The 144179-nt window shown below is 43.9% G+C and overlaps 2 protein-coding genes, 1 non-coding gene and 1 pseudogene across 3 annotated transcripts in view; 3 read left to right on the top strand and 1 right to left on the bottom strand.

Annotated features, from left to right (window-relative positions):
- SERINC5 (serine incorporator 5) overlaps positions 1-12150 on the top strand; it is a 105534-nt gene extending 93384 nt beyond the window's left edge. The window contains 4 exon segments of the mRNA XM_055126568.1: positions 1655-1721; positions 4989-5028; positions 6015-6159; positions 7544-12150. Of these exon segments, the coding sequence (XP_054982543.1) occupies positions 1655-1721; positions 4989-5028; positions 6015-6159; positions 7544-7691 (400 nt within the window). The 3' untranslated portion in view covers positions 7692-12150.
- Positions 12151-12689: 539 nt separating this feature from the next.
- LOC129401062 (small nucleolar RNA ACA64) lies at positions 12690-12810 on the top strand. Its single transcript, XR_008628081.1, has one exon. It is a non-coding gene; the product is annotated as a small nucleolar RNA ACA64 (small nucleolar RNA).
- A 35954-nt stretch (positions 12811-48764) lies between these two features.
- Positions 48765-101317, bottom strand: THBS4 (thrombospondin 4). The gene is made up of 22 exons (XM_004613153.2): positions 101230-101317; positions 94945-95148; positions 78288-78535; positions 75078-75186; positions 74473-74555; positions 74134-74185; positions 73726-73928; positions 71413-71550; positions 68361-68429; positions 66171-66323; positions 61669-61773; positions 61012-61119; positions 60589-60748; positions 59059-59177; positions 58140-58192; positions 55310-55503; positions 53794-53972; positions 52746-52794; positions 52454-52650; positions 51476-51648; positions 49798-49937; positions 48765-48901 (listed from the first exon to the last, which is right to left on the bottom strand). The coding sequence occupies exons 1-22, from the start codon at positions 101315-101317 to the stop codon at positions 48837-48839; spliced, it is 2889 nt and encodes a 962-aa protein (XP_004613210.2). The 3' UTR covers positions 48765-48836.
- Positions 76288-76426, top strand: LOC129401130 (U2 spliceosomal RNA; annotated as a pseudogene).
- Positions 101318-144179: the final 42862 nt, after the last annotated feature.

The following is a 144179-nucleotide window of genomic DNA, read 5'->3' as shown; positions in this document are numbered from 1 at the left end:
CTCTCTGGCCCTGGATGATAATTTAAATTAACTCCCATTTCTTTCCATGGGAAACATATACTCTACTCAATTAAATCATAATTGATAGGCAGCACAGACTATGACAAACTTTTTTTTTTTTTTTTTTTTTTTTTTTTTGCTATTTGGGACATACCCGATAATGCACAGGGGTTACTCCTGGCTCTACACTCAGGAATTACACCTGGTGGTGCTTGGGGGACCATATGGGATGCTGGGAATCGAACCCAGGTTGGCCTCATGCAAGGCAAACACCCTACCCGCTGTGCTATCGCTCCAGTCCCAGATGGCAAACTCTTTTGTGCGGGAGTAAAGTAGATATTTAGCTCAGGTCCACAGATATTGGGAGATTTTTCTCTTGCTTCAGGGCAGGCTCCAAGCCAGCAACTTGGAACAGAGTGGTCCTTTGTAGTGTCCAGAGGTTTAAAGCACAAACACACATATACCTGTTGAACTTGAATAAATGGCGGAAGGAGCAATGTGCTTCTCTCCCTGGGAAGTTGAATTGCTGATGACTTGGTTGAAATGAGTCTCATTTCCTTCCCCTGCATTAACCAGCTTGCCCCGCTTCCCCTGTCCCACACCTACCTCTCAGCCAGCTTAGAGGATGTTTGCATGTAGGTACGTGTATTTGTCATGAGTCTCTAGCCATTGTAGCAGGAACTGTTGCGCTGGCCTTCTGCTGTTATTTGCCAAATGAGTTGACATCTGGGACCTTAAAAGTGTTGTGTCTAGGGCCAGGGCGATAGCACAGGGGGTAGGGCATTTACATGCAGCTGTCCTGGGTTCAATCCCTGGCATCCCATATGGTCCCCAGAGCACCATCAAAAGTAATTCCTGAGAGCAGAGCCTCTGAGCATCATTGGGTGTGACCCACCCCAACTACCTAAAAGTATTATGTCTATTTCTGCTTACTTAAAAAGGTTTCCTACCCTTACCCCTATTGTTGGCCATGGAAAATTGCCCCCTTCCCTTATAAATCAAATTTTATGATATTAACATCTCTAGGATTTAATTTTACCACACTGGCACTTTTCTATGTTGAATTTTCCAAATAGAAAGCCTTGTTCAGCCATTGGCTGATGATCTCAGTAAATAGGTGGTCCCTCTGGTCTTTTTCCCTCGCTTATTGTTGTCGTTCCTGGGTTTTGGTTTCCAAGACAAAACATTATTTTTTGGCATGTGAGGGCTGAGAGGCAAAAAATATGACTAATATGGTCCCCATATTTCTTGACCTATGAAGTTCTCTGAGACCTCTCCACAAGACATTTGCTCTTGAATGGACAGCTCAGTGGGTGTGGGAAGATACTGGGGAGTCAAACTAGCCTGCTTTCAGTTGTGGTGGTCAGGGAGCGTTCACTTCTCTGGGATGCGGTGGATTTTCCCCTCCTTTTTTTTTTTTTCTTTTTGAGTCATACCCAGCGATGCTCAGGGGTTACTCCTGGCTCTGCACTCAGGAATTACTCCCGGCGGTGCTCAGGGGACCATATGGGATGCTGGGACTTGAACCTGGGTTGGCCGCATGCAAGGCAAACCCCCTACCCACTGTACTATAGCTCCAGCCCCTGGGCTCTCCCCTCCTTGGACTGACCACGTGTGTGCCTCTGGCGGGCTGACCTGTTCTTTTGCCTCTTAGTCTGACATCCACGACAAGATCGAGTTCAGATGCTCTGCAAGGACGCTATGGGGCTCCGGAGCTGGAAGTAAGTGCCCCCCTCCCCCGGCCCCCACCCCCACTACCCTTCTTAGCAGTTCCGTCTGCCACCACCCATGTTTCTGGATTTGGCCTTCCATGATTCCCCTCCTTTTTCTGTCTGGAAAGATGTGTCAGGTTTTTGTACAGGGAAAAAAAAACATCCTGTGTGTGATCCTTCACTTCTTGATTTTCCTGGAGCAAAGTAAGTCTCTGGTGTGGCATCCCTCTGCCAGCGGCCAGGGTGGAAAGTCAGGTCGGGCAGTCAGTGGCCCTGTTCTTATCCTCTGTCATCACGGAGGGCATTTGGGAGGCAGGGGGCGGGAGCTCCCTGAAGTTCCACGCCTGTCACACTGCTCCATCTCTGCCTGTGCCCTCGGTTCAGAGCGAGTCTCTGAAAGCTGTGTGAGTGGGGACAGACGGGCTGGAGCCCGGGCCCTGCACTGACCTTTGGCGCACTTGGCATTTCATTTCACTGGGGTAGGGGCTGCGGACAGCATCCCAGCGGGGGCTCAGAGCTGTCTCCCCGGCCCTCAGCAGCTGTCTGTGGGTCTGCAGGACATTTTGTTCCTGTCTTTACGGGGCCAAGGGCTTTTCCAGGGGCTCCCAGTAAGCTGCGGGATGGAGGCAGCCGGGGAAGACTCGTCCCCGTGTCTTTCCCCAAAGTGGCGAAAACGAATGGGAGGTGCTGGCGGTGGCTCAGAGCTGACAGCCCTGCCGTGCGCCTGCCCCTGTGGTAGCTACACCTCTGTGATGCTGTGCGGTGTGCGGTCCTCACAGAGCCCCAGTCCTGGTTTGTCTCCGTGACACTGGGGCGGGGAGAAGCTAAGTCGCCCGAGCCCTTGAAGGTTTCAGTTTGCTAGCACGTCAGCCTTAGTCTCTCCTGCCTGAGTCTAGCCTGCTGCTGACCTGCCTGGCAGGGGACCCACAAGCCAGCACAGCCACTTTCCCTGGTGGCAGCCAAAGGCCCAGGGGCTGAACAGGCAGGGCGGGGCCTCTGGGGCACCTGGCCTGGAGCTAGGGTGTTGGGAGACCTTGTCAGCCCACCTCCTTGGAGGAGGCAGTAAGGGGCCTAAGTGGGCTGGAGGCTGTTGGGAGGCCAGCCTTTGTTCTCTCCCTGAGGACCACCTGCTGTGTGCTGCAGGCTTTCAGCATCCCCATTGTTTGGAGGAAGCTCACAGAGGGCCTGTCTCAGGAGCACACTCCCCTCCCCTCTTCTCTCCATGGAAGGAACAACAGCCCCGTGTTTCCTTCCGAGCCCAAGAGCCCGAGGGAATGTGGTTTCCCTTCTGGCTTCACATTTCACAGGATGCACCTTTGAAGGAGCGAGTCAGTCGCTGCTTGTGGTAACTTAAGCTTTGAGGGACCAGGACCCTGGCCCACCAAGGCCAGCCACCAGCTCAGTTAGTAAGTGTAGACTGACTCATTCAGGCCAGGATTCTGTCGGGGCTGGTGGCTCTGTCTCTCTCTGAGGCTGCAGGGCAGCAAGGCCTGGCCTGAGGCGGGTGAATGGGGCAGAGTCCCGGGGATGCAGTACTGGGCTGACGCTTCCCAGGCTGGAGTTCTCCCTCTGCTCACCAGAGTCCTCCTGCAATTCCAGAACTTTCCATAGCCTGTTTTTTGTTTGTTTGTTTGTTTGTTTGTTTTAAATTCAGCTCCCTGTTTTGCTTAGGTGAGAAACTTGGTAGCATGCTTGAGAGGAAGCAGCCCGTCTGCCCCACCCGCAGTGGCCTCCTCTCTCTTGCCTGCTGGGCCCCCTTTTTGTTGTTGTTGTTGTTTCTTGTGTGGGGGTCATACCTGGTGAGACTCAGGAGTTACTCCTGGCTCTGTACCCAGGAATGAGCCCGGGGAGTGCTTGGTTGACCACCTGGATGCCAGGGATCGAATGTGGGTTGGCAAGGGCCAGGCAAAGGCCCTTCTGCTGTCCTGCTGTCGCTCTGGCCCTGGGAGCTGAGACTTTGCTGCTCCCTTGGCCCCCTGTGACGCACTAGCCTCACTCTTCCGCCCTGCCTTGGGTCCTGCTTTGTCACTAGGCCTGTGCTGGGGCTTAGGTCCCCGGATGTCCCCCGCCTCCCCTCAGCTCTGCACCAGTAGACAGGGACAGGTCATTTGGCCTCCGAGGGCAAAGAGCATTTTGTGAAGTGGCGTTGATGTCGGTGGGCCCCACGGGTGACTTTCGTGAAGCGGGGAGGAGAAAGACGGTCACTTTCTCTCCAACCGCCTCAAACACCCGGGACCCAGGGTTACTGGGTTCTTGTCTCGCTCGCGGAAAAGAATTTCAGGAGTAGACAAGCAGTGAAGTAAATAGATTTTATTTAGAAGGTCTTAGGGAAGGGGGAAAGGATAAGTGGAAAAGAAAAACCAGTAGGAGTAACGCGCTCAAGGGAGAACGCGGGCTTCTCCAAGGGTGGAGGAAGCTCTACACACATCCTAGCACTGGACACGAAAGCATGAAAGTACACATCTCAAGGGGGGAGATGCGGGCGACACATGTGCTCGGCCACATGGCACAAGCAGCACATGGGCTCAGGCAGCATATGCGCACCCTTCCTTTGTTCAAGGTGGCCTTTATAGGGTTTCTCCAACCTGCCCCCACGTGGGGGCTTCTTCCCAGGTAAAAGTCCGTTGCTAAGGAGGTTACCAGGGAGGTTGGGAGTGGTGATGGCCTTCTTTGGGGAACCCCCTGGGGAGGGGTCTATTGTCCTCAGGGTCTGCTGATGGTTTCTTCCGGGTCTTTTGTTTTCTTGAATCTGCACATCTTCAAGAGTCCCCTTCCCAGAGACTCTGTTAAATCTCAATTTTCATTGCCAAGGGCCTTTCCCTATCTACCTGCCTACATCAGCGTGAGGAGTGTTTGGTTCGCCCGGTGGCCAGGTCCAGTTCTCCAGAAGCAACCTACACAGGCGGTCTGAGATGTGGGGCAGTTCCTAAGGGTCGGCATGTGGATGTCTGGGTGGGGGTGTGGTGAGCGGCACAGAGCCACTGCAGCCCCACCCACAGAGGCCATCAGAGCTGACCCTGGGAACGCCTCTGCCTGGGGGCCGGGAGGCTGAGTAGGTGCACACCTTCACCCTCACCCATTGTCTCTCCTGTCCTGATACTTAGGGCCTCCTTCTGAATGGCCCAAGTGGGCAGTCCAGGGCCTGGGGTGTGATTCAGAAGAGCCGAGTGCAGGGCCGGGGATGGGTAGGGGGTGGGTGCGGGCACCTGTTGTGGGTTGTTGCTGTTTAGAGGGAAAAGCAGCAGACCCCTGACGTGGCTGGTTTTGCTTCCATAGGTCGCTCGCTGCTGCTTCTGCTGCGGCCCGGATGGAGAGGGTGAGTGACAGCTTGTCTCCTGTGGCCTCTGGGACTCGCTGCTACGTGGAGAGCAGTTGGGAGTTGGGCAGAGACCACCTGATGCCAAGGCGGGATGATCCCCCGACTAGTTTACTGTTAGTGGGTCCTTCACATCCTTCCTGAAAGGTTGCTGTGCTGTGAGGTGGGGGGTGGGGGTGGGTTGTTCTGGCAGGTGAGACTCGTCTTGTGTTTGGGCTCAGATTCAAGTAAAGTTGCAGTACATTCAGATTTAGGGGAACAGAAAGGTAGGTTTTGTTGTTTGTTTAATGGAACAATATCTGGAGATCCTGACACCTTGTTTCTTGTTGATTTTTGTTGGTTTTTGTTTTGGGGCCATACAGTCCTGGCTATGCACTCAGGAATCACTTCTGGGAATGCTTGGGGCACCATATGGGGTGCCAGGGATCGAACCAGGATCAGCCTCATGCAAGGCAAGCGGCTTACCCGCTTACCGCTCCAGCCCCATGACACCTTGTTTCTTGGAATTTTTGTCTCCAATTTGGCTTTCTGTGTTGGAGGAACCCAGTGGTGGAAGAACTCGTGGTCCATCTGCTGTCATGGCAGAGTTGATTTTTAAGTTTTGTGCTTTTTTTGGTTTGCTTTTGTTTTGAGGCCACACCTGGCTGACCAAAGCTGACTCCTAGCTCTGTGCTCAGGGATCACCCTTGGAGGAGCTTGTGGGACCATATGGGTTGCCAGAGATTGAGCCCCGATCAGCCTTACTCTGCACTTCTGCTCCCACCCAGTTTTTGTGCTTTTAGTTTAAATTCTCTTTGCTGCTTAAAAAAAACCAAAACGTTCAGTAACTTATCCTGTAAAGAAAGCCCTGGTAAGTGGGTTGTGTGCTTATGGTACTGCACAGTACCCCCTCCCCGAGGTGGGAAAGTGCTGGATTAAAGTAAGTGAATATAGTTCCATCAGTGTGTGATTACTCATTAATACTGTGCTGGTTTTGTGGTTTGTAGACACGGAGGAGCAGGAGAATGTGAAGGAGGGACCACGAGTGATTTATGACGAGAAGCGAGGCACCGTCTACAGCTATTGCTACTTCCACTTTGTCTTCTTTTTGGCTTCCCTCTATGTGATGATGACTGTCACCAATTGGTTCGAGTAAGTGGCCAATTTTCGTACACCTTTCAAATGGGGCATTTGTTTGTGGACCACACCCAACAGTGCTCAGAAGAGGCGGAGTGCAGGACCAGGGGCGGGTAAGGGGTGGGTTGGGGGTACCTGTCCTGGGTTGCTGCTGTTTAGAGGAAAAAGCAGCTCAGGAGTGACCTCTGGTGGTGCTCAGGGGACCATCTGTGGTTCCGGGGATCAAACCAGGATCAAGATTGTGGCCGCCACAGCCACATGGAAGGCAGGTGCCTCATCTCCTGTGCTCTCTGTCTGCCTGTTTGTTTTTTGAGTCACACCCAGTGGCTGCCTCCTGCATGCACTCATCCTTTTGAGTTATCTCCCTGGCTCCAGGTAGGGAATTTTTGTTTTGTTTTGTTTTTTAAGTGCTTTTTTTCTCAGTGTTGGAGTACAGATCACATCTGGAGGCCACCAAGGGTTTCTCTAAGTCCTGTAGGCCTCACCTTCACAGAAGCACAGAAAGAGTTCTCAAGTCATAGCTTCATTTTATAGGGGCCACCCTCAGGGGTTGTGTCTGTGTCTGTGTTTGTCATCCCTCCCTACCTCGCTCCCTCTCTCCTTCCCTCCTTCCCTGGAGTAATTCCTGAGCACTTCTGGGTGCAGCCCAGCCCCCACCCCACCCCCATCTCCCAGAAGATACTGTTTTATGAAAACATCTCTGGAGGTCAGAGAAATAGCACAGTGAGCAGGGTGTTTGCCTTGCACGTGGCCAATCTCGGTTTGATTCCTGGCACTCCATAGGGTCCCCTGTACCCCCAAGGAGTAATTCCTGAGCACAGAGCCAGGAGTAACTCCTGAGTCTCACTGGGTGTGACCCCAAAGGGGAAAAAAACTCCTTCTCCAAGGGGGTTTACTCTCCACCCCCCACTTCCTATAAATCACTCAACATCTTGAGAGGAGAAGCAGGCAAACTCCCTAGGTGTGATCCGGTGATCACAACAGAGAATATCTTTCAGAGGCAGAGTGAATAGTATAGTGGGGCGGGGCTGAGTTCAATCCCCGGCACCCCCATAGGGTCCCCGAACACCACGAGGAGTGATCCCTGAGCACCGATCCAGGAGCAGCCTTGAGCATCACCAGGCCTGCTCCACTGCCCCCACCCCCAACCACAACACAGACACTGTGACCAGAATGTTTAAAAAGGCTCTAATGTTGTTTGTGGTAGTGGTTATACACCTCTGAGAAACCACGAAAAGTCACTGGTTGAACACTTCAAATGGGTGTGGATCTATTGAGGGAAATAAAGTGAGCTAAGGGGAACAAAAGGGCTGAAAGAGGCAGACACAGGAAGGGAAGAGACCATCCCCTCCATCCTCTCTGCCTGCTCTGACCCCAGCCTCGTCTCCTGTCTCTACAGCTACGAGAGTGCCAACATCGAGACCTTCTTCAGCGGGAACTGGTCCATCTTCTGGGTCAAGATGGCTTCCTGCTGGGTGTGTGTGCTCCTGTACCTGGGCCGGCTGGTGGCACCACTCTGCTGCCCCTCCCGTGAGTTCCTGGTGTGAGACTCCGCACGTCCCTAGACTCAAGCAGGACCTGTGGGCTGCAAGTGACACCCTTGGAACCAGGGCCCCGGAAATGGGCGCAGTGACGGGCGCCTTTCCCAGAGCTGGGCATCCCTTTCAGAAGATAATCTGGAGTTGGCCTTTTGGATTCTGAAATTTGAAAAGAAATGAAGAAAACTTTTGTCCCAAAAGACTTGAGACCAAAAAACAAAAAAAAAATTGTTTTCTTTCAGCCAAAGTGATGAGTGCTCATATAATAATGTCCTAGGTGGGTCTTATCCCTCAATACTGTGATCATAGATAGGATAGCTTTTTTTTTCTCCTCTGAATTTTCTTATCGTAGAGTTTGGGGTGCAGCATTTGTCCCAGAGGTCATGCTGACCTGCTGTGGCCCATTGTTCTTACCCTTGGAATGGAGGAACATGCCAACATCCGCCCCGATAGAGGGACACCCCTCCCCCTGCCTGCAGCCCTCGGTGTTCCTGGGCTACCAGAGGAAGCACAGCTTTGAAAGCCGCCACATGCTGCTTCCTCCTGGCTGCCGTGATGCTGGGAATCACGGGCTTCGCTCTGCCCACCCCCTGCCCACAGGTCCCTGCTTCTTTCCTGGATTCTGCCTCTTTATTAGAATGTGAAGAAGCACAATTGGTCATCACTACCCCTGTGGTCCCCCCCGCTGATGCTCACTACCTAAGCCAAGTCAGGATTGTAAGAGTCAGGACTGTTTCTGGTATTCTTCATGTGCTCCGAAAGCAGCACCCATGCTTCTTCTGTCGGGGCGGTGGAGGGCTGTAGTTCTGAGATGTTTATGCTCTTAGCACTTCAGGACCTCACCTGAAAAGTGGCTTCATGACTAAAGCCCACTAGACCTCTCTTCTCATTAAGGCCACTTCCCCCTCCCTCCCCTCCCCGTTTCTTGTAAATTGGGAAAGCAAGGAGGGACTTTGGTTTCCATGTCTGTACTATGACTGCATCATAAGTGCCACTTATGGGTGTTTGGCGGGATGATCTGTAGCACTTCAGATGGGGACTGACTTACCAGAAGATTATATAAATTGTGGAAGTGACCAAATCAATTTAGAAGCTGGGTGGAAGGAGGCCTTTAGTCATAAACAGTTGTTTGTTAATAAAGACGTCTTCGTAATATTTAACTGTAAAGGAATACCCAAGAGAAGGTTGATTTTGGGCAGCTGTGTTGTCATTGAGGTCTGGTCAGGGAAACACTTGCTCCACGGGAGGTTTGTTAGGAATCTCAGGGGACACCCTTGATAGTAATTTGAACAGGTTTGAAAGAATCCATCGGAGAAAGAGCTCACAGGCCCATGTATGGGCTTTGCAGGTTGCTCTCTGCCCCACAACAGCATCACCAGCTGTGGACCAAAAAAGCTAGGTTGGGGCTGGAGCAATAGCACAGTGGGTAGGGCATTTGCCTTGCACACGGCCCACCCAGGTTCGATTCCTAGCATCCTATATGGTCCCCTGAGCACCGCCAGGAGTAATTCCTGAGTGCACGAGCCAGGAGTGGCCTCTGTGAATTGCCGGTTGTGACCCAAAAAAGAAAAAAAAAAGCTAGGTTGAAAAATTTTAACAGCTCTGACAGAAGGGGGCTAAGATCAGAAGGGCTTGGCCTCTACTTTCATCCTGCTGCATGCTGGGCTCCTGCATGCCAAAGTGCCACTGTGACAGAGATTGGATTCTTCTTTTCTGCTTGCTCCTTTGCTGTCCTTGCCCTCCCGTCCAAAGAGGAACAAATACAATGGATGGATTCCCTAAGGAACTAACCTTCTTTACAGTGTTGTGAGTCAGTATTTAAACGCCCTCACTGGGTATATGTCCGAGCGTCTCCTTTAGTAAACTTGGTCCCAGGACAGTTTTTGATTTCCGGACCTGGAAATCAAACAGCCCTCTAGAGTTTGGCCATGGAGCCCACATGTGGAGTCCCAAAACGAGATGCCACCCCAGTGAAGGCAGGTGGCGGGGCAGGGGGCGTGCCATCAGGTGAAGAGAATCAGGGAGACCGTGCATGGTCTGATTGTGTTTGCTTTCTGCTGGTTCTAGCTGGGTCTTGCTCTGGCCCTTGCGGCAGGTCAAGGGCAAACTGATGCAGTTGGTGTGTATGTGTCCCTCCTTTTTGGAAAGCAGCTCAGGAAACCCAGAGGCCAGGACCTTGCCAGGCACGAGGCTTAGTATTGTGTGCCTGTAAAGTTCCTTTCCGGAAGTTGGGGTGATTCAAGGGATTCAATTGGAGATCCAGTCATTCTGATTTTTATCCTCTGCTGAGTTTTAAGGCATGTTGATTAGGCCAGAGAGACGGTGCAGTGGGCGAGGCGCTAGGTTAATCCCCTGCACTGCGTGTGATTCCTCAGAGCTTGGCCAAGAGTGACCCCTGAGCACAGAGCCAGGAGCACTGCTGGGGGTATCCCAGAGACCAAATGAAATTGGAAACTGGAACAGTACAGCAAGTCTTACCGTGAGTGAGAGAAAGATGTGGCTATGCTCTGAGTAGACATTGAGAACTTGACTTTCGTAATTATTGTAATACACAATGCTCAGGTTTTGAAGAACCTACATTTTTGTGCTAGAGCAACTTAAAAACTGGAAAACAGTGCCAGTTGCTTGGAGGTGCTATCACGGTGGTGTTTGTCTCACTGATCATCTTTTTAAATGGGTTTTTGCTTTGTGTCTGCGATTTGAAAAGTGCGTTCCTGAAAGCTGCTGGTCAGACTCCTTTCGCGCTGAAAGCTGAAGTTTTTTGTTTTTGTTTATTTAGAAATTGTGTATCAATTTGGAGTAGGGACTTTTTTTTGTGAATAAATACACTAAGTGGGGTGGGGGTGGGGTAACAGGATTTTTCCGGGAATGTGATTATATATATATACCCAGATGTGTCCCCCCGGGCTGAAGACAGACTCTAAAAGCCCTCCTTGCCCCTTTTGGGGTATGTTTTAATAATAATGGGAATAAGTTGGTTTTGATTTCGTCCTCATCGTTTCTTGGGAAATGGCTTGAAGAATTCTCAGTGGTCTTTGGCACTCTCAACACAGCTGGGAGGGTGGGGCTCCTGGGTGTCCGGATCCTGCCGGCCCTCAGGAGAGGCCAGCCCAGAGCACTGTGTGTTGCTTCCACGCTGTTTGTGCATCTTCAGAGGCTCCTACAGGCCAGCAGACTCTGTAGAGCTGATTCCTCCCATCACCCATTGCCTTCTTGAAGATTGGGTACTCAGTTTTGGCTACAAGTTTGCCACCGTTGGTGCTTCACGATACCCTGCAAAGGGAATTCCAGAGTACTTTAGCTACCTGGGCCTTTCTCTCCCTTTGCTGCCTTTCTCAGCAACATCTCATGTTGGTGTCCATTCGTGTCCAGCCCCTCTTGGGAGGGAAAGAGGACGTGACCCCCAGCTAAGGGTGTGACCCTGGGGCTGAGACCGGGTTCATCCCAGGCCGTACTTAACCAGGGACAGTGCAGGAGCCACATCCTCACAGAAATTTGGAATTCTTTAGTCCTTTCTCCTTCCCTTGCTAATCGTACTAACCCTCTGTGGCTTTGTTCTTAAGGCGACCCTTTTTGCTACCATGGTTACTACATTTGTTAAATCCTTAGACATTTTAATCTAGTCAAAGATGTCTCATGTTGACCCTTCACAGGCTCAGAGAGCTGTTTACATAGGTCTTCAGAACTAACCTGGCTATTCTAAAGATCTTTTATTCTTCTCGGCAAATTATTTGCAGAGGTGCAGTATTTTTGAATTTGGGGGGAGGGGCAGGGAGGGTAGCTATTTGGCTTTACCAAAGAGGTATTTTGGGTTTTTTTTTAAATTTTTTTTTTTTGAAAGTGAATTTCTTTTAGGAGACAAAATTTAATTGGGGAAAGATGGATTAAGAAATGCCCAAACCTACAGAAGTTTAATCATATTTAAATGAGTAAAATGTCAAAAGACTTCTTAAGGCAATCCTTTGTAGTAAAGGATCCTGGGAAATTCTCTCAGGTAAAGAAAGCTTGGAGAAGATGGGTAATATATGTCTTGAGATATTTATAAGAAATTTAAGAAGATTGTTGTTTTCCTTTATTAAAGATTAAGGTTTTTTTACTTTGAAAATAAAAGCCACAAAGGTTTTATAATCATAACTTTTGTTAACTTTTCTGAATTAATTAGCTGTTGCCAAATTAGGTTGTTGTGTTTTGCTGCGTAAGAATTTAAAAATAGAATTTTACTGTTTGAAATTTTTAATGATCTTGATTATGTTTAGAGTTTCAATAACTTTCAATAGGTATTTTTTTTCCCTTTAGTCACCAAGGCAAACTATGGGTTTGTATTTGTTTTGTGTGTTTTTGTTTTTGTTTTGTTTCTGAGTGCTAATTTTTTTTCAATACAGCATTAGAAGTTGACCAGACTTTTCTTATGTATAAAACTCAAAACTTGTTAACTCTGTACCTTAATAAAAATGAAAATTGAAAACCACGTTGTCCTTTTCTTCTTTCTATTGGTTGCCTTTTTTGTTGTTGGTTTTGGGACCACACCAAGATGTGCTGAGGATCTGCAAGTTCCTGTTCAGTGGACAAACCCAGGGCCTGTGGCAGGCAAAGCATATGTTCTAGCCCCTGTGTCATCTCCCTGGCCTCTTAAATATAATTGAAGTCCTGTAGTTTGTATTTTCCAAAAATATTATCCTAAGATATTAACCAGCTCTCTCTCAACATCAGTCTCGTCGGGTTCTTGATAAGCGTAAACCTAAAAACTCGAGCATTCTACTTTTTCCTATGATGCTAGTGACATACTATTTTAAATATGAAGATCTACTTTTCTTTTTTTCTTTTCTAGCGATCCAAACTAGATCTCATGCATGCAAAGCAAATGCTCTACCATTGAGCCACATTCCTAGCCCCTAGAATGTGACCTCCTAAACCCAACCAGAAATGATCCCTGATGCAAAACCAGGAGTAAGCCCTGAGCATTGCTAGGTGTGGCCACCAAAAAGTAAAGTTCTTAAAAGATAGTGTCCGAGTTGAAAATCACCTGTGGTTTTGACCATAGCCATGGGTAAGATGGTGTAGCCCAGAGCCAGTGGGGCTCAGGACTCACTCTCCAGTGTAGAGAGATGAAGCCGTGGCACCTCCTGCCCCCTCCTCCCCTCTTCTGCCCATTGGACACGTGGAGTGCCCAGAACAGGTTGCTACGAAGCAGTCTGAGGGACTTGGACCTGGCACGGGAGGGTTTAAGGACCCCAAAGGTGGTCTGTAGTCAAGATCACTATCTAATGAAACAGGCTAACTAAAAGGGGAAATATAATCAAACAATCCTCTTTTCACCACTTCCTGCTCCCTCTCTCCCCCCAACAACAACAACATCAATAGCAATTCAGAAGGACTCTGGGATTAAGAAAAACAGGTTGCCTTGAGGCTTACAGATTGGACAGTATGACAAATTCTCCCTGGAGAAGATTCCTTGTGGTACTATATTATGAGGTCCAGCAAAGTGATAATAAAATACTTCATATGATTATTTATGTAAAATAATTGGCATAAGCTTATTAGAATTAAAACATTTACAGAGATTTTACAGTAAGTAGCAAAATCTCTGTAAAGAAAAAATGTTTTCATTGCAACCTTTTGTAAGTGTGATATGATCTACATAAAATATTTTTTGCCTTTTATCTGTGAGCTGCAATGACTCCTGAATTGTTCTAGTATCTGGCTATAATTTCAGTTCTTTTCTAGTTGGCTTACATTGATTAAGAACTAAAGAACTAGGAGGCCAGAGTGATGATATAGGGGGAGGGTATTTACCTTGCATGTATCCAACCTGGGTTTAGTCCCTGGCACTACATATGGTCCTTCTAACCTGCCAGGAGTGATCCATGAGCACTGCTGGGTGTGGCCCAAATAAATTAAAAAAACTAAAAATATATTCCTTATTTCCCCCCCTGTGGAGTTTGTGTGTATGTGGGTGAGGTCAGGGAGGGGGTGGTAACATCAGATGGTCCTCAGAGACTATTCCTAGCTCTGCCCAGTAATGAACTCTGGAGATGCTCAGGAAATTTAAACCAGAGTCAACTGGGTGCAGCACAAGTGCCTTTGCCTCTCTTCTATCTCTCCAGCCCAAAGATAGTCCTTTCCAAAACAATATACAGACTGGAAATGGAGAGCTTCATCATGACTGCAAACATATTTTGCCACAATAGTTATACTTGAGCAAACACCTTTCTGAATATTGGAAGATGCTGTGGTCCCAAGTCAGACAATGTATACCCCACATGTTTACAATAAAATATATCTTTTCTGAGCCCCTACAGGTCATATCATTAAGAATTCCCTTATTCCTATAAGGCAGAACAATTTAAAACTTCAGAAGCTGCAGATAAGTACCTGTTAATGACCAACCAAAACACATTGGCTTGCTAAGTTAACTGTTTTTATTTTTGCTTTCATTACTCATTTTGTGTATTTTGGTGTATGGCTATACCACAAATTAAGGAAACCGCTTTCTCGACAGAAGTCCTGAAAATTTGACTTGAAAACCTTCCCTTTTAAAACTTATTATTCAAGGGGCTGGAGAGATAGCACAGCGGGTAGGGCGTTTGCCTTGCACGCGGCCGACCCGGGTTCGAATCCCAGCATCCCACATGGTCCCCTGAGCACGGCCAGGGGTAATTCCTGAGTGCAGAGCCAGGAGTAACCCCTGTGCATCGCCAGGTGTGACCCAAAAAGCAAAAAAAAAAAAATAAAAATAAAAATAAAAAAAAATAAAACTTATTATTCAATATGTATGTTTTTCAAAAAACTAGAAATTGAGCTCTCATTTGTCCTAGCAATAGTACTTCTGGGCATATACCCTGGGGGCCCAAAAACACACAGCAGAAACACCATCTTTACTCCTATGTTCATTGCAGTGGACCATAGCCAGAATCTGGAAACAACCTGAGTGCCTGAGAACAGACAAATGGATTAAGGAAACTATGGCACAACTGCATGATGGAATATTATGCAGCTGTTAGGAAAAATGAAGTCATGGAATTTGCCTATAAGTAGATTTTCATGAAAAGTATCATGCTGAGTGAAATGAGTCAGAAGGAGAAGGACAGATCCAGAATGACTGCATTCATTTGTGGCATATAAAAATATATGTATAGCAGAAGACTAATATCCGTGGCCAGGAAAAACGGATTAGGAGGACTGGTCAATGGAACTAACCACAAGTGTGTGTAGAGATGAGGGTAGGTAAGATAGAGAAGAGACCAGTATGACAATAACAGCTGGGAATGATCACGCTGGACAGGATCTGAGGGTTAAAGGTAGATAAGGGGATATTCTTGATAACCTTTCAGTATCAATATTGCAAACCACAATGCCCAGAGAGAGAGAGAGAGAGAGAAAGAGAAAGAGAAGCACCTGTCGTAGAGCTGTCATAGAGGCAGGTGGCAGGTGGGGGGTGATGGTAGGGAACCTGGGGACACTGGTTGTGGCAAATGTACACTTGCGGAGAGATGGGTATTGGAACACTATACGGCTGAAATCCAATCATAAACAACTTTGTAAGGGTCTATCAGTGATTCAATAAAAACGTTTAAAAAATAATTTTAAAAAGACTTGTTTTTGTCTGTTTGGGGCCATACTCAGCTCTATCAGCTCATGGGTCACTCCTGGTGGTGCTCAAGGGACCCCAGGGGGTACCAGTGATGGAACCCAGGTTGGATGCATGCAAGGCAAGTGCCTAACCCACTGTACTCTCTCTTTAGCTCAACCTTGTTATTCTGACACAGGTAAAATGTAACCCTACAAATCAAAGGGCACCTTATTATAGGTTGTGGGGGGGGAGCGGGGGGCACCTGTATGCGCCTTACTGAGACTTGCTTTTATGTGTTGGTTTTGGGGTCACATCCAGCATTGCTCGAAAACCATTCCTGCCTCTGTGCTCAAGGGTGACAACTGCTCGTGTTTAGGGGGGTCATATGTGATGCTGGGGATTCAAACCAAGGTTGGCTGCACTCAAACCTAGAGCCTAATCTCTCTGGCCATGAGGGAAGTTACAGGTGAGGCATTGTGGGAAGAACTTGTCTCCTGTATTAAAAGAAAAACTAAGAAGTCATAAGGCTGCGGCTTTGTTCACAATTTCCTGATCAAGAGAAGACTTTGAAAAACCAGTTTCAACTAATTACTGGTACATGCTCAGTTGGATAGAACCCTAATCCTATTTCACTTTTCTCTCTAAGGTCATTATACATGCCCCCTAGCTGCACACAAGCAGTGTATGAGCAAACATGAGATTTCTGACAGTTTTCAAGGCTAGCTCCTGTCTCTGCACTTGAGGCAAGCACCCTACCTGCTGTAACTCTTCAGCCCTCCAGATGAAAGATTTCGAGGAATCAGGTCAGAAAGATAGTCCGGTAGGTAAGGTGCTTTCCCTGAACATGGCTGTCTTGCATTTGTTCCCTAACCGCATCTGATCCCCACTAAGAGTGATCCCTGAGTGCAGAGCCAGAAATAAGCCCTGAGCACTGCTGGGTGTGGCCGGAGGCAGGCGAGGGAGGGGAGAGAAAAGGAAAAAGAAAAACACTTCTTTGAGACACTTTTTTTTTCTTTTTGTGTCACACCCGACAGTGTTCAGGGGTTACTCCCGGCTCTGCACTCAGGAATTATTCCTGGCGGTGTTCGGGGGACCATATGGGATGCCAGGGATCGAATCCAGGTCAGCTGTGTGCAAAGCAAACGCCCTACCTTCTGTGCTATCACTCCAGCCCCTGACACTTTTCTTGAAATATTTTTGAAATCTAAACTGAGGGTTATTCACCTGAGAGTCAGTTTATTTGTGACATCTTAGAAATGATAAGTGAGTGGAAAACTGTTGAAAAATACCTTATTAAATGCCTTCTGTATATGCTGCGAAATGAAAAACAATCTAGAAAAGTGGTCCAAACTCTGATGTGTGAATTGTTCAAAGGAAAAATCACTCAGAACAAGAGTGATCGAGGTTTCCCTCTTCCCGAGGTTTCCCTTTTCCTGAGTCAGGTTTTCTCTTGGAGAAATATACCAGGTTTTCATGAGCTCCCCCACCCCAACCCCTCCCCATTACTCAGACATCTGTTCTCTTTACAGAGGGCGAAGAGAATTTGGGGTCACACCTAGTCCAGGATCACTCCTGGCTGTGCTTAGGGGACCAAATGTGGTGCCAGGGATCAAATTAAGGTTGACTACATACGAGACAAGTGCCTTAACCCCCGTCCTATCTCTCTGGCCTTTCATGACTATTGCAATGGGGTTTTTGTAATTGAGCAGAGACATGAAGAATATTAAAAACAAGACAATAGACTCCAAATGGAATTGCATACGCCAAGTTTCACATCATCAAGCCAGGACATAACATAATTACAACTTCCGCTCTCGCAGACAGGGATTCTTGAGCAATCAGGAACCCTGGTCAGCCCCAACTAGATAATCTGCCTGATTGATCCCTCCACCCCACCCCCCAGGGAGCTGTGCAATAAGAAATCTGCTTGCTCGCCTCAAACAGCTCCTGTTCCATTTCCCTTCCCAGTAGCAAAGCCTCTCCTTTTGTACAACATCTCAGCTCCTGCTACCAGACTGAATGCTGCGCTGATACAATTACGCTTTCCCCTTCCGTTTTCCTACTTGCTGCTGTGTGATGTCCAGGATCACACTTGCTTCCCTGTGGTACTTGCCCAGACCACTTGTGGTACTCACTAGGGATTTATCCTGTGTTTTGCGCCGGGGGCAGATGACGCTAACCAGTGCTGTTGGGGGCCACCAGAGCTACACATGGTGGTGTTTGGGAGCCATGTGGTGGCATGGCATCGCTTTAACTTTTTGAGCTCTCTCCCCAGTCATTGCGAGGGGCTATGCCTTTGAGCTGCCATGCTTGCCCATGATCTCATCGGGGCACAATCTGGCTCTGGTGCTCACTGGGGCCATTGTCCTGGCTGTGGTCACACATTTTCCTCACATACCTGGGAGAGTGCTCTGGAGGCCGTATACTTGCAGCACCAGAGCCCCCCGCCCCCCAACCCTCCAACCTTTGGGACTGTGCTGGTTGCATGTAACCCACCTTGTGGATCAAACTCAGGCCTTCAAGCTTGCATATTTCACCACCAAGCCATTCCCCCGGCCCTTCCAAGTTTTGCTCAAGCATTTAAATGTTACTATGCCTCAGTTTAAGAGGCAATATTTAAATTGGAAGGTTTCTTCTTCCTCTTCCTCTTCCTCATCCTCTTCCTCCTCCTCCTCCTTTCTCCTCCTCCCTCCTCCTCCTCCTCCTCCTCCTCCATTCTTCTTCTTCTTCTTCTTCTTCTTCTTCTTCTTCTTCTTCTTCTTCTTCTTCTTCTTCTTCTTCTTCTTCTTCTTCTTCTTCTTCTTCTTCTTCTTCTCCTCCTTCTTCTTCTCCTTCTTCTTCTCCTTCTTCTCCTCCTCCTCCTCCTCCTCCTCTTCCTCCTCCTCTTCCTCCTCCTCGTCCTCTTCCTTCTTCCTCTTCCTCCTCCTCCTCCTCCTCCTTCTTTTAGTCACACCCAGCGATGCTCAGGGGTTACTCCTGGCTCTGCACTCAGGAATTACTCCTGGCAGTGCTTGGGGGACCATATGGGATGCTGGAGATCAAACCCAGGTCAGCCGCGTGCCAGGCAAATGCCCTACTCTCTGTGCTATCACTCCGGCCCTGTAAGGTTTTTTTGTAGACTGACCAAACACGGATTCTTACAAGCCAAAGATTTGGACATCAAGAATAGGAGATGAGGATCTTGCTCGGAGAGCAGGGCTGTCGGGGTTCCTGTTGAGATGGGCTGTGCAGATCCAGCAAGCACAGGATGCACGGGAATGTTCAAGGCCAGGCCTAGTCAGACAGAGAGCCCAGAGGAGCCTGAGTAGAGTCTGGGGGCTGGAGCTCCTGCCTCATGCACAAGACCCCAGGTCCAGTCCCTGTACCATGTGACTCCCCAAGCACTGCTGTGTGTGGCCCAGTGACGCCCAGCACTGCCAGCCTGTGTGCTGAAACACTGGGCGTGGTTGGCCAAGTAGTTCCAGGAAGTGGCCCCAAGTTCCACTGCTCGGGATGACCCCCCCTCCCCCAAACAACATGTTTTGTGCTTTTATTGGAGGGCACTCTGGTGGTGCTCAAAAGTTACTCCAAGTTCAAAGTTTGGCAGTTGCCTCCAGAGGTGCTCCAGGGACTGTATGGTGCCAAGGATGGAACATGGGCTCTCACCTGCAAAGTCTGCCCGCCACCTCCTCAACTCTCTCCTCAGCCCCAACAGTGCATTTTAGGGCTGCTATTTATGGCTCTCGCAGGAACAGCTGCATTCTTTCCCTGTGTCCATGTCTGCAGGTAATTGATCCAGGGTGGACACTGTCCAGGCTGGGCCCCCAACTCTGGAAATTTAGATTTAAAGCCAAAAATGTAGCTTTCGACTGGCTGCTGTCTGGAGCCTTGGAGTTGAGCAACTCAAAGATGTTGATAGTGAATTAGCTATCAGGGCCCCAGAGGAAAAGCCAGTGTGATGAAGGATTAAAGCAGATGTGGAAGAGAGCAGAGGGAAAAGGGAGAAGGAAAGCAAAGCAAGGAGGGAAAGAATGAACTTCTGGGGTTTTGCTGTTCATTCCTGTTTCTAATCCATTCTGGAGACCCAGTTAAAAACAAAAAACAAAAAACTAATGACCTGGGGCTGGAGAGAGTAGAGTGGATAAGGCATTTGCCTTAAATGTGCCTAACCCCAGCACCACGTATGGTCCGCCAATGCCCACCAGGAGTGATCCCTGAGTGCAGAACCAAGAGTCAGCCCCAAGCACCACAGGGTGTGGCCCCAAACGACAGCTAGTGTTTCTTGAGCCTGGGTTGTGTGTCTGACATAATTCTCACACAAACATTGCCCTATGCTCGTAACTGTTCTCAGACTCATTTTGCACATGAGAGGAAAAACCAAACTGATTGGGATCTTTAATTGGTGCAATTGTTTCTGCAGTCCCAGAGTCCCCGAGACAAGCTGTTTTTGCTCAGGGCGCCACAGAGGGACCCAGCCCTGGCAGCCAACCTCCACTACCAAACCACCTCCATGCTCCAGGCCACTTTCTGAAGTGGCTGCGTAACACATTATAAAGACACTTCCTACCCATTTTCCATAATTCCACACCATACTTGATGGAGTTCAGATAGTAGGCAACAAATCATAGAGTTTTATATATATATATGTATATGTATACATACATATATATATGTATGTGTATATATATAACTTGCATATATATATATATATATATATATATATATATATATATATATATATATATAACCTTGCTGGGCTCAGAGCCCAGCAAGCTACCGAGAGTATCCCGCTCACATGGGCAGAGCCTGGCAAGCTACCCGTGCTGTATTTGATATGCCAAAAATAGTAACAATAAGTCTCATTCCCCTGACCCTGAAAGAACCTCCAATTGTTAGGAAAGATGAGTAAGGAGAGGCTGCTAAAATCTCAGGGCTGGGAGGAATAGAGATGTTACTGGTGCCCGCGCGAGTAAATCGATGAACAAGGGGATGACAGTGATACGGTGATACAGTTTCTGCAGAGGTTTCCAGATCTCGCCTTCCTTCCCAACTCCTCTTTTTAAGCACCCCTTCAAGAGCTTAAAATCTGTCCTTTTTCTGCAAATGAGTTCTTCGACTTCTCTAGTTGTATTAGCCAGGATAACTTTTGAGTACCTATTTTATCCACATACAATATTTCCCAGACTAGAGCAATAGCACAACAGGTAGGGCGTTTGCCTTGCACACGGCTGACCCAGGTTTGATTCCTCTGTCCCTCTCAGAGAGCCCGGCAAGCTACTGAGAGTGTATCCCACACAGCAGAGCCTGGCAAGCTACCTATGGAGTATTCGATATGCCAAAAACAGTAACAAGTCTCACAATGGAGATGTTACTGGTGCCAGTTTGAGCAAATGGATGAACAAGTGACAGTGCTACAGTACAGAAAGCCAAAGGCTACCACAAAGTCAGTTTCTGGCTTTGTGGTTCCCAGGGGCTTCTTTGTGGATGTTCCTTATCTACAGCCCAGACCTAAGACCAAGGCAAGCTCAGAGCACCTTGGAGAAATATTTTGGAAAATATTTTTAGGGCAGAAATATGAGGGTCTGGAATATTCTATTGCCAAAACCCAAGAATATCTGGAAAGACCTTTTGATGACAGGCTAAGTTATACCTAGTAATAAATTTTATCTGGAAATAGGTTTTGTAACTCTTTAGAGTATTTTTGAGCATTTTTTTTCTGCCTTTTAGGGTGAGGTAACTTAAATTGATGAATGAGATTTATAATATGAACAGAATTAATAAGATAAAGGTAATAAAGTTTGAAATTAAGGCTTACATATCTATCTTGTGATTTGTTTAATGTATGAAGTTGGACTTTAAAGTAAAGAAGAATTAGTGCTGGACAGGAGAGATGGAACAGTGGGTAGGGTGCTTGCCCTGCATGCAGCCAACCCAAGTTTATTCCCCGGCATCCCATATGGTCCTTGAGCACTGCTAGGACGTGATTCCTGAATACAGAGCCAGGAGCAGCCCCTGAGCATCTCCAGCTGTGACCCCAAATAAAACACATTTGACTACAGTTGGAAAACTACAGAATTTAATATTAAAAATTTGGCACACATGTGGGTTTACTTTTCAAACTGATATGTTATTAGGCTTCCATTAAGAACAAAATTTTGGGGCATTGAAATATTGACAAGATTGGTTTGTAAATAAAATAAAGACTTAAAATAAGTTTTATATACTATGAAGTTTATAGAAAATGTAAGTTGAGATTCAGTTTACTTAGATCAATGCCTAAAAACTCTCTTCAGCCATGAGAAAAACTCAGTGCACACTGGTTGTGTGAGTTACCACAGGTTAAGTTATCCTGTGTTAACAAGCAGTTCCAGGGGTATAGAAATAGCACAGCAGGGATAGTGCTTGTTTGGGTTCAATCCATGGTGTTGAATATGGTGCCCCTTGCTCCACCAAGCGTGATCCTGAGCACAGAGCCATGAATTAGCCCAGAGCACAACGAAACAACAAAAACAAAAAACAACCAACTTTACCCCCCCAACCACCAAAACCAAACAAAACTAACCTTAAGCAGTTCCAAAGGTCTCAGTGACTCATGACTGAAGTCCAGTGCTTACTTACGTAACCTACCCGTCATGGGCTGATTGCAGCTCTGCTCTGAGGCTGCAGCTTTTCCTCTGTGGAAATCAGGCTGACACCAAAATCCCTAATCAGGATGTTGGTGATAAATGGTGGCTGAATGTGCCACACCAAAACATACTACTTTGACGTAAGAATTTTTTTTTTAACTGTAGACATTTGAAAAACAGCATAGGCAGCAGGGAAATGCTGTTATAAACTCTTTTTATAAAAAGAAAAATCCTCCCCAAAGAACTGAATTATTACAGATTTTCTCCCATGCCAGAAACAGTAACAAGTCTCACAACGGAGACGTTACTGATGCCCGCCGGAGCAAATTGATGAGCAATGGGATGACAGTGACAGTGACAGTTTACGTAACCAGTGAAGATGGACTTTTGCACAAGAGATTAGATAGTAGTTGATATGACAACCAAACTTTATCACAAAATACCACCCATCTTTTCTCCAAACCATTTAGTTTCCCTAAAGGGCCCTGTAACCTCCCTCCCATACCCTTTTTAAGATGAGGGGCTAGCTGTAGAATAGGGGTAAAGTGCTTACTTTGCATAAGGCAGACTCTGGTTCCATCTATCCTCGGCTATATATAATCCCCCAACACCACCGGTCAGTCCTAAGCGTAAAGCCAGGAATAGCCACTAAGCATCACCGGGTGTGACCAAAACCTCTCTTCACCACCCCAAAAGTTGGCATTTAAGTCTGATTTTTGTTTGTTTGGGGGTCATACCTGGCAATGTTCAGGGGTTACTCCTGACTGCATTCAGTAATCACTTCTGGCAGTGCTCAGGGTACCATAACGGATGCCAGGGAACAAACCTGGGTCAGCTGTGTGCAAGGCCAAGCACCTTACCCACTGCTAGCACTCCCGCCCCTTGAATCTGATTTTTAGGGCATCTTTGGGAGTTATTCTTTTTCCATGTACATGTGATAAATTTTTTGTTTCTGTTTTTCTCTTGTTACTACTCTTTGTTGCAGGGGCTCTGACCAACAAACCAGAGGAGTGAAAAAAGTATTTGATTGGTATGATAGAAGAGGGAACATTGCGGCACCACCTGGTTACACTTAGAGGAGGTACAATGACTATTGTGCTAAACAGAACAAGCCTGAAGGCCACCCTTCGAGGTCTTTTGGATGGAGCCATTTCCACCCTTCAGAGACACACAAATCACACCCCCAGGGCAGATGCTAAAGGGAAGGGAGTCAGACTCCTGGGTGGAGTGGGAAGAGGAAAATATTTAGCAATATGAATACAATCTTCATAATAGGAATTAAGATTCTTTTTAATTGGGGGTGATTTAGGGCCACATCTGGCTGTGTTCTGGGCTTACTCCTGGCTCTGTGCTTGGGGAGCACTCTTGGAGGTGCTTAGGGAACTGGGGTGGTGCTGGGGTTCAAACCTTACTTGCTGTACTCTCTCCAGCCAATGGGATTAAGTTTTTTTTTTTTTTTTGCTTTTTGGGTCACACCCTGCTGGCGGACCTGGGTTGGCCGTGTGCAAGGCACACGCCCTACCCGCTGTGTTATCATTCCAGACCCAAATTATTATTACTTGGGGGTTTAAGGCCACACCTGGCTATACTCAGTGACTATTCCTGGGTCTGTGCTCCGGAGTGACCAGATAATGTTTGGGGACTATATATGTGGTGCCAGGGAATGAGCCATGGTATGCTGCATGCAAGGTGTCTTAATCCCTGGACTAACGGATTAGAAAACTCTAGCACTAGAAAACATTTGTAAATTTATATTAGTAAAAATTATACATTTTATTTGAACTAAAAGTCAGTGAAACAAAAGAAAGGAAGGAAGGAAAGAAGGAAGGAAGGAAAGAAAGGAGGAAGGAAAGAAGGAAGGGAGGGAAGAAGGGAAGGAGGGAGGAAGGAAGGAAGGAAGGAAGGAAGGAAGGAAGGAAGGAAAGAAGGAAGGAAGGAAGGAGGAGAGAGAAGGAAGGAAGGAAAGGATAGGAAGGAGCGAGAGAGAGAGGCATCTTTTTTTTAAGTTTTTAAATAGATTTTATTTTATTTATTTATTTATTTTTAGCCACTAAGAGTGTTTATTAAAATAACAAACTTCTGTGTTCCACTGAAGGCTTCTAGAATTTGCTTTTTCAAACTTACAGCATAAGAATCTGAATTTTATTTTATTTTATTTTAATTTTTTTATTAGTGAATCACTGTGAGGGTACAGTTGCAGATTTATACATTTCTGTGCTCATGTTTCCCCCATACAAAGTTTGAGAACCCATCCCTTCACCAGTGCCCATTCTCCAACACCAGTAAACCCAGCATCCCTCCCACTCTCCCCAGTCCTGTCTCCGAGAGAGAGAGGCATCTTATAACAAAGAAGGAATGTAGTATGCGGGAGAGTTTAAGTTTTAGGTATCACTATTCAACCCTCATCTTAAAAAGAATGTGACTGTGACCTGGCCTGTGTTTGATAAGTAACTACATCAGCCAATAATGCATGCTGGTTAGCCGGGTGGGGCAAGGGAGTTTCACTGTGGCTCAGAGGCATCTGGGGTTACAAGATGCATTCTTTTGTGGTTATCTAACTGATGTCATAAAGTGCTGATATTTGCCATTAGGGAAGATTATATTTCCCCTCTGCAGGAAGCTTTATATTTAGTACAGCAAAACTTTTGTGCTTGATTGACTCTTCATTTGCTTCTGATTTTAAAATAAGTACCGATCTCACTGAGCTTTGTATAATCCAGATAGGATCTTTGCCCAGTTGGTTGTTTCTGACCCAATATTCTACATGGTGGTCCAGACTGAATCAAATTGTCAGGGCCTGGGGTTTGTGGCTGAGAATGCGGGCGCATGCCTCTGTGTGTGGGGTGAGGGAGAGGGGTGGGGAGATGGTATGATGCCTTCAAGCCTCAGCACTGTCTTCCTGCCAAAAGAAAAGTATCAGATTCTTAGTACTTCCCCAAACCCTATTTTGGCTTTTCAATATGTTTGACTGAATGTTTATAATTCATAACTTTCAAAATTTCATAGTGAGCCTCACGTATTCCTGTTATCTTCTTTGTCCTGGAGAGATAAGCAATGCCCCCAAGAGATAGTACAATGGATAAGGCATGGTGGCAGCTTTCCTCGTGGCACTGACTGGAGTTCCCAGGCTCTTTCCATTATTGTAGCTCCTTGATTCCCACAGCCTGTCCCCTGCCTCTAACGAGCATGAGAGGAAAGAGAATGTGGAGGCAGGGCCTGTGTCCCCTCAGTGTCACCTGCACACCTCACCTGCAGGCCTTCCCTTGGAGAGAATTTGGCCTGTGACCGTGCCTGACCAACTTTCTTGTGGTCATGCTCAGAAATCCAGTCTATGGGGCTGTGAAGAGGAGGAAATGGATGGGCATGCACCAGCAGTCTCTTTCCCCACTTCTGGACTCTAATATTTCGCTCAGTTCTAATTAATCCCTCAATCATGCTCCTACCACTCAAAAGGGAAAACCGAGATCCAGAGAAGTCCAGCCTGCTGGCGTCCGACAGCACTGACCCGCAGGATCTAGGATGGGACCTTACTGCGGTGTGATCTCCAAGTTCTTTCCAGGAATCCTGTTACTCTGGCCAGTGTGACACACTGGCTCACAGGGATCATCACTGCCATCACTGCCTAGGGATGGGCTGGCTCAAAATTGGATCATTATGGTTTACTCCAAGTGAGTCATAATTACCTAAGACGTTTACTAAACATGTTTGATTTCTATCTCCACCCCACTCAAGCTTTGTTCAGCCAGTCTGGGAAGTGTGGATGGGGGGCTGGCAGCTGCGTTAAATGAGTTCCCTGGGCTGCTCAGCTGTGTTGTAATGTTTATGCCATGCCAGTGCAGCTGGACCTTCTCGAAGAAGGAAACACTGGTGAATTCCATGTTGAGGCTTCTATGGACTTTAGGTTTCTGATCTATTTACGAGATTTGAGGCCTCCCAGAGAAGCTTTCTCTGCTGCACTCTAGAAAATGAGGCTGCATGGAGGGGTCGCAAAGGCTGGGACTAGAACGGTGTGAGTGCAGGTCCAGGCTTCCTCGTACCCAGCAATGTGCAGGTTGGAGTTACTGTAGAACCCCTTTACTAACATCCTTTAGTGCTCTGGAGGAATTGAATCCCGCTCTGACATGTGCAGAATCTTGAAATTTTGATTGCATTGGCTGGTCAGTGGCCTTGCTGCTCATCTCTCACCTGTCTTTCTCTGGGAGGTGCTGGGTTCTTTAGCTGCAGTCCAGCAGGGTAAAGTGGCTATCATTGGGGCTGGAGTGATAGTACAGTGGGTAGGGCATATGCCATGCATTCAGACCACCTGGGGTCGACCCCTGGCATCTCATTTTGTCCCCCAAGCATCACCAGGAGTAATTCCTGAGTACAGAACCAGGGTGTTACCCCTGAGTATTGCTGGGTGTGACCCAAAAAGCCAAAAAATAAATAGATAAATAAATAAAAGACTGAAATTACCAAGGACATCTTTTATATGTTCACAATTCCTCAAGCTAGCTTGGAGTATTGGCCTTGCCGGGCCTTTTCCAAAACAAGGCTGCAGAGATAGTACAGGATTGGACACTTGCCTTGCATGCAGCTAACCTGAGTTTGGTCCCCAGTACCACATATAATTCCCTGAGCCCTTGAGCACAGAGGCCAGGAATAAGCCCTGAGCACTTCTGGGAATGCCCTCCCATCCACCCTGAAAAACAAAAACAAAAGCAGATTCTCAAGACATTCTCAGACATATGCAGGTCTCAATGACATACACAATTTGATCGAGGTGACTAGTTAGTGGTGGGAGGCTGGGAGTGGGACCCAGGTCAGTCTGATTTCTTAAGTTCCAGATCTTAGTCAGCCTAAACAGAGGGCTAAATTGTGGCCTCACTCCTAAACATCTGCATGCTCACCCCCACGCCCCCAGAGACTGTGAATGATTCCTTTTAATGAAGTTAAAGACCTTGAGGTGAGGAGATCAGCCAGGTTTATCCAGGTGGGCGACAGTGTCTTTAGAAGGGATACAGAGGGTCAGAAAGACAGTACAGAGGTAAGGCGCTTGCCATGCGGCTGGCCCCAGCCCAGGGAGGGAGGCGGTTGCAGGCTAGGAGCACTGGGAGCAGTGGCAAGGGTGGGAGAGACAGGGGATGAATGGATGGGTGAGGATGGGTCCCTCTGGAACGCCCCCAGCTCTGACCTACCTGCTTTCAGCCCCCAACCTGGGCCTACAGCCTCAGGCTGCAGGAGCTCACGTTTCTGTACAGTGCTGGAAACTGTTTCCCTGTTAGCTTTAAGCACAAAGTGTGTGTGTGTGTGTGTGTGTGTGTGTGTGTGTGTGTGTGTGTGTGTGTGTGTGTGGTGGGGGGGTGCTAAAGGTATGGGGGATGAGTGGGGAGGGCTCATGTAATTCAGGGCTGCAGGGAGGTTGTGTGCTGCTGAGACTGGAGAGCAAAAGCAGAGGAAAGAGAGTGGGGAGTCCACTGACCCTGTGGAGTGAACAGTTACGAGAGGACCTGCCCTTTTCTTTCTGTGCAGGGAATCATGTGGTGCCGGATGGCTCCTGGGTCTCCCTCCCTCATGCGAACTGTCTGCTCCAGCCCTTTGTTTCCTAAAAATATGTTTTACTGTATATATTATATAATTTATAACTGAATCAGCCACAAAGGTGTTCCTGATTGGACTTCAGTCGTACAGTGTTCCAACACCAGTCCCTTCACCAGTGTGCGTTTCCCACCACCGCTCTCCCCCCACCCTAGTCAGCCTCTGCAGCAGACACTTTTCTTCTCTCTCTCTTCTGTCTCTCTCTGTCTCTCCCTGTCTCTGTCTCTCTGTCTTTCTCTTTTTCCTTCTGGGCATTATGGTTTAGATATGCCTTTAGGTAACCTTTAGCTACTGAAAGGTTATCATGTATATCACTTTATCTACTTTCAGCATTCAGTTTTTGGCCAGCGTGATCATCTCCAACTATCATTGCCATAGAGGTCCCTTCTCTGTCCTAACTGCCCTCACCCTTCCATCCTCTTGAGGTAAGCCTCTGACAGTGGAGCAGTCCTCCTGGCCCTTGTTTCTACTGTTCTTGGATATTAGTCTCATACTTTGATTTTATTTTTTTTATCCCACAAATGAATGCAATCACTCTACATCTCTCCCTCTGACTCATTTCACTCAGCATGTTACTCTCCATGTCCATCCGTGTATAAGCAAATTTCATTTTATTTAATGAAAAAATTTTGGGGGTGAGGGTCACACCTGGTGATACTCAGGGGTTACTTCTGGCTCTGCATTAGTGGTGCTCTGGGGACCATATGGGATGCCGGGGACTGAACCCAGGTCTGCTGCGTACTATCACTGTACTATCACTTCAGCCCCATAGCAAATGTCATGGCTGCATTTTCCCTGGTACTCCAGCCCTTTGGACTCTCTCCCTGCCCCAACCCTTCATACCCTTGAATTCAGGTCATCCACAGCGGAGTTGACAAGAGGGCCAGCAGGGCTACCCTGGCAGTGTGTTGGGGACCATATGGTGCCAGGGCTCGAACTCAGGGCCTTGTCCACACTAGCCGAGTGCTCTGCCACTTGAGCTACCACCAGACTCCGTATCTGTCCCTCTCTGTGTCCCTGTGCCAGACTTTCATGACAGTCATCATCAACAATTGCCTTTGTTGTTTTTGTTTTCATGTGGGGGAAGGGTTTGGGCCACACCCTGGGGTGCTCAGGACTTACTCCTGGCAGGACTCGGGGTCTTGCTCTGTGCTAAGGAGTGAAGCCGAGTCATCTGCATGCAGGGCAGCACTGGACCCTGTACTCTCTCCAGCCCCTGGCCTTTCTCTATGTCATGGCGTGACTCATGCCTGGGAGGTACCAACCTCTGTGTGTCCCTGCTTGTCACTCACTACAGTCTCACTGCAGACTCAGATAGGTCTGTCCCGTGTCCACCCATTTTTCCAGCACAGAAAGGGAGGCTTGGAGGCTCCATGTTTGATGTGTGATTGCACAGGAGTCAGCAACAGGCGGGGCCTCAGTGTCCCCACACCCTGCCTTCCCTTTGGGTCGTGCCTAAGCTGAGCCACTACAGGTCAGGGTGGTCCCTCTCAGAGGCCCGCTGGTGGGGTGACATGAGCAATGGTTCACACTCTGTGACCTCTAGACCCTGCATTGCACCCAGACCAGAGCAGCCTGGATGCTAGAGGTGGGCTAGCGTCCTGAGCTCTGAGACTACACTTCTGCTGGTGGTGTCCCCATCAGTCCCCTCTCTCCATGCCTCACTCACAGTGTGCACAGAGCCCCCAGCAGGAAGCAGGGACTGAAGCTTCCTGGGAGCCTTGTAGCAATCTGGACGGACTCAGCCTGTTCCTCTCTGTGTCCAGGACGGGGGAGAGAGCGAGTGGTGAAGCACAGGCACAGCATGAAGGAGGACGTGAGTCAGATCCTGGGCATCGCCTGCCCCATGCAGCATGCCCGTGTTTTAGCACAGCGGACAGAGTGGCCCCAGCTTCCCAGCACTGCCCAGTGTGGCTCCTATAAAAATGGAGGGGCCGGAGGAACAGTACAGCGGTGTGAATCTTGCCTTGTATGCTTTCCCTATGAATACTGCACTAAGGATTTTAGGCTCCCTGCCCCCCTTTTCTTACAGACTGTGAGTAGTATTTTTTTTTCATTTTGGGTCACACCCGGCGGTGCACAGGGATCACACCTGGTTCTGCACTCAGGAATTACTCCTGGCCATGCTCAGGGGACCATGTGGGATGCTGAGAATCGAACCTGGGTCGGCCCCGTGCAAGGCAAATACCCGCTGTGCTATCACTCCAGCCCCCAACAGTGAGCAGTTTTAATACAGAAAGTGAAGCAATCAGTTTTGCATTTTAGGAAAAAAAGCTATCCTGAGGGAAACCTGTAGTGGAGAAGGCATGTTATAGAGAGATTGGCTAACCAGGTACAAGATGATGAATACACAAATGGAATAGTTGACAGCCTTGGTGTCAAACTGGGTCTAAGATGAAAGAGAGGGGTTGTTGCTAATGTGAATGGTGAAGATTCTGCTTTAGGCCCAAGGGAATATCACGATGGTTTTGACATAGAAAGAATATAATAAGTTAAAAATTTATATATGAATAATGAATCATTTGTTGTTTTAAGATTCTGTTAAACAACTGAGTAGGTTTATCTGCTGTAGGGAATAGAGTTCAAGAAATGAGATTGAGTTAGAGATATGAACAGGCTTCCCATAAATTATTGAAGTCTTAGCAGTGGAAGACACATATCACAGAGAACATGTGAGGAAGAATAGCAGAACTTGAAGGCATGATCATAAGGATCCCTAAAAAAGAGCAAAAAAAATGTCTTAGAGAAGTTACAGAAAAGAGTACAGTAGTGGAACACAATGGAAGGATGGTTTCTATAAGTCTGGGGAAATCAACTAAACTGGATGCTCATGGAAAAGGCACAACACATGCTCGCCTAAGCACCACCAGGAGCCCTGCACACAGAACCAGATGGAACTCCTGAGCATCACCAAGTGTAGCCCCACAAACCTGAGACTCATCCAAAATTAGACAAAAACCAGTAAGAGGAGAGGTCTGCAGGAGGAATTTTAATTTCTTTTCTTGTCAGACACCTCAGTGTTATGAACTCAGGGCCCAGGTAAATACCCTTAGTGGGGACCCAACGAGAGTTAAGGTGCTTAGAGCACATGCCTGCCTGAGTCTGACCTGAGTTTGATCCCTAGCACCACAGGAGCACCAGGTGGTCCTGCTAATCCCTGGAACTGCAGGCTTCACATTGGCCTTTTGGCCTGGAATCCCCAGCGGTATTCCTCAGCACTGCATGGGGAGGCTCAAAATAAGTGTGTAAATAAACATACTCTCAGTGCAAGAGGGTATGGAAAATCACTGGCCCTTTCCAGGAAACATCGTTTTAAAATTGGAAATGATGAGGGAAAACAACTTGCTTCTTTCCCAGAGAGAAGAATGAGAGAAGATGGCAGAGAAGCCAGAGAGAAGGGGCCCGCGGCAGGTGTCCTGCCCAACTCACATCCTCAGCCTCCAGCCCCTACCTCCTGCAACGGCTGTCCCAGATGAATAGGACCTTTGGGTTTCATTACATTTCTATGTAATTGATGATTTCTGTTCCTCTCAGTGCCAAATTAACTTTGTGACTGAGCTATTCAGAACCGCAAAGATTTCTCTCCTGGGCCAGAGAGATAGTGCAGAGGTTAAGGCACTTGTGGGGGCTGCTGCAACCCTCGTTTGAATCCAAATGAAAATGTTCTGAGTGTGTTTTCTCTCTCTCTCTCTCTCTCACTCTGTCTCTCTGTCTCTCTGTCTCTCTCTCTGTCTCTCTCTCTCTCTCTCTGTCTCTCTCTGTGCCAGGATCAGGCTCAGTGCTTCAGGGTTTCATACCTGCTGTACACTGAGCCACATCTCCTTCCCTTGACTTCACTACATCAAAGACTACATTTTCCCCCCATTTTTCATTTACTTTTCAAAGGTTTCATGTAAGCATGCTGAAATAAATGTCATTTCAATCCCGGCTGGATCTCTGAAATCTAGGTGACAGTATTATACAAGGTTTAGAGGCCTGGTATAGCTTCCTGTCAGCACGGCCATCTGGAATGATTTGTGGTTCTTTGCAAATCTTAGTGTGGTGTCCATCTTGCTGACAAATGAAGAAAAGTATAGAAAGGAGAAAAATCTTTTTTTGAGACACACATGTCAGTGCTCTGGGTCGCCCCTGGCATACTCAGATGTGGTGCTGAATTCAACAACTTTTTACTGTGTGTATTGTCAGATCATAGGAATACAGAAAGGGATGACTTGTGTCTTCAGTTTGCTCAAAGTCTGGGAAACCAGAGAAGGACAGATAATGGTGAGATGGTGTGGTGGGTGCTATAGTCAAACAAGGTTCCGATTGAAATGTCAACATTTTGAAAAGATTGAAGGAGTGGCTATGATAATAGTATTCTAACTCCTGCTTCAGTGTACAGAGTTTTGTTGTTATTATTTTGGTTTGGGTTTTGGACTGTTCCCAGCTTTGTTCTAGTTCTGAGCTCACGAGATCACTCATGGTGGTGCTCGGGGGACATACATGGTTCTGAGGATTAAATCCTGTTGGCTACATGCAAGGCAAGCACCCTACCTCCTCCACTAGCTCTCGGGCCCAAACTTTTTTGTTTGTTTGTTTTGTGGCCACCCTGGTAGTGCTCAGGGTGCAGGGGCTATTCTCAGCCTGTGCTCAGGAGTGACCTCTGGCAGTGCTCAGGAGGCCATACCGTTGTATTTACATAACCCTAAGATATGCTTTTATATGAGATGCAATAATGTTTGCTTTCACCGTACTTATTTGAAAACAGTTGCCACGATTTGGGGCAGAGTGCACGCCTCACAATGGAGGCCCTGGGTTCCATCCTCTGCAGCAGAAACACAAATGTAAATCTGCCTGCTTCAAACCGGAATCAGGACTGAGTGTAAAGACACTTTTTGTGCACAGCCAGTCTTGTGCATAGGTAAATGTTTATCTGGGCTCGTATACATGTTGCAACCCACTCCTAATAGCTTCACATGAGCAGGCATGTAAAGAAATGGGCCTGGGATTGGTAATTGCTCCATGTTCCCTCTTCCTGTTGTTGCCTTTTTGTTGTCATCGCCAGGGACACACATACTTGGTGATGCCATGTGTGGAGGGACCTCTCTGACTACTCACGGGGTTCACATGCTCTAGTTGTGGTGCCTGCACACTTGGTCCTACTGTTGCAAAGCTAGAGCACATTCGAGTGACGGGGCTCCCTGTCGGGGCAGGAGCACTGTGCTGCTGGTGCCCGTGCTCCCCGGGGCCGAATCCTGGGCATTTGCACGTCTTTCCTTGTGGAGTTGTGAGGTCGTGAGTGTGAAGGAGATCTTGTACTTGGCAATGCTGCCAGGACAACACTAGCCTATTGGGTACCCCGGGGATAGAACCGTGGCCTCACACCTGCAAGGGGGGCTCCTGCAGCTACTCAGTCATCTTCCCTGCATGGAACAATACTTATTTATGGAAGTCTCTGGGGTTCTCAGGATCACTCAGGGAGAGGGGTGTGGATAGAAATATCCAGAGTCTAGACCCAAAGGCAACAGTCATGGCAGGGGGGGTGGGTGTGGGGGTGCACAACAAGCCTGAAAGGTACACCCATGACCCAGTTTCATGCTCTCTGAAGTGAGAACTAAGGGTAGTCAGAGTCTTCACAGAAGAAACACGAACAGAACAGAACACAGAAGCCTTCAACCACACCCCGGGGTCAAGCAAAAGGAGGACTGAAAGATACTGTTTAAACAAAGATACTGTTTCCTTAAGTGATGATGATGATGATGATGATTAAATTTTGTTTTTGTTATTTGGGTCATACCCAGTGGTGTCTAGGACTCTGTCTAGAGGAGCCTGGGTCCATATGTGGTGCCAGGGATTTGGACCTGGCTTGGCTGTGTGCAAAGCAAGCATCTTCCCTGCTGTACTACCCACTCCAGTCCCTACAGGGTGCACTTTGCCTTCCAGACAGGAAAGAATGAAAGCAGAACAGTGCAGGGCTGCGCCTTGTGCAGCCCTTGCTGGAAGGCATTTAGGATCATGAACACTTCTCACAAACTCTGAAATACTATCTGCAAGAACTTCTCTGTTGAGCCTGGAGGAGATTCAAAGGGCTAAGTGCATGCTTTGCATACAGGAAACCTTTTCATTCCCCAGCACTGCATGGTCCAAGCCCCTTTACCCTCCCATCTCCACCCAGCACAGCACCTGGGAGAACCTCTCAGCATCATGGGTGTGTGTGTGTGGCTGCTAAGCCAAGTATACAACCATACAACCTTTGTGTGCATGCTAACTCTTTTGGCAGGGATTGTTTTGTTTTGGGGTCACACCCAACTTTGTTTAAGACTTACTCCTGGCTCTGCACTCAGGCATCCCTCCTGGTGGTGCTCAAGAGACCATATGTGGACCATATGTCAAACCTGGGTCAGTCATATGCAAGACAAGCACCCTACCCACTGTACTTTATCTCCAGACCCATACTTGAACTGTTTGGTGTAGTATCACAATCCTGGACATGTATTATAAGGAAATAAATAGAGCCTATCAGGGTTAGGAATTTCAAGAAAAAGGTGGTCAGCATTAAATTATTTGTATTAGAAAAACATGTAAGTAACATCAGTTGGACAAGCGGTCATAAATCAATGCTGGGAAATCAATAGGAGAGACTATTATTCAGTGATTCAAAATCATGCTCTTATTATGTGTTCTTGGCAACTTCAGATGTAACCTATAGCGCTGTTGACTTAGCCTATTATACGCTGCATTCCCAGAAAGTGTGTGTGTGTGTGTGTGTGTGTGTATGTGTGTGGTGTGCTAATGCTAGGGAAGAATCCCAGCTCCTCGTACTTACAAAGTATGTCCTCTACCACTGAGCTTTATCATCCCTTCTAACCACCTTTACCAGTTTCTCCCACCTCAGCAAAAAAAAAAAGATTTCAAAAAATTTGGGGAGCTCAACTGTAGAACTGTAATTCAGATTGTATTTTTGCCATGGACAATCAGAAAGGCACTTTCCAAGATATTAAACCAATTATGTGTGGGTGGCAGGATTACAGGCTTAGTTCTCTTTTCTAACGTTCTTCACTGTTTTCTAAGGCGTCTCAGATGCGTGGCACGCTTTTGATAATTAGGGGGAAAGGGTGTCATTAAGAAGCGATTGTACCTGATCAGCTGCAGCCCGCGGTCTCTGTTGCCAGCTGATCCTCTGCCTTTGGCAAGAGATGAATTTTGTGAGCCCAGAAGCTCTGCCAGAAAAAACGCAATTAACCAGAACGAATCGGCCCTGGGGCCTGCCGAAGCCCCACTGCAGGGAGGGAGGCACAGAGGAGCCCATATGGAAGCAAGGCTGTGTTGTTTCTCAGAGGGGCACTCTGAAATTGAATGGTGCCCACCTCTGGATTCCTGGCACCCTCCCTTAAAGGGCCAGAGTTCGACTTGGACTCAGTGCTATGGTCCTGCTGGAAGTGAAGGCTGAGTGAAGCTCAGATCTGCCTCCCCTCAGAGACCATCCAAGAGTATCACGCTTTCTCCCTCCGACCAGCTGCTTGCCTGAGAGTCCAGATTGCTGCCAGAAGGCATTTGGGAGGAAACTGCCTTCCTGCTGCACTGTCTAGCACCGCCAAAGTGCTCGATCTTAGCACACCTGCAGACCGGAGAAAATTACAAAGGGATTCTACCTTATCACTGCCGCTTACACGCCCCACTTCAGCGCTGGGCGTGCCACTCCATGATGCAGATGCGTGGCATATGATTACCATTATTATCTTTGCTGAGCACCCAGCAGTGCTCAGGAGACCGTATGTGTTGTCGGGGACCAGCTGCATGCAAGGCAAGCTCCTTAACTCTTACCTCTCCCCTGGCTGTGTGTTAAAGCTGCAATCATTGTTCTCAGACCCACAAGGAACTGCTGCACATCCATGTGGTCGAGATTGGTGGTTGAAACCACTGACTTAGTGCTTTCCCACTGCAGTACCAAGGAGAGATACAGAAGTACAGGGTCCAGCTCTGCTGATTCTGAGCCTGCCTTCGCATAGATCAATCCTAGGAGACAGAGTTTGCAGGACGCTGCCAGACTCCCCTCTTTGGTGGTTGCCTGTTGAATACGCTGGGAAAACTTTTGATGTGAGTGGGAGCCCCCATGGGAGTTTCTCCCTGGTAAGGTGGGCTAGAAGCATAGGAGGCTTCCAGAGCAGGCCAGAGCAGCTAAGGAGAGCTGCTAACAGCATCTTCTTTCTGCTCTTGAGGACAAAGATGCTGGAAAACCTCTAGGATGTGGGGAGCTTAGTGGAAAAATCGCTCCCTGTCCAGCACAGGACCCCTGGAGCTTGGTAGGAAGCAGAAGGTATTGTTTTCATTTTCCAGATTTTTTTTTGGGGGGGAGGGGAGTTGTTGGAGGAGGGAGATTGGGATGTTGCCAGATGTCAGAGAAGGCCCAGAGCCTCCTCCGTGGACTCACAGCACAAACAGGCGCTCTGGTCAAATATGAAGGCAGTGCCTGGCACACCCCCATCCTGACCCTCAGACCGGACTGCTGGACTCTGCACCAGTCAGGCCCGCCTCGAGGCTGTTTGCAGGCACAGACAAGTTCTGGCCACTTTCACTCGAGCCTGGGCAGGGGGTGGGGGTTTTGAATATGTTAAAAGTGCAGTGGTGCCAAGTGGATTAAAATGTGATACGCTTTCGTAAAATACTTACATAGGGGGAAAAATTAGTGTTTGAAAGTGCATAGCATGTAAACATAAATTTAACAGGGTATGGTTTGTGAGGCTGCCTTAAAAAAGCCCCACAGATTTAGTGGCTTGTTTGTTTTGGGGACACAGTTGTTGATGCCTAGGACTTACTTCTGCCTCTGTGCTCAGGGATCACTCCTGGCAGGCTCAGGGGATCATATGGGGTGCCAGAGATCAAACCCGGGTCAGATATGTGACAGGAAAATCCCCTACCCACTCGCTTTCTGTCTCTATGACCATCACTTAAACTTAATATCTCCTTAAAGGCTTTTTTCCTAATATTATTATGATTTATGTTCTAAAGTCCAGGGGTTAGGAACTTTAACACATACATTTTTGGAGGACACAGCTCAGTACATAACCAATGTCTTATGGAGTTAAAAATGAAGGCAGAAATTAAGTGGTCTCATGAGAGGTAACTCAACGGGCTGAACACAGGCAATGCATTCTTAACACGAGGACTGACAGGAAGAGACCTTGAGCACCACTGAGAGTCTTCCCTCTTCCCCAGCGGCCCCCCCCACATTATGTGGGACTAGGAAGGTACAATAGGTAGGCCACCTTGCATGTAGCCACCCTAGGTTCAATCTTCGTCACCATAGATAATCTCTCGAGTACTGTTCAGAGTGATTCCTGAGCACAGAGCCAGGAGTAATCCCTGAGTACTGCCAGGTGTTACCATAAACAAACAAAATAAAATAATAACATTAGACTTCCTGCCTTCATCCTGTGTCCCAGCCCCAAAGCCAACAGGAGGGACTGGTATTTCCTGAGTCTGAGCTAGGGAAAGGTCATCTCGCCCCTGTGACCCATTCTTTGTCCTCTGAACCAGTCTCCACCATGGTCCTTACATAGCCCTGGCTAGGATTCTGCTAGCCCTGTGCTGTGGCTCTGCCCTACAGAATGTCTCCTCCCTGGGAATCATTCCTCAATCACAAATTGCAGAGTCCCTCTGTGCCCACCTGGGCTTAAGGGTCTGCCCTTTCAAGTCATTATCCGCCCCCCACACTGAAGCCACCTGCATGGGTTGAATTGTACCCCTTTGAAAAAGAGATATTGAAGTGCTAACCTCCATATGTGAGATGGTGACAGTATTCAGAGAGGCTCTTCCCAGAGGTAGTTAAGTTAAAATTGGACCCCTCCCCTACTGTTGCAGAAGAACTGACGAGCTTTAGGTTCTTGTGAACAGTGAGACAGGACAGCATCCTGACCACTAATGTCTTTAGTGTTGCATCTTCTTATCGCTGGAGTGATACAGCACAGCGGTAGGGTGTTTGCCTTGCACATGGCCAACCGGGTTTGATTCCTCTGCCCCTCTTGGAGAGTCTGGCAAGCTACTGAGAGTATCTCGTCCACATGGCAGAGTCTGGCAAGCTACTGAGAGTATCTCGTCCACATGGCAGAGCCTGGCAAGCTATCCGTGGCGTATCCGATATGCCAAACACAGTAACAACAAATCTCACAATGGAGACGTTACTGGTGCCCGCTTGAGCAAATCGATGAGCAACGGGATGACAGTGACAGTGACTTATTATTTACAACACATATAGCTACATCTCTGTGGTTTGACTCTTTAATGGAGTCAGCAGTACTGGGTGCAACAGAATTTTAACAAAAACAATCTTAATGTCTCAGACAGCAGCTCCAATAATCACCCACTATACAGTGACCTGATTTTATATATATTATGTATACCTGACCCTTAGCTGTTTGTGCTATCTGGTTAGTTATCACTATGCAAATTAAGGTTTATGGGACCAACTAGCGAATATATACACATATATAATGTATCTATACAATATTACTGTCACTGTCATCTCATTGCTCATCGATTTGTTTGAGTGGGCACCAGTAACGTCTCTCATTGTGAGACTTATTGTTACTGTTTTTGGCATATCGAATATGCCACGGGTAGCTTGCCAGGCTCTGCCGTGCGGGTGAGATACTCTCGGTAGCTTGCGGGCTTTCTGAGAGGGGCAGAGGAATCGAACACGGGTCAGCTGCATGAAAGGTGAACGCCCTACCGCTGTGCTATTGCTCCAGCCCATAATTATATATAAATATATTATATATGTATATAAAATGATCTTAGTTATCTGGCCCCTCCCTCCTCACAACAACAACACTGGTTTGATCCCCAGCACCTTATATGGTCCCCCTAGCACCACCAGGAGTGATCACTGAGAGTAGAGGCAGGAGTAAGCACTAAGCACTGCTGGGTGTGTTCTGAAAACTAAACAAACAAATAAATGAATAAATAAAGATTCTCACAAGAGCTGTCTTAAAGATGGGAATGTAGGTATAGGCATGCATAGAGGAAAGGTGAGACATAGGGAGAAGGTGGCTGATGACAGGCCAAAGAGAGAAGCCTGGAACAGAGCCCTCCCTCACCGCCCCAGAGGAACTGATTCCTTCCAATTGTCCAGATGTGTAGACTATAAATTTCCAATGTTCAAACCAGGGTTTCTTGAACTGTTCCACTATTGACCCCTTTTGGCCTAAGAAACAACATAGGCAAAAGCTGTGAGAAACACCTCAGAATCAGGATGCATCTGTTTTTGAATGAATTCTTGGTCATTCAGAAACTTTTCACTGTCACCAGATTTTTTGCAATGTCCCCACCCTACCCCCACAATCCAGTGACAGAGCCTCAAAGGAGTGGTGACCCAATGTAAGAAGTTAGGATGTAAGTCACTGAGCCTGTGCTACTCTGTGACACGGTCCTAGAGAATAAATGTGCCACTTGTGTGTGGTCACTGTGTTCCTTTGACCCCCTACTTTCCTTTCTTTCTCCTTGTTCACCCCACTGGCTCTTCCAGTACAGTCAAGTCAAGTCTGTACTGGGGAAGGGACAGTTGGGTGGACAAGGAGAAAGAAAGGCACTGGAGTTGGAGTGACCGAATTGGAAGAACCAGTGAGGAGAATAAGAAGAGTGAGTTTGAGGCCTTGGTCCATCTGATACTGGTGTCTTGATCAGCTATATATATTTAGAAAGTCCCAATTCCTATCTCTGGCACCATATAAACTCATTAACAGCCATGATCCAGAGACTCACAAATAAATCTCGGAGGAGATCAACAAGTTGTAGAGATGCCTCCAGACCAGAACCCACACCAGATGAAACCTCCAGAGCTCAATCGCCGCCATGCTCATGGCTCATCTCCACAAGCTTGGACAAGCTCATCCATGAGTGAATCTGCAGGAAAACCTCAAGTACGTGGGTTTTGTGACTGAAATCTCCAGAGTCTCATGGAGTCAGGGATGGGCGACCTCCCACCATCTCCCTATTCTTCCAGGAGCCTGGCAGTCATGCCCACAAACTGCCTCTGGTGCCATACAAGCTTATTAACAGCCATGATCCAGAGATTCACAAATAAAACTCGGAAGAGATCAACAAGCTGCAATGATGCCTCCGGATCCCAAAGTCACTATCTAGTTGAAAATTTAACTACAGCTGTATCACCCTATGTAAAATATTAGGATTTCTGGAGGAACATCTCATACTCTACACCATAGGTATATCATGAGTAGCACATTACGTTGGATGTGGTATAGACAAAAAGTAAAAAATACTAGCATACAAGGCTCAACCTATAACAGCATGTTAGTAAATCTCTTATACAAGGGCTTAATGGCCCCGGGGGGAAATACAACAGTCTTCACACACTTTCTTCTAAGGAAACTTTAAAAAAATCATTTAAAAATAATTTTTAGAAAATTATTTATAATAGAACAATATAAAATAAGTGTTGTAGGGGCTGCTATTGGGGTAGGCTTGGGTGGTGATGGGGAAAATTCAAAATAATGGTGGTGGGATAATGTTCAACCCCATCTATGTGTACCCTTCACGATTTCTATGTAACTACACTGTAAGGGAGGAGTGGGGGAGAAAACAAATGGACACTGATTATTACCAACCAGCCTGTGACCCCATTCCTTCATTCTCCCATTTGTTCATTGCCATTAGCTGGCTGGAGTGGGGAGGCCACCCTCGGCCACTGAATGCCTGTGTCCCGTGCCCACATATTGAACTCCTACTCTGCGAATAGCCAGAGAAGATTTGGTTTCCAGGAGTCAACCTGAATCTGGCAAAGTGATATTTATAGGTTGTTGGACTGGGGAATGGGTATGCAGGTTTGTGAAAGAATTCACTGAAGAAATTATAGGAAAAATTATTAAATGAGTTAATAATTTAAAATAATTCAACAAGGGAAATGGGATGCTTGTGGAAAAGGGGTAATCAGGCCTTTACTCTATATTGTGCAGGAAAAACTGGGACCACATCCCACAGTGCTCAGGAGTGACCCCTGGCATTGCCTGGGGGCCATATATGATGCCTGGGATTCAAACACAGGTTGTGGTCACTTCAGCCTAATGCAAGGCAAGTGTTTCACCTATTGTATTCTCTGTCTGGTCCTAGGCCTTCACTCTAAAGAGTTAACAGACCCAGTATTGCCCTTTGTCTGTGATTGCCCACCCCTTCTGGACTATGGGACCCCAACACACAGTCTGAGAAGCTGTCTCTCTGGGAGGCTGGCTGTGTGACTGAGGCCTGGGAGTCAGCCTGGGATGGTCCCTTATTGTCAGATGCTATCTGCATCCTTTTACAGAATCTTTTTTTTTTTTTTTTTGCTTTTTGGGTCACACTTGGCAATGCACAGGAGTTACTCCTGGCTCTGGCTCTGCACTCAGGAATCACTCCTGGCGGTGCTCAGGGGACCATATGGGATGCTGGGAATCGAACCCGGGTCGACCACATGCAAGGCAAATGCCCTACCCTATCCAGCCCCCTACAGAATCTTTTTACAGAGTTTTAAGTTAGATCTGGGCCTTTCCTGACAGGAACAGAACCCCGCTGAGATGTTCTGAAGGGGCAAACATAGGGCTCATCTCTCCATTCTGGTTGCTTGAGAGATGGATGGATTGCATCTCTGAGAGGACCCTCTGCATCCTGACTCACTGCATCCTCTCTCAGGGCTCAGGGGTCGCTTCCAGTGGTGTTTGGGCTTGGAACAGCACATGGGACAAGGGGTAGATACCCAGGCCTCCTGCGTGTGAATCATGTGCTCCAGCTTCATGACCTATGTCTCTAGAACCACTAAAACAATCTTTAGAAACAATTATTTATTTATTTATTTAGATCGAATCACAGTGAGATACACAGTTACAAGGTTGTTCGTGATTGGGTTTCAGTCATATAATGTGCCAACACCTGTCCCTTCACTACTTCACCAATGTACTTTTTCCACTGCCAATCTCCCCAGTTTCCCTCCGGCCCCCCACCCTCACCCCCACCTCTATGGCAGGCACTTTACTTTTCTTCTCTCTCTCTGTCTCTCTGTCTCTGCCTCTGTCTCTGTCTCAGTCTCTGTCTCTCTCTGTCTCTCTCTCTCTCTCTCTCTCTCTCTCTCTCTCTCTCTCTCTCTCTCTCTCTTTAGGACATTATGGTTTGCAATACAGATACTGAAAGTTAATATGTATATTCCTTTACCTACTTCTAAGGCAATTCTTAACAATGCCTGGCACATAGTATTTAATCAACATTTATCACTATTAAAAATAGTAAAGGGGGGAGGGAACGTGAGAAGTGGCTGAACTCGCCTCTTCTCACTCTGGCCATAAAGTTTGTAGGAGACAGCTCAGGCCAGGAAGGATATCAAATTTAACTGAGCTAACTGTCTAATAGTACCATTTGGTGAGAAGCGGCCTTGGCCGTGAGGGATTTATAACTGAATTAATAGATTAAAGGAACTAACTGGTGTTTACACAGACACTGAGCTGGAAGGTCAGGAGTTGTCAACGCACTTGCATCTTGTATCCTATGTCTAACTGATAAGTGTCTAACTGATAAGATGCTTTCTTGAATGTATGGAAATGCCTTGCTTTCTTGATGTATGGAATTGGGAATGTCATGTTGATATATTGTTCCTGTATGCTTTTGTTCATTATGAAATGTTTGAAGTTACTTCTGCCTTTGGAACTGTTTATCATTGTGCCAACTCCTGAGGCCTGTGTGTCCAGAGTGGCTATATCAACCCTCTGCTGTAAGCCCTCGGGGTCGAGCTCTGCCCTCCTGCTTCAGCAGGACAGCTCGGCCCCAGCTAGCTGGAATAATCAAGTCTCGGTGTGTGTTTTGCAATCCCGCTGAACTCTTTGTCTCTCTGAATACTGAGGGGTGGTCTCGGTCCTAACACATGGCACAGATGAGAAGTATCAGGGAGGGATCCCTGAATTGGGAGGGAGGTTGAGTGAGACGCTTCCTGTGAGTTAAGTTTTCTCTTCAGGCAGGTGGCAGGGAGGAGATGCGCCGCCGTCAATAAGCCAGCAGGCCTCCAGCAGGAGCGACAGCTGCGCATGCTAAATGGAACTGTACTTATGAACGGGCAAGCTGTTTCCAGAGCATGTTATGGCACACTCTCCTGAAGATGCAGAAGAATCGTTTCAGAGAAACGAGGGTGACTCCTGTTCCCTTATGGGTGGAAAGAGGTGAGGTGGAGGATTCTTCCTTGGTGCCCAGGAAGAGAGTAGAGTAGGGGGCCTGAAGGGGCTGCCCTGGAATCGAGGCTGCTTGCTTCCGGTTGTATCTCTCATTAACAAATATTTCCTGAGCTATTGCAAGGCCTGTGGACTCGGTGGGCTGTGAGTGGTTGGTGGATTTAAAAGAGGAATGACACTTTGCTGTTGAAAGTGTCCCTTCCCCCCTACCCCTTTTATTTGCTGGACTCCTGCGCTTTACCTGAAGAGGTAAGAAAGCCCAGCTGAGTGGTAGAGGGATATAGATTTCTTTGGGACAACTAGTTCTGGGACAAAATTGGAAATCTCTATTTATGTGTGTAAATGTGTAGTATAGTGGACATGTGCTTATGTGCACGTGTGCACAGGATACACACGCAAATCTCAGATTCTCTGTCTCTGGAGTAAAATCTGGGTCAAGTAAAATCTGGTGCTGAAGGAGGTTTAGTTCCTGTTAGTTAACCTAGCCCGAAGCAGACACTGAAACAAGGGTGGTATACACGCTGTTTTTTGGGAAGAGAAGGAAGCCCAGGCAGAGAAGCCTCGCCATGGCGGGGTGATTTAGAACACATGCCTCAGAGGCAGAGAGAGGCGGCTCCCACAAGGCAAGCAGTGGGTGGGGAACTGTTTCTCAGGGTTTTTCATTCCCTGCACCCCATCCTGTTCCTTCAAAACCAGAAAACTTCTGAAACCATTTATTTTGCTTAAATGCTGTTGGCTAGAACTTAGATGGTCGCACCCACCTGCAAGGAAATCTGGAGATAGTTATATTCTGGGTGTCTCTCTTCCAGCTCTGTGGCAACGTCGAAGGGTGGAAAACATCAACCACTGCCCCCACCTTAAAGTTCTCTACTGCAGGACTAGGCACATAAAGAAATAAGCTAAACACAACAATACAGACCCTAGGTGGTCCCCCCACTCTGGGGTCTTCTCTACAAGGCAACTCCACAGGCACAAAAGTAGTTATTGGCCTCCATGTCGACCTTTGGGTCCCTGCATCTCCATATGTCCCCATTGGTGATGCTCATAAAGATCGTTTAGTCATTGTTCCTTAGAGTGTGTGGCACATGGCCAGGAAGGTGCCAGCACCAGAACTAAAGTGCTGACCCCTGGGAGACAAAGCAAATACAAGACATGTTGTTGAGATTACAAGGTGTTCGGCCAGGAATTAGACTCCACTGATGACAGCCATCCCCACCAAGCACTACCACCAGCAAGTTGGGGCCCCTCGAGCTGACTGAGCATGAATGTCAGAATTAAATGAGTACCAGCCCTGACAAGCAGGGTGCACGCACTGCCACTCAAGTGTCTCTCATTAGGGGAGCACCACAGCTAAGATGTGGGATGCCCTGTCATTAAAACAGCAACAGGAACAAAGAGAAGGGGGAAAGAGTAAGAAAACAATAAGTAGGGATAAAAGACAAATAGGGACAACAGATATCTCTTCTAAGAGAAAAACATTTTATAGGGACAGAACAACAGAGTAAATTGGCTTTAAAATTCACTCAATTCTTCTCTGTGTGTGTTGTGGGGGGGGGGGGACACACCCAGCAGTGCTCAGAGGTTACTCCTGGCTCTGCACTTAGGATCACTACTAGAGGTGCTCAGGGGACTCTACGGGATGTGAGGGATTAAACCTAGGTTGGCTGTGTGCAAGGCAAAACACCCTACCCACTATACGATTGTGTCAGCCCCAAGACTCACTCGATTCTAAGATAAATTATGCATACCCCATATGGCTCTGTGGTAAAAAGGTGTCTTGTCTTACAAGCTTGAGACTGTGAGTTTGATCCCTGGTGCTGCCCACATCTACTGGTGCCAAGTAAAATTCTGGTGGTTTTGCTGTCTGGGTACCTACAGCAATGCAAGAGAGTATGTGATTTCTGGTGCACAGCCGAGAATACAGGAATAACATGATAAAATGTGTAAACCTGGGTCACAGCAACAGCATCAGTAGAAGGAAGGGGCACAAAATGATAAAATAATTAAATTATGATTTTAAAATAATGATCAACAACGGTGAAAAAGGCTTATGAAGAGCTGATTGGATTTCCCTACTCTGTGTATCCCTCACTGTGCCTGGTACATAGTAATTGCTCAATTAATGAAAGAGTAGATGTCAAATGGATGGATAAAAGGCTCTTTGCTGGGTTCACAAAGAAGATATTCGTGAATTCATGCTGAAGGACAAGGATGAATTCTGTAGAATTCAAGGAAAAAAACAGCTTCATTGTTTATAGCCTAATTTGTAATAATTCATATTCTGATTATTTTGTGTATGGAAGGGTGTGCGTGTGCGAGTTTGTGTGTGTGTGTGTGTGTGTGTGTTGTGAAACACCTGTCAATGCTCAGGAGTTTCATCTGTTCCTGGTGCCCGAAGAACTGAAGCCAGATCTTCTACATGCAATGCACATGCTCAAACCATTGAGCTCTCTCTCTGCCCTGGAGGTGGTTTCTTAGTTATTTTCCTAAGTAAAAGTTCTTAAGCAAGGGGGTATGGTGCTGCCAGCAGGTCAACCTGAACCTGAGGGGGTGAGTGGATAGTGTCTTCAGGCTTCCTGATACCCCAAAATTGTCACTGTGCCTCTTGCCAGACCCCAATAATTTGGGACCAAATAACCTGAGAAATTAAATGGCCCAAATTTCGGTATGTGGGAGTCACGTCCATAGACCGCCTCCAGCTCAGCTATGCAAGCTCATTCTTCGGCCTTGCTTCAGAGACCCATAAATAAATCTTGAAAGAGATCAAAAGCCGCAGTTAATCTCAGGCCCATTCAAAGGTTAAATCGAGGCGGGGCAGGTCAGCCTGGTGGCCCACCCAAGCAGAGCACTCCCGCAGCTGCTTGTTCCCACAATCCAAAGTCGCCGCCATATCCCTGGCCTGAGTCACAAACCTCACCAAGGTATAATCTGCTGAAAATTCAGGTATGCAGGTTTTGAGACTGCAATCTCCAGGCTTCTGGGGGTGGGAATGGGCTACCTCCCCGCACTTCCCTGTACTTCCGGATGCTTGGTAGTCACATCCATTCCCCAAAGCTGTCACCCAGTTAAAAAGCTATTCCAGCCTTACCGTCCCAATAAAAATATCGAATGCCCTCAACAAACACGATGACCTCTTAGTACCTGTATTGCAAACCATAATGCACAAAAATAGAGAGAGTCTGGGGGTAGAAGGTGGGGTGCTGGGGGATGGTGGGAGGGAAATAGGGGACATTGGTGGTGGGAAATGTACACTGATGGAGGGATGGGTGTAGGATCATTGTATGACTGAAACTCAATTAAAACAGGTTTGTAATGGTCTATCTCACAGATATTCAATTACAAATTTTTTTCAAAGTTCTTAAGCAGTATAGTTCTAGGAGTAGCGTGTCTGATAAACTGTAGTGGTTATCTTACTTTCATGATCTCTAGGAATCATCTTTAGCTACAGGCTGGCTTGTTTTGGACTGTGGTGAGTTTTAATGGACTGCTGCCGCCTAGTGGATGCTGGGAGAAGCAGATGAATTTGGAAACCCAGCTTTGTGCTTTTCCTAGGGAGAGGAGGTTTTAAGGAATGGAGGGAAGAGGGTGTCCAGATGAACACAGCACAGTTCTCATCCTCCAGGAGATCACAGGAGACCACAGGGCTACAAAGGACTACTGAGGCTTTAATTCTTCAGGCCTGGGACTCAGGATTCTGGGGGAAGTGGGATCGGTTTCCTGTGAGGTGAGCTCAGAATAACAAAACAGCACAGAATTAACGAATGGAGAAATCGTCCAGTGACATCATGAATATGAATATATAACTCCATTCTATTCTAGTTTATAAGTTTCTGCTGAAATGTCTGATAGAGGTGCATTTTTATGTTACTTTTTGCTTTTTTTCCCTTGGCATCCTTCAGTGGTTTTTCCATTATCATTTAATAATCAAAAGTCTTGCTATAGGTCATTTTAGATTAAAAATCTGGGTGCAGCTGCCTGGAAATCTGTGGTTAATTATTTGCCCGAGGTTTGAGAAGTTCTTGGCTATTATTTCTTTTCCTTTCCTGAAAGTTAAAAAATATATAATATTTATTTACTTCGGATCATATCCAATGGTCCTCAGAGGTTTATCCTGGTATGTACTTAGAGTGTCACTCTTTTTTGTTTTGGAGTGACAACCAAAGATGTTTAGAGGTCACTCCTGAATCTACACTCAGGAGTTACTCCTGACAGTGCTCAGTGGACCATATGGGATGCCAGGGATCGATCCCAGGTTGGCCACATGCAAGGCAAGTGCCCTATTGCTCTAGCCACTTAGGGAGTTATTCTTGATCGTGCTCACAGACCTTGTTCAGTGTCAGCATTGGCCACTTGTACACTGATGAATGTTTGATGACCTAGTATCTAAATTTGTAGGGTGTGTGGAGCAGCTGTACAGTAAAGGCAGGAAGACTCCCCTTTCCTCCTGCCTCAGAGAGACAGCAGAGTGGAGAAGAGAAGAGCCACTCGCTAACTTAGAGAAAGAAGCCAGGCTCACCTCCAAGTCAGTCACTGTTAGAAATAAACTGTGAACCAGACCTGCATGTGATCAGTTGACATGAAAGATGAGTGTATCGCATGAACGGGATTTGGTAGGCACATCAATTCCCTTGAGAGAATCTGCAGCATTTCCTCACAGACTTGAGGAAAGGCATGGGAGAAATTCTAAAGACAGAATGTGCCTATTCCCACAATAGGACCGTGCTTGGGAGTCCTTGGGCCCAGGAGGTAACCTCTCCTTGAGAGACAAAAAAGAAGAAAAGGAGGCTGAAGTGATAGTACAGTGAATAGGGCGTTTGCCTTGAAGGCGGCCAACCCAGGTTTGATCCCCAGCATCTTATATGGTCCTCCGAGCACTACCAGGAGTAATTCCTGAGTGCAGAGCCAGGAGTGAGCCCTGAGCATGGCCAGGTGTGGCCTCAAACCCAAGCCAAACAAACAAGAATGAGGAAAAGGTGAAGGCTGAGATATGGTAACTTCCAACCCAATTAATTCACTACTTGCAGGGGATTCTGGAACTGGGGAAGTCTTGGAGAGTTAGAAGCACAAGCTAACAGAAGCCCCTGACAACACGGCTATAGCCCCTGGGAGGCAGATCTTGTAGCAGAACCCACCCTGAGTGGGTGGAAGCTGGAGACAGCAGCGGGAACAGTGTGTCTGAACACTGAGGACCTTGACCTTTGTGATCAGTGTCTTCTCTTACGAGTGACACCAAGGTGTACCCAAGCTCCCCACCGCTTCTGCACTGTGCCGCCCCATTTTCTGGTTTTCAAATCACAAAATGCTGGTGAGAGGGCTTATCCTTTATGATTTTAAAATGTACCAGGAATTCTGAAATAGCAAAGTACAACCCAGAATATTTCTTTGAACAAAGCTCTTAAGGGAATTTATAAAATATTTCCTGACAAATGAGAGTGGGTGGGGAGTTGGGGAAAGCTAGTGTACAAATCAGGCAAGGTTCCGCCCTGTACATAGTGGTAGTTCTGGTATCGTTCATAGTTAAAACACAGGCTGTGGGCAGCGCTTTGAGTTGTAGGAAAGCTCACATGATCCACTTATCCTCTACTGTCTAGTTAAGAATCATTCATTCACTCAGCGTTAGCTGACACTGAGCACACATGCAGCCTTTTATTCTCAATAAACTGAAATTCCACTAGGGGGAGCCAAACATATAGCTAATAGCACAAAAACTGTGCAGATGGTGCTGGGGGAATAAATGGTCTTTGTGGCAGTACATGGGTGAAGGTATCATAAAAGAAAGGACAGTATTTGCCGCAGGATCGGTCAGTCCAAGGGATGGTGTCTCCTGAGCAAGTGTTTCTGAGGCTGCTGCAATGAATTTGAAATTGTCAGGATTTTGCAATTAGGCAAATTGGAGCGAGAAATGACGCCATTGTCTAGGCCCTCTGAGCTCTGTGCACACTCACTGCCTGATCTGGTCAGAGGAGAAAAGATCCCTCTTCAAGCCTGATGCAGATGCCTTGGAAAACTGCTCACTGTTTGTGTGACCCTCCCGGAGGCACGTTGCAGTCACACGAGTTTCCGGTTTCTAGAAATCATTCTTTATTGCCACATTCATATAAAAAGTGGGATGTATCTGGGCTAATAAAAGCAAGCCACGGTGTATAGAGAACAAAACTGAAGGAAGCTGAAAAACTGCATGGCGTTAGTTTTTGAAAAATTAGTTCTGAATTGCTTCTTTGGCTTAATTATCAAAATTACGCTCAAAATGCTGGGTTTGGAACTCCTGGAAGTCTTCCGGAATGGTATCTGCAAGCAAAGACAGGCGCAGAGGTGGTTAGTCAGTCCTTTACACCCTGAGTCCTGGTTCATCCTGCAGGGGTCACTAGCAGCCCGCTGAGAGCCCCCAGAGGCCCCGAGGCCATTTTCTGCTTCTTTGTAAATTATTGGCTTCTGGCCCGGAAGCAGCTCATTCACAGGCCTGAAGGAAATTAGCAGGCAGAGGGGATTGTGAGTGTGTGATTATGTTTGAGTCACATGAAAATAAAGGCTGCTGTAAATTCAACCTGATCGAATTTCTTACCCAACCCCAAATCCTAAACTAAGCGGTTAAAATCCATGGATCTCAATTTCCTCATTTATCAGATAGGACATATAAGATCTGCCATTTACTCTCATGCCTCGGAGGCTTTTAGGTGTCAGTGAATTTGTGGCATGGGCTTTAGGGTTCTAGGAGGGCAGTGTGCTATATAACCCAGAGGGTGAGGCTGGAGAGATCCTGCAGAGGTTAAAGTGCTTCCGTGCAGCTCCCCTTGGTTCAAGACCCACCGTTACCTGATCCCTGAGCATTGCTGGGTGCAGCCCTGGGGACCGCAGCATGGCCTGGTGAGGCTTTGGAGAGCCCAGCATTGCCTGGTGCAGCCTTGGGGAGTCTCTGCATTTCCTGGTATTGCCCTGGTGTCCCAGCATTTCTTGGTGCATCCCTGAGGAATCCCACCATTGCCTGGTTTGGCTTGGGGTCCCAGCATTGACCAGTGTGGTTCCGGAGGTATCAAAGCACAGTCAGCGTGGCCCAAATGTTCCCTGGCACCCTTGGGAACTGCTTGGAAAGCCTAAGCACTGCTTGGGAAGGCTCCGCAAAAGAGGGGAGGGAGTTTGGGGCAAATTTTAGTGATAATAGTGTGCAGTAACAAAATATACATTACCATTGCAGCGATACTTTAGGTTGGACCAAATGATGTTCTCTTGGGAGAAGCAGAAAACCCCAAGCCGGCCCCCACGCATGGTGGTGTCTATCGTAACACCAGAGTCAGCCACCAGCTCAGAGCCTTCATAAAATCGGACCCTGCAGAGAACAGAACCAGGGCTGGACTCAGTGCCCTGCGAGACTCACCTTATATACCTATAGGCTCCTCCCCCCGTCCCTCCTTCCGCCCCTCCCTCCCTCCCTTGCTCTCTGTCTCTTTGTCTCTGTCTCTGTCTCTGTCTCTCTCTCTCTCTCTGTCTCTCCTCCTTGTATGGTGCTGGATGGAACCCAGGGCCTCCCACATAGGAAGCATGGGACCCCACCCACAGCCCCCTCAGCTCTGTTTCATACAAGGTTGCAAGCACCCTGTGACCCCCACATTTGTCTCTCTCAAGGCCTAACCACGGGCACTTCTGATAAGTTTGAGGGTTCACCACATGACATACGACAGAGGTTCTGCAACTTCCCATGACGCAGCCCAGACTTTATGCTTAACAGCTGCTGCTTTTCCTGAAGTTTGGGTGACTTCTAGATACTGGGGTTGATGAAGAACCTTGTTTGTAATGAATTTATCTGGGCCTAGAACCTGAGTCCTGGAAACCTCTAGTAGTTTCGGTACAGTCTCAGTATGAGTTGCATTTCCCAGGGCAAATGGAGACACTGTTGTTTATTTGCCTGAAAATTTCCTGTGTCCAACATTCACAATCCATTGGTGTTGGCAGCATCACCGTTAAGAGCAAAGTCCCCAGCACAACAGTCAGTATTGGAGAATTGCCTTCACACTGGGGGTGGCCCTTTCATGCTTTAGTGCAGTGGCATCTGAGTGTTTACATGATGCTATAAATGAGAACTCAAGTGGTGTTTCTAGACTTACACGTAAATGGGTTATGTTCTCTATGACTTCATTTGGGGAGAAGAGAGTGAGCATTTTGCAGCAGTAAAAGTGAGTAGTGAGCTCGGTAGGGCTGAGAACAGGATTTCTGCACGGCGAATGCTACCTCTGAGAGCAGGCCTCCAGGAACAAAACAGGAAGGAGCCCCTAACAAGATTCTTTCCCCACCAGGCTGCTTTCTCATCAGACTACATATGAGAGTGGGAGCATTGTCTCCAATGCAAAGCTGTGATGTAGGCAGAATCCTACGGGCAATGGGGCAGAATACATCTGTTCCTATGGAGAGCAAGTCACGCCACACGGCATCCATCCATCCAGCCTGCCAGCCATGGGGGAACTTGAGGTAAAAGGAGACACAAGCGCTACCTCCCTCTTGGAGTTTATGGTCCACGAGGAAAGGTGGGGAAGGGTGTGCACGGCCATCGGGTGAGACACATTGATGAGTGAGATCCAGAGCCAGAGAATGATGGGGCAGGCATGGCCGGGAGCCTGGCCTCATCTCTCCCTGCTTTCTGAAAGGCATGGAAAAAGGTGGGGAGGGTCTACCTCTCATGTTCAATGCTGAGGTCTTCTCCCTCCCCCGGCGCATGTGGTCAGAGCCTGGGTGCTCCCCCGACCTTGCTGTCTTGCAGTCGCCCTGGCCCCGAGGGCACTATCCTGGGCCCGGGAAGTGAAGGGTCTGGGATATGGAATGGGGGTGGGGTGGGGTGTCAGATGCAGGCAGGGGAGAAGGGCCTCTGCTCACCGGATATAGCCCACTTGGGGCCGGTGCTGCAGGAACCAGCGGTAGGAGACTTTGTCCTTCCAGCCCACGTTTCTGGAGTCTTTCCACAGCAGCCGCACCTGGTCGCTTGTGTCCCCGGTGTGCCACAGCGAGTTGCGGAGATGCTCCCCTGGCCCTGTCTTAGACTTCACAGCCTGGAGGGACACAGGGGCAAGTGCTCAGAGCAGAACACACACACACACACACACACACACACACACACACACACACACACACACACACACACACGGGCCTTCCTGCACCCCAGCGGCTCTGAGGTCAGGGTTGCTACATGGGTACCTTGGATTTGGACACAAGCAGAAATGCTTCAATGTCTTTTTGTTCCCCCCTCCCCTCCCGGCTCGAGCCATGCCCAGCAATGCTCAGGGGCTCTTTCTGGCTCTGTTCAGGAGTGCTCTCCTGGTGGTGCTCAGGGACCTACACAGTGTCAGGGAAAGAACTGAGGAAGATGGCCACAGGCAAGGCCTGACCTTCTGTATTATCTCTCAGGCCCTTCAATATCATTTCCACTGAGCTGACTCCCAGGCCAGTACCTGCAAAGCACAGGCACGTCTGTCCTACAGTAACCCCGTGCCCTCCACACTCATCAGATGACCGCTTCCACGAGTGGTTGCTTGAGTTTGCCTCCTCGTCAAGCAGGACTGTCAGGGGCAGTTTCTCTGCTCCCCTGCACAAAGCAGCCCCCCCAGTCCCCACGAAGGAAAAGGACTAGCTGGTGTGCTGTACCACATGCCTGATAATGTACCCCTAACCTCCTCCCTCCCAACCCCCACAAGCCCCCACCCTTGGGCTTCTACTCAGGCTGCAATTGTCATTCTTAGAGTCTCCCAGGGGAGAGAAGACGGACCCCACACTGGCCTTACCATAAGCACAAAAGTCTCATTGAGAAGAACTCAATGCCAGGCGGGAGAAAGCAGGACTAAAAAGCAGTGCTCCTACCTTCAGCTGAATTCCAGGTTCTGCGACAGCCCGGAATGGGGTGGCCTGCCAGTAGGTCTGCTCTGTCTGCTTCCACATGACCACGTAGAAGCTGGAGCTGTCCTGGTAGCCGAAGATGAAGCCGGCGTAGTCATCGTCTGTCTGGGTGTTCACATGGAAGGTGCCTTCAAAGTCAACGCCATTGAAAGCTGTGTACCCTGTGAGAGCAGAGCGAGGGGAGAGACAGTCTGGCCCGCACGTGGCGCTGGGGAGGGTGACTCTCCACCAGGGGAAAAGGGAGCCCGGGACATACCCACAGCCAGACCGGGATCGCTGTTCATGGTCTGCACAATCTCCATGCCCTGCGGAGGGAGTGGACGGCGTGAGTCAGGACAGGCTGGTCGGAGGACTTGCCTCACCTTGCTACTGAGGAACCAAAAGCTACACCATGACAGGCTTCACTAGTGAAAAGGTGGCATAGGCCTGGTTACATGCACGAGCTAGTGACGGGCTAAGGTTGAATGTAGCCTATCATGTAGCACCGCACTCTTCAAATGGTAAAGATCCACCAATCCTGTAATCATGCTGTTTAAGTTCCCCATTTCTTACTGTCAACCCTGTATAAACCTTGCTCCTTAAGGGCTCAGTGCTCTCAGCTTCAACCCACTGGGTTGGTGTTAACTGGGAGACCAAGCTCGAGTTTGCAATAAAGACCCTTGTGTTTTTGCATATCCGAGTCAGCTCCTTGGTGGTCTTTTGGAAATTGAGTTATGGACGTAACAGCTATCTGCTCATAGAAAGCCCCTGTTTACCCAAAACATCAGCCCAAAGCTGAGTGACATTGCTAAAGTCATCAGTTTAGCTAATTCAAGAAACTCACTGAAAAAATATATATACTTCAAACCTGACAGTATAGTGGGTAAGGTGCTTGCTTTGTCAACCCTCAGTTTGAGCTTAGCATGGGATATCCCCCCACTCCCCACCCCCTCTACTCCTGAGTAGAGGAATAGCCATCAGGAATAGCCTCTGAGCACTGGTGGCTGTCACCCTCAGAGAAAACAGACACTTGGAATAAACATCTCTTGCTGGGTAAGCCTGAAAAAGCCACGTGTCTCTCCAGGCTAGCCTGCCGTAGTTCCACACAAGTGGAGGGGCAAAAAGCACAACTCTTGGGTGAGCCAGCCAGTTTCAGCCACTACCCTGCAATGCTACTGCAAGTCATGTGAAAGCTCTGTGACTTTACCTCATCACCCATGACACGGGACCAAGAGGCCTGCTCTGTCCCAGGCAGCCCACTCACTCCCCCTGTCCTGCCCTGCCCTCTGAGGGACTGTGCTGACAAGCAGGGGTGTGGCACTCACCTGGTTTAGGACCACCCAGTTGGGATCAATCTGGGCATCCCCCTCTGGGTCCAGGACCACGGTCTGGTAGGCCCGGAAGTCAGTGAGCGTGACCTCAGCGTTCTCGGGGCAGACATCGATGCGATCGATGACCTGGTCCTGGTCAAAGTCAGACTCGCAGATGTCTCCAACCCCATCACCTGGGTGGGGAGGAGCTCATGAAGGTGACAGAAAAAGGGAGCCGCAGGGGAACAGCCCAGGAACCAGCTGTGTCCAGTCTGGTCTGGGTCTGGTCCAGTCTGGTCCAGCTCCCCGTGATGGGCCACGTGACAAATCGTCAGAGGACAGCCAGAGTTTCTTATAGGCCCCTTTAAATGACTGTGTGTGAAAGTGCTTCTTCCTTTTTTCTTTTTCTTTTTAAGAAATGCTGGGTTTTAATTCATTAATCAATTAATTAAGGTTTGGGGTATACCCTGTGGGGCTCAACATATACTCCGGAAACTATGCTCAGGAATCACCCCTAGTGTGGCTTTTGAGGGACCATATTGGGAGTCAGGGAAAAAACCCTGTCAGGCACATGCAAGGTGAGTTGCTCTGGTTCCAGGAAACTTGATCCCATGCAGCGAGGTTCAACCATAGGTGAAACACAAACACAAACCCAGTCTTAGATGAGCAAATGATAGTGCTTTCTGGAGTCTTGTGGGTTAAAAGGCACAGCAATGAGTAGCAGTGAATAGAGTTAGGTGGTAGATACCTGGATTCAATCCCCAATACCAGAAATAAAGTAAAGCCAAGAGTTAACTGTTGCTTAAAGAGTTCTGATAGTGACAGGACAGATAGTACAGTGGGGAGGGCATTTGCCTTGCATGCAGCTGACCCAGGTTCTATCCCCATCATCACATATGGTCCCCTGAGCACCACCAGGGGACCTGAGTGCAGAGCTAGGAGTAACCCTAAGCATCATTGTGTGTGACCCTCTATCCCCCCAAAAAAGTTCTGAATTCTGAGACTATACTTGCTGGTAATCCTCAGGTTGAATGTGGCCCAAATATGTTCTGTTCAGCAGACAAGTTATTGACTCATTTTGTTTAGTTTTTGGGATTTGGGGTCCATACCCAGCCTGATCATGGTTAATTTCCACCTCTGTGCTCAGGAATCACTCTGGTGGTACTAATGGGATCATAGGTGGTGCTAGGGATTGAACCAGGGCTGGGCACATGCAAGGCCAGTACCCTACTTGCTATGTTCTCTCTCTGGCACTTCACAGGGGTTTGAAAGATGTGATTTTGCATGGCAGCGGACATGTGGACCTCAATGATCCACGCTCTTCCTTATAGGCTCAGCCTTGCAGACATCTGTGTTCTCTACCAATCCAAGTCCAGCTATTCCCTCATTTTTGTCTCTCTTTTTCCTGAGGCCTCAAGAAGGCAGAACAGCCACCTGGTCCCCAGAAGACTGCTTCCATGTGCCAGGGGCTCTCATCCTAGGCATGCTGTGCTGGGGCTGGGGGTGCCTGCAGCCGGGCTCACCCACTTACCGTTGGTATCTTCCTGTCCTGGGTTGGGGACCAGCCGGCAGTTGTCAGGTCCTGGGGGCAACAGGTCTGGGATGCCATCATTGTCATCATCATCATCGCACTCATCCCCAATGCCATCCTTGTCTGTGTCCAGCTGGGCACTGTTGATGACGTTGGGGCAGTTGTCCGTGCTATCCTGGTGGCCGTCTCCATCACTGCAGGAGGAAGCAGAGATGGTCTGCGTGACTGGGCCCAGAGCAGTGGGCAGGAATAACACATGACAACGGGGAGCATCTGGCTTTGGGTCTGAACCTGGTTCCCTCTTCTCTCACAGCACCCTAAGCACCCCAGAGGCTGTTTCGCCCCTTCCTCAAATGTGCCAAAGCAGGAAACCATTTACTTCTCAAGAAGATCTAGTGAGTTCTGTGGTTTAGAGAGTTGCTGCTGCTAGTAGTGGTGTGGGTTGGGGGTCGGTGGGAAGGGTGACCTGTGATTCTGAATGCAACAAAGGGAACAGAGTGTGTGGTGAACGCAGTGGAGACGTGGAGACAGATGGACAGGTGCAGATCCAATTCAGCCACTGAGTTGTGGATGCCCGGGCATGACAGTGGACCCCTGAACCGCTCGGGGCTGCATCAGTAAAATGAGCTATCACAAAGCCCAGTTCCCAGAGGGCTGCTGTCAAGACAGAATAAGTCAAGTTTTGCTACTGAATTTGAACACAGGACAAAGCACTTCTTAAGTGTCTGGCCTGCAGGAAGCCTGACTGAGCTTCTCCATCCCTGGCCCGAAGGCCTGAGTGGGAACTAATGTGATGCTGCCCGGGAGAGGAAGGCGGGAGCAGTGGCCCCTCCTGGGTGGCACAGAGCAGCAGCCCCTCATGCCGAGGGGGGTCAGGCCTGGGCTAAAGCATGTCTCAGAACGCTCTTTCTCAGCTCACTTTTTATTTTCTTCTTTCTGAGTCACACCCGGTGATGCACAGGGGTTACTCCTGGCTCATGTTCTCAGGAATTACTCCAGATGGTGCTCGGGGGACCATCTGGGATGCTGGGAATCGAACCTGGGTCGGCTGCGTGCAAGGCAAATACCCTACCCGCTGTGCTATCACTCCAGCCCCACTCAGCTCACCTTTAAAAACATATCTTTCCTTTTTGTTTTTTTGGGCCATACCCAGCAGTGCTCAGGGATTTTCATGGCTCCGTGCATAGGGATCATTCCTGATGGCGCTCAGGAGTGAGTTCTGTGGATTGAACTTGGGTCTGCCAAGTGTGGGAGGTAAGTGTTTTACTCCTGTCCTACCTCTCTGGTCCCTCCCACCTGACTTTTCTTCTTTCTAGGCCTAAGTGCCCATCTGGACAAGTGACCGGACTCAACCTGGTTTGGACAAGGAGATCCCAGGGGCACTAAAACAGAGCCATTTCCATTAGCAGCCATGCTCCCTTGCGCTCAACACCTTCCTGCAAAAACAAGCCGTTCCTATGCTCCTCCCCACGGCTCGAAGCTGTGGGAATGAAAACGGGGCGGAATGAGTCATTTATTTTCGGGCTGAAAAATCAAGAGGTTTGGTGGGACAGACTATTTTGGAAATTTCTGTGGCTGCTAATCAGTGCAGGGTGACCTGCGGTAGGAACACGGTGGCGAGCCATCACGAAGAGAAGCTGTCAGGGAGTGGGCCCACCTGCCACTCAAACATCAAACACAGAGGCAGCAGCTGAGGTGTCTCCTCAAAGCTCTGACAACAAGAACAACACGCGGTCACCGAGCCCTGCAGACTGCTCAGACCCTCCTCCCTGGCCTGCTGCCTCCATCCTGATTCCCGAGGATGACAAAAGGGATTTAGAAAGTGAAATGCTGTTTTCCCCATGGGCTGCAATGGTTTATGTCTACATTTTTGGCCCAGGGTTGGCCGCGTGCAAGACAAGTGCCATTGCGCTCTGCACTATCTCTCCTGCCCCACGTTTACATTTCCGATGTTCTTAGAGCATCCGAGCCAGCCTTGCGTGTTAATGGGGGACTCTGGTCTATCCCTGTGGGGCGGAGAGGGTTGACTGGATTCATTTGCACAGAGCAATGCCATCAGAATAAGGGAAAGTGAATGGAAAATTTCCAGGGCAAAGAAATAACAGCGATTCCTCGGAGAACTGACAGTTTTCTATTTTGGGATGATGGTGAAGCTTTCCGAAAGAATGTCAGTCATAGTAGGAAAATGTATATCTATGGAGCACAATCTGTGCCATAGAAACAGTGATATGTAAATCTTTTCAGAGATGACATCAATTAGATTTCACAAAAGTCCAGTAGACTCGTGTCTACTGTCCCTTTTTTACAGATGAGGAAATTGAGGCAACTTGAAGTCAGGAAACCTAACAAGATGAGCTGGTGTGTAAGTGAAGAAGCTGGGATTTGTCTGAGCGGCATCCCTCCAGGACCTGTTTCCAAAGATCCACTGCTTCTTGTGTAACAGAATCTTACTTCTGGGCCAGTGGGACCGTTCCTCAGGACGTGCTCCTGCTTGGCGTGCAGGAGGCCTGGATATGATTCCTGGCAAGGCACGGACCCTCAGGCACCACCAGGAGTGGCCCCCAAGCACAGAGCCGCTAGTACACCCCAAGCAGAGACAGTTGTGCACCTTCCACCCCACAAAAGAATCTCAGTCTTGTTAGGCGCCTCTGGTCTCTTCTGTGGCCACTGCCCACCTACAAGAAAGGGTGGCTGGAACCAGCTACTGGGCAGTGTCCGCTCAGTCTCCCGAGAGCAATCACGGAGCACGAGGGCAGCAAAAAGCTCTGTATGGTGGCGCTCACTCTGGATTTTTCCACCCCGCCCCATGCAGCTGGGAAACGTGCCATACCTGTCCTGGTTGGTGTCACAGGAGTCCCCAACCAGATCGTTATCTATATCAGACTGCAAAGAGAACAGAAGGTGCTGTTATTTCTCCCTGGGCCTGCACACAGAACGTTCCAGAGAAGGCAGACCTGGCCCATCATCCCTGGATCTCGGAACTCATTTCTCTGGAATTGGAGTAGTACAAAAACTGCAAAAGGACAACACCATATTGGTGTAGGCACCACGCTGAATTTTCAAAAAAGCTGTCCAAAATACCAAGCTACACGGAGGGGCTGCCTACACACCAGATGAGCCAATTGGGAGCGGGCGCTGGGCAGTGTGGTGGCAGGTGGAGATGTGGCAACCCCCTGGGCATGGGGTGGAAGGGAGCCAGGTCTGGACAAAGGAATGAGATGCATGGAGGATGCTTGTCTTGTGCATTCTGGAATGGGGCCAGCTTGGGAGTGAGTCACCAAGGACAACAATGTTCTACTCTCTTGGGGCTTTGCAAGCACATGGCACCTCACACCCAATTATCCAGACAGGAAGGGGGAGTGAGAAGGGAAGCTCAGCTTCTAGCTGATTTGAATTAATCTGAAATGTCCACACAGAGGGTGTGTAGGGGTGCAGGGACTGAAGGGACAGAGGTTCCCAGAGGTACATTTTCATGTTACACTTTCTTTCAGCAGAAAACACTTGTTTGGAGCACCATGAAGTAAAAATTACTAACTTCACAGGTACTCTACAGCCTGTGAGACTGGTCCAAAGGGCCAGAGCAATCGGGCTACATCCTTCCCATTTCTTCCAGCTCTCAGTTTACATCATCTGCCACCTTCCCTGCTCTGGAAGGCCTGAGACTACAGCACAGAGCCCACAGTGAGTCTGATCCTGGGTCAGTTTTGGAGAAGCTCAGCCTCGAGTCTGGACATTCACATCAGACTCACCTGGTTGGGGTTGCTGACATCAGGGCAGCTATCACAGGCGTCCCCCACTCCATCGCCATCCCTGTCCTGTTGGTCACGATTTGGAACCCTTGGGCAGTTGTCCAGGATGTTTTTTATTCCTGCAAGAAAGGAACGTGTCCCTGGGTCAGGAGAGCATCATGGGTGTGTCTGGAACACTTGACTTCCCTCCTGCTTCTGCACAGAGGTCGTGATCAATGACCTCTGCCTAGGTCAGCTGAGAGAGCCATTGCCACTGTCAGCAGACATCTAGAGGTGACTCCAAATGGGTGGATTCTGGGGGACTCAGAAATGCACCCTGACTGGTGGCATTTATCCATGATTTCAAGGGTTATTATGGTCACCATGATGAGGAGGTCATGAAGTAGGTGACTTTGTAGATGGGGAACCCCAATTCAGGGATCCATGGTTCAGGTCATGGCATATTAGACCAGTCCCTACAGCCCCTGGTGGAAGGGTTGTTTATATTATGAAAACTTTAAAATGCTACCACTTGGAAATTTCTTGGTTTATTGTGTCAAGTTGGTAAGTAGCCCACCACTGGTAAGTCATCCATGGGGCTTTTTTTTTAGAAGGGAAGGCCAAGTTTGGGGAAGGTGTGCACATTTGGAATGGTTTCATGTGCATACTGCTTGTATGTGTAAGTGTGCATGTGTGCAAGTGTGTAAGTGTATTTGTCTCCAAAAAAGGAGATTTCTTTCAAGACTCTGAGATGTGATATCTTTCTCGGAAACCATTAGATCAGGCCTCTAGTTTATGGGTAACTGTCTATGACTGACAGAAGCTGGGGCTGGAGAGGGGGCAAAGTGCTTGCCTTGCATGAAATCCTTAGTTTTAATCCCTAGCATGAATCCTGTTAGAAGTGATCCTTGAGCACAGAGTCAGGAGTAAGCCCTGAGCCCCAGTGGGTATGGTTCTAGCCTCCCAATCCCAACTTAATAAGCTATGAAATCTGTCCAGGAATAAATGTCCTCCTTAAGTTTTCTAAGCCTCCAGAACTCAGGAGCTAGGCTCTAGGAGGTACCATTCACAATATGAGGTACCTCCGGTAGATGCAGAGTCAGGTAAGGCAGACAGCCCATCTCCACAGCCCTTTGGAGAAAAGACAGGACATCTCCATCTCCTGGGAAATGCCCAATTTTCTGCAGGATAGCCTGACCCAGAGGCTATGGCCTGTGATTCTGCTCAAGGCCCTGTCACTTAATTCTGTTACTGGGTCTCTCTTGAAAAGGATGGGGAGAAGATGATAGTCCAGGAGACAGGTACTGGCCGTACAAAGATACAGCTAAAAAAGATTCTGACCACATTTCTGACAATGAGGTAGAAGATCAGAAACACCCTAGGGTGATTAAATAAGGCAGTGGGCTCTGACGTCTCCTTCCACAGAAATAAGTGAACCCCAGTTAGCAACCTGGAACTTCCGGGTTAGTGAATCTATTCCTATTCCTCACAGAGAAGAAGAACCCATGGACAAAGGAATTTCCAATAAAAGCCAAAGCAAGACAAACCCACCATCTCCATCCATGTCATCATCACAGGCGTCACCTCTCCCATCCCCATCAGTATCTCTCTGGTCGTTATTGAGGACAGTGCGACAGTTATCACAGGCATCCCCAAAGATGTCTTTGTCGCTGTTCCTTTGGTCCACATTGTGAGTCAGCACACAGTTGTCCTAAAAGATCAGAAGAGCAAACATGGAGGGTGCTGGCCAACCCCCACTGTCATGAGCAGTTAGAATGCAGGGGTTCCAACTTTGTCAGTTTTTCACTTTAAATATCTGAGAACCTTAAAATTAAAAAAAATTGTAGTGCCATGGGAATGCAGGCACAAACATTTGAGGTGATAAATAGACATTGCTGATTTCAGAGATTTTCCCTTACGCCTCCCCTTGTCCCCTACACCCTGGTCACTCTCGAGTGCTCCCACACCAGGCACCTGCTCATTTAGGATCCCATCTCCATCTGCATCCTCGTCACAAGCATCTCCAATGCCATCTCCATCTGCATCTTCCTGGCCAGAATTTGGCACATACTTGCAGTTGTCCTAAGGGAGAAAAGAAAATTCAGGGAAAATTAAAAGAAAAAAAATAGAAAATGCAGAGAAACAACTATCTTCATTTTTTCCAGCTTTCTTGAGGTCTAACTAACAAAAAGAATGATAAGCTACTGAAAATGTTCAGAGTGATGATTTGACAATGAGTACATATTACAAAAAGATGTCTCCATTAGTTTAATGCATATTGTGTTAATAACATCAGGGTAATCTATCCCCCACTTATTTACCCCATCCTTTTTGTGAGAACATTTAAGTTCTACTCTCAGAGCAAATTTCAATTATACAAGTGCAATCAGTCATATCACCACATTATACATTACTCAGACTTTATTCATCTTAGGTAGCTGAAAATTTGTAGACAATTCCTCACTCCTCCTATTTCTCCTATCCCCATCAACATCCATCAAAATCAGAACCCATTTGTGACCTCCAGATTGTCTGTATTCCGGCTGCATTTGAGATATTGCTAATTAAAAAGGAAATTTTAGATGAATATAAAAATAATGTCAGTGTTTCCTCCCCACTTATCCTTCTTACCTTCTTGCAGTTCCTGGAAGAGCATGGTAGTTCTTCATCGGGGTAACTGTCAATGTCCACATCCTTACCACAGACATAGCCGTCACCAGCCCAGCCAATTCCACACTGCAAAAGGAAAAAGCCATGAGAAGCCTGGGAAGCTGAGTCTGCCAGAGATCAGCCGGGGACAAAGGCTTCTCTCTCATGGGTACATTCCTAGACAGAGAACCGAGAGCCCCCAAACCTGCTTGGGAATGACTTAAAAATGAAACTTATTTTTGAGTAGTCTCACAGTTCCAAGTGCAAGAAGTACAAGGGAGATATAGTGAAAACTCTCCACTCCTCAAGCAATCTGGTGATTCACTCTTATGTAAACTTTTAAAAATTCTGTGTAGAGAAGTAAACAATCATTCTTTGTCCTTTAACACAATGGGGAGCATATATATATATATAGATACAGACATATATATATATATATATTCACTGTTCTGCATCCTTATTTTTTTTTTAAAAGAATCAACACTACATCTTGGAGCTCTTTCCATCTCACTTCACTCAAGCTACTTTAATAGCCACACATTTATCATACATAAGGTTAAGTATAACAACAAGTCTCACAATGGAGATGTTACTGGTGCCCGCTTGAGCAAATCGATGAACAATGGGATGACAGTGCAGTGCTACAGTGCTAAGGTTAAGTATGTATGGGCCTTAATTTACTCAGTCTTTTGACAGTCGTCATGGTTTTAGAATCTTTTTCTACGGCAAACAAGGCTGCAACAAATGCATTCTGCTCATGTATTATTCTCTTAGCACAGTGAGTCCTGGATCAAAGGATTTGTAATTTTGAGCTATTGTCAAGCTGGTTTTTGTATGATTGTCCAATTTCTTCTCCTGGTGGAAATAAATGAGTGAATAAGTAGACTGGCTTCTGAGCAGTTTTATCACTCTGGAAACATAGTAACACAAGAGTTTTATAAATAATTTCCATCAAAGGAAGATTCTTCTGAGTTATTTTATTTTTCTCTCCCACTTTATTCAAACACCAATGTTTACAAAGTTGTTCATGATGACTTCTTACAGGCATTAAGTATTCCAGCACCAATCCCACCACTATTGTCACCTTCTCTCCAGCATTGTCTCCTTTTGCCCAATCACCAGAGCCATTTTATTTCTAAGTATCCTATCACCACTGGTCACTGAAAATAAGCCAACACTCTTGCCCATGCTCAGGGGGACCATATGGGATGCCTGGGGTTGAGCCTGGATCTTCGATGTGCAAGGCAAGGCCCACTGTATCATCACTCCAGGCCCTCAACTGTACTTGTCTACTATATGGGTTCAGGAATCAACAGCCTAAGGTCTCTGTACTGGGACTTGGAGTCAAGTTTGTCCCAGTCCAATATATATATATATTTTGTTGTTTGTTTGTTCTTTTTATTTGCTTTTCTACCACTGAGAAAAAGTGATAGCACAGTGGGTAGGGCGTTTGCATTGCACATGGCTGACCCGGGTTCGATTTCTCCATCCCCCTCGGAAAGCCCAGCAAGCTACCGAGAATATCTCACCCGCATGTATGGCAGAGCCTGGCAAGCTACTCGTGGCATATTCGATATGCCAAAAACAGTAAGAACAAGTCTCACAATGGAGACATTACTGTGCCTGCTTGAGCAAATTGAAGAGCAACGGGATGACAGTGATACAGTGATACAGTGACTTATTTGCTTAATATGCATTTTTGAGTTCTTCTCCAGATTGCTCAAGCCTGAAGAGTGATGGACAAAACAAAGAGAAAGGAAATCTGTCAGTAAGTGGTGTTCGGGGTGTGAGGTGGTAGGTGGAGTTCTGCCGAGAAGCAGGAGAAGCAGGCAGAGCAACAGAAGGAACTTGGGGGAAGGGAAGGACCGGGATCCAGAAGGCGGGGGAGGAAAAGCTGACCTGTGAAAAGCATAAAATGAGAGAGGGAGAAAGTATCTGAGGAGCAGCCAGGGGAAGAGAAACGTCATGTGACTGGTCTTGCTCATGGAAATAAGGTGATTTAAGACCTGTAACTTCCTCAGCAGCAGTCTGCCTGCTCTCTGTCATCTGCACTCTTTTTCTGCAACCGGAGACTTCTGGGCAGGATTCCGAAGACCTCTCCCCCAAGTACTACCTCATTTCCACTTAATTGCTTCAGCAAGGCCTTCCGAAGGTCTGGCAATCTCAGTTATGGGTACGGTCCTTGGCTCATTTTAATGAAGAAAAAATTTCCTCTAGGAACAAATTCATTTTTAATGAGCCAGTTTTCTGGAAGATTAAATTATTTTAGTAGTCATACCAAGTGTATTAATCCTGTCCCATCTGTCGTTGTGCCTTATTAAGAATTCAAAAACATATGAGGAGTCCATTCACCCGCTATCTCAGAGATGTCATCAATTTGTTCACAGAAAATAAAGATTTAAACACAGGTATGTACTAGCTTCTGAATGGCAGTCAACACACCCAGCCACTGGGCTTAGGGGAGTGGCCAGTCTCCCCTCACTCTAAGTTCCTGCAGCAGAACTTTCTTGTGGTGTTGTGGAGAGGGATGTCATTATATTGATTTCTTTCACTTATATTTCATTCTTCCCACTTTTTGATTTTAATTCTTCTTTGTGACTTGCTTGTCAAAAAATTTCATGAATCTAAAGAAATGAAGCCCAAATCTGAGAAATAGGATTAGAAAGATATTATAGAGGGTAGCACTGTAGCACTGTCATCTTGCTGTTCATTGATTTGCTTGAGTGGGCATCAGTAATGTCTTCATTGTGAGACTTTTAAAAAAATTTATTTATTTTTTAATTAGTGATTCACCGTGAGGGTACAGTTACAGATTTTTGTGCTTATGTTTCCCTCATACAATGTTCGAGAACTCATCCCTCCACCAGTGCCCATTCTCCACCACCAATGAACCCAGTATCCCTCCCACCCCCCCTGTCCAATCCTTCCAACCCCACCCCGCCTCTGTGGCAGGGCATTCCCTTTTGTTCTCTCTCTCTCCTTTTGGGTGTTGTGGTTTGCAATAGTGGTATTGAGTGGCCATCGTCTTCAGTCTCTAGTGTACTTTCAGCACGCACCTCCTTTCTCGAGTGGGTTCTCCAACCACATTTTACTTGGTGCTCTCTTCTCTATCTGAGCTGCCTTTTCCCCCAGCATGTGAGGCTGGCTTCCAAGCCATGGAGCCAACCTCCTGGTACTTATTTCTATTATTCTTGGGTGTTAGACTCCTTGTTGTTACTGTTTTTGGCATATCAAATATGCCACGGGGAGCTTGCCAAGCTCTGACACATAGGCGGGATATTCTCGGTAGCTTGCTGGGCTCTCCAAGAGGGATGGAGAAATCGAACCCAGGTTGGCTGTGTGCAAGGCAAACGCCCTACCTGCTGTGCTATCGCTCCAGTCCATTATATTGAAGGTAAGGTACTTCAAACACCAGCACTCCGTATGCTTCCTGAGAACTGCTAAGGGTCACTCCTGAGCACAGAGCTGGGAACTGTCCCTGAGCACTGTTAGGTGTGTTTACAGAGAACCAAAATGTGAACAAGCAAAATAAAATAAATCTGAGGTCTCAAGATGGTGTGAGTGTGTGTGTGTGTGTGTGTGTGTGTGTGTGTGTAATCTCCCAGTGTCCACCTCACCACTCAGAAGCAACAACCATGGATCCGAAGGGCCAGAGGGCTTGCCAGGAAGGAGGCGAAAGGAGTTGACACTCAGTGGCCAGAATCCCCGAGGCTTCTGGGGCCCAGGATTTGAGAAATTATAAGAGGAGCTTGCCTACGTTAGCAAGGACCATGACACATCCCCTGGGCATGAGAGCCCAGTGGAGGGAGATCAGGCACACCCTTCTACCCATTCCCTCCCCGCCTCACCCCGTCCCAAGACAGACAGACAGACAGACAGACAGACAAACAGACAGACAGACAGACAGACAGACACACACACACTTCTGGGAAGGCATGGTCACAGAGCTGTTGCTGAGTCTGGGTAAAGGTAGACTTAGGAAATGGTTCCTCGGCCCCCTCACACTCATCTGAGGGTGACAGAAGTTTCTCTGAGGGTTTGCAAGAGCCACTGTGACCTACCTCCTAGAGTATTTATTAGCACAGATCTGGAAACTGCTCATCTTGAGGGTGAAATGGCAGCAGCATGCAGATGTTTACATGCAGGAAGACAATTTAGTACATGGAAGGGGTGGGGGCGGGGAGGAAGGGGGCACAACTTTGCCTTCCTGACAGCCATTTCTTGGGTGTCCCATAAAGAGCACTGGAGCTGGAGCCCTGTCCTGAGGCTCCCAATGGGAATGGTGTCAGTACCTGGCTGGGAGGGAGCAGAAAGGTGCCAGACACCCTGCTCACTGCTCCTGACCCTATTCCTGCTAAGCTCACCGTTTAAGTGGCCCACGATGTTTTTCTTTTTAAGGACCCTGACCATGAATCAGGCAGACACTGGAGGAAGCGAGGCTTCCAATGCAACAGGGAAGAATGACAAAGGGGCACGCCACTCACCACGCAGGTCACGTCACCATGCCTCTCTTCGATGCACTGTGCGTTCACGCTGCAGGGATTCAGTTCTGGATTTCTGCAGTTTCTTTCACTCTTGCAACCCCTGGTCTGGTCTCCAGTATATCCTGGTTTACACGGCCCACAGCGATAGGATCCCTGCAAGCAGCAGAGAGGACATGAGCCAAGGGCTGGCGCTGAGAGCAAAGGCTCTAAGATGAGATTTTGTTTTTTGTTTGGGGGCCATACCTGGGGGATTGGGTGCAGGTTCAGGGGTTTACTCCAGGACTGTGTTTAATTTTATATATGCTCATGATGTTGAGATGAAATGAGATCCATCGTGGGTGCAGGTGTGAGTGTGGGTGACACCACCATGAGGCCGGAAACCGTGGCCAGCCCTCAAGACATAAAGGACGAGAACTACAGGCCCAAGAAGCAGCATGGTGAGCTAGTGTCATGGTCTGCCCACTCTCCTGTGGAGAGCAGAGGAGGAAGGGCTGAGGTGTCAGTGGAGTCCTCGGAGGTGGAGAATGGGGTCTGGTGACAGGGACGTGGTTCGATTAAAAGTTAGAAGTTAAAAATAATAACAGCTGAGGACAAAGTGGGTGCCCAGAGAAATGTCGTCTTTGCCCCAAGCATCCTGATGAGGCAGGCTGGTGGGAGGCAGCCTGGCAGGGGGGCTGGGATGACCTGCTGTGAAGGACACCCATGCACAGCACAAGCTGAAGGAGTCATTTTCATCCCAGAACACTCTCCTAACGTGCCACATCCCAAGGACGAATTTCAGTCACCCTTTTATCCCCCATCTATCTGCTTAGCTGAGCTGCTGCATTTCACCAGTTTTCTTCATTGCTTCTTAAGTTCACCTTTCTAGGCAGTTACACTACCCGCTTTTCTCCTTCCCGGTGACATTAGCTAATTTCTTCGATCCCCGTGTCTCCCACATCTATTTCTGCAGAATAGATTTGACCTGGGAAAAAGGTGTAGGGAAGCAATATCCCGACCTGTTTCTAGGAGGCAAAGAACAGTGTTTAAGAACACAAACAGGCTCTTCCTGGAAATTCTAGGAGAGGGGTGTGTGTGTGTGTGTGTGTGTGTGTGTGTGTGTGTGTGTGTGACCGATCTTAGCCCAAGTTGCTTAACCTTTCTTTTAATTTGCTTAACATCATTTTCTTCACCTGTAAATGGGGGATAATAATCATGCCCACTGGTAGAGGTCTCTTCTGATATTTATGAAATGCTTTTACATATAAAATAACAGGGAGCCTAGAGCATAGATGACTTTTCAGGGGACAATTAGTTAAGTTAGAATGGTCAGACATGGAAGCAGTAGTTCTTTCTTGGTAATCTACTAGGCTATCTCTATCATTCTGGACACAGCTGACAAGAACTTTCAGATACAGAACTCTTGTCTGAATGTTTAAATTTGGTGAGTGCTAAGGATTTAATTTAATGCCAACAATTTTTGAAAAGTTTTATAAAAATAATAAAAAATAATCTTTGTGAGTTAACAGTGAAATGAATATTTAAAATACTGACCTGTTAATTAAGACACAGCAGTGATTTATATTTTTAAAAATTGTGGTAAGATCTTATTCAAGAACTATTTATCTAGGGCCCTAACATTGAAGCTTTGATATAAACCAAAGAACAGACTTGGCCCTTAAAGAATAAGGATTCTTATACTAAAAATTAATTATAGAATCACTCATACAATGGACTCTGAACAATGTAGGAACTGGTTGTATGAACTCCCTATGCAGTGGAAAATCCACATAGACCTTTTCAATTGCTGCAAACTTAAATTCTGCTAGCTTGCTCTTGATAGGAAGTCTTACTGATAAGAATAAATTAACATATTATGTATATTATGTATAGTAACATGTTATTATTAAAATAAAGTAAGCTAGAGAAAAAATCATAAGAGAAAATGAGTTTGCTTACAGCATTATACTGTTTATCAATACAAGTAAGTTTAAATTTTCTATTTACAAGAATGTTTGCACACAAGTGGGTCATTGCAGTTCGAACCCATATTGTTAAAAAAGGCAACTGTATATTTAAAACCCTTTCTGTTTGAAATTTTTGTCCCCATCTTGCCAATCAAAGATATTTCGTCCATAGGTTCTACATGTGTTTTGAGTTATGATCTATAAACATATACTTGTTGGAATAACAGGTTGAAAAACCACTTACCAAAGTGTTAATACAGATAGAATTTGGAACACATGCTCCATTTCGACACTCATCAATATCATTGCAGACCTGCAGCAGAAAAGTTTAAAAAGACTCTGTTTAAATAGAAATGTGTTGCATTAAAGAAAAAGAAAAGAAAAAAATGATGGCACACTTCCCTTTTTGGGGTTAGGAATATATTTTGTGTGCATTGAAGATAAAAGAATTTTAGGGAGAGAAAGAATCAGAATATCATTTTACTTCTTTTTCTTTTTCTTTTGTTTTTTTGGCCACACTTGGCAATGCTCAGGAGGCTCTGTACTTAGGGATTACTCCTGGAAGTGCTTGGGGGACCAAATGAGATGCCTAGAATAGAACCTGGGTTGGCATCATGCAGAGAAGGTGCCCACCTGCTGTATTATCTCTCCAGCCCCCTCAGAGGATCACTTTAACTATCTTCCTTTGTTCATACAGGTCTGTACCAAACTAATTTCAAGGAACAGTTATCTACCTGGGATTTAAATTTGTTCAGTAAAGACAACTTGCTGCAATGAATCCATTGCACACCTTTTAAAATCAGAGAATCTTCTTTATCCTGCTTGAATTCTATCTTTTTTCAATTCTGGAAATTTCTCAGCTTCCTTTGACTCCTATTCTTCGGAGCTGCAGTTAAAAAAAATTCAACTTTTCCATTCATCTATTCTTTTATTTCTGACTCTATACATTCACTCACATTTTTTTATATCTTTGTTTCTGTGTCTATTCTGAGTGATTTCCCTGGGCCTACTTGCCAATACATAAATTTCCTATTAGCTATTTTTCTAATCTATTGAGTTTTTGATGCCAATTGAATCAGTTCTATTGGGCACTTTGTTAACTTTCCCCACCCCCCATTCTTTAATCAGGACATCTGTTATATTTCCTTGTGGTAGCTTCCTCATATAAACTGCTATTTTTGTTTATAAGCATATCCACACGGACACTACTTTTATTAGTGGGCTTAAGGGGCCAAATTCACACAAAGATATGGCTTTGACATATTAAAGTCCTGGGGCTTTACTGCCAAGGGACCCTTTTTATGTTAAGTTTTTTTGTTTATTTAGTTTTGGGGCCACATCTGGCGATGCTCAGGGCTCTGCACTCAGGAATCACTCCTGCATGATTCTGGGGGTCATATGGGGTGCTGGGGATCGGACCTGTGTGGGCTGTGTGAATTTGTGGGAACAAATTCCCTACCTGCTTTACTATCTCTCCAGCCCCAACTTTTCTGCTTTGTATTTCAGCATAGTATGCTCATAAAACATATCTGGTGTCTCTCTGACTCCAGCCCATGGCACTTGTCATTTCTCACTGGTTATGGGGGTTGCCTCAGTCACTCTTGCTGGTTTGTGATTTCACTCTGCTCCTCTCTTTGAAGAACTCTGAAGAGATTAGCTATAATACCCACAATATGCCCTTACACAGATCTTCACCCTCCCACACTGGCAAAGATTCCGGTAAAATCAAAATTGCAGCACAGGTTGCTTAAGAGAATTAAGAACCTGAGTCTCCTCATGGTAGGAGCCTGGACTAATAGTGGAGTTGGCAGCACACCCAGGTGCCATGCTTCCTTTCTCCATGGCACATGGTGCCTCCTGGTCTTTAAGGATTTGCAGGGAAGTGGTTTTCATGGAGTCTGGAGGACACCCCAAGTGAAACCTTAGTCATCCTGCTGACTTGTTCCCCTCACAGGCTGATGAGTGAACAAGATACAGAGCAAGCCCCCAACTCATTTCTTGGTAAGACAATATAATTTGTTGTTAAAATTGAATATGACTTTGCCTCCAGCCAACTGTATTGGTGGAAACTCACAGAGAAGTGTTCCTTACTGGCTTACATAAAACTCCTCTGTTTCATTTTGCCTTGATCCTGGAGACACTCTCTTTAGAGGAGTGGAAAGAAAACTTTGGGTCATCACTCTAATGGCTTCTTGTCATTCCTAACTGTCTGGCTTGCCTTTTTTTTTTTCTAGCCTAAAAAATGATGCCCTCTAGAATCCTTTGATAGGCAGCAAGGAAATAATGAACCCATGTCCTTCTTCAAAGCAAATAATTTCCCTAAGGTAGTAAAATATATTTATAGTCCAACCATTTTTTAAAGGCTGAAAACATCAAAAAGAATTTCACAGTCAGTCAGTTAAATAATGACCAGGATAGAGTAGAACACTTGGAAATAAATGGACACTGTCACAAAGTGCTTGAGTACTTATGGCAATTTATAGCTCATATAAGGAGGGTGGGTTTCCTCAGGGGATAATTTCTACTCTTGATATCCTCTCATCTTTAACATAGCATCTGATGGGCAACAAAGACTACAAAAGTGACCTAATTTTTCCAAGCTTTTATTTGTTTCCCTGATTCTCAAAACTTACTGTGCAGGACAAACTGTTCAATGGCTTGCCACCAAATAAGGCTAAGCCTGAAATCAAGTCCCATCGGTAGTTCATTGGTACTACTCTTTTCAGTGAGTAGTATCCCATTTAGTATTGTAGTGGTTTAGGTGCCAGGGATCAAGACCAAGGTCTTAGACATGTAAAGTATGGGTTCTACCATCAAATCACATATTCAGCCTCCACTGTTTTTCTAGTACTACTTTGTACTCTGTCAACCAATTAAACAACATCCTTTCCCACAGGACACCATGGTATTTCTTCCACATGCCTCTGGCGGCTCCAGTAGGTTCAGGTTATACTGAGTGAGGAGATGTTTTTCTTTTGGAAAAATTAAGGTAAAAATTAAAAAAGTAGAAAGAGTTCTGGGCTTGAGCGACAGCACAGCAAGTAGGGCGTTTGCCTTGCACGCAGCCGACTCGAGTTCGCTTCCTCCACCCCTCTCAGAGAGCCTGGCAAGCTACCGAGAGTCTCTCGCTTGCCCGGCAGAGCCTGGCAAGCTACCCGTGGAGTGTTCGATATGCCAAAAACAGTAACAACAAGTGTCACAGTGGAGACGTTACTGGTGCCCGCTCGAGCAAATCGATGAGCAATGGGATGACAGTGACAGTGACAGTAACAGAAAGAGTTCTAACTTCACCCCACCTGCTTATTCGACTTGGCAAAATTGATTCCAACACCCTGCACCACTGGGCCTGTGAAGCCCACTGGGCAGGCCTCGCATCTGAAGCCAGGAGCCAAATTCACACAGCGCACACCTGGGTAGCAGGGATGGTATTTGCACTGGAAAAAAATAATTATTTATTAGTCACCTGAAGAAAATACTCACAGACTTTCATTCATCTGTTTTCATATTCTTGTTTATTTACCATTCATTCTTCAGTAGGAAAATGATAAAAAGGAAAAAAAAGGTTCCAATTTCATATTTATCCAGTAAGTATCTGACCCACACAATCTGGGGGTGCCTTTTAGTTGGCTTTGAGGGTATCAAGGAATAATGGCACAGCGAGTTGAAAAGCATACTTGATGTGAACTATTCTAGTTCCCAGTGTAAGTTCCCCGATAGTTTAACTTGGTCTTAAAATCTATACCCAAACACAAAAACAGTGATTAAAATAACTGTATGCACACCAATGTTCACAGCAGCTCTTACAACAATAACCAAGATGTGAAAGCAACAGAAAAGTCCAACAACTGATGAATGGAAAAAGAAGTTGTAGTACATATACCTAATGCTGTTACTAGAAAAAAATAAATTCATGCAGTTTGTGGCAGTTTAGATAGGATTGGAGAGCATCATGCTGAGTGAAATAAGCCAGAGGCAGAAGGACAAATAAAGGATCATCTTGCTCATCTGTGGAATAAGAGAAACAAACCAAAGGTATGGACAATATCAACGATAAACTTCAGAGACTAGCATACAGACCCGAGAGTGCCAGGTCCCGAAGAGGAAGGTGGGGAACAAAGAGGCTGCTGGGAAATAACCTGGGAACAACAGTGGAGGGTCTGGGACACATGAGGTGTCATGGGAGGGAACAGCGTGCAGCAAAACCATAATTGTAATGAAATAAATAATAAGGGCAGGAAATAAAAGGGGAGGAACATTGGACTAGAGTGGGCACAGGGATGGTGTCAGGGTAGGCAGTAACCTTATACAACAATACCAGAAACCTGAGCACTATTGTAACCCTATTACCTGAATTATCATGCAATTGTTTTAAAATTTAAAAACATTAAAATTAAAGAAAAATGTCCATGAAAGCATAAAGGTTGTAGACTGCTTGTTAGCTGGCTGTTAGATGAGTCCAAAGGTGTTCTGAACCAACTACTCAAAGTCAGAGCCAAGGCAGTTGTTCCTTCAGGAAGCTGTGACCCATCATGGTCTGTGCCTCTCCATGCCCAATGAAGGCAATGACTGTTCCAGGGCATTTGGAATCCAGGATATTGGTTTTGATTCTTTTTTTTTCATTCTTGCCACTTCAACTAATGTAAAAAACATGAACATATCCTGCCCTTTCAGGAGAAGGAAAATTCCAGCTCACAGATAAAAACCAGATGTGGTTCTATGAGATGTGCACAGATGTTTCTCCAATTGAGGGATTACTGGAAATGATCTTAATTGTTGACTACCCAGGAAGGTAATCAGCCACCTCAAGCCTGCAGAAGGAAGGTGCAAGGTGTAGGAGTAGGAGTCTGTGTGTGTGTATGTGTGTGTGTGTGTGTGTGTGTGTGTGTGTGCTCGCACACACTCATACACACACGCCGGGACTTGTGAGAGTGGATGTGCTTGCCTGCTTGTGCATGTACCTTGTGCTCTACATTTCTCTTTCCAGCTATTATCTGGGAAAGGCCACATTTGGGGAGCAGCCTCTCTCCCTCTCATGAATATTGGGGTCCAACTACTGACTGCATAATCCTAGTTTTGAAACTGTCTACGTCATTCCCCAGCTGGCAAATAGCCTCTATTTTCTCTATGTTTCTCTCTGGTTCCATCCCATGGCATACATCATTTCTCATTGGATATGGGGTCAGAACCACTCTTTTTGGATTAGACTTTGTTCTGCTCCTCTATTGAAAGAAGTCTGAAGAGATCAGCTGAACCCCCTACAATACAGCCTTACACAGATCTTCACCCTCCCAAACTGGCAATGGAAAAATTAAAACTCTAATACAGATTGCTTAAGAGAATTGAAAACCCAAATCTATCACTGCGGCAACCTGAACCAACTGAGAGGAGCTGGCAATACAAAGAACTATTTGAAAGATTGTACACCCCGGTGTCATGCCTCTTTCCTCATAGTGCCTCACTGTCTCTACGGACCTTCGGGGAAGTCATTTTCATGGAGTCTGGAGGACTCCCCACGTCATCCCTTAGTCATCTTGCTGGCTTTCTTTTCGCAAATTGATGAATAAGAAAGATAGTGAGGGAGCCCCTGCTCAGTCTAGTTGAACATTTACCTCATCGACATCAGAACAAGTGATTCCATTTCCGGTGTAGCCCTCAGGGCAGGGCCCACACTGAAAACCATCTCTGGTGTTGGTACATCGGACCCCACGGAAACATGAGTTGGAATCACATCGGCGTACGAGGGGAGCTGGGGGAGAAGGAGGTCCCGGGGGCACCAGGGTGTTTGGTGTTGGAGACTGAAAGCTGAGAGGACCTAAGAGAAAAATCTTATAAGTCACAGGTTTATTCCCCAAGAAAACGTATCTGATTCTAAATGAAATCTGTTTTCTCAGTGAATGTCCTCCCTCTTACTCTGTGTCCAACCTCCAGAAACCCCAGCTAAAACCACTGCACTCTCTGCCCTTCAGCAGTCTGCACCGCTTGTCCACCTCAGAGCCAGTTACTAGAAAAGCACTTACCGCAAGCCTGGCATTCAGCGACGGTGTTTCGCAAAAATGATGTTTCCTTGACCTTTAGAAATGGGAAGGGGGGAAAAAAGGAGTTTCTGAATATATAATCCAGGAATGAAAGACTCCATGGGTAGCAATCTGCTAAACGCTTATTAAAGGAGTGCTGAAATAGTACTCAGTGCTTTGGTGAATGCATGTCCGTCACGGCTTGTCCCCATTCCCAGAGTCCTTCTGGCAGGGCCCTGGTGGGGGCTGTGCTGAGCCTCTGCCAGCTGCCCACTATGCTAGTGCCTGCGGATAACTCCTCTGAGAGGCTGGGGCATCCCGATACCAGGTCCTGGTGGTTACCTGCTGTCTTAGGAGATCCTTCACCTCACCCAGCAACTGGTTCAGTTGTGTCATTTGCCCCAAAAACTGTCGATTAAAGTCCCCTGGAGAAAGAGTAAAGATAAGAGCATTTAGCCAGCTACTAATTCAGGAATGGGGACAGCAAGGTACATCCAGCAGCACTTGGAGAACTATGCAGTCTGGGGATCAGACCTCAGCCTCCCATAAGCAAAGCATGTGCGTTAGCCTGTTGCGTTGTCTCTCTCCCCAACTCAGTGACAGTTATTTTTAGAGTGACTCCAAACAAATAACTCTTAAAAATATACATTATAGGAATTTGAATTGGGGCCACAGATTTCATTAAAAATCAAAAGATCATGAAACCACTAACCAGTTAGTACAAACTCCTATCCATTTTATAATAACCAGAAATGCACTTAGATATGTTCCTTATGAGAAAATAAGTAAAAGTCCAACCCCTGAGCGGGGGCACTTGATTTCTGGAGATGTACTGGGAAGGGCTGCCCTGCCAAAGGTCCCCTTTAGTGGCAAGACTCAGCCCACTCAGGGGCCGGAAAGTTTGTGTAGATGAAGTGGGAGGGGGGAAACAGTGCCACAGTCCTCACCTGTGCTTGTGGCGGCAAGGGGCTCACTCTGCTGCAGGAAACAGTCTTGCAGGCTGGCCACCTGGATCAGCGAGCCTCTCACCACCAGCTTCAGCTCTTCCAAGAAGTCCTGGAAGAAACCACATTCATACCACACGTTGCTGACACCAAGTGAGAGCCAACACAGAGTTTTTACAATGGCCAATGGCTCGGTCCTGTATCCTTGGATCCAGAGGTTTTTCATAATTTTGTGGGTATGCATTTTTCCAAAAGCTGGCAAATCAGCCATTCAACGGGAGCAAATCTGCAAGTAGCCAGGAGTCTAGAAAAATGCTGACGCTCAACTGGTCTGAGAATTCATGGCCGTGGCTCTGAGAAGAGCAAAAAAGCTGATTTTCTTCTTCCTAAATGAGAGACTTTTGTGGCAGGGAACTCTTAAACATTGCCTGGAATTTGTTTTTAGCTTTAAGCATGTCATAAGCAAGACACATAGCCCTATTAATTCATTAGTTTTATTTATTGCTTCCCAAGTGGTGTTCACAAGGCCCTGGGTCCCCACTAGTGATTCTCACCATCCAGGCTGAAGGTTCTATGCAAGAACCAGAGGATACAATCTGCTCAGTGGACTGGACACCTCCAGGGCTATAGTGGAGGTGCTTGCTTGGGGGAACCTGGTAGTGCCAGAAATCAATCCTGGGTTGTATTATTTCTGCTTTATTGTCTCATAGATTACAATTTTAAACAATTTTAATAATGTCTAGGATCTTGCTTTTATAAAGTCACTGATTTTCTTGGGCTATGGGAATAAACAGACTGTACATTCTATGATTATGAAGTACTTGATAATTTATTTTCACATTACTGATGCTATTAATCATTCATCATTAGTCATAATCTCAATATCCTCACTCCTTTATTTTGTCATTTTTATTGGTATTCCTCATTATATAGAACACAGCCCACAAAATTCCTTCTCCTTTCAGAAATGAGCATGCTATAAGGTCTAGCTAAGGTGTATGAAATCTGTACTAGATAGCAGGAATAATGTTAGAGACTAAATTATAACCACTAACAGGGCCATGAATATTTTCAACCACCACAGAATCCTTACTACCTGGAAAGTGTCCCTTCGTTGATTAACTGCCTGATTTAATAAGTAGGTGACTAAGACAGAAGGGCTGTGGTCCATCCTTATAGTCTAAGGAGGTCCAATTTAAAAATAATTAATGTGATCGCTTCTCGGCCTTTTGGCTAAGATCAAGTGTAGTAAAAATAATTAATGTTTATTTATTTTTTGCATGTGTATCAATATTATCACTTTATGTGTGCAGAGATGCTATACCACGCCCAGCACCAGAGTGCCAACATCGCTCTACCATCCCTTCTCTTAGCATCCTCAGGTCACAATTCACTTGACCTCATCTCAGTATTTGTTTCCACTGGGCAATTACAACTTTGGAGAAAATTGCAATGCATAGAGTTTCTCACCAGCTTGTCATAAATGACTTCAAATAAGTTATGAATGTATTTATTTGGTAGTGGAACCTAATTTCAGACTTGGTGACCAAATTTTTGACTGTATTCTGATGACTCGGGCTACTCTGGGGATTCAGAAATAAAGTTTAATATATTTATCTATTTATTAATTTATTCTCTATAAATCTCCACTACCTACACCTACAAATATGTGCAAAAATAATAATAAGCAAACAAAAAAAGCACTCTGAGAATTTAACTTGCTTGGAATTTCTACTTAAAAATGCTGCTTCTTCTGAAGCACAAAATTCAACTATTAGGTTCACGGTTTTTATGTTATTATCTGAAACTGCTTAGCATTTCTCTGTGTAATGGAAATGATCACTAACACTCTGTTTCCACACAAAGGACTCAGAGCAGCTTGTGACAAAATCACATATAATAAAATATAATTGGGAAGTAAGGATTGCAACATCAAAGACAGCAATGTTAGAGACCACAACAGACGAACATTGTTACCGATGTTGACACTGGCTTCCAAATCAGATAGAATCCAGGAACTATGACCAGTTGTAATTATTGGAAAGGAAAAAGAATACTAGTTCTCCAAAGGAAAAAATGGCTTTTCCTCGGAAAAAGCTTCAAAATAAATGTGTCAATTTCTATAGTATTTGCAAATGATACAGTAATAAAACCATGCCATCATATCACCAACCGATAGCCCCCCACTTTTTTTTTGGCTTTTTGGATCATACCCAGTGATGCTCAGTGGTTACTACTCCTGGCTCTACACTGAGGAATTACTCCTGACAGTGTTCGGGGAACCATATGAGATGCCGGGAATCAAACCCGGGTTAGCTACATGCAAGGCAAACACCATCTCCACTATACTACTGCTATAGTGCACTGAAAGGCTTTTTTTGTCATTAACATTTGGGGCACACTAGGCAGTTCTTGGGTGTTATTCCTGTCCCTGCACTCAGATATCACTCCTGGTGGGCTTAAAGGGCTATATGGGGTGCCTGGGATTGAATCTGGGTTGTCCATTCTGCAAGGCCCTTGCCCTACCCACTGTACTATCACTCCAGTCCAGGATTTTTAAAGTCACAAGGGACTAAGTTGGCAATAGGTCCTTCATGTCGGGGATGTTCTGATAAGACCTGTGGAAAATGTTATTCCTGGTGCTTGATTTTCCAGTTTCCAAACATTCATTTAAAAATTTTCATTACAATAAAAATAACATTATGAAAGATTAGAAATATGTTATTTTTTCCCAAAGATAGTTGGTTTTAATTTTTCTCTCCAACTTTATTCTTAGAGCCAAAAAGTCTTCATTTATCATCTAATGCAGAAATACCAGGTTTTATCTTCCCATTACCATTTATATTTTATATCTGGATATATTCTGAATGCTGATATTTGAGAAAGAGCATGATTTTAAATCAGGTAGACAAAGTGTTCTGTGGAGATTTTGCTATTGTGGTGCTGGGGACTGAACCCCATGCATGCAAGGCAAGTGAGTATTTTACCAACGAGTCATCCCCAGCCATTACCAATATAGGGAAAAACAGTGATGCTTAGGCATCATCCCTACAGATACCATTTGGCCTAGGTGGGGTCCTTTGTTGGGTTTTTACACTCTGTACATGATTGTAATATACAGCCATAATCTCACTGCCTCTGAGCCCCAGTCCTTCTGAGTTCTGAGCTCTGGCATCCTGATTTTTCACTGCAGAATGGACTGTGGATTCCTACCTGTGCTTTCCTTTGAAAAGTTCTTAATTCCAGGGCTCCGGCACCTTGAGAGAGGCCAGAAAAAGCTCTGGGGAGGCTGTGGATGGAGTCCACTTGGGTACAGTCCACGTAGAGATCTACAGAACCGGGCCCTCGCTGCAAATTGCTCAGTCTCAGGAGGATGCGATGCCGCCGGCCGTCGGCCAGCTGCAGGTTGTTGAACACCACCAAGTGGATCTTCCCATCATTCTTCAGGTAGCGGAGAATGGCTGGAACCAAGCATAGTGAATGATAATGAGTGACTGGTGAATGAGAGCCCCAAAGGAAAAGGGCAGTTCTGTGTGGGCACAGCCTCTGGAGTCCTAAGACTATGTCTCCAGGGTGTGGGGAGATGCAGACACAGTCAGGGGCATGAATATTATGAATACTCAACATCTTGTGTGCCAGACTTCTTCGTTCTCGGCACTAGCAGCCCACTCTCTTGCTGAGGGCTGATTCGTGCTGCTGGAGAAATAGTGAGTGGCAAATATGAAAACACACACACACACACACACACACACACACACACACACACAGAGCCCAGCTTCAGATAGAAATGCATACACTGAGTCAGCAGAGCCCGTCCAAAGTCAGATGATATCCAAGCCCTTCAGGGCATGAATTCATTAGTTCTCCAGACACTCACTGAGTACTGCCATGGGGCCGGTGCCACCCTTCGTGACATTAAACACTTCATTTCTACTCATGGAAACCCTGTGAAATTGAAATCAATAAAGATGAGGAAAGTGTAACTCCAAGAAGTGAGGAACTTGCTCAAGGACATAGCAATGGCAGAACTACAATATGAAACCTGGTGTGATTTATTCCATGACTAACAGAATGTTAGGCACGGAAAGGCCTGCGTGAGCACAGAGTGAATCAAGTGTAAGTCAGCATATTGCATCTCAGCAACCCATCCTTAAATTCAATGATGCTCTGAGAATCAAAAGTATCCATGGCTGCCAGGAGGGAGACTCCTCACTTTATTTTCTGTTTGCTTTTCCTATGTAGGTAGCTATTTATTAAGCTCACTAAATAAAAATTCATCTCAATTTTAAAAAATCCTGGCTTGCCTTGTATTTTACTACTGTCAAGGATTTACTAAATTCTGAAGTACAATAAAGTCTGTTCTTGGAAGGAAAAGCTTTTGGGAGTGAAGTCCATGGGGTGAAAATAAAGACTATTTATTGCGACAAAGACTAAAGTAATTTTCTTGAAGGGCATAGACAGACTACTAAGAATGCCTCTGGGTACCACCCCTAAACCCAAACGCATCACCAGGAACAAGGTCAGAAGCTGACAGCAAATTCTGCTGGATAATTGATGTAGTAGACACATCTCTGCAGTTCCAAAGGTCAGGACCAAAGTCTTCAGCTACATTAGTTTATGACAGTTTAAAATTGGTAAAACTTTTCTGGGGGACAACATAGTGATGTGCATCAGAGCTTTAAACATATGTATATACACACACACAAACACACATATATATATATATTATCCTATACACAGAAAAGTCACTTCTAGAAATTAAAACCAAGAAAATAATAGTTTTAAATTCATAATATATGAGTTTGCATGGGTTGGAGCGATAGTACAGTGTTTGGGTGTTCGCCTTTCATGAGGCCGACCTGAGTTCGATTCCTCCGCCCCTCTCGGAGAGCCCGGCAAGCTACCGAGAGTATCGAGCCCGCACGTCAGAGCCTGGCAAGCTACCCGTGTGTATTCAATATGCCAAAAACAGTAACAATAAGTCTCTCAATGAGAGATGTTACTGCTGCCCGCTCAAACAAATTGATGAGCAATGGGATAACAGTGACAGTAACATTAACAGTGATGAGTTTGCATGTCTGTTTCAGAACTATTGTAACAAACACTCAAATAAGACAAGTGAGAGGGAGTGCTCTCTCCCTCTCTCTCAAATTTTGGGATAGGTAAAATGGGATACTGTAGAGTTTGGGAATGTGACTTGGTGGTATATCACTTGCATTGTACGTGTGAGACTCTGGGTTCAATTCCTGAGACCACCAAAAAAAAATCCACCACCATAAAATGAAATATTGTGGATGTGGAGTATCTGTGTATTAAAACCACAGAGCATCATTCTAGTATTATGTTGAATAGAAAAAGGTCAAGACCCTTGACCTTTTTGTTTAATATGAGTCAAGACCCTTTTAGTTTAAAAATATGTGTACACATGTAATAAACATATAGGAAATTAGAATAAAATATATCAACATATCAGTATAATTGGATTATATATTTATTTCCTTCTGCTCATCTTTATTATCTAATCTTTCTATAAAACATGCACATTAAGCTACTCCCCATAACAAAAACATTAATTAAAAAATATATGTGCACATCTATGTTCATTGCAGTGCTTAATACAATAGACAGGATATAGAAAAACCCCAAATGTCTAACAAAAGATTAATAAATAAATTTTGACATATAATCAATAGAATATTATGCAGCCATAAGAAACTATGAAATCATACAGTTCACTGCAACATAGATGAATTTGAAGGATACTGTGTTAAATGAATTAATTCTGAGGGAGATGGACAAATACCATATGATCTCATCATCTGAGGAATATAGAGGCACTAATCAAGAGAATAGATAATATTGTGCAATCCTTGGCCTTGAATTACAGAACTGTTTACCAAGAAACTGAGGAGGTGGTGGGAAGGAATGAAGATGGGACTAGAGGTGACACAGAGACAGTGATGGAGACTCATGGACACTTTGCTGGTGGTAGGATGCAGTAACTGTGCATACCATAAGTTTTAACACTATTGTAACAATATTATCTAAACCACAGTTAAAATTAAAAAAATTAATTCTATAATACAAAAATGTAAACAAGAAATGCATGAGACACAGGTAACCAGACTGTGCTACTGTCTATTTGTATGGTTTGCAGCATGATTCAGACTGTCTTTCCTCAGGAATTTTCCTAGGGGGTGGAAGCCCGCATGGTGCTGTCCCAGAGCCAGTCAGGAATACTTGCTTGTGTTGCTTTAAACCTGAAGGACATGTTGGAAAGCTTTCCTAAATTAGACTAGCTTCAGTTCCCCACCCCTACTCCCTGAGGACCTGTGCCCTTCCATGTCACCATGACCTGAGAGGACCAATGGTGTACAGGAGCTGGGAGGGAGATGATGAGCCAAGCCCAAGTGCTGATCTGCTCTTCCATCTACGTGGTCACTACTCTAGGCTCACTGGGGGAAAAGAATCAGGCAAATGTCGGGCAAGACACACCAGCTAGAGAGCCTTTCTCTGAAAGGACAGTATTATGTTTCCTGAAGGAGAGTTCCTCCCTTTCTTCCTTCCTCCCTTCCTTCCTCCCTCCCTCTCTCCTATCCTCCCTTCCTCCCTCCTTCTCTCTCTCTCTCTTTCTCTCTCTCTCTCTCTCTCTAAGGTACTCAGGCTCTTTTTTCATCACTTATGGAGGTGCTAAGGTGATATAACATGGGTTTGTCGTGTATAACATGGTGCCTTATCTGCTATCTATCTCTCTGATTATAGGGTTTCTAACATTACATTACTATAACCTGGTATTGAGGAGAAAGAAAATAGCAGGAAATAAGAAAAATTGACACAAGTAGAAATTATTGAGGTAGATTAAAAATGGAATACAACAGAATTCTGACTGCTTGAATACTGTTGAGAACTTATAATCGTAGCTGCACCGTAGGAAACTAGAGGTATATAGAGTACCCCCAAAGAAAGGGAAATCATACCCAAACATGTTATAATGCAGTTTTTAAAAACTTTGACTTATTTTTCAGAGCAATTTTGCAAAAAATGGGATTTTCACAGGCCAACAAAAACACCACTCAGACAACCATGCTTCTATTCAGTCAGAGCCAGGTACACTCTCTATCTTCTGATTCTTGTTAAGGCCGTAACCTCTGCTTCATATGGTAACAGTTTAAGAGGATACACATAATGGATTAAGTCAAGTGATCCTGGTTTTCCTCCCCAACCTTAGATTTCTGTGAAATTCAAGGAAACATTTTCCTGGGCATATTGCCTGCTTTAAGCAGACCTTCCAAAGCATGTGGGCCATGATTTATTTCTGAGCCTGAGTAGCTAAGTTTCATTTTATTAGTAGTATCTAATGGAGTACTTTATATCTAACAGGTGCAAACTTAATGTGGTGAGTATGAACTTCAGAGAATCATCTGATGATGGCAGTCAAAGTTTCTCACATAAAATTTTAGAGAGTGACAATTCAACACATTGCAGGTAGCAAACTGCACTACTGTGCTCATGCTGTCGCGTTAGGAGATTCTGTACTTCCACCTTTCCTGACGTGGCAAAGCAATGCCAAGATGACAAATTCTTAATGCTCCTAAATCTTGTGACAATACCAAGAGGAAAACAAGGGAAAGAGGAATCATGAAAACTTCCATCTTCACAGCATCCTTTAGCAGAAAAGTTATCAAGTGTGCTGACATTTACCATTTGTCATACTTGAGTTAATAACACTCATTTCTCTTACAGCTTCCTTTTTTAATTTTTTATTGTGCATTCCTTACTTCACTACTTTTACACTGATTTTTCTCTTCAGAGCAGTTCTGACTACCCCAGAGGGCAGACAGGCACCTACTTGGGAAACTCAACATTTTCACATGAGCCATTCCAAGGGTAGGCCCCACAGACATGCTGCCTGCTGGGGGAAGTTTCCTGACAGGGAGAATCCTGTGTGGGAGAGAACAGGCACAGTTCCCAATTCCCTTCCTCTCTCCTGCCCTACTTTTTGGGGGCTCACCTTGTCCTATCTTAGTAACAACCCCCCTGCATCACCCCACCCCCACCCCAATACACACACAACACAGAGCAGAGGGAAGCAAAACGCACTAACAGGACAGTAAATTAGATAATCACTTCCCCCTCCAGGATGTGTGAGAGCCATTCCTTGTTCCTCAGGGAGGGAGAACCACACCTCTGTCCATCACCACCCTGGGTGTGGACATTCAGGAGAAACACGCTCCCAGTACAACTCTTGTTTCTTCAGCTGTGGCACATTCAGTTCTCTTGCATTCCCTCTCTGAAACAAGCTTGGTGATGTCAGTGGGTTCTGGGGTCTGGCTGATTGAACTGAAAGCTGTAGGTCTTCTAGTGGAGATTCTGCTTCTCTTTTCCATCTCTGGCTTTCTGGCAAATTCCTAGCGATAGCACAGTGGGTAAGGCATTTGCCTTGCTTGAAGCCGACCCAGGTTCAATTCCTCCATCCCTCTCGGAGAGCCCAGCAAGCTACTGAGAGTATCTCACCTGCACGGTGGAGCCTGGCAAGCTACCTGTGCTGTATTCGATATGCCAAAAACAGTAACATCAAGTCTCACAATGGAGATGTTACTGTTGCCTGCTCGAGCAAATAAATGAACAATGGGATGACAGTGACAGTGACAGTGACATTCCCATGAAGGAATATGCTACACCGTTTTCCCAGACTGGAAGCTTGAACATCATTCAGGACTGGGCTCTCAAGGAATTGTCTTCTCACCATAATAGGCAAGAAGAACATGAAATCCTCACAGGCACCCTTGTGGTTGCTAAATAAAGTCTGAATGCCTTATCCTAGACTTGGCTCCTACTTCTTCACCCCTCAATGCTTGGGTCAGGTTTTCATCCTTCTATCATTTCCTCCAGCTTCCCTCATTCTCTTCTTTCTGCATTAAAGATTCTCCTCTCTAACACCACCACCACATATCTAGAGATCCAACTCAAATTTAGCCCATTCCCAATCACCCCATGGATGACTCTCGCTCATTCATGTGCCCATGATGCTTTCTCAGGTTTTTCCTAGGTTTACTTCTTCAGAATTCACTGTTGTAAATCCAGTTATGGTTTAGATACTTCACAGCTCTGAAGTATCTGGGCTGAACCTGCATTTCTCAAACTAGTCAGTGAAGTGAAGAAAAGCTCTCCTTCATGCTTCATTATGATTTTAGCAGAATTCATGTAAGAATATGTGAGCTGTAGGTTAAAGTTAAGTAGTAAATTAGTAAAGTTATTTTATGTTTATAAGAAAGATTGTAAACTAGTAGAAACTGCTGTCCATTTCTTGTTAATTTTCCATTTACTATAGCATCTGAGATCACCAAAACAAACTACTTATTGAATGAAAAAAATAGATGAGAGTATTCACGTGCTCACTCTATTCTTTTCATTTATTTATTTATTTATTTTTTTGTTTTTATTTTGGGTCACAGTGACAAAGCTCAGGACCATATGGGATGCTGGGAATCGAACCTGACTCAGGTGCAAGCAAGGCAAACACCTTACCTCCTGTACTATCTCTCCAGTCCCCACTGTATTGCTTTTAAACCTAGAATATTATATGTGTAGAAGCAGTTTATACTCAGTTATTAATAATAAATACTGATTTGTTTCTTTCTAAGCTTTGCATTTTTGTGTGCTTGGCAGTTTTTCATTTATCTTGGATTGAGGGGGTAAATTCGGTCATATCCAGGGGGTAGTCTGGGGCTATTCACAACTCAGGAGTGACCCGTGGTGTTTTTCTGGGGACCACATGTGGTGCCAGAGACTAAACCCGTGTCAGTTGCATCCAAAGCAATCACCTTACCTCCTGTACTTCCTTTGTGGCCCAATGTTCTTGATACTTTGGAGCCTGATTTTAAGACTAGATTCCCATGCCTGGGTACCAGTCCTACATTAGGCACCATATTGCCCAATCTGAGTAAAGACCTCCTTAGAAAATGTCAGGACATGAAACAGTAAGCCCACACTATGAAGAGTGCAAATAGTGCTGAGGAAAGATTTTTTCATGAAGAGCCCTTGAAAAGTGGACCTGGTAGTCAAAAATGTTGAGATGCATCGAATGTCAAAGCAATTAAGCAGTGTGTTAGCTTTAAAGAACTGGAAATGATAATATTTTGTCTGCTCAGCCAAAGGAGTTTAGAATGGCTGTCCTGGAGACAGCCCATTTGGGAAGGTAGTCCGAGGCTTTCTGCTTTGCTGGGCAATGACTTTGCTCTTTAGCACTTTTAAATATATGATGAAAGCCATCACTGTCAAACTTTCCCCTTTGTTTTAAGTAATTGTACATGAAAAAAAGACTTCTTATCATTAATGTCTCTTGTGATGGATATTCTTATTTGCCTCTGCTTATTTATCTTTATGCTCTATATACTAGGCCTTTGTAACATCAGTGCTTTGGAAATTCATATAAAAGGAAACATCAAATTGCTTTTTCTCCAAGTACTCTGGGTGACTTCAGGTGTAATCGATGCAGTCTGTTTGGTTTGAACAAAAGTAAAGCTTGCAGAGTGCATGCACACATCAAAGAAACCATCTAGCGGAAGAAGCACAGGCATCGTATTAAACCTCTGCAGAGGGTACTGTCGCTTATGAAGTTACGGGTGTACACAACAATGTGTACAACATAGTGTACACAACTATGAGGTAGGTGCAAAGCCAGGAGGTGCATACGCATGAAATTCTAAGATTTTGTTAGAGGAGAAAGATTCGAAGCAATCCCTTAAGTATACTTATAGAACTGCTCTAGTTGTAGTTGATTTGTTTTTGTTTTTGTTTTTGTTTTGCTTTTTGGGTTACACCTGGCAATGCACAGGGGTTAATCCTGGCTCTGTACTCAGGAATTACTCCTGGCGGTGCTCAGGGGACCATATGGGATGCTGGGGATCGAACCCGGGTTGGCCGTGTGCAAGGCAAATGCCCCACCCGCTGTGCTATCGCTCCAGCCCCCTCCAGTTGTAGTTGAGCCATAGAATGTTATCAGTAATAGAGCCATAGAATATTATAAGCATTATAATATTCTCAGCTTAATAGTTTACTCCACAAATCCCTTCAATAACAGTGCAGCCTCTATCAGTGTATTTCTTGTAATAAGAAACTCATTAGTTCACAGAGAAACACATTTCACTTTTGGAAGGCTCAACATTGTTCAAATACAGCACCAATGTGATTCTTTCCACTTCCACCACTGGCTTCAAATCTGACTCTTCAGAAGTATAGAGAGGTTTGGTTGTATCCCCAGTACAAATGAGATTCTTCACAGAGTTTAAGGAAATTGTTGCCTCTCTCAAGCTTTTATATGGCTCTACTTCCTTTTAACTTTCTGATTTTGTGATGTGGCAGAAAGAAAAAGGGGGGCCAGTTATGTGAGAGATGTTGTTTTGGTGGTTGCCATGATTACCTGTGATTCAGTGGTGTTTCTGTGAAAAGCGTCCAGGACTAGACCCAGTGTTCTGGATGTGGCCTGGACAATGATGATATAGTAAGGTTATTACTAGTTCTCTTAACCTGGCCACATATATGCATTAAAATGTTCAAAATTTAGAGGAGTTTTCAAAATTAGTTATATCAAAGGAGCTGTGCCATGATTTATTTATTAAGGAAATATCTTCGGGCAATTGCTTTTCATAAGGCATAGTCTTCAACGGTGATGAATTTTTATTTACTTACTTTAAATCTTTGTGGTGCCAGAGATTGAACCTAGGACTCCATACAAATTAGGCATATGCTCTCACATGCTCTACTATTGAGTCCTTGGGTTTTGATGATAAGTATTTAATGGTAACTGGAACACTTAGGTCTCTCACTTACTGTGCTTCAGTAATATTTTTTTCCCTAGATGATGGATTTACACTTATTTTTAATTTCTTCTTATTCTAGTTCACTGTATCAGCCTGGTTGTAAATAATGACAATAACATTCAAAATGTTTGTTTCTCTCTTTAACTCTGTGCTGACTGCAAACACGATCAAATTCTGTCTTTGCTTCCTGTTTTCACTGGTGTGTTTTTTGTTTGTTTTTAGGCCACACCCAGCGATGCTCAGGGATTACTCCTAGTTCTAGCTTCAGGAATTACTCCTGGAAGTGGTCAGGGGACCATACGAGGTGCTGGGGATTGAAGTCGAGTTGGCCACATGCGAGGCAAATATCCTATCCGCTGTACTAATACTCTGGCCTCTTCACTGGTATGTCAACTAGGTTTGTACCCAAGATAAAGCCTTGTCAAAAGCCAGAATTTTTTTGATTAGCTTATAAACCTTTCTTTAAAAAAATGTTTGACATGACTTATTTTCAGTAAACCCATTTGTCTCCAAATAATCTGTTTTCCCCAGGTAATTCCAAAATGCACAAACAATGCTGTAACCTGGAAGTTTGTTGTGGAGTTCCTAAAATCTTCTGCATATGACTTGAAAATCAAGTTCTTTCAAGAAAATCTCACAAGAATGTTATGAAAGTTCAAAAGGCAAGTGAATGTTGAGCCTTTATACCATGATCCTGGCACATTGAAAAGACTCCAAAAATACTACCACTTACATTTGAGGTACCTCATTTATTACTATTGGGTTTATTATTCTAATTTGGGGTAAGGTACCTCCCAAGTGGTATTCAGGGAAGTTGGAGACCCTTTGGGGATTGTTGATCATCTGGGTCATTGGTTAGGAGTGAGGATCCTAGGATGCAGTGCTGTTCAGGTGCTGGGGTGTTGAGGGTCACTCAGGTCCACCAGGAAAGCTCAGAAACCATGCGATACTATAGACAAAACTGAAGACAGATGGTTTTCTCTGCAAGGCAATCCCCTTAACCCAATGCTATCTCTCTCACTGTAGTTTAAATTTTTTTGTTTTTGGTTTTGGTTTTTGAAACACATCCAACAAAGTTCAGGGCCTACTCCTGGCTCTGGGCTCAGGGATCATTCATGCAGGACCATTCATGCAGGTTAATCTGGGGTCAGTCTGTGTGCAAAACAAGCACCTAAACCCTTATTTATCTCTCTGGCCCAATTATAAATTTTATTTTTTAAAAAATTTTATTTATTTATTTATTTTGCTTTTTGGGTCACACCCGGCTAAGCACAGAGGTTATTCCTGGCTTTGCACTTAGGAATTACTCCTGGAGGTGCTCAGGGGACCATATCGGATGCTGGAATTAAACCCAGGTTGGCCTCGTGCAAGGCAAACGCCCTACTCACTGTGCTATCACTCCAATCCCCAATTATAACTTTTAAACCCTGCATATTTCTCTAATTATTTCAAGCTCTAGCCCACAGGCTTCAGAACCAGTGCTCTGAACTGCTTGTAATATTTTATCTTTATGCCTCGGGGCTTGGCTGACTCTCCAAGCATTACTGCAAATTCCTGGTGCCATAGATATCAAAGGTGGGAGCAGAGGGCAAGAGCAAAATGTTGGAGATTTGTTGTTCCAGTCAGAATAAACTAATGATCCTTCCTGGAATTTTCAGATTCACCAGGGATGGCAAATCTTTGGTTTTATTATTCTCCTTATTACTTCAATAAAACTTCTTAACTTCTTGTCAGGCTGCGGGGAAGGTGATGGGAGGGAGAGAAATTGGGGACACAGGTGCTGGGAAGTGTATACTGGTGGAGGGGTGAGTGTTGGAACACTATAACTGAAACCTAATCATGAACAGCTTTGTAAGGGTCTATCTCATGATTATTCAATAAAAAAAATCTTAAAAACAAAACAAAAAACTTCTTGTCAGATGCTTCAACCTCCCAAGCTTTATAGAATACTAGTGCACATTCCTCTTTTTCCCCCATCTCTCTCCTTTCTCTCCTCTTCCCTCCACCCCCAATCTGTTTCTCCCTGTTGGTTGCAATGGGTCATTCTACAGTGGCAGTGCTTGGTGGATTCTCCCAGTTTGTTGCTAAATGATCACTCCCAGAACTGCTTGGGGTGTATGTGGTGCTGGGTACAGAATATAAGGCTCCCTTTGAGCCATTTTCTTGGCTCCTCATCTATGTTCTCTATTAGAACTTTTAACCCCCATAATTTCTAAGAGCCTTCCTTAATAGGCTGGAGAATAGAAAGATGTTCAACCATTGTTTCATTATTTCCCCTAACATAGAGATCAGCTGGTATTCTGAGCTCAACACATTACTAGGTATACTTTGAAGAAATGTATTAGTAATACATACATATCTCTGTCTTTAGAGATAGTAATACCCTGTATATAAAAGGAAGCAAACAATTTTGGGTAAATTTCACCACAGTGTTTCCAGGCAATATGGACTTTGCATAATGGGTTCACATAATGACTAAGTAAGAAACAGTGAGTGAGATTCAGTGAGGATGACAAGTTAGAAATACAAGATTTTTTTCACTCTCAGAGGGTCTCTGAACTAAAAGAAAAAAATTTAGGCATCCAAAATAGACCATTTAGTGAGATTAGGTGATCTTTACATGAAGTGATTTTTAAAAAATACATCATGAACTGAATATTCAAGTTATTTAGGTAATGGATATGAGACAAAATGGGGCTGTCTGATCCAAAGCAGAGAGATGGACAAATTCACCTGCTATCAGGGCTGATCAGGTATAGGGGAAGGAATAGTTGGATCATTTGCTGAACTTGTGGACCCCATACTCAGGCTCCATCATTATCTGATGCCTCACACAGTACCCTCAACCTTCCTCATCCCACCCCAACTCAGAGGCATCCAAGTAAGGAGTGAGGAGAGAAGAGGGAAGGAAGATGTGGGAGCCTGACATAAAAGAAGGGATAGAATCCCACTTTTTTCTTGCTCGTAAGTTTGAACTCCTGTGAGAGTTCAAAACTCTGAATTTCTTCTGAGTTCCTGTGTTTACAGACTTAAGTGTGTAATCCCAACCAGAACCTAAGAGATTCTAAAGCACTAGTCTAAAGCACTATCAGTGTAAGTTTTGCAAGGCAAATGGAAACAACTGTAAAACCTAGCTAGAAAGAATCATCCTTCAATTTTTATTAAAAGCTAAAAATAGTAAGAACATGTCTCTGTCACATTCCTCAATAGTAATAAGTGGTGGCCCCTGGGCATAGGTGGATGAGAAAGACAAAAAAGTGGTGACTTGTCTCTAGGAGTCATTTCTTAAACTTTATAGTGAATCATGTTGGCAGTAAAACATGTGACAGCAGAGGAACCAGTGGAGACAGACCTTGGTCAAATTTTATAAAACTGGTAGAAAAGAGAGTGGTGAGTTTAGTTCTAGTACTTGAGCTGTATGCTATACAGTTTTTCAAAAGGCTTTTAAAAAAGTGGTCAATACTCAGTGGTGCTCAGGGTTTTTCCCTGGGTCTGTGCTCAGTGATCACTTCTGGAAGGACTCCAGGGACCACATGTGGTACCAGGGATCAAACCTTGGTCATATGTGTGCAAGGCAAGCTGCTGTACTCCTTCTTTAGTCCCTTGAGGTATATTGTTTGCCACAAATCCAGGAAGGTGTTTTGCAGAGCTAGGACAGAGAGACTCAAACTTTCAAAGGAACATCATAAGAATGATGGGGGTGGTTGTGAGGTTGTGAAGGGCTGAAGGCTCATGCTGGGGTCACAGTTCCTATCGTGTGCTATACTAGGAGGTTGGGTTTTTTTTTTTTTTTTTTTGCTTTTTGGGTCACACCCGGCAATGCACAGGGGTTACTCCTGGTTCTGCACTCAGGAATTACTCCTGGCGGTGTTCAGGGGACCATATGGGATGCTGGAAATCGAACCCGGGTCAGCCGCATGCAAGGCAAATGCCCTACCCGCTATGCTATTGCTCCAGCCCCTATACTAGGAGTTTTGAAGTGGACCTTGGGGAGGCAATAGGTTAGGGTTAGGTCATGTCTAGGAGGATTGCTCCATGGCTTGGAAGCCGGCCTCACATGCTGGGAGAAAAGGCAGCTCAGATAGAGAAGGGACAACCAAGTAAAGGGTGCTTGGAGGGCCCACTCGGGATTGGAGATGCATGCTGAAAATAGACTATATACTGAACATGACAGCCACTCAATACCTGCATCGCAAACCACAACCCCTAAAGGAGAGAGAGAGCAAAAGGAAATGCACCTGCCACAGAGGTGGGGAGAAAGGAGGTGGTGGGAGGGATACTGGGAACATTGGTGGTGGAGAATGGGCACTGGTGGAGGGATGAGTATGTAAGCACAAAAGTTTGTAAGTCTGTAACTGTGCTTCACAGTGATTAATTTAAAAAATAAATAAAAAGAAAAGAAAAAAAAAGATTAGGTCATGAAGATGAGGCACTTATAATGAAATTAGTTGGTCTTGAAAACAGGGAGCTCTCTCTCTCTCTCTCTCTCTCTCTCTCTCTCTCTCTCTCTCTCTCTCTCTCTCTCTCTCTCTCCTTCCCCCTTCCCCACACTAAAAAGAGGCCATGACGATCCACCACCTTTTCCCCCTGGTGTCTGGGGGGGGGCGCCATATTCCAGATGCCAATGGACAGACAGGTTTGGGCCCACAGTGATGAGGCACTCAGGGCCTCACGGGATGGGGGTGGGGCCAGCTCTTTTCTTCCCCCCGCCCCAGGTGACCCTGAGTCACCGCCCACTCTGGGTCCTGATTGAGTTGCTTAACAGTCATGATCCCAGAGACTGAGAAACAAATCTCGGAACCCAGCGGCATTTGGCAGAAATCCCTCCAGATTTAATTATTAAAATTCCAGAATTCCAAAATTACACAGCTGCACGACAGCAAATGCTATTCATAATCAGCAATAGAAAACAAAGTGTCTGATGTTGCCTTTTCAGCAGATCTAAGTGTTGGGGGAAAATCTCAAATAACAATAATGGGTCCGGTGTCAAAATATTGAATGTAATCAAAGTAGAGAGAGAGTAATGTGGAAATCATCTGACACACAGATAAGGGGAGGGTGTGGGATGGGGGTATTCTGGGGTTTTTGGTCGTGGAAAATATATACCAGTAAAGGGATGGGTGTTTCATCATATTATGACCAAGACTTAAACCTGAATGCTTTATAACTGCTCTCATGGTGACTCAATAAAGAAATTTAAAAAAATAAATAAAATAAATAAATAAAAACAGGTCATGAGGACATTGTTGACAAGGAAGTGCATCTGATACCCTCTTGACCTTGGTATCAAGGTCATTTTGACCATGGAATCTTGGCAATCATCCATATGCTGAGAAATATGTTTCTGAATTTAAGCCACTCTAGAATCTGTTGCTGCAGTTACAGCTGACTATGACAGTGAACTCACTGTCCTGGATCCTGTCTTTTTTAGAACTAGACCTAGAATATGTGAGGATGGGACAATAGCAAAGGGTATCTCAGCCACAAGAAATTCTTCAATTCTCCCCCTTTGACCTGAAACTCCCTATGTAAGTAAAGTAAAGTAATATATGATGATGGGGAGAATTTGGTATTGAAAATGGAAATCACACAAGTGTAGAATAACATTGGTTCATCCTTTCTCCTTTGTCCTTTCTCCCTTGCTTCAGGGAGCTTAGATTTATTGTGTTACACCCATCACAGTGCTCCTGAGGCACTCTAATTCCTCTCTGTTTATCTTTTTAAAAAAAAATTATTGAATCACCGTGAGATAGTTACAAGCTTTCATGTTTGGGTTACAATCACACAATGATCAAACACCCATCCCTTCATCAGTGCACATTCCCCACCACCAATATCCCCGGTATACCCCCCTTTCCCACCCTCCCCCTGTCTCCATGGCCGACAATATTTCTCATATGCTCTACTTTTGGGAATTATGGCTTGCAACACAGACACTGAGAGGTCATTCTGTTTGGTATATTATCTATTTTCGGCATGCATCTCCCATCCCGACTGATTCCTTCAGCCATCATTTTCTTAGTGATCCCTTCTCTATTCCATCTGCCTTCTCCCCTTCACTCATGAAGCAGGCTTCCAGCTATGGGCAATCCTCCTGGCCCTGTCCTTGGGTGTCAGCCTCATGTGATGTTCTTCTATACTTCACAAATGAGTGCAGTCTTTCTATGTCTGTCCCTCTCTTTTTGACACATTTCACTTAGCATGATACTCTCCATGTCTATCCAGTTATAAGCAAATTTCATGACTTCATCTCTCCTAACAGCTGTATAGTATTCCATTGTGTAGATGTACCAAAATTTCTTTAACCAGTCATCTGTTCTAGGGCTCTTGGGTTGTTTCCAGATTGTGGCTATTGTGAACAATGCTGCAATGAACATATAGGTACAGATGTCATTTCTACTGTGCTTTTTTGTATCCTCGGGATATATTCCCATAATATATTGTGGGGTCACATGGAACCTCAATTTCTAGTTTTTGAAGGATTGTCCATATTGTGTTCCAGAAAGGCTGGACCAGTCGGCATTCCCACTAACAGTGAAAGAGCATCCCTTTTTCCCCACATCCACACCAGCACTGGTTTTTTTTTTTTTTTTTGCTTTTTGGGTCACACCCAGCGATGCTCAGGGGTTACTCCTGGCTTTGCACTCAGGAATTGCTCCTGGCAGTGCTTGGGGGACCATATGGGATGCCGGGGATCGAACCCAGGTCGACCGAGTGCAAGGCAAACGCCCTACCCGCTGTGCTATCGCTCCGGCCCAACACTGGTTGTTTTTGTTCTTTTGAATGTGTGCCAGTCTCTATGGTGTGAGATGATATCTCACTGTTGTTTTGATATGCATCTCCCTGATGACTAGCGATGTGGAGCATTTTTTCATGTGCCTTTTGGCCATTTGTATTTCTTTTTTTGAGGAAACTTCTGTTCATTTTTTTTAACCTCTCCTTTATACTCTGCTTCCCTTATCTGTTAATCACCTATACCCGCAAATCAGACCCTACAATACTCTGGATTTTATATTTGTTAAGTGAAATATTGCTTTTATCTTTCCCTTATGTCCTTTGCATAGTTTACTTTAGAGCAATGTCCTTTTTGTATAGACACAGGAAGACAGTTAATGCTATGCTTTGTAAACTGGGAGTTAATTGACTCTGAATAATATTTACTTTTAGGTATCTATCATATTTACTTGACTTAGGCCTCAGTTGCCCTTAGTTCCTAGCATCCCAAAAGGAAGTTCCTGACAAAGGGACTTGGATGGACCCAGGGAAAGTTGTAAGCTACTCTGGCATTGAAATGGGACAGGCAAAGTGCCATAAAACTTATAACAAGTTAAAAGCACGGTCATTGACAAACTGTCATGACCCAGAGAAATTACTGGACAAGGACCCTGCTGGGGTTAGGAAGGACTAATCTGGCTTGAGAACTCTAGTCTGTGATCTATAGTGAGATGTTCCTAGGAGAGCCATTCTTTAAGCTTAATATATCTCTTATTGTGTCCATACAAAATGATTAGAAACATTATTAAGAAGTAAATTTTAAAAAACTTTAAAAGTGGATATTAACCAAGGAAAAGAGAAATATGTCCTGAGGGGAATTTCAGAGTTTGAGCGAATCTCCTAGCAGGAGTAGATCTTTAACACAGAAGAGCTTCCCTGGAAGGAAAGGCATTCACGTATTGATTGTGCTATCTCACTTATGTGTAATTGCTACCCTCAACTGTTGGTGATTGTTCCATATAACTAAGGCTGTGAGAGTGGGCACCAGAGGAGAAATTAGGGCAGTGAGTGAGACTGGAAAGAAGCAGAGGAAAACTAAATTGGAATAAATGGCAATTGACCACCAACCAGCCTGGCCCCTATATCCTTCTTTCATCCATTGCTATTGACCATCCGGGGTGGGAAAATGGCCTGACCACTGAACACACGTGGCAAGCACCCACCGACACTTTTTTGAACATTGTGCACACAATGAACATCTTAAAGAAAGTAGATTTGAATCCTGGAAGAGGAAAGGGAATCTTTCAGTCCATGCTTTCCACAAACTCAGTTACCTTTGTTTAAGCGCCCCATGATGGTCAACTCGAAATATTTGCTGTTGTCAGTAGTTGAGTAGAGGCCAAAGATGGTGGCTGAACTTTTGCTCTGCAGCTTGAAGGTGGAGATGACATAGAGCTCATTCAGGGAGGGGTCGGTCAGGATCGGCTGCAGAACACTGGGGTTCAGCCTTTGGTTGGAGGATGGAAGAAGGTCAAAGACTGAGGAGAATGAGAGAGAGATATATATCATTAATAAAAAACTTCATTTTCTGGCAAATGCATTTTTTTGAAAGACATGATTTGATGGTAAGCTATTAAGAGTTGTAAACTAATACTGTAATCCTTTTCCACATTGCCAAACTCACTCATTGTTTTGGTTTTTGGGTTTTGGGCCACACCCAGCAATGCTTGGGGTTTACTTCCAGTTCTGCACTCAGGAATTACTCCTGGCAGTGCTTGGGGTATCCTATGGGATGTTGGAAATTGAAGCCAGGTTAAGCTTCACTCAAGGGGAGCACCTTTCTCCTAAACTCACCAGTTTTTCCTTATCACACTTAGAGAAGTTGTACACTTGAACCAGGAGAAATGATAGTGTAATGTTTATCACATGATGATTACCCCAACACAAGACTAAATTTGCAAATTCCAAAATGCAATTTTCCAGAAGAAGTTATTTTGAAAATATCCCCTCAGGAAAGCATTGAAGACATAAAGTACAATGGGAGTGGTGAGAGCATGCAAGTTATTGTTCTTCTGTCCCCAAGTTCTGTTCCTAGTCCCTCATATCTTTCCCAGGTCAGACCCAGTCTATTCCCTGGTCAGTGACAAGTGGTCTAAGTAATGAAGCAGAAAGCCTGTGTGTGATTGGGAAGAAGTGTCAGTTCTTTGTGAGGTCTAAGCTTTACTTTCTTTACAAAGAGTTTTCCAAAACTTTTGTTAAAAAGTCATGACATGGAAGCAAAAAGAAAGTATTCTTTATTGCTTGACTGTACCTTAAATATAAAGTTGGTCTATAAAACTAGAATTCACATTTCTGTTCATGTACTTTGCTTTTGAGCAAGCCAGCAGCACTTTCTCTCAAACTTAATAATATCTAGAAGTTATATAACATATGTGTACGTATAACTAGAACACCCTCGAGCAAATCGATGAGCAACAGGATGACAGTAATACAGTGATACAGAACACCATTATATAATAGGCAAAGGTTAAACTTGGTGATATTCACTAGAAGTTATTTAGTAATCCCATTGAGTTAGGAAAATATTGCTGAACAATTTCACAACCTGTAGAAATTTCAGCCTCTAAAGCCATCTCCCAATACACATTAGTAAAATGGTAATAATTTCCATAATTTACAAAGCATTACTATAAGCCAATAAAACAGGCATCTTAATAGTAAATTTTACAAAAAGCAATTTACAAAAAAAAAACAAGAAAGCATGAGAACATACTCATATGTAAATGCTCATATGCTTGATTAATGAGAAATTGATAATTTTAGCAATACAATATTGCTTCCACCATCAAGGTAAGGAAACAATACATACAATATTATCTAACAGTAGGAGCTGTTTCAGGGAAGTGAGCTATCTGTTATACCTCTGCATAAGATTTAAACTAGTTTAAACATTTTGAAGACAGTTTAAATGTCTGACTTGACTCCTTGACTTAGCAATTCTACTTGTAATAATTTATTCTAAGGAAATAATGGATGACCTGGCAAATTATCCAGATATGAAGTTATTAATGACCAGTGGTTATTCTTGAATTTCTATTTAGGAAGATCATGGGTGAACACTGAATTAGAAGAGTTGGGAAATCTGAAAGTCTGTTGGCATGCACTTTGTTATGGAAACATAAACTCTCTTTAGCAGAGAAAAAAAGAGATCAGCAGAGATTAGGGGATTTTAGCCATCACAAGCCATCTCGTGACACTGCACGCTATTCAACAAACTATTATTTATAATATCAAAACACTGGCAACAACTTAAGCGTTTTCTATTAAAGCCCAGAATAAATAAATTTAGGTCCTTAGGAAAGTGGAATACCAACCCTTTAAAATTGTAATGAAGCTAAATGTTTACAGATATAGAAAGATGTTCATGACATATAAAGTGGGTAAAGTAATTATAAAAACTATATGCATAACATGATCCCATTTGAAACGTATGTTTGCATAAAAGTTCTAGAAAACAACAAGATGCTAGCATAAATAATAGCTACCTCTGGGTTGTGCAATTTAAATTTCATTCTTCTACTTATTCCATTACCTTTTTTTTTATACTAAACTCATATTGCTTTTGTAATAAGAAAAAAATATAACACAATGAAAACTTTGTTACTCAAGAATCTTTCCTATTTTATATTTTATTGGGGAGGGAAGGAATTTTAGACCATACTGGGTTGTGCTTGGGTCCACTCTGGTCTGTGATGCTTGGGTGAACAAATCCTGGGATTGGTCACATGCAAAACAAGCATCTTAACCTTTAGTGAACGTAACATCAGAAGTGTTGAGAAACAGAAAGTCTATTATGTTCTTTCTAGAACCTAATCATACAAATATGAAGACTGCGGCATACTAGAAGTGATAAGAGAATTTCTGAGTTACCAGAGAATTAGAAAGTTGACATTTCCAGCAATGAGGAGGGCAAAGGGGACTAAGAGAACATGTTTAAAAATTTTGTTTAGGCCAATGTATCTTCAGAAAAGAGATGTGTGTTCAGGGTACAGAGTCTGCATTCAAAACTAAACTCTTGGGATTCTTGATTCTTGCTCTGTGATCACTTCCATAATTTTGCTCAAGCTAAATTTGCCGTATTTCAATCTGTATGGTTCATCTAAGCCAATGGCTTCCCTCTTAAGAGGCACAGTTGGGATTTGTTAGTAATGAGTTTGGGATGTAGTCTGAAAAGAAAATGAGACACTACAGCGTTCTACTAATGTTATTATTTTAGTAATAGCACCAGGTTCTAGGAACAACTTGCTAGTGTTAAAGGTGAAATTACAGGTACCAATGTGCCCAGTTACCATGGTATGAAAATCAAATACATACTAATTTAACCTAGCAATGCAGCCCAGGGGACAAGGGAGATAAGCAAATTACCCACTTGTGATGGTAATTGTTAGACTAAATAACTCAATAAAAGAATGCATCAGAAACTTGACTTAATCTGATCATCTATGGCAACTAAGAACCAGAAAATTTATGTATTAAATTCAATTTTCTATAAAATAGCCAAATCAGTTAAGAAGAGCAAATTCACACCTGTAGAAACCATAAAGAAATATGTTTGAATACCAACAATCTGTATGACACAATATACTCATAAATTTAAACTTGCCAAAGCAATATCTGTAATAAGAAAATGGGTTCTGCTTAAAGGCTTCCTTTCTGATTCCACAAACAATGGCAACCAAAGCAACAAAAGATAAGTAGGACTACATCAATCTGAAAAGTTAATTGACAGCGAAGGAAGGAAAATCAGGACCTAAATGAAGTGGCAATGTAGTCTGGGGATGTGGCTTAGCAGTAGAGCACATGCCTTGCATTGGTAAAGCTTTGAGTTCAATTCTCAAGACCATGATAAATAGAAAAATACAGTTCTTTTAAAATATGGAGATGGCAACATATAAAATGTGATAAAATGACTGCAAATCATCTATCTGATTAGAGGTCACTATTTAAAAATACATGGAACTTGTTAAAAAATATAAGAATCCCCCCAAATCCAATTTATAATTGGGCAAATCTTGAGGCTGGAGAGACATATAGCAGGTAGAGCGCTGGTAGGTAACCTAGGCTAACCTGGGTTCAATCATTGGCATCCCATATGGTCTTCTGAGAACTGCCAGGCATAACTTCTGAGTACAGAGGCAGGAATAACCCCTGACCATCGCCAAGTGTGGCCTCAAGACAAAAAGAAATTAATCAATAAAAAAAATTTTTAAAATAAAATTGGGCAGATTTTAAAAAATCTTTTTCACAAGGAAGATATGTGAAGGCCGACATTCATGAAAAGATTACAACATCACTAATCCTTAGGGAAATACAAATCAGAACTACAAGTTACCACCTCATACTTGTTAGCAAGGCTATTATCAAAACAAGACAAAAGATACATGTTGGTGAGGTTATGGAGAGAAGGAAAAATGTTTGTGCACTGCTGGTGGGACTCTAAATTGGTGCTACCACCATGAAAAGGTAAGGAGTGTCCTCAAAAGGAACCAGTTGACAATAATAGTTGGAAATGATCACTTTGGACAAGAACTGAGTGTTGAACGTAGGTAAAGGATATGCATGACAACCTTTCAGTATCTGTATTGCAAATCATAATGCCCAAAAGGAGAAAGAGAGAGAGAGAGAGAGAGACAGAGAGAGAGAGAGAGAGAGAGAGAGAGAGAGGAGAGAGTGCGAGTGACTTGGTGGTGGAAAACATACACTGGTGAAGAGATGGGTGCTAGAACATGATATGACCGAAATCCAATCAGGAACAACTTTGTAACTATGAATCTCACTGTGATTCAATTAAAAAAATAAATACAACTATTTTTTATTTTAAAAAAGGTAAAACATTATTGGGGAAAAAAAAGGAGCCATCACAGAATACAGCATGTATGCCATGTCTGGGTGGAATTTTACCTGCTGAGAAAACAAAAACACCAACTCCAAAAGCTGTCTGCAACCCCATCTTCACTAGGCATTGTTCACAACAGCTGAGATAAGGAAACATGCTAAATGTGCAAGAACAGATGCAAGGAATAGGAAGGTGTGCCATCAACACACAGCAGAGCATTATTCAGTCACAGCAAGAATGAAATTTTGCTGTTTTTGACACTAAGGACATTCCTTGGGGGGGGGCATTACAGTAACAGAAAGATAATTACCACAGAATCTTATTCGTGGAAACTTTAAAAAAAAAAAGAAAGAAAAAGAAGAAGCTCATGGGTGAAAAGAGCAGACCGGTGGCTACTGGTGGTGGGTTGTGTGTGAAATGGATGAAGGGGGTCCACAATGGTGACAACAGTTAATAATACACTGCTGATCTGAAAGTTGTCAATAGTAATTCTAAGCTGTTCTCACCACAAGAAATAAATTTCAACTATGCCTGGGGGAGGATTTAACCAGATTGCTATCTACATTTGTTACTTCCAATGTATGCAATTATTGAATTATGTTTTACACCTGAAATAACATCATATTATGTCAAATATTCCATTTAAAGGGCTTCCGTTCTTGGGAGAAAAATCAAAATGAATAACTATTACAGACTATAGCATTTCAAGTATTTCAACCCAAATTAGAAGCAACACATCACCTCCCTCCCTACCCCACCAAGCCACAATTCCGGTTCCCTGGACCCAAACAAAACTTAGATGTGCTTTAAAATGCAAAGTTAAGCGGGGCAGTGACGGCCCGCGGGAGGGAAGGGGCTGGGGAACGCCACAGGCTCCACTCTGCTTTGAGGGAGAACAACAATTTCACTCGAGTTGGGTATCTCTTCCAGTTCGATTTCCTTGGCCAGCGAACAAGCCGGGACCAATGTCACTCATTTGGTGGCCCTCACTCACCGGCCAGTCAGTGTTAGATCCTAAAATCTTTTCTTGCTTAAACAATTTCTTCCGCTCGGCCTTTAGGAAACACTGCTGAAGCTTAGGCGCTTGCACAGCGGTTATTTCCATTCCATCTCACGAAAGGGTGTCAGATCCCCACCCCAAATGATTTTAACACATCTTTACCTCCCCCCGGGGGGGGGGATCGATGTCTCAAAAGTTTTTGTTTGATTTGTCTCAGGAATCAAGAGATCAAACCAACTACTCTCCCCCCTCATCAGGGTATTTGAGGTCCCGGCAAAGGACAGAAAAATGCCAGAGAAGAGCACGGAAAGCTGCGCCTTTCGCTCATTCTCTGTTGGGCAGGTGGGTTTCAGACCATCTACTGGAATATCGCTCCTTAGCGGTCTAAGGATTTGGGGGCCAGGGGGTGGCTGCAAAGGCTGGCTGAAGAGGGACCAGAGACAGCAGAATTATCACCCCCACACACTGCAGGGCATAGGGTATGCTTTGCAGTAAACCCGGGTCTTTTTGCACAGATTTAAAATCAGTTGCGCATACCTCCACTCGGTTCCCCATCCCCCCAACCCTCCACCCACACACCCACCCCGTCCCCCCTCCCCCCACCAGCGCCCCCATGGGCAACAGCGTGCGGCTCCACGCGCCAGGGCCTGGCAGGGCTTCACCACGTCTCTGCACTCGCAGAGCCCCGAGCGCGGGGAGCAGGGACCCGGCAACCCGCCTTACCCTGCGGGGTGGCCTGCGCGCGGGTGCCAGGCCCGGGCAGCAGGGCCAGGTGCAGCAGGAGGAAGGCGGCTGCGCACGCGGCCAGCATGTTGGTGTCCCCACGGGCGTCCGCGAGCGACGGCAGCACTAGGCGTGCCTCGGCGTCCCCGGGCGGCGCGCTGGGCCGGGATCGGGGTCTCCGGAGGGGCGGGTGGGATGGCGCACTGGCCCGGACCCCGGCGGGGACGCAGGTGACGAGGCGAGGCGTCGGGGGAGCGCGGCGCTGGGCGTCCGAGGCTGCCGTCGGGGGCGACGCTCGCTGTGGGGCGCGGCGCGGCGCGGGTGCGGGAACTGCTGGGCTGGGCAGCCCCGGGCCGGCTCTTTATGGTCCGGCCGGCCGGGGGCGGGGGAGGGCCGAGGCCGGGGGCGGCCCCCTTGGCGGGGAGCCCCTCGCGCCGGGATGCGCGTGGGCGGAGGAGCAGAGGGCGTGAGTGTGGGGGGCCCCTGGCGGGTGGAGGTGCGGGACCGTGAGCCAGGAGGACCCCCAAGGGAGGCTAGAGCAGCGTGCGGGAGGAGAAAGTGACACTGGAGCGTTCGCTTTGGGCACCCGCAGACCCTCCATTTCTAATATTCCGCTTTTTTTGTTTTTAAAGGAACTTTCCTGGGACAGACTTTTGACTCGTATCTTGGGTTTCCTACCCAGCGAGCCCCCTCCCGCCCCCCAGACTCTCCAGTACTGCCCCCGCAAATGGGCCAAAAAGAAAAAATATAATCCTCTTTCCCCCCTCCTAGCTTATTGAGGCTCTGTCAGACGTTGACAATTTTCCCCCGTCAGGTTTTGAGTCATGAGCGCTGAACATCTGAAAGTTTGTGAGTTTTTAATGGAAATAAAATACGTCTTAAGGGTTCCATCTGGACAGTGGAGGGTACTTTATGGGGAATTGATTTTCAATTGGTGTTCCAGATTTTCTGTCTGCCCACTTCTGTTCCCTGGGACAGGACAGTTGGAAGTTGGATAAGCGGAGTGGGAAAGAACCGCAAGAAACCTAAGAACTGAGCGTCCCACTAGACAAGTTCCGCTAACAATAATGGCATTTGCTTAGATAATGGCACTTCAGAGTAATGGCAAACTTTTCCCTCCGACATTCTTTTGACTCAAGGCAAAGATCCCGCCCAGCATTTCTCTCATTATACATGTGACCTAGATATTTTCTGAAATATTTGTGATATAAAATACATTTGCGAAATGGATATGTGAAATAGATATTTCTCACATTATATATGTTAAAGTAAGAATTTTCACATATGATGAAAGAAGAGAGGGCAGGTAGCTCATTCACTTGTGCTAGGGTAATACCTAACACCTCAGGTATTATGATTCCCTGTAAACTACCGCAGGGGCTTTGTCCACTATTCTCATTCTCTCTTCTATTTGCTGCCTAACTCAGGTGCAACCAGTGTCACGTTCCAGAGAATCACTGTTGGGATCCTGGTCTATCTTCCTGCACATCAGGGTACCAAAGAAGCAAAGGGTATACATACAGGTGACTGAATATGAGTGACATGGACGGCGCTTGAGAATCTTAAAGTCTTCAAACTGTGTACACTCTCTGCTCCCTCGCCCCCTACACCCCCCCCCACAATCCCAGGAGTGCCTTAGGACATAAGAGCATTAGGATCTCAACTTGTGTTCCAAGCAGAAGGGCTTTACTTTTATCTGATTTATTAGAATGAACTCCAACAAGCCGAACTAAACTGTGAATTTTTTGATGGCAGATATTGTTTTAGTTGTCTTTGTTTGGGTATCTTTGTTAAGCATCAGAATTCCTAGCAAATTTCCTGTAAAATAGCTTGCACAGCTAGGCTCACAATAAATTTTGGTTGAACCTTGATGGCTACTAAGTGTAATGGAGCAACAAAAGAACCAAATGACTTTCTGCCAGCCTAACAGAATTTACAATCTAGTTTTGCTTCTAAATAGTCTGCATTTTTATGAAGTCATTCTCTGGGTAGTCTCAGTGAGTTCTTTCCCCCTCCCCACCTTCCCAACCCAATACATGTTTTTTCTTCCATGACTGCAGAATCAAGAGGAAATTTGGTTATAACAAAACTTATTAAGTTGACTATGAAATCTATGGCAAAGCAAGTTTAAGAATTCACTCATTTACTCATTTTTCCCCCTGTGCTATCTTAAATTCTATTGTATGTAGCACTTGGAGTCTGAATTTATTTTTAATAATGTATCAATTTACTGTTTTTGGCATATCGAATACTGCACAGGTAGTTTGCCAGGCTCTGTTGTGCGAGGGGGATACTCTCGTAGCTTGCCGGGCTCTCCAGGACCAGTAACAAGTCTCCTAATGAAACGTTACTGGTGCTGCTCGAGCAAGTTGATGAACAACAGGACGACAGTGGTACAGTGCTAATGTATTAATTTACTTCTTTAATCCCCCCCCCCAATATCAGACTATGTACTTCTTATCACTATTTTTTTTTGTAGTGCCACCTCTAAGTACAGTGCTTACCACTAAATAGTGAAATAGCTCAAGAACTGACTTTCCTTCTTTTCATTACGGTAAAGCAGGATAAAAATTTGTGGTCATTAGGGCTTGTGAGTGAGATCAATGGGCTGAGCTCATGCTTCGCAGGTTGGTTCTATCCCCAGCAACTCCTGTGATCCCCTGAGCATTGCCAGGAGAAATTACTAAATACAGAGTCAGGAGGAGCCCCTGGGGACTACTGGATTTGATGTGTCCCCACCAGCACCCCCCCACCCCACCCCCACTCCAAACAAACAAAAGTTGTGGTAAGTACGTTAAAAAACTATTTTTCGGTAAAGTAGCTAACCAAAATGGGCCCAGTACTTTACTCTTTGGTATCCATTCCTTTTACCTTCCCTCTGGTTCTGGGTTTGACCATATTCCTTAGTTGACTAATAGGAGTTTAGCACAAGTGCCAGAAGCAGGAAGAAGGAACGTAGAAAGTTCTGGTGTGTTTAGACTTGCTGTCTCTTGTACCTTTGACATGAAACCATGGCTGTCCTGGCCTGTTGGGGGAATGAGAGACAGGAAGCCAAGTCAAAATAGTCACCCAGGCAAGACCAGCTGAGACCTGACTTGGATAGGGGAGTAGGTTCAGATAAAATCAGTAGAACCAACAACTCAGATAGGTGAGCCATCAGTGTTTATTTTTGTATGACCTAAAGATCTGGGAGGTGTTTGTTATATTATTGTAGCAAAGTTCACTGATATGGTCAGTTTTAACTTTTGTAATATAAAATCTACTTCTACTTTTGACATTTGCTGACAGCTTACAAATTCCACTGTTCCCATTCCCCTTAACCCCATTTCTGAGCAAGCTAGCAAGAAAGCCTGGGCGCTCCTCTCTTCAGTGATGGCAGACAGTTCCCATTGTGCAAGCACTAGATGATGCATGGGGCATGTCAGTCCTCCTTGCCGACTGTGGCAAAACTCCCCAAGTCCTACTTGGGAGCCCTTCATGCCCACCAGAGTCTCAGAATATGGACCTTTTTAAACCTTTTGCTGTCCTGTTGTCATCACTATTAATATAAACACCAAACACATTTTGTTAACATTTAAAGATACTTTAAAGGGAATAGGTTTCTACTCTAATGTGGGACATTTATACCACAGAACTGGAAAATGTAAACTTTGGGCTACCATTTAGCTTGGTGTTAATGACAAAGGAAGGTGCCTGGTTAAGTGACAGGAAAATAGCTTCACTAGAAAGAAGTTAGCACAAAAAGTGCCTAGTCAATGAGGCAGGAAGCTTTTGGTTAGGGTGCAATTCAAAGGAAAAACTCCCCCCCCCCAGAATTTAACAGATATTTTGCTTTAGCAATTAGGTACTGAAGATTAGTGAAGCAATAAAAGAAGTATATAAAACCACTCAGTTTCAATCTCACTAAGCATCTATGCAGCCTGTTTTCAAAAAACTCATTAAAATTTTAATATACTTTACTAAATACTATGTAAAAGTTTCTTGAAAAAAAAAGCCAGAAATGCAATTGTCAAGACATTTATTAGAACTATAATTATGTGTACTCAGTGAAGTGTAATGAGGGTTTTGATAATGAGCACTTCTTCAGGCAACTGTTCTTCATCATCAAACAATACATGAGTCCATCCACATAGCGCTTCCCACAATGCTTAGAGACAACAGGGATTGGTATTTCAGGAAAATCCCAAACTTAATGTTAGATGTCTAAAAGTATTTGCACTTAATTCTTGTCCAGAGTGGTCAACAACAAATATTTGTTGACAGTCTTCTTGAATTAGTTAGACCACAGACACCCAAAGATAACCACAAACACAGCTCTTGTTTTCCAATTTGCAGTTTACTTAAACAAATGATAAACAATACAAGAATTCTCATGGACATATGCCCTGGAGAAGAAGGAATGATCCAGGAAAAATATGCTTAGAGTTAGAAAAACATGCTTAGAGTTAGAAAAGGTTTCCTAGAAGAGCTAGCTTTTCACTGGGACCATTACAGATTATAAGCAATTCTCCACATGTTAACACTAGGGAAGAAGAATGCTCTAGGCAGAGGGAGTGAGCAATATTTGCCAAACCATAAAGGGGGATGTCAAGACTATGTCTGGAGCACTGACCCATGTAGCTTGGTGTACTGTAGGACATTCACTGAGATCAGGGGCAGATAATGATTGAAGGGGTCATGTTGAGCTTAAGATACCCTCAAGACATGCAAGCAGAAATGTCCATTGAATTTAAAATTAAGTGTATCTTTTATTCAGAAAATAGGATTTAAATGTGTGGGAATCATTCATTTTTAATAGCAACTGTGGGACTATTAAAGGACAATATGTAGGGGAGAAGAAAACAAGTGAAGAACACTGGTGTGAACACAGGGGACACTACTGCAGAATCATTGAAGGAAAGCCAACAACAAAGACAGATGTGAAAGGAAATTGGGAAAGCGTGGAATGAGGAAGGCCCAGAAAATTCTGTTAGCAGAGAAGAGGTCAAACATGATAAGAAGTAAAAACTGTGCCTGGGATTGTTAACAATGGAAGTCCTCGGTGATCTGTTGAGAGCAGTATGAGTAGTTGTGTGAGTGAAAGAGTCAGAGTACTGACATTTGAGGAGTTAGAATGACAGAAAAGGAAGTGGAGATAGTAAGGATAATAATAAAAGTAAGATAATTTTCAAGAGCCTGCCTTGGTAAGTAGAGGGTGGACACAGAGGAGCAACTATGGGGGGAGATAGGTACATATTTTGGTGTAGATAAAACAGAGCTACCAGGGAGAGAATGATTAATATGTGGTTTGGAAATTTTTCTTATTGTTTGTTGTTTTTGTTTTTTGGGCCACACACTCAGGGCTTATTCCTGGCTCTGTGCTCAGGGATCACTCCTGGTAGGTGCTGCTGTACTATCGCTACAGCCAGCTTTGACTTTTTTAAATCAAGAGGCACTTAAAATATAAATAGTAGTATGTTGACACTGTCTGTCACTGTCACTGTTATCCCGTTGCTCATCGATTGCTTGAGCGGGCACCAGTAACGTCTCCATTGTGAGACTTATTGTTACTGTTTTTGGCATATCGAATACGACACGGTAGCTTGCCAGGCTCTGCCATGCGGGCAAAGTACTCTTGGTAGCTTGCTGTGCTTTCTGAGAGGGGCGGAGGAATTGAATCCAGATCAGCCGTATGCAAGGCAAATGCCCTGTGCTATGAAATTTGACATTTTATGTTTTTTATCATAGATTTTGATTTTGTTTCTCACCCCTCTAAAACAGAAACTTCACAAGAATGAGGACTGTCTAAGGCAGTAATAAAACTCCCACAAGAAGAATGCATTTTATCCTATCATGTATAGCCCAGAGGAAAGAGAATGAAAAAGGGATTTTAGTGAATTAATAAGGCTTGGTCTGGATAGGTGTTTTGATTTTCCTCATGATTCCATGATGGCTGCAACTGTTCTACATATTTTATTTTTTATGTTACATCACCAGAAAAGTAGGAAGCAAGGAAAGGATGTGATACCTGATGTCATGACTCCCTTCTTTTTCCTTCTTGTCTCTAGTGAAGAAAGACTTTCCCAGAAACAGACTTCTCCGTTTTTATATTCTAGGAATGAATCACAGATAAGTTTCTATCTTGTCAGTCAGATAGGGGCAGAAAGTGATGATGGGGTGTTTTCAGCCGCTAGTGGGGGGATTTCTAGGAAAGAAAGGGGGTAGAGAAAGGAAAACTGACATTCCAACTAACCCTCCCTCCCACAGGCTATGTGTCTTCCACTTTATTAGTTCCCACTGTGCTGTGAGCTTTCGGGCGGGTTTGGAGCAAATGATCTTTCCTCTCTCAGGAGGTTCATAGCATGGAAGAACAAGTTTGTGAAGCTAGAAGTATATACTGGTCAATAAGATTAGGAGGGGGCAGTAGTGGAAATAACAGAGTTAGGGGAAAGATGAGGGGTAAAAAGAGCGAATAAAACCATAACACCCATAAGTAGAGAGAGGGTAAGAGGGAAATTGTCTGCAATAGAAGCAGGGGAGCGGTAGGCCAGGGGGTAGAGGGATACTGAGGATATTGGTGGTGGAAAATGTACACTGGTGTAGGGATGGGTGTTTGATCATTGTGTGACTCAACTCAAACAGGAAAGTTTTGTAACTGAAGCTCATGGTGATTCAATTAAAAAAAGAGAGAGCAAATAACTTAAATTTCAGTGGTTTTTGTATAAAGACTACTCTTTGGGTGGGGGCTGGGGGAGGGGGAGGATTTGGACCTTACCTGGTGGCATTCAGAGATCACTCCTGGCAGTGCTCAGCTGATCGTATGTGGTGCCAAGGATTGGACCGTGTGCAAGACAAGTACTTTAATCCCTATACTATTTCTTCAGTCCCATGAAAAATATAGACAAGCCTTTAGGTCAGGGATTGACAGACCCAAAGGCCATGCCTGGTCTTTTTCCAGTTGTTTTGGGTCATCAGGCTTAGGAAAGCTTTAACATATTTAAATAGGGAAGGAATAAAAAGAAGATGATGATTTTTGACATGTGAAAATTAGATGGGCTGGAGCGATAGCACAGTGGGTAGAGCGTTCACCTTGCACGCGGCTGACCAGAGTTCGATTCCTCTGCCCCTATCGGAGAGCCCGGCAAGCTACCGAGAGTATGGAGCCTGCACGCAGAGCCTGGCAAGCTACCCGTGTGTATTGGATATGCCAAAAACAGTAACAATAAGTCTCTCAATGAGAGACGTTACTGGTGCCTGCTCGAACAAATCGATGAGCAACGGGATGACAGTGATATATACTTTAGTATTAACAGAACCTACATAGAATCTAAAAAATCATACTGAATAGAAATATTCTACTTTAGCAGAGAGGATAGTGTCCAGTTGCAACTGAGTCCATATAGCCATAAAAACCTAAATATACAGTTTTTGCTTTATTAAACAGAACCAGATGAAGTTGCTGCTGATTTTGTTGGCCAATAATCACATAATGTTGATCAATTATTTAGATTTTACTCTAACTCATCATCGATAAGTATATTATAAAGCCCTAAAATATTTCCTCTTTAATCCTTTATAGGAAAAGTTGCTGGCCCCTGTCCTAGAGCTACTTAAACTTTTTCCATTTGTAACCCCCTTTCATCTCATAAATGTAACATGGGCAAGAGCCCCCAGAAACAGCTCAGATTTATCATGGGATTGATTTCAAATTAATTTTTAATTGTTGCATGTTCAGAGACCTTTCACTGTTGTTATTTTTTTGTGACCTCCACATTCAGTTATGTGGCCCCATATGGGTTGCTGCTCACAGTTATGGCAATCCTACCCATTGCATTAGATTCCATAATGACAGGAAGGAAAACAAAAAATATTAGTGATTTCTTTTGTTGCTGATATTCCACTCTGTATTCTCAAATCTACTCAAATGTAGGAATTAAGGTACACAGAGTTCCCTAGTGCTACAAACTAACTAATAATCAGTTAGCTGTTGCCCTCCTCCTTTTCTGGTATTTTTCCAGTGAAATCAAAGTGGGCCAGAGTTATATCAGTCTCAGGAGAAGTGGAAGGAAGTTGGTCACTGATTTGAAAAAACGGTCTTTAGAAATTTTTTTTTTTATGCATCCAGGGAGCTGTAAGCTGCAAGCATGGTATTATTCCATTTAAGCATTAAATTTCATGGATATAGAGTGTATGTTTCCTCGTATATGTCAGTTAGAAACAAATTTCTGGCATATTTGCAGAGAGAGAGATTTCCTGATAGAATTATGGCAATTTTGAATTTGGAGGTAATTGCTAGTGATGTTGATTATTTTGGCTGCCTCACTAAAGATTTGATCTGTGGGAAAGGAAAATAGACATAAAAAATTCAATAAGGTGAAAATGTTAGCAGAAAAAAACAGGTAAAGAAATATAGCAGAGGGATAGGGAACCAGGAAGAGAGATGGAGGAAATGAGAAAGAACCTTGGGAGGGAAGGCAGAAGGTTGTAGAGAACCTCTGAGTTCTAGGGTTCTTTTTAAGTCTAGTCTATTTAATTTTTCAAAAAAAAAATTAAGTACCATAATTTACAATACTGTCAATAATAGTAGAGTTTCTGGTATACAATGTTCTATCACAACTAGAATGTCAGCATCTCTCCACTGATATCTCAAGTTCCCTCATAACCCTTTCCACAGCCTCTGAGTAAACTCAGTTCTGGAGGCTGACCATTTGTTATTCTCTTACTATTCTTTTAGGTTTTTTTTTGTTTGGGGGCCACACCTGGCAGTACTCAGGGCTTACTCCTGACTCTGCTTTCAGGGGCCACTCTTGGTGAAACTAGGGGAGACCAATATGGAGTGTTGGGGATTGAAACCAAGTCATCTGCTTGCAAGGCAAGCAGCCTGCCTGCTGTACTATCACTCTGGTTCCACTGTTTCTTTGTATCCCACATATGAGAGAAATCATTCTGTACCTGCCCCCTCCCCTCTGACTGATTTGATCTCCTCTAATTTCACCCATGTAATAAAATTGTATGATTTCATCTTTTCTTGTAGTTTTCTTATAGTAGTATTCCACTGTGCAAATATACCCTGATCACCAGTTCTTAGAAACTTACGATGTTTCAATATATTATCAATTGTGAATAGCACTATAATGATGATAGAAGTGCATATATCTTGCTTTTGGTTTGGGGCCACACTCAGTGATAGTCAGGAGTCCCTCTTGACAGTGCTCTGGGGACCATATGTACTGCAGGAAATCAAACTAGGGATGGCTGTATGTAAGGAAAGTGCCTTACCCCTTGTATCATCTCTCCAGCCTGCAAATATTGTTTTGAAATAGTGTTTTGAGGTCCTGGGGGAGATTCCAAGAAGTGGAATTGCTGCATCCTATAGAAGCTCAATTTTTAATTTTTAGAGAAGTTTCCATACTGTTTTCCATAGAGGCTGAAGCAGAGAACATTCCCAGGAACAGTGATTGAAGGTTTCTTCCTCAATGCATCCCCACCAATACTGGTTGTTTCTACTCTTTGTGATGTGTGCGAATCTCACTGATGTGAAGTAATATCTCATTACTGCTTTGATTTGCATTTATCTGATGATCAGCAATGAAGAGTAGTTTTTCATATACCTATTGAAGGCTGAGATTCTTATGTCCAGGGCAGTTGAGAGCTGTTTTCTCTAAAGCATCTGTCAAAAAGTCTCACGTAGGGCACTTGCTTTCATTCTTCTGCCACAGGTCCAGGAATGTAAGAACTCATTTCCCATGGCCCTTTGAACAGGGCTAGGCTATTCCAGCTTAACCCCATATCCCACTCCACTGCCTGCAAAAGTGGTCTGTGAGTTCACAGCTTTAATGCCAGGCCATGGAGGGCCACTGAGTCTCTTATTTTCGGCACAGCCACACTCTTTCAACATTGTGCATCTGAGAGTTAAGCAGCAGCTAAAATTAGAGACTTCAGAGTTGTGCTGACACATGTTATCAGACTTTTCTGGTGACTAGGTTCTTTTGACTAGGTTCTTTCATCTTTCTGCACACAACTCAACTTACATGCATGTACTTGTAAACATATTCATGCACACATATGTGTGTATATAAACATTTATGTACACATATGTGTTTGTGTGTATACACACTGGAATACATTTTTTTACTATTACATTGAAAGAATAATGATGTTTTATTTCTTGAGGGACACTTCCTCATTGACTGCCATCTTTCTTTTTGTGAGCCTCACATCTTTTTCTTTTTGGTGGAAGAATTTTAGTAACTCATGTAATAGTCATTGCCTTTGAATATATAATTCAGTTACGAGATATTTAATGAGTGACATCTGATCTCTCCCTTTGCAGTAATGAAGTGGGATAGATAGTTATAATTCCAACTGAAAAGACTAGAAAACTAAGATCAGGGAGGTCCAGTAGATTTCCCAGGGAAATGCAAGAGCTTGGACTCAAACTCAGGTTTTCAGAGGCCAGCTTTGGCACCCTCTACCTTACACTAATCCAGGAAGAATGACTGTTCATAATGTACCTAAAGCCCTGCTTCCTGCACAGACCAGGAATTCCTTAAAATAAATTTCTTGTTAATTTAAATAACTTCCTTCTGATATGTAATGTCAAGCCCAAACCTCCATTTACTTGTATTTTCTGTTTCTTAGTAACGTTTTAGGGAATCAGGCCTTAACCATTAGTGCTCAGGCATGCTTTCTGGCTCCGTGCTCAGGAGTCCTTCCTGGTGGTGCCTGGGGGAACCCCATATGCAGTGGGGCCAACTACATGCAAAGAAATTTGTGAAACCTCTATACTAGCTCTTTGGTTCAATACTTTTTTTTTTTGCTTATGATGATGATGATAATTATTATGATGCTCAGGAGTTACTGGCTCTACTCAGAGATCACTACTTGTGGGATTGGGGGACCATATAGGATGCTGAGGATTAAATCTGTGTCAGTCGCCTATAAGTTAAGCACCCTACCTGTTCTACTATCACTCTAGCCCAGTACTTAATTTTTTAAAATAGAGCTACACCCAGTGGTGCTGAAAGTTTTCGTATTGGGGCCATGATTTGGGACCACTAGACCTCACCTAGCAGGGCTGGTGGGGATCATGCAGTGCCAGGATGGAACTCAGAACCTCCAACAGACCAGGCATAAGTCCTAGCACTTAAGTCATATGTCTGCCTATTTCTCTACTCTTTTCAAAGATCGTCGCCAAAATGGTCACTAGCACCATACTCCATGACTGTTCTGTGAAGGAATGCGGTGTCTGATAAGGCTACCCCTGGGGTTGAAGCCTGGCTCAGTTACTTACTCAGTGCACGGCCTTGGGGAGGTTCTTTAAACATTGGATGGGGGAGGGAGTGGTCTCTGTGATTTCTCATGGGAAAATGGAAATAAGATCTACTTGGTGAGTTGAAGGAGCACTCGCTCCAGTTTGCTGCCTGACATCTGAGGTTCTTCACTAACAGTGGTCATTGCTAGGGTGGGCCTCTGGCTTTGGAGACCAGAAGCCAGCTTTGAGGAACTGTAACATTTGTGAGGAGGACTAGTGAAAAATGCTCAGGGGTGACCTGGTGAGGAATGCAACTGGCGTGGTAGCTGTGCTACTTGCTTGGATCTTGTGTCATCATAGCCCTTGGGAAACCAAAGTGAGCTCTTATGATGCCATTCCTTAGACTGGAGTTGTTTGCAAGATGGAGATGCTAATGACATCTTTGATAAAGCCAATGAATATCATGATAGCACTTGTTAGGTGAGAAATAAACATAAACATTTATCTTGCTGCCCAGAATGTAGTTGTAATATTATTATCATCAGCATCATTGTTGTCATCATTATTTGTGTGATGCAATTCAGGAATTTCCAGAGGAAATTGAGTTTGTTACTATCCAGTGTCTAAATGAGAAGAAATGCGAAAAACACTAGGTTGCCTAGACAATCTTTAAAAAACGCAGAACTTAGGGAAGGAGCATCCAACCTTCTAGCATGAAGTGAAGGAGTCTTGACTTCAGAAGAAATTTTAATCACTCTGATGACAAGCAAGAGCAAATGCTTCTGGCTACTTTGGATAACCCAGCTCCTGAATCAGGGTACAGTGCATGCCTGGCATGCAGCTAACCCCAGTTGTTCCTGGAACTACATTTGAATTGGTCTGAGTACTGTCAGGGATTACTCCCAAGCATAGAGCCAGGAATAGTCTCTGAGCACCACTGGTGTGGCCCCTAACTAAACAGAAAGATAGAAAAAGAAAGAAGGAAGCAGAGAAAGAAAGGAAGGGAGGAAAGGAGAGAGGGAGGGAGGGAAGGAAGAAGGGAGGGGGAAAGGAAAGAAGGAAGGAAAGAAAGAAATACTTCTATTGATTCGTTGATACCAGTATTCACCAAACATGGAAATCAATAGTAACCTACCCAACTATCTAGGGGAAATGTCAACCCTGTTTCTTAGTTTAAGTTAAGGAGAGTATGATTACTTTCTTGGAGTAACTTGGTCCAGAGCACCCCAAGTTCATTAAAAAATAAAAGTCAAAGGATAAGGGATTGGGAGATAGTATAATAATTAGGGATTCAATTCCTGGCACTACCTGAGCATTGCTAGTTGCTGTTGTCCTGGAGTTCCCAGCGCTGCGGTGGGGGCTCAGGTCATCCTCAGCACTTTGAGGCCTGAGCAGCAGCACATCCTTGGCCCCTTGCATTGAACCTCAGGTCTGATGGAAAATTGCAGGTGGGGCCCATAAGAACTCCAAGAATCACTTGGGCTCATACCCCCAATCCCTTTCACGCACATATGCAAAAAAGGAAAAAAATCAGTGAGAAGTACTTGTTTGGTAGTCTGCTTCTTACATAAGCAAATATAACGAGTATATCCTCCCCACGATACAGTCCCTCCAGCCCTAGAGTCTTCTCTTTTGTGTTGAGACTATTGTATTTTCAACCATGTACTTGAAATTAGATATTCTAAATTAATGTATTAAAGTCAGGGGCTTTATAATGTGATACTGTGTAAAAAACTAAAGCACGCAGAGGGGCGTGTGCGCTCTCGGGCTCTCCGGGCGGCTCTGTCTCACTGCTCACGTTCGGTGCTCTGGAACCGTTGTGTGGACTGGATCGGGACAGCTGTTGGCCAAGGACAGGCGAAGGAAGAACAAGGACCAAGCTGGTTGCCGATTAGTTACCATTTATTCAATCTTCCATCTTTCTCATCTCCCGCACTCCCGCACTCCCAGCTCCATCCTCTCTCTCTATCTACTCCAGCCTCTCTCTGGTTTCTCTAGTCTCTCCTCCTACTTCTCTCTCCCACCTTGCCCTCTAGGCTACACCCAGCCAGGTAGCAGAATCAACATAAGAAAGCCCTTCCTGAGGGCAGGGCATTCCAAAGCCCTTCCTGACTCTTAAGGTTTTTTTCCTTTCCTTAGTCCAAACACTTATTAACATCTTAATACTAGTTATTTTTGTATGGACATAGCTAGTTATTTTTGTATGGACATAGAGATACATTGAGGCTTGCAAGGCAGCTCTCCTGGCAACATCTTGCCACAGACTCAGACCACAGCACTCAGGCCAGATTAATCATTCCTCACCCTAGCAGGGTCCAAATATAGTTATCACTGTTTGGATCATGACAACATTTGTCCATGATCAAGCTCTTAATTTATAGTTAAGCATTAGGCACTTTGGCCAGGCCCATCTCGATGCCAGGGTAGCACACAACTCACCGCTTGCCCTGGGTCCGTCTCATCCTTCGTCGGGACCCTGCTTTTGGGGGGTGCTAGGAAGTAAGGGCAGCTGAGGCTTAGGTCGAGAGAACAGATGCCCAGGAGGAAAATATCATGTAGAGTCAAATGACTCCCAGGTTACAAAAGCATAGCATTTGCTAAGTCTTCCTGTGTCCATACAAAAAGGACATTGCCCTGAATAAACTATGCAAAGGACTCAAGGAGAAGAGAAAAACAATATTTACAAGTCAACAGAACACTAAGAAAGAAACTACAAATAAACACAGAGGAATGGGAGCACTGTAATGGGAGTAACCCAATAAACCTAAACTACCTGAGGCTATGTAATCCTACAATACTGTACAGATTTTTTTTCAATTTTCTTTGTGAATATAATTGCTACTTAAATACAGATATTGAAAGAAAATTATTGCTAAACAGGCATTTAAAGTGTTGTTACATGAAATTTTTTTTTTGTTATCCAGAGTTGTGCTTTACTAGTAAAAAACAGTTAAGAATTCAGAGTAGAAATGTTTTTAAAATTAGATGTCATTGAAGTATAGTAAAGTCAGATATTCATAGAGGCCATAATGTTAAAGCATGAATTGAGAGGTAAATATCCAGCAAAGTTAACTTTTCCTTAGACTAGCTGATAACAATTTTTAGCAGATTCATAGGCTGAAGAAATACATAGTTCTAAATCCCTTTTTGGGAGAAGAGCACTATAAGAGAGACTTCTTTCCCTACAAAAGCTAAAACTTCAAGGAATCACGTATACAAAATAGGAAAAAGATTATACATAAAGAGTAGAACAAGGAAATTGACCTGTTTTGATCTTAACTCTAGTGTGTCACTGTCACTGTTCTCCCATTTTTCATCGATTTGCTCGAGCGGGCACCAGTATCACCTCCATTGTGAGACTTGTTGTTATTGTTTTGGCATATCGAATATGCCACGGGTAGCTTACCAGGCTCTGCCATGCGGGTCAGGCTTCTTTGATAAGAGAGCAAAAAATATGAGAGAAAGGAAAACCTCTTCAACAAATGGTGCTGGCAAAACTGGACAGCAACATGCAAAAAAATGGGCTTAGATCTCTACTTAACGCCATGTACAAAAGTCAGGTCAAAGTGGACTAAAGATCTCAGCATTAGACCAGAATCCATAAGGTACATGGAAGACAAAGCTGGCAAAATCGTCCACGACATTGAAGCTAAAGGTATTTTCAAAGATGACACACCACTGGCCAAGCAAGTGAAAACAGAGATAAACAAATGGAACTACCTTAAACTAAGAAGCTTCTGCACCTCAAAAGAAACAGTGACCAAAATACAAAGACAGTCTACAGAATGGGAAAGGATATTTACCCAATACCCATCTAATAAGGGGTTGATATCAAGGATATACAAGGCACTGGTTGAACTCTACAAGAAGAAAACTCCCAACCCATCAAAAAATGGGGGATGGAAATGAACAGAAATTTTCTCAAAGAAGAAATCCGAATGGCTAAAAGACACATGAGAAAATGCTCTACATCACTAATCATCAGGGAGATGCAGTTCAAAACAACAATGAGATATCATTTCACACCACAGAGACTGGCCCATAACCAAAAGAACAAAAGCAACCAGTGTTGGCATGGATGTGGGGAGAAAGGGACTCTCCTTCACTGCGGGTGGGAATGCCGACTGGCTCAGCCTTTTTGGAAAACAATATGGACGATTCTCAAAAACTTAGAAATTGAGCTCCCATTTGACTCAGCAGTACCACTCCTGGGAATATATCCTGGAGAGGCAAAAAGATATAGCAGAAATGACATCTGCATTTGTATGTTCATTGCAGCACTGTTTACAATAGCCAAAATCTGGAAAAAAACAGGGTGCCCCAAAACAGATGACTGGTTAAAGAAACTTTGGTACATCTACACAATGGAATACTATGCAGCTGTTAGAAAAGATGAAGTCATGAAATTTGCATATAAGTGTAGCTTGTCAGGCTCTCCGAAAGGGACAAAGGAATCGAACCTGGGTTGGTCATGTGCAAGGCAAACACCCTATCCTCTGTGCTATTGCTCCAGAGTTTAGAAACTCTAGTATAGTGGAGAAAAATCCCCTCCTAAAAATTGGTAATTTTAACTTCTACTCATGTATTTTATCTTTTGTTTCTTTGTTACTTTTGGTGGTTCCAGGGAACTGAACCCAGCATCTTACTACACATGCAAGGCAAGTGTTCCACTGCCAAGCCGCATCCCCAGCATTATTTCTTTGTATTTTGCATAAAATTTAATATTTGGACATTAAAAATCGAACAGAAATATTGAAAGAAAACCATGAACAGTTCTCCTAGTGTCACTGATTTCTCTCTTACCACACCCATATGTGTGACCACATCTATGGAGTTGCTCACAACCATGCCCAGGACCACACCTCTACCTATACCCATACCTATGACCATTCTCACGCTCACACATGTAAGTGTGTGTATCTGTGTACGTAGAGAAATATCTCTGGTTTTTTTGGGATGAGGATGTTTTTATAAACAATTGGAAATAAATTATAAGCACGGGACACTTTATCCTGAAATATCTCAGCAGGTGTCTCCTAGAATAAGGAATTCCACTATATAATCATAATTATTTCATCTTACAAAAGAAATGATAAATATAGAATGCCATTTTAACATATGGCCTGTATTCAAGTTTCCTTAAATTTCCTAAATATCTTTTTTTAAAAGATAAATTCAGAAATCAGAGTGCTTGCACTGTATTTGATATTTTTTATTTTAGATTTATCACAGCTTCCAGAAGGGCAATGGAGAATATTAACGGGATGACAAGTGATTACAAGTGATTTTAGTTGTGTGTATGTGTGTGAATTTTAGAAGTAGACTGTCATGTAGAATTTCTCATATTCTGTGTTCACCAATTGGGTCTCATGGTTCTCATGCAAATTTCATGACTTCATTTTCCCTAAGAGCTGTGTACTAATCCATTGTGTGGACAAACCATAGTTCTTTATCCAGCCATCTGTACTCAGGTTATTTCCAGATTCTGGCAACTGTAAGTAACACTTCAATGAACACAGAAGTGCATATGACATTTCTGCTGTGTGTTTTGGGCCTCTAGGGGTATATTCTCAGAAGCGGCATTGCTGGGTCAAATGAGAGCTCAATTCCTAATTTTTTGGGGGGAATATCCATATTGTTTTCCAGAAAAGCAAGACCAGTCTGCATCTCCCCACACCTATGCCAGCACTGTCAATCTCTGTGGTGTGAGATATCTCATTGGGTTTTTTTTTTTATTTGCATCTTCCTAATGATTAGTAAGGTGGAGCATCTTTTCACATACCATTTGGTCATTTGAATTTCTTCTATGAGGAAGTTTCTGTTCATTTATTCTCCCCATTTTTTGACGGGGTTGGATAAACATGGAGAGTATCATGATGAGTGAAATGAGTCAGAAGGAGAGGGACAGATATAGAATGATTGCATTAATTTGTGGGATATAAAATAAAAAGTATGAGACTAATATTTAAGGCCAGAAAACAGGGGCCAAGAAGGCTGGTCAATAGTTGAAAGCTTGCCACAAATGTGTGTGGGGCAAAGGGCAGTTAGGATAGAAAAGACACCAGTATGACAATAGTAGCTGGAAATAATCACTTTGTACAGGAACTGAATGTTGAAAATAGATAAAGAGATATACTTTATAACCTTTGAATATCTGTACTGTAAACCATAATGCCAGAGAGAGACAGAGAGACAGAGAAACAGAGAGAGAGAGAGACAAGAAAAGTGCCTGCCATAGAGGCAGGGGTGCACAGCAGAGAAACTGGGGACATTAGTAGTGGGAAATGCACACTGGTGAAGGGACTGGTGTTTGAACATTTTATTACTGAAAGCCAATCATGGATAACTTTGTAACTGTGTATCTCAATATGATTTAATTTAAAAAATAATACATTTAAATAAAAAAAAGCTTCCTATTTGATATTTCTTCTTTTGGGGCAGGGGGGTGATATGGTGGGTTTGGACACACCTAGAAGTGTTTAAGGTTTACTTGAGTTTTGTGTTCAAGGATAATTCATGGTGGGGCTCAGGGAACCATCCAGCAGTGCTAGGGGTCAAACTGGGTCTGCCACATGAAAGGCAAGTACGTTAACTCATGTCCTATCTCTCCGGGCCTCTTATTTTTGCTTCTTGTGGTTTTCTAGCCTCAAATTCATGATACTGTATGACATAAAAGAAGGTCAAATCTAGAGTGGGCTGGGGAGATAGTTTAGTGGTAAAGGCATTTGCCTCGTGCAACTAAGCCTAGCTTAGTCCCCTGTATCACATATAGTCCTGTGAGTACCACCCAGGTGACCAACCGCTCCTGACACCTCCTTAAAAAGAGATCAAATCTAAAACTGGTATTTGCTTCCAGTGTGTTAAAATAAGCATCATCTCTGAAAAGGACAACAACTTTAGTTTTTCTCAAAAAATTTTCTGTGAATAATGTTGAAAAATTTAATCTCCAATTAATAAAATTACAGAACATTCAAAGACATAGACACTATCAATGAGAGTCAAAAGAAATACAGAAGACAGAGCTACACCATCACAGACTTTCAAATTACAAAAATAAAAACTTCAAAAAAAAAGAAGAGAGAAGTGTGAAGTAAATCCAAAAATTGATTTAAAGCAAGAATATTTAAAAGCAACTCCAGAGATAAAACGTGTATTTGAAATAAAAAATAATTGTGTGGGGGGATGGAGAGTGAGCTCATTAGCGTGGAGCTCATGCTTTGCATGTAGGGATCTGATTAGATTAGATCTCTAATTCTAAATGTTACCAGGAGCACTGCCAGGAGCCACTCCCCAAGTACCTCTGTGTGTGGCCCCTGGGGGAAATTATTTAAGACTAGAGATGTGGTTCAGTGGTTAGAGCACACTTAACATGCATGTTTAAAGCCCTGGTTTCAATTACTGGCACCACTGAACTAATAAAAATAATGAATGAGTGAAATAATATGTTGGACAAAACTAAGATGAGCACCAAGGGTGAGTATTCTGGTTGCTCTTGAGCACTGCCATGTATCACCCTGCTACTAGGGATTCATGTGGTATTGGGTTCCAACTCAGGGTCTCCCTCAGAACAAGACATGTGTTGCACCCTTTTGAACTATTTCTCTGATCCCTCATACTTTTATTTATTTTATTTTTTAAATTTAAAAGTTTGATTCCCTCATTTAAAAAAGTGTTATTTCTGTGTGCTATATTCTACACAATTTCTTTAGATTTATTTTACACATGACTAGTTATTTCTTATAAGAAGTTATAAGCAAAAGATATCTGATGTGAATTCACATTTCTAATTAGAAGTCTAAACAAGATACTAAAAATAATAAAAAAAACATTCAAAGAGATAATGACAGAAGTGTTTTTAGAATTTTCAAAAGATACCAAACCACTGAATTTACAAATTCCAAAGCAGGTTCAATAAAAAGAAAACTACCCTTAGGTTCATCATAGTAAAAGTTAAGAACATTAAGATCAAAGAGAGGATCTTAAAAACAGCCAATAATCAAAGACAAATGAATAAAAGAGCAGTACAGCACTGTTTTCAGCAGCATTAATGGAAGCCAGAGATTGGGAGTATTCTCTCTAATGTACTGAGGAAAAATTAATTTCCAGTTCCAACTCATAAAATATTAGTAAAATATTTAAAACATTTACAAAGTTTTACAATTAGTAAAATATTTTTTAAAAGTAAGGGTAAAATAAAGTCATTTTTATAAAAGGAAAACTAATACTCACAAAATGAAATTCTAGAGGACAAACATACACTAGACTTGGAGAGAATGGATTCAAATAGGAAATATAAAGTACAAGAATAAATGGTGAGCACTGTAGCACTGTCATCCCATTGTTTATCGATTTGCTTGAGCGGGCACCAGTAATGTCTCCATTGTGAGACTTGTTACTGTTTTTGGCATGTTGAATATGCCATGGGTAGCTTGCTGGGCTCTGCTGTGCGGGCAGGATACTCTCGGTAGCTTGCCGGGCTCTCCGAGAGGGATGGAGGAATTGAACCCGGGTTGGCCCCTACCCACTGTGCTATTGCTCCTGTCCAAAATGGGAAAAGTAGTAACAATAAATAAATTTTTAGTGCAAAATATAATGAAAGTGCTATGAAGTTGGGAGGGATGCAAGTTACAGTAATTTTGTAAAACCTTTGTTTTCCAGGAGCAGATAAAAAGACTAAGCTTAGGTTTTATTAAAAATTTCTAAAGGAATAGATATTGCATCACTCTAAAACTAGAAGGAAGAAACTGAACAGGGAAAGCAATTCCATCAAATACACAAAATTCTGTTTGTTTGTTCAATATCATGATTGTTAGGAAATGAATGACCCAGGGGCAAGGGGATCCAAATAGCTGGAGTGCATGTCTTACAAGTTTGAGACTCAAAGTTTGATCTCTGTGACTGCCTGAGTCCCACCCCTTCTGAGGACTGTTATGTTACATACATATAGTTACAGGCATGTGAGTTAATATGTATTTTGGCTTAATAAAGGAAAAAGTTGAAATCAAATTGGGGTTCTCTTCTTTCCACATGAACCAGTATTCACTTGGAACTAGTTCTTCTGAGATCCCTTGCTAGCAGAAGTGGATAATGGCAAGAATAACAAGAATGTTGGTTCTGGATATTTCCATCATCTCTTAGTAATTTTGTACACTACTTTTACCTAGTGTAGATGAGGGACTCCTAGGAATATCTGATCCAAGGCAGTTGGGTAGAAGTACTGGTGATGGCTTGGGCTTATTACTGCTGTCAGAAACAGGGGAAAAGTTCTTAAGGAGAATTAACCCACATGCTGTGGAGTGTCATATTATTTTTGGTAAACAGTGTCATATTATTTTTGTCAGACCTGAACTGAATTAAGCTGATTTCAGGGAAACCCTCCTTGTGCCAGAGAATTGTGTATTGGTGGGGAGAAGCCTTTGTGCACACTGAAATTAAATCCAGGAATCTGAAATAGCTTTCAAGTTATAAACCGTTAAACTATGTTGTAATATTTTGTAATACAAGTACTGAATTTCTTTTATATAAATAAGATATAAATAGACATAAAAATTTATTTTAAAAAATCTTGGACCACACCTGGTGCCACTGGGGTACTATGTGGCTTCAGGTATCAAACCTGGTGTTCCACATGTAAAGTATTTTTAGCTATCTCTCTGGTCCATAAAAAATAATTTCTTTCAAATCCAAGAGTTAAGACAAAATTTTATTTGGGGTGGTTTTCTTTATGGGAATTAGGTAATTTTGTTCCTATAACTTAATATTTTTTCTTTTGCTACAAGGAAGTTCAGTTTAAATACTGACCCCCAGTTCTTAATAATTACATATGAAATACCATTATAAATGTATATATGTTAGGAGGAATTATTTGAAGCCATACTTGGCAGTGCTCAGGTGCTACTACTGGCTTTGTGCCAATGACAACTAATTAAATATTTACATATCTCTCAGTTTAACTTTAATATGGAAATTTTGATTTTATTTTCTTTCTCTTTAAACAGGAGTAATTGCACAAATAAATATATATAAGTACACTTAAAAGTTCTCATAAATTATAAAAATTATAGCAGATTCAATTGCACTAACATAAAGAATGTTCTCATCTTCTTAAAAACTGGAAACTTTATTTTTAGAGTTGAGGTGTTTATGCCTCTTGACTAAAAGCTTAGTCCTTGGACAAATAATTTCTCAGAAGAAATCTTTGAGAGCAGAGCCAGGATTTCTATAAATATGACAAAAATATCAAAGTTGTACTCACATTTTCCTAAACATTAATTTATGGTCCAGGGCAGTTGCAATGGCAAATTGTAATGAAACACTGGTTTGATATCTTGAGGTTTTCAATTTCTTAGTGTTAAGTCTCATCCCTGGAAAAACGTTATAAAGTCCTTAACTACTCTAAAACTTTCTCCATTAAAACATTAGGGATATCATGTTTCATCTGGAGATCATAATTTTTATCTATACCACCACTGTCACTGTCATTGTCATCCCGTTGCTCATCGATTTGCTTGAGCGGGCACCAGTAATACCTCAATTGTGAGACTCGTTGTTACTGTTTTTGGCATATCTAATACACCATGGGTAGCTTGCTAGGCTCTGCTGTGTGGGCGAGATACTCTCGGTAGCTTGCCGTGGCCTCCAAGGGGGGCGGAGGAATCAAATCTGGGTTGGCTGTATGCAAGGCAGATGCCCTACCCACTGCGCTATCGCTCCAGCCCAATTTTTATCTATACCATAAAGACAGAATTAACACCTGGATGTGCTCCAAGTACCCTATATGATTCCGGGAATCAAGATGAGATCAACCTGATGCAAGGCAAGTGCCTTAACTCCTCTACTATTTCTCTGGCCCTTGTCCTATATTATTTTTTAAGCTTCTGTCTCTCACTTGAATTATCCTACTGGAACATTCATTTTTCATTCCCCCTGATCCTGATTGTCGTCTTAACATCTGGTTTAAATGCTCTATGGTATAAATTAGGTAGGAATAAGTAAATATACAATTGAATAAATCAATAAAAAGTTTATTGATTAATACTATTGAAAAATTGGAATATGGGAAGTAGAAGAACAAGGAATGGATTAACTATCCTATTTGAATCTGTTCATCCAAGGTTGAAATTATAATAAATTTGTCTATGCTTAGTTTTCTTTAGTAACTGTTAGTGGTGTAAACCATTAGCAAAAACAAATAAAAAATGAAATTTATTATAAAATAGTGAAATAAAACTTAATACCTCACTTTGTTAATACTTCACCAACTTTTAGAGCTAGTAGTAATTTTTAATGTGAAAATATATGTATATTGTTTCATCATTTATGATCATAGTTTTGTATCTCAAATAGAAATTATAATTACGAAGGAACTTATCCTCCTTTGATATAATGAAGCTGATTATGGCAGTTAAATTTGTTTAAAGATTTCATCTCATTTGATTCAATTTATGCTAAAAATAACATCTTTTCTCAGAGCAATCCCACTCAAAAAATTAGTGAAGACATGCAAAAGAACACAGAATATAAAAATGAAATAAAATCAAAGGACATTTTAAAACTACAGAGTGGGTGTTACAGGGAAGGAGGGCAATAATGGAGTGACCTTAAGAATTAGACTAGGATAGAAATAGCCCTTTGCCAAGTTGAGCACTCAGAATGGGTTAACCCAATGTGCTACCACATCCATACAGAGCACTGTAACTTGATTTTAACCTAGTCTTGAGGAAGATCTGAACACATTTAAAGGATGACTATATAGTTAGTCAGAAAGGAAATTTGTTAGTCACCGAAGCTTGAAAATAGTAGGCATGGGAAGCAAAGTGGGCAGAGGACATATTAGTTCTGTCCAGGGAAGTGTTCTGGCCCCAAACACAACCTTCTGGTCCAAGAAGCAGAGCCACATGATGGAAATGGGTAGATTGGGTCATTATAGGCTGACCCCCCTGAATATTACTGTTACTGCTGCCAACCAGCTTTTTGTGCAATTGGCTTCCTTGTGGTTTGTCTAAGAATGTACTTGCCAGGCTAATCCTAATAGACACATTCTAGGAGACATTCAGTTTTTAAAGGACAATACAACCAGTCTCATGATTCTTCAGCTGCCTTCTTATGCTGACAAGAGTTCTACATCTCTAAGCCAGAGTCCCCAACTCTGTTCTCTGGTCTTTAGTTCATTGGGATTTTGTCTATCAATCCTGGCCTCTCCAATAAACAGATCCTGGATTCTCCAATGAACTCATCAATGCTTGTCCATAACCACAATTATTTCACTCATGAGAAGGATGTTCGAGTGAGGCATATGACAATCAAAAGGTTCATTTTCAGAAGGGAAACAGTGCCAAAAAGCAGAGGGATGAATAGAGTTCCAGAATATAATCTCTACCATCTTGCCTCTCAACCAACACCACTAGTAGGTGAGATAGATCTCAGACATTAGAATTGTTATCCTTCTACATCTGCAGGGAGTCATCATTCTTTATAGAAAGTCTCTTACTGTTGTCTAGTTCATGCAAACTCCAGATGGGAATCACTTACATTGATAACCCCTGATACCTGGATCACCTGTGGCAAGTACATACCTGAGATAGTCAACTCCTACTTAGTTTTTTTTTCCTTTTTTAGGGTCACAACTGGCAATACTCAGGTGGTACTCCTGGCTCTGCACTCAAGAATTACTCCTAGTGGTGCTTGGATGCCGGATATTGAACCGAGGTCTGCCATCTGCAAGGCAAATGCCCTTCCCACTGTACTGCTGTTCTGGTCCCTCCTACTTTGTTTTTGATACTGCCAATTAATTCAGTACTCAAGAAACTAGGACTTTCCCCATTTTATATCTGGAACTTTATTTTAATACTAAAAGAAAAAGTATGATAGAATAACACCCTTTACCTTGTTTCAGTTTTCTCTAAATTTTGATAATGTTTTGGGTATTAAATGCTGTGGTGTAATGGAACAGAGTGGAATATCCCAACACACAACCCCAAATGTATGATCATCTAATCTTTGATAAGGGGGCAAGAAATGTGAAGTGGAGCAAGGAAAGCCTCTTCAACAAATGGTGCTGGCATCAGAGGAAAACCACATGCAAAAGAATGGGCTTAGACCTCGACCTGACATGATGCACAAAAATCAGATCAAAATGGATTAAAGACCTCAACATCAGACCACAATCCGTAAGGTACATCGAAGACAAGGTCGGCAAAACCCTTCACGATATTGAAGCTAAAGGTATCTTCAAAGATGACACGGAACTAAGCAATTAAGTATAAATGGAGATAAACAAATGTGACTACATTAAACTAAGAAGTTTCTGCACCACAAAAGACACAGGGATCAGAATACAAAGGCAATCTACAGAGTGGGAAAGGATATTCACCCAATACCCATCCGATAAAGGATTGATATCAAGCATACAAAGTATACAAAGCACTAGTTGAACTCTTCAAGAAGAAAACATCCAACCCCATCAGAAAATGGGTCAAAGAAATGAACAGAAACTTTTCCAAGAAAGAGATACGAATGGCTAAAAGGTACATGAACAAATGCTCTGCATCACTAATCATCAGGGAGATGCAGATCAAAACAACCATGAGATACCACCTCACATCATAGAGAATGGCACACATCCAAAAGAACAAAAGCAACCGCTGTTGGAGAGGATGTGGAGAGAAAGGGACCCTTCTACACTGCTGGTGGGAATGCCGACTGGTCCAGCCCCTTTGGAAAACAATATGGACGATTCTCAAAAAATTAGCAATTGAGCTCCCATTTGACCCAGCAATACTACTGCTGGGAATATATTCTAGAGAAGCAAAAAAGTATAGTCGAAATGACATCTGCACTTATATGTTCATCGCAGCACTGTTTACAATAGACAGAATCTGGAAAAAACCCGAGTGCCCGAGAACAGATGACTGGTTGAAGAAACTTTGGTACATCTATACAATGGAATACTATGCAGCTGTTAGAAAAAATGAGGTCATGAAGTTTGCATATCAGTGGATCAGCATGGAAAATATCATGCTAAGTGAAATGAGTCAGAAAGAGAGAGACAGACATAGAAAGATTGCACTCATCTGTGGAATATAAAAAGGCAGAGTAGGAGACTAACACCCAAGAATAGTAGTATATAATACCAGGAGGTTGGCTCCATAGCTTGGAAGCTAGCATTACACGCTGGGGGAAAGTCATCCCAGATAGAGAAGGGAGCACCAAGTAAAATGTGATTGGAAATCCCGAGCGCGGAGGGAGATGCACGCTGAAAGTAGAATAGAGACTGAACATGATGGCCACTCAATACCCCTATTGCAAACCACAACCACAACACCCAAAAGGAGAGAGAGAGAGAGAGAGAGAGAGAGAGAGAGAGAGAGAGAGAGAGAGAGAGAGAGAGAGAGTGGAATGCTCTGCCACAGAGGCGGAGTGGGGTGGGGGGGGATGGGATAGGGGGTGGGAGGGATACTGGGTTCATAAGTGGTAGAGAATGGACACTGATGGAGGGATGGGCTCTCGAACATTGCATGAGGGAAAAACAAGCACGAAAATGTGTGAATCTGTAACTGTACCCTTACTGTGACTCACCAATTAAAAAATAAATAAATTATAAAAAAAATGCTGTGGTGTGTGTGTGTGTTTTCTTTTTTTCTTTTTCTTTTTGGTAGAATCTTCAATGAAATATATTTTTATCTAAAGTTGTCTATAAACTGAACAAACCCAAGCAATGAGTTCTCTTTCCTCTTGTGATTGTACTCTAATATTCATTTCCCCCTTCTTTCTCTTAGTGATGCTAGGTGCATGGAGACTGCCTAGTGACCCCACCCTCCTTTAGAACTATAATAGACATTCTAGATGAGATAAAGTAGGAAGCTGTGTGACTTTCAGGTTGCACCCTGTCAGGGATGTTATGCTGCACTGCCATCTAGCATTTGGAGCACTATTGGCTGATGAAGATTACCTTAACTAAAAAGACTCGATTCAGTTAAGCCACCTTCTTGGAGCAGCTCCCTTCCAAGTCAAGGGATAGAAAGGCTCAACTTCCATCCAACTCTAAGAGCACTGTCAACTTCAGAACTCCCTGTAGCATCAGTTGAGCCCTTATTGCAACCACTTTGAAGCCCAATTTCCCACTCTATCCAATTCTTTTTCCTTCCTTCCCACCCCTCACCAGATTTTTATCACAGGAGCACTCCCAGACAAAGCTGCCAGCTAATTACCACCTCAAAGTCTGTGTCCTGAGAAACTCACCCCAAAGCACATCTTGAAAAGGAAGCTACTTGCCTGTTCTCATTTCTGTATTTCCAGGGACTGGAATGTGGAGAAGGTGGGGTGGGGGTGGTGAGATTTGACCATATAAGAGGATATTATGTGGTTATGGTGTGAAGCAACCAGGGGGAAATAATTAAAACACTGAGTCTCTAGCTTTTCTGAACCTGGACCATGACCACCACATATACCTAACCTGTTATGTATGTGAATAATCAACTTTAATCCAATTTGAGCCACTTGATTTTGGGGTCTCTATATTAGAGAAGATTAGCCTATGACCTGGAATTTGGGAAAGTGTGATCTATTATAGTTTGGTAATTTAGAATCTTGTAGTTGGCAGTAAGGATTGTGAATTTTATCTTAGCGTATGAAGATAAAATTATAGGGATACTGGCTGTATCTTAAGGCATTGTGTACACTATTTGTCTGTTTATAAAAGACTTGCGAGCCAAACTGAGTTGCCTTATTCTTAGAACAGAGTTGACATGACTTAAAAACAAAAGTAACTTTAGTAAGGACATCTGTCCCCTAAATCTAGTTAGAATAATTCATTTAAAATAACTGTTTTTATGCAGGGGCAGAGAGATGGGACAGCAGGTATCATACTTGTCTTGCTACTGTCAACCTGGGTTCAATCCTTGGCATCCCATATTGTCCCCTGAGCACTCTCAGGAGTGACCCTTGACTGCAGAACCAGGAGTGAGCTGGTGCAGTGCCAGAAATGGCCCCTAAACCTGAAAAAGCTAATTTTTAAAAAGTTTTTAAAAGACATATAAATAAATAATTGTTTGGGTGTAGGATAACATTGGGTTTGTCCTTTCACCCTTGTTTCAGGGAACTTAGTCTACCTTAAAGCAATGTCCTTTCTGTATGGACACAGGAAGACAGTTAATATTATGCTTTGTAACTTGAAAGTTGATTGACTCCAATAATATTTACTCCTGGGCATCTGCTTTCTCAACTCAGTTGCCCTTAGGTCCTAGCACCCCAAAAGCAGGGTCCCGACGAGGGACAGAATGGACCCAGGGTAAGCTGTGAGCTACCCTGGCATCGAAATGGGCCAGGCCAAAGCATCACAATACTCAACTATAAGTTGAGAGCATGATCATAGACAAATGATGTCATGATCCAAAAGTAACGACGAGACTGGGACCCTGCTGGGGCTAGGAAAGCTTACCTGGCCTGAGGACTGTGGTCTGGAATATATAGTGAATGTCCTCAGGAAGAACCAAACTTTAAGTTTGATATATCTCTTACTGTGCTCATACAGAATGACATTGCTAGAAATATTAGAAATAAACTTACTATAACTATTTAAGTAGATTACTAGCTGAGGAAAGAAGAAAGTGACACACCCTGGATGGGATCTCCTAGTAATCTAGAGTAATTTCCTTAGATTAGATTTTGCTCATCTCCTGGAGGAGTGGTCTTATCCCTCTTTGTTGATTTGTTAATGTTCAGTCCACCTTTGTGTCACATACAACAATCACACCCTATGTGATTGTTATATAAACTAAGACTATAAGACAAGTAGAGGGAGAAGACACAGAAGCAGAGCACAAAGCGAAACAGAATTAGGGAGTCATCAGAGCCAGAAGCAGGGGAAACAAAGAGCACAAAGCAAGTGAGAATCAGAGTCAGAGTAAGAGTCAGAAGTGAGAGTGAGTGGGACTCCAGAGACAGAAGCAGAAGGACTCCAGAGAGAGAGATCAGAAGAAGAAAGATAGGAAGAGACCAGAGGAGAGATGATAGAGACAGAGAGAGGTCAGAAGAGACCAAAGGAGAGACTACAGAGATAGAGTCAGAGATAGAGAGACAGATAGAAGAAAGCACAGCAGCACACACAGAAGCAGAGCACAAGGAGGAGCCATCCAGATCCGGTCCATACACAGCAGCTTGAGAGCACTGAACATGAGCAATGAGAGAGAGAGAGAGAGAGAGAGAGCCACCCCAAAAGCCCGCGAACAACACACACACATCACCCCCTTCCGCGTGCATGCATTTGTACTTTTCACATCTGGGGAAAGCTGGAGTAGTAGTAAAACAATTAATACTAAGGCACTTGACACACCCACAAACTAGCCTCCCTCCTCCCACCTCACTCCATGTAATCTCATCAACAGCCAAGACCCAGAGACTCTAAACTAAAGCTCCTGGAAGAAAATGCTGCAAAATCTCCTGACCCCATGCCAGCTGTTTTCAACAGGGCACCTCGGAGGGAGGTGGGTTGAGTCTCCTTCCCTGCCCCAAGAAGAACCCCTGCAGCTGAAAACCTCCAGAACCCAACCACCACCATACTCAAGGCCACCCTCCACATGCTCGAATGAGCCTCACCCAATAGGGGACAAGCCTCATCCAAGATGGGAAGAAGCTTGTCCCATCTCTGCTCACCAGAGAGCAGACCTGCAGAAAAACCTAGGCATGCAGGCCCTGTGACTGAGATCTCCAGTTCCACTCAGATTGGGACTGGGCCTCCTCCCCTAGCTCCCCAGTTTTCCAGTAGCTTGGCAGTCATACCCACAAACTGCCTCCTGGTGCCATATAATCTCCTCAACAGCCAAGACCCAGAGACTATAAGCTAACTCTCCCAGAAGAGAATGCCATCCGACCTCTTATACTCTTGCCCACTTATGTACCAAAAGTAGCACACATCTGTTTTGTTTTTAACATAGTTGCTTGTATTCTCTTATATATGAGCTTAAATGACTCCAGAATGAAATACAACAACCTTCACACACTTCCCTCTTATTGTGGTGAGAAGGTGCTTGGTAGTGGGATTGGTGTTTGAATATTATCTGTAATGAACTACTGTGAACTACTTTTATGAAAGTAAAATATATAAAAATTGCAAAAAAAAAGATTAAGGCACTTGGGGCTGGAGACAGAGTACAATAGATAAGCTGTCTTGTTTTGCACGTGGCCAACCCGGGTTTGGGCCCCAGTGCCTCAGGAGTGATCCCTGAATGCAGATCCAGGAGTTATCCCTGAGGAGTAGGTTGGGTGTGGCCCCCAAACAACAACAACAACAATAAAGAATTATTTTTGGATTATATATACAGCATACAATAAGAAGCTCCTGTGTCCTCTGATTGGGATTTTGTTTTATTAGAAATAAATTTGACATTTTTGCCCCAATCTGCAATTGTGTTAAATTTGAGCAGAAAATAGAATTATGGTGAAAGTTACTTGTCACTGTATTACTGTCATCCTGTTCATCGATTTGCTGAAGTGGGTGCCAGTAACATCTCCATTCGTCCTAGCCCTGAGATTTTTGCAGCCTCTCTTTACTCGTCCTTCCCAATGATGCTGCATTAGATGCTCTTTCAGGGTCAGGGGAATGAGACCCATCATTGTTACTGTTTTTGGCATATCGAATACGCCACGGGTAGCTTCTTGTCAGCCTCTGCCATGCGGAAAGGATACTCTCGGTAGCTTGCCAGGTTCTCTGAGAGGGAGAACTAGACAATAAGACAATAAGGTCTTTGGCTGCCGGGGCTGTACTCGGGGCGGGGAGGAGAACTCAATCCGCCTCCCTCCGAGGGGCCCCATTGAAGACAGTCAGGCGTGGGGGCAGGAAACTCTGCTTCACTCTCCTCCCAGAGCTTTGTTTTATAGTCTCTGGATCTTGGCTGTTGATGGGATTACATGGCACCGGGGACAGTTTGTGGATGTGGCTGCCTAGCTACTGGAGAAAGGGGGATCTGGGTGGAAGAGGCCCAGTCCTGATCTGAGCAGGCTTGGAGATCTCAACCCCGGGTCCCACACACCTGGGTTCCTCTGCCAGTACTTTCTGCTGAAAATTACTTATAGAAATGAATGATTAAGGACTCTATATAATCAAAGCACAGTATTAAAGCCACAAACATTTGAAGGGCTAATTTTTAAAAAAATTGTCCATATATGTATAACCATATTACTCTTGGTTTTGACAGCCAACTAAATCTGTATTTTCTTGGGGGGAAATAGAAGCAATAACACTTTATCCCTGTCAAATTACTTTCTGAAAATCAAATAGTAAACAGTTTTAGGTTCTCAACACATCTCTTGGCAATTTAGTTCTTTTGGACACCTGCATGATTATTCAGCTAGGTGGTCTAGATTGAAATTTCAGTTCCGCTATCCAAATAAGTCATGCCTTTTCCAGAAACCAGGGCTCTGTACTCACTGTTCTTTCTGAGCCTGGATGAAAGCTAAGCTGGAAATCTGAACCTTCTCTTGGGTACTTTCTATTGCCTTTTTCGCTCAGTACTGCTGGAAGAAATTTTCTAATAGGATCTCAGTTGTCAAACAATATCAAGTCCACCAGGTCTTCAACTTCTCAACCACTTCCTGTCAGTTTTCCATCAGTGTCTCTCTTCCATAATGCTTTACGGTGAAAGCAACATAAAGTATGTCTTTTTCCTTCATTCTTCAAGACTAGCTTTCAACCAAAATTAATGCACCACGCCTATAAATATGCTTCTTTCCTTAGAACAATGGTCCTCAAGCTGAGATGATTTTGCTTACCAGAATGGGTTGCAACGTCCAGTCTAATTTCTGGTTGTTCTATCCAGGGATACTACTGGGATCTAAAGAGTAAAGGAGAGGATGCTATTAAATGCTCCAAAAGGCACATGACAGCCCAACACATCTGGTCTGGCACATCAGAAGAAAGAAGCCTGGTCTCAGCAAGACCTGTTGTGGAATTGGATTACTCTCCAGATTAATTGACTATCCTACACTTGTATTTTCTTCAGCAGCAGTGTTCAGAAAGAAAAATTACCTTTAGATTATAGTTGCTATGCTTAGAAAATAAAAATACAAGGAACCCATCTGGATTTTAAGTTTTTACTTAAGTGAAAATGATGTTATTCATATGAAATTCATATTTAACTAAGACATTGTATGTATGATATCTAGTTAATATATAGTAGTATAGTTGTTAATATATGTAGTTGTTTATATATATACATATATATGGTTGTTATTGTTTTGTGGCCATACCAGTGATACTTAGGAGTTACTCCTGGCTCTGCACTTAGAAATTATTCCTGGTAGTGCTCGGAGGACCATCTGGGATGCCAGAGATCAAACCTGGATTGGCCACATGTAAGGAAAATGTCCTACCCATTACCCTACCAAGAAAGTAATGTACTATTGCTCTGGCTCCTAGACATCATATATTTTGCCTATCTAAAATGGAGATATTTATCTTCATTGTTCACTGGTGCAATCACTTTTGTATCTTCTTTAAACCACTGATTTTAATGAGAAGGCAGTTTTCTTCATGAATGTTATGTTAATAAATTATATAAACAATCTTTCAGAAAGACTCCATTACTATAAGCACAGATTGAGTGCCTTCAGTTTCATCTTTGAAAGTTATACAATGTTGTTTTTTTAAACATTGAGATAATATGATAATAAATGTTTTCTGCTTTTATACTCTGCTGGGAATGGTCCCCATTAATTTTACTGTTTGTCAGTCCAGATTTATCTAAAATCCTACCCCAAGAATCCCAACCAGTCTTTCATTTTCTATTTTTGAAGGAACAATTATCACTTTCTTTATTCTTAAGGTAAAGTTAAGTGGTCACTATTTTAGATGAGTACAAATGATTAATTTAGAAAATACTGGGCAAAATTCAGTGTTACATATACATTACTAGTAGAAAACTGACAGAACCCAAATAATATTTATCTTTAATAAAAATATAATATGGCTATAAGCCTCAGTCTGGGTCTTATCCAGTCTGGATAAAAGTCTCCTTGTGCTATTTTATAGATATGAGGCAAAAATTATTTCTTGTCAGGAAACCATTATTTTTCATAAAAACATAAAATGTATTTGAAGTTCTTCACTTAAAAAACGATGCCATAAATAAGACATAAAGCTGTGCAGTGCTCTGGGTTGCAAACATTTGTAACATGAACCACTTCTGTGTTCTCACAACATCAGTCACCTATGCAAAATAGGGATCCCCTCACTGCATAGCCCTTTACACAGAACAAGAGATTAAAGCACAAGACTCAGACCAATACATGGTGGACTCCTGGCCCAATATCAGCTTGTTAAAATTCATTTCTAGTACTCATCAGAGCCAGGTCTCTCTCTACAAAGTATAAGCTTCTTTACTGTTCAGATTTATTCAAATATATTAAGAATGACATAATTTAATCTTAAAGTTGTTCCTGCTGTTCAATTAAATGATAATTAATTTACTAATTAAATTAACCTTTAACTACACTTAGTTTTATTGCATGTAAAACTACAAGCTGCCAAACTTTAAGAAATCCATAATCTATTACTTTTTTGTCAGTGTAGGGAAGCTGGAGAAAATTGCAGTTAAAATGAAGACATTTACAAAATTTCCTGGAGTTTTTGTTTAGTAGCATTGAACCACTAAAATAAATATTCATAACTGAAACCAAGCAAAAGAACAAGGAAAATCCACCTGTTCCAAACTATATGAAGAATAAGTTTTCCACATGAACTTTATCTGATTACTGTGATTTTGAGCTCTCATTATTATTCTAAGAACTTGAAAGGTTTTTTTTACCTTTATTATTTAGCATTGCAGAACGCTAAATGTAATAGCTTTGCCCTAGTGGGTAAACATTTCTTTAATCTTTCATTTATTGTTCACCTTCTAGATTTTTCTGACTTTGTAAATCAACTGCACAGGCCACGGAGAAAGTGGGGGCAGTCCAATGTCCTGCAAAAATTTAAGCTGCATGAGGGTGGGCCAGCACCCCAGCTCTGCATCTGGAGAATGAACCGAGAAAGGTTCAGTCACCAACATGTGAGAGCTGCAGTTAAGAGGCACGGGGTCCTCTCTTCTCAGGGCAGTGGAACGCCACGCTCAACCCACTGTGGAATTTGAACAATCTCATTTGCATATCTTAGTCATCACTCCAAATGGATCATTGAAAACTTTTCCTTTTCCATTTGGGAAAAAAATAAAATAAAACCTTAAGGCAGAAACCTGAGCTGTTAGTTTCAGCTCCACCATAGTGGCCAGGGGTCCTTAGAAAGCTCCCTGCCACAGACAGAAAATGCACAGGCTGATCTGGAAGGGCGTTGGTCTTCTAGCTGTGACATCTCGCTCCCTTTGATTTTACCCATTTGTTTATGCCACTTTCAGAAACTCCAAGTGTGAATGGTTGATTCCACGATTTTCTATCACCAATTTCCCTGTGCTCAGCTACATTTTTAATTAAAAAAGAACTTGTAGAGAATGTTTAAGACTTAGAATACGTGAAGAGCTTTTCCATAATCTTTCACCAATCTGTTTCTGATGATAAATACCAGATGCTGTAGGAGAAGATGAGCTACACAGACAACTTGCATGTAAATTATACATTAATGGACAAGAAGGGGGTCTAGAGGGCTATGGGATTTCATCTGAAACTTGACTAAGGTGTCTGCTTCAGAGCCCAAGTGGCTCATTTTAGAGCTCGTTTAGGTTCAGTCACACATGTGTGCTCGCTTTTTATTCTTGAGGGAATTGTATTTGGCTGTCCATTTTTTACTTTTTGTCTATGGAAAAACTATTTCTGGCCTGAGTTGTGGAGATCAGAATGCTACAGGAACCTACTGGAGACTTAAGTGGAATCTCAGGCTTGAGTTTTCCTAACGAGAAGTGGTTACAGGGCCTATTCAGTCAGAACAATAGATCATTGTAAAAGACAGGTGATAGACCTCTAACAAAATTCTCAAAAACTCCAGATTCAGGAAATTCCATTTTGCCCATTTTCTGCCTTTTTCTTACTTATTTCTTTCTCTCATTTTTGTCTTATTCTCTGCCCATCTGATCTCTCATGCTTCCTCCTTTTCCCAAATATTGAATCTCCAATTCAATTTTTTTTGCTTTGTTTCTAGGCTATATCCAGTTCAGGACTCCTGGCTCTGTGCTTAGGGGCCACTTCTGGGGTAATGTCTGTGCGGGGGGACCATATGCAGTGTCAAGGACAAAACTGGGGTAGCCACATGCAAGAAAAGTACCTGAACCATTGTTCTATCTCTCTAGCTCCAATTTGCTTTTTTAAAGTTAGAAAATAAAGCTCTGGAGATATGACCCAAGTAGCAGAGCACATGCCTTATATATGTGAGGTCCTGGGTTTGATCCGCAGCACTGCATGGCCCCCTGTGCTCAAGTGATTCCCAAGCACTGTGAGACCCAGGCACTGTCAGGAAAGCTCCCCATCCCATTCAAAATATATAACTAGAATCAGAGAGATAGCACAGGGGTTAAGGCACTTGCCTTGAGTATGACTGATCCTGGCTGATCTGAGCACCACATATAGCCCCCTGAGAACCCCCAGGGAAAAATATATATAATTTAAAAAGTTATAAATACTACAGGAATATGTAAAAAATATGAGTAATAGTAAAACAGACATTGCTCAGACATCTATGCTAAGTTCATTGTTGCAAATTATTGAACCCCTTCTTGTTTCTCTCTCCTGATGATATTCATCTCCAGTCTCCAGGCCAGGAATTAACCAAAATATGGAGACCAGCAAGCTACCAAGAGTATCCCGCCTGCATGGCAGAGCCTAGCAAACTACCCAAGGCATATTCTATATGCCCAAAACAGTAACAACAAGTCTCACAATGGAGGCATTACTGGTGCCTGCTTGAACAAATCGATGAACAATGGGTCGACAGTGCTACAGTTCTATTTAGCTTGCCATCCATACACTTAATATGGAACTTAATAACAGAACAAAACTTGTCCTTACTGAAAAATATTATCTTCTATATTCTTATTTTTAAAGTCAGGGAATGTCATTCAATTTGTGAAAGATGAGACAGAGTTTTTTTCAAATGAAATTGCATTGATCTAACAGTTCGTCCACCCGCTTCCTGCTATGGATGCATGTGCTAATTAAGTTTCTCAGCACTTTCAATCCAGTTTTATTACTAATGCTTATTTTCTGAATATGCATAAAGCAAAGCTTTTTGTTTCATTCTCAGGTTTTCCTCTCTCTCTCCCCCCCTCCCCCTCCCCTTCCCTCTTTTCCTCCCTCCCCCCCTCCTTCTGGAGTTTCTTCAGCTGTCCAGTGTTTCCTGAGTCAGTTTAGAACTCACCTTGGTAACATTTATTGCTTGGACCATCTATTCTTGAATATAAAATATTCTCTCTCTGCTCTGCACCAAGTGATTATAGTTGACATTCTCTGAAAGAGAATGGCCACTGTTCACATTAGGCTGGAGAGAGGTCATGAAGAGGAGGCCTTGCCAGACCTTCTGAGCAAGGATGACTATTAAACAAGGCAGAGGGCATGGTCCTTGGGCCTCTGCTCATCTTTGGCAAATGCTAATGGTTTAGGGGCATCAGAATCATCTTTAGTGACTGGCCTTCTCTGACATCTATTCCAAGAATTTCAGTCCCTGATGGTGCATTTTCAAGAGACCTCTGCTCCCATCAGTCCCAGCCTGAACCTTGGCAGAGGTGCCCTTGACAGAAAGATCTATTCTCAGATCCATGTCTAGGTCAGGTAGCTCTTGATTGATGCCCAAGGAGAGGAATGTCTGCTGTGGAGAACTCGATATGTAGAAGCTCAGAGGTAGATGTTGGTCAGTTTGCTATTTTTATATTAATTGAGGTGAACAAAACAGAAATGATGGGGTGGCATAGTCTTTGAGAATAAAATATGAGAGTAAATTATGTCCCATAAGTAGACTTTCAGCACTGGCTTTACTCAAAATAATGTTAACTAAATATTTTCCAAGTTGGTTCCTCTCTTCTCCTTCTTGCAATATGTATTCTGTACATATTTGGTAAAAAGTTAATTTTTTAAATGTCTTCAAAGTAGCTATGTTTCATGGAGAAAAGCACAATCTTTGGAGGCAATCTAAGTGAATAAAAATTCTCCTCTAATTACTTTTGGAGACAAGACATTTATTCTCCAAATAGTCATTTGGGCTTGAGACCCTCATAGGTCTCTGATTATGTCTGTGGTCCAGACATAATTTAAATGACAGTTCATTTCTGTTACTGAGTTTACTCTCCTGAAATAATGAAATATATGCAATTCTCAGACCACCTTATATTACTTCTCTACTCCATATTTTTATTGAAGTAGGTCAGGTCAGCTGCCCCTAGGAATCCTTGAATGATACTGCTTCTTTCTAAGACATCTGCTGATGAGTGATTAATCCATTCTTAATCTCATCAAACTAAAGATTTACTCCCCATCAGCATAGGTAGATGCCCTATGTGTATTTACTGTAAGCCTTACAGTATCAGCAACTAAATCATGAGCATCATTAAAGTAAATTCAATAACTCTCTGTTGGACAGAAAGTGCTATATCTACTAAATGGGTATAATACCATCCCTAGGGTCATTGTCAAGAGGAATTTAAAATGCTACTTCCAATTCTGTTACCCACCCTTCTCCTAAGGCATTTTAAAAACAGCAACAAGTACATAGCATATGCAAAGTACTTGTACATTGATAACCCTTTCTAGATGTATTTTTGTCCTCAAAACATTGTCCATAGAAAATATGTTCTACAACATTTCAGCTATATTTGCCAATTTGAAAAGACCATTTGGCTTATAAAATCCAAATAAAAGCTAGATATTCCAGGACCATATGAGCATCTTAACTGAGTCAACTGATCTCAATTTTTTCTAAATTGTTGCCATCTCTACTATCTCGAAGAAAAAAATGTGAAAATATACCATTTTAAAGAGAAGTTCTACATAAATTATGAAGGCATCTATGCATAGCTAGATCAGAGAGAATTTTTTTTCTTCAAATGGAAATCCTCTGAGAATACTTCTTTTGCTTGATGAAGATCCTACAACAATTCCTGCCTTGTCACCCTACTTCCACCCACCACTACATGCACATTTGTGTTCATGGAAGTATCACCTCTGGAAATTCCTAGTGAGTCACTATTTCACACTGAAAATATACCCAAGAGAATCCCCTCTCAATATGCCTTGCTCACTCTCCTCTTGTCCAGTGTGTTTTCACTAGATAGTCAGTCTTGGACGAGAGTTCAGGGTCACTTAATGATCTCAAAACAAAGAATTGGAAAAATGACATAAATTGCTTATTCACATAATAGTCTTATTGTCTTATCCTTTTGATGGGAATCAGAAGTCTAGAGTGAAAGGATGGGATGGCAGTAACAGAAGGCATATTTTGGAGGCCAAAAGATGATTATGTTTATAGTGGCAAGTTTAAAGCATAAGAAGGAAGGTTAAGCTTATTGAGTTACACCCATCACAGTGTTCCCGAGGCACCCCCAATTCCATCAGGCACTCCTAATTCTCCGTTTATCTTTAACCTCTTTTTTGCTCTATTTTTATTATTTTAATGAATCACCATGAGATAGTTACAGACTTACAAATTTTTGTGATTATGTTTAAATCAAACAATGTCAGAGTACCCATCCCTCCACCAGTGCCCATTCTCCACCACCAATGTTCCCAGTGTCCCTCCCACCACCCCCACCCCTTCCCACCCACTGTCTCTGTGGCAAACACATTCCCTCTTACTCTCTTTCTCCTTTTGGGTGTTACGGTTTGCAATATAGGTACTAAGCAGCCATCATGTTTGGTCCATAGTCTTTAAGCACGCATTACCATCCTGAGAAATCCCTCCAACCATCATTTACTTAGTGGTCTCTTCTCCATCCCACCTTTTCCCCCAGCACATGAGATCGGCTTCCAAGTTACGGGGTGATCCCTAGCCTTTATCTCTACTATCCTTAAGTGTTATTTTCCTATAATATTACTTTATATTTCACAAATGGGTGCAGTTATTCTGTGTCTGTCCCACTCTTTCTGACTCATTTCGCTTAGCATGATACTATGTTGATCCACTTATATGCAAATTTCATGGTTTCATCTTTTCTAACAACTACATAGTATTCCGTTGTGTAGATATACCAAAGTTTCTTTAACCAGTCATCTGTTCCTGGGCACTCAGGTTTTTTCCAGATTCTGCCTATTGTAAATAGTGCTGCAATAAACATACATGTGCAGATGTCATTTCTACAGTGCTTTTTTTGCATCTCTGGAATATATATTCCCAGAAGTGGTATCGCTGGGTCAAATGGGAGCTCAATTTCTAGTTTTTTGAGAAATGTCCATATTGTTTTCCAAAAAGACTGGATGATTTGGCATTCCTACCAGCAGTGAAGGAGAGTCCCCTTCTCTCCACATCCATGCCAACACTGATTGCTTTTGTTTTTTTGGATGTGTGCCAGTCTCTGTGGTATGAGATGATATCTCACTGTTGTTTTGATCTGTCTTTTTTGCTCTTCCCCTATCTGGTAATCCCTTTTATCTCTAAGCCAGGCCCTGGGATTTATAAAGTCATATTCTTCTGAGGACTCTGGATTTTGTATATGCAAGTAAATGTTGCTTTTCTCTTTCCTTTATGTTCTTTGCATAGTTTATTTTAGAGCAATGTTCTTTTTGTATAGACACAGCAAGACAGTTAATGTTATGCTTTTGTAACTTGGGAGTTAATTGACTCCAAATAATATTTACTACTTGTCAAATTTACTTGAATTAAGCATCACTTGCCCTTACTTCCTAACACCCTTCAATAGGAGTGTCCCAGTGAGGGACTTGGATGGACCCAGAGCAAGCTGTCAGCTACCCTGGCATTGAAAAGGGACAGGTTAAGCTCCATGAAAAGTATAATAAATTAAGAATACAGTCATGGAACAAACTCTGTCATGACCCATCACTTGTCACTTGTCATCACTTGTCATCCTGTTGTTCATCGATTTGCTCGAGTGGGCACCAGTAAAGTCTTCATTCGTCCCTATCGAATGCTAGTGTAGCCCAATGGCGTCTGCTCACTCCAGGAACACAAAGAGTCTCAAACAGTTCATTCAGGATCTTGACAAAGAAGTCTGACCATCTCGTAGGTGGGTGGCCACGTGGTCTTTTGATGTCCCGTGGAATCCAGTTGGTAACAGCTCTAGTCCAGCAGTTGTCTCTAAATTGCATTACGTGTCCAGTCCATGTGATTTTTGACACACTGACAAATGAGACAGCATCCCTGATTCTTGATCGTCAACAGAGGTCAGAACTCCAGATTCCTTCTCTCATTTGAGTGAAACATGATACTCCAAGCATAGCTCTTTTCGATTCCTCTTTGGGATACCCAAATAGCGTTCTCATCTTGTTTTCATAGGGCCCAGGTCTCTGAGACATATGTTAGTATAGGAAGAATGGTGGAGTCAAAAAGATGTGCCCAGAGCCAGAGGTTCTTCATCCTCTTAGCCACTTCTTCGATGCTCTTGAAGGTGTTCCATGATGCTCTCTTCCTCCTCCATAGTTCAGGTGCCAGGTCGTTTGTCATGTTGAGTTCTCGACCTAGATACACATAACTGCTGCATTCAGAGATGTTTGTTCTATTGAGGGCAAATGGAACATCAGGAACTAGTCCGTTTTTCATGAACATTGTCTTCGTGAGATTCAGCTGCCACCCGACTTTTCCACACTCACAGTCGAAGTTGGCCAGCATTCATGCCGCTTGGCTGATATTTGGTATTATGAGAACGATGTCATCAGCAAAGCAGGGGTGTTGTAGTTGCCGACCCTCTATCTTCACTCTCATTCTTTCCCATTCCAGTTGTCACGTGATGTACTCAAGGGTGGCACTGAAGAGTTTCTGTGAAATGGTGTCACACTGCCGAACCCTCTCTTTACATCAATGATCATTTCTTTGTAGAATGGTGAGACCCTGGTGGTGAATACATAATACAGCTCATAGAGGATCCTGATGTATTGAGTTTGAACACCTTGTTTGGCTAGGGATTTGATGACCACTTCAGTCTCAACAGAATCAAAGGCCTTCTTTATATCAATGAAGATTAGACAGAGCGACATCTTGAACTCTCACAAAACCTCAGTGAGCTTGGTCACTATGTGGATATGGTCTATCATGCTGAATCCTTTTCGGAACCGGCTTGCTCACATGGTTGTCCTTTGTCTAGTGTTCTGTCAATCCTATTCAGGATGTCTTGAGTGAATAACTTGTAGACAATGGACAACAGGCAGATCAGGTGATAGTTGCTGATGTCGTGGATGTCTCCCTTGTACAACAGGATGGTCCTGCTGGTTTTCCACTGGGACAGAACCTTGCATTCAGAGAGTAGCGTGTGAAGAGCTGAGCCAGTGTATTGATGAGTACTGGCAGCAGATTCTTCAGGTGTTGGGGTTTGAACTTGTCTGAACCGGGTGCTGTACACGTCTTTACTGATGAAATGTCATGTTGGATTTTGGAAGGGAGAACACTGGGAATGACATATCCATCCTGCAGAATTTGGTATTCAGGCAGGTGGATGTGGCTATCAAAGAGATCCGAGTAGAAGTCGAGGATAACCTTTTCCATTGCCATTCTAAAAGATGTGATAGATCCATAAGGACGTTGGTGGGCAGTCATCTTGGCGAAGGGCAGGCGAGTGTTGAGAATATTTTTCAAGGTTTCTGCTGCATCAGCCAACACTGCTTCTCTTCTCTCTTTGAGGTCTTCTTTTATTACTTCTCTGCACAGCTTTGCTAGCTTGGACTTTAGTTTGTGATTGCCTGAGGCTTGTGCCAGACAACCTTGGTGAATGAGCTCGAGAGATTCCGAAGACAGGTGACATTTTATAAAAAATTTATTCTTTTATTGAATCACCATGTGGAAAGTTACAAAGCTTTCAGGTTTAAGTCTCAGTTAAGCAATGCTCGAACACCCACCCCTTCACCAGTGCACATATTCCACCACCAAGAATCACAGTATACCTCCCCCCTCCCCCTCACCTCCCCAGCCCCCCACCCCGCATGTGTAACTGGTAAATTTTACTTTACTTTCACTTTACTTTGATTACATTCAATATTTCAACAAAAAATTCACTATTTCTTTTTGACAATTTTACTTTTCTTTATTTCCTGTGATACCAACTTAAATGAAAGCACCAACATTTTAGATCATTAAAATATTCTTTTCACTATATTTTAGCTATTTTTGAGTGGCTAATATTTGCATACACCATAAAATTAAAAATTACAATGCTATGAATAAAAATAGTTGTCTTTCATATTCTTTTTTTTATTCTTTTTTTTTATTGATTTACCATGTGGAAAGTTACAAAGCTTTCAGGTTTAAGTCTCAGTTATACAATGCTCAAACACCCATCCCTTCACCAGTGCACATATTCCACCACCAAGAATCACAGTATACCTCCCCCCTCCCCCCCACCTCCCCAGCTCCCCACCCCGCATGTGTAACTGGTAAATTTTACTTTCACTTTACTTTGATTACATTCAATATTTCAACAAAAAACTAACTATTATTGATTTGGAGTTTCTCCCCCCTAAAGTCGACCTGCTGAAAAGAAAGCATTTGACAATTTGTTTTCCATTGCTGAGAATGAAGAGATATGAGGTTGAGAGGCCACACTAGCAGCCGCACGGGTTTGGATTTCTGTATTTTAGTATTTTAGTAACTAAGTCCAGAGAAATATCTGCCAGAAATTGCAACATTGTAAGCTTGTACCTCACAGCTACTTTATATTCCACTTATGAGTGCAATCTTTCTATGTCTGTCTCTTTCTTTCTGACTCATTTCACTCAGCATGATACTTTCCATGTTGATCCACTTATATGCAAATTTCATGACTTCATGTTTTCTGACAGCTACATAGTTTTCCATTGTATAGATATACCAGAGTTTCTTTAACCAGTCATCTGTTTTTGGGCACTCTGTTTTTTTTCCATATTGTGGCTATTGTAAACAGTGTGGCAATGAACATAGAAATGCAGATGTCATCTCTACTATAGACAGGTGACTTTTGAGGGTTTCTCTCTTTCCACATTCCTCGCACAATCATGGAGGTGCTGAATCAGTCGATTGTATTCCTTGTCAATGTTGTCAACGACGGCATCTTCCCATATTGCTGCAGTAGTGCCAAAGAGTTCCCAGTTGGTGGTTGTTCTGGGAGTTCTCTTCTTAAAATTTGCAGCCCTTCCTCCCTGCTCCATGAAGTAGAATTTCGCATGAAGGAGACGGTGGTCTGATCCCGTTTGGAATTTTGGGAGAAAGTGACATCGATCAGGAAAAACCGTTGACTGAATATGATGTAGTCAATTTTGTTGTGGAACTGTCCACTGGGAGACTTCCATGGCTGCTTTCTGGACACATCATAAACACTTCCTACCCATTTCCCATCATTACCGCACCATATTTGATGGGGTTCAAATATAGTGTGAACCGTTGAAACACCTATAATGGTGATTGGAGGCCACCCTAAAAGCCTCCATCCCTCTCGGAGAGCCCAGCAAGCTACTGAGAGTATCCCACCCACACAGAAGAGTCTGGCAAGCTACCCGTGACATATTCAATATGCCAAAAACAGTAACAACAATGGGCCTCATTCCCCTGGTGCTGGAAGAGCCCCAGTACAGCAGCATTAAGAAGGATGAACAAGAAGAGGCAGATAAAATCTCA

The sequence above is a fragment of the Sorex araneus genome, chromosome 1 (assembly GCF_027595985.1).
Source record: "Sorex araneus isolate mSorAra2 chromosome 1, mSorAra2.pri, whole genome shotgun sequence".
NCBI lineage: Eukaryota > Metazoa > Chordata > Mammalia > Eulipotyphla > Soricidae > Sorex > Sorex araneus.
This window is presented reverse-complemented; position numbering and strand designations above follow the sequence as displayed.

What these genes read in the sequence shown, in the direction of transcription:
- THBS4 (XM_004613153.2), bottom strand. Translation starts at nt 101,317, where the DNA reads ATGCTGGCCGCGTGCGCAGCCGCCTTCCTCCTGCTGCACCTGGCCCTG. An exon ending in ATGGGATCCTAAATGAGCAG is followed by an intron (nt 60,749 to 61,011) that starts GTGCCTGGTGTG and finishes CTGATCTTTTAG; the next exon opens with GACAACTGTGTGCTGACTCA. An exon ending in ACTGGGTGGTCCTAAACCAG is followed by an intron (nt 52,795 to 53,793) that starts GTGAGTGCCACA and finishes CTCCCTCCGCAG; the next exon opens with GGCATGGAGATTGTGCAGAC.